This window comes from Entelurus aequoreus, linkage group LG14, assembly GCF_033978785.1.
Source record: "Entelurus aequoreus isolate RoL-2023_Sb linkage group LG14, RoL_Eaeq_v1.1, whole genome shotgun sequence".
NCBI classification, from domain to species: domain Eukaryota; kingdom Metazoa; phylum Chordata; class Actinopteri; order Syngnathiformes; family Syngnathidae; genus Entelurus; species Entelurus aequoreus.
The window spans coordinates 4,926,055-5,037,375 of record NC_084744.1 but is presented as its reverse complement, the minus strand read 5'-3'; the positions used below and the strand labels follow the sequence as shown (position 1 = coordinate 5,037,375).

The 111,321-nt window shown below is 38.5% G+C and overlaps 1 protein-coding gene across 1 annotated transcript; it reads left to right on the top strand.

Moving 5' to 3' along the window:
- The first annotated feature begins 24,286 nt into the window (after positions 1-24,286).
- LOC133664319 (potassium voltage-gated channel subfamily H member 7-like) lies at positions 24,287-92,403 on the top strand. The gene is made up of 13 exons (XM_062068825.1): positions 24,287-24,437; positions 34,135-34,572; positions 37,052-37,266; positions 41,846-42,271; positions 50,399-50,798; positions 52,681-52,881; positions 55,549-55,803; positions 62,428-62,633; positions 70,053-70,131; positions 70,199-70,354; positions 74,824-74,980; positions 83,410-83,590; positions 91,414-92,403. The coding sequence occupies exons 1-13, from the start codon at positions 24,341-24,343 to the stop codon at positions 91,561-91,563; spliced, it is 2,961 nt and encodes a 986-aa protein (XP_061924809.1). The 5' UTR covers positions 24,287-24,340; the 3' UTR covers positions 91,564-92,403.
- The last annotated feature ends 18,918 nt before the right edge of the window (positions 92,404-111,321 follow it).

Below are 111,321 nucleotides of genomic sequence, written 5' to 3'. Positions count from 1 at the left end.
ATTCGGACTTTATCAGTGATTGTGTCGCTGATCTAGTGACACAAGCAGACAATATAATTATAAAGGGGGATTTTAATAGACAATATAATTATAATGGGGGATTTTAATAGACAATATAATTATAATGGGGGATTTTAATTTACAATATAATTATAATGGGGGATTTTAATAGACAATATAATTATAATGGGGGATTTTAATAGACAATATAATTATAATGGGGGATTTTAAATATGCATATGAATACCGTGGTGCTCACCGTGGTTACCTTGCCACTAATAAACTCATGTACAAATTCCAATCCGGCTTCAGAACTAACCACTCCACTGACACATGCCTTCTCTATCTGACCGACCACATCAAACATGAGGTGGACGCGGGCAAATACTGCGGCATGGTCATGCTGGACCTTCAGAAGGCCTTTGACACCGTTAACCACGCTATACTGTTGGATAAGCTCAGAGCAATCGGATTTAACAAAACCTCTTGGAGCTGGATGCAGTCTTACTTGGAGGGGAGGGAGCAGGTGGTAGAGGTGAACGGCACCGTGTCCCCCCCCCCCTCTCGGTGAGCTGTGGAGTCCCCCAAGGCAGTATATTGGGACCTTTACTGTTCCTAATATACATAAACGACATGTCATCGGCATGTGACTGTGAATTGTTTTTGTTTGCGGATGACTCTGCCCTGCTGGTATCCGGCAAGGACAAGTCACAGGTGGAGAAAATCCTCAGTGCTGAGCTCTGTAGAACCTGCACCTGGCTCGCTGACAACAAGCTATCCATCCACTTGGGTAAAAACAGAATCCATCCTGTTTGGGTCCCACATCAACCTTAAGAAAGTCAGTGACTTCACCATAAAAGTAGGTGACAGTGTCATCACCAGAAAGATGAGGTCACCTACCTAGGTTCCATTCTAGAGGCTAACCTTTCCTGTGATAAAATGGCAACCAAGGTAATCAAAAAGGTTAACCAACGAGCGAGATTTCTCTACGGAATTTCCTCTCTGGTCAACAAAAGCACCTTGAGGATTCTGGCGGGAACTCTCATTCAACCCTTTTTCGATTACGCATGCACCTCCTGGTACCCTAGCACCTCCAAAACCCTCAAATCTAAACTCCAAACATCTCAGAACAAGCTAGTCAGGTTACTTCTAGACCTCCACCCCAGATCCCACCTCACTCCTACCCACTTCTCTAAAGTGGGCTGGCTCAAGGTGGAGGACAGAGTTAAACAACTTGCACTGAGCCTAGTCTATAAAATCCGCTACACCTCCCTGATACCGAAGTACATGTCAAACTACTTCTTTAACGTAAATGACCGCCATAACCACAACACCAGGGGGTGCTCCACTAACCACGTTAAACCCAGATTCCGAACTAACAAAGGTCTTAAGTCATTCTCTTTCTATGCCACATCAATGTGGAATGCGCTCCCAACAGGTATAAAAGAAAGGGCATCTCTATCCTCCTTCAAAACCGCTATAAAAGTTCACCTCCAGGCAGCTACAACCCTAAACTAACACCCTCCCCGGATTGCTAATAATCAAATGTAAACAATCAAATGCAGATTCTTTTTCTTATGCCTTCTGATCTCTCTCTCTCTCTCTCTCTCTCTCTCTCTCTCTCTCTCTCTCTCTCTCTCTATGTCCACTACTTGATGTCCATATCCCCACCCCCCCACCCCACCCCCCCTCCACACTCCTGATTGTAAATAATGTAAATAATTCAATGTGATTATCTTGTGTGATGACTGTATTATGATGATAGTATATATGATAGTATATATCTGTATCATGAATCAATTTAAGTGGACCCCGACTTAAACAAGTTGAAAAACTTATTCGGGTGTTACCATTTAGTGGTCAATTGTACGGAATATGTACTTCACTGTGCAACCTACTAATAAAAGTCTCAATCAATCAATCAATCAATCAATCAATGACTATAAGTATCTTGTCAACTTCAGTGGTTTTGGGATTTGTATGAAGTCAACATGTAACTGCAGTACACATCACGGCCACCAGGGTGGGAGTTAGTTGTCAGCGAATGAAAGTAGTATCACTGATACTTGACAACGTTCATTTTCTAATTGGTCCCGTCAGTCCACAGTGCTGGGATAGGCTCCAGCTCGGTGGTGAATGAATGGAACAACAACGTCTCTGTAGTCTATTGCCTTTGCGTGACTCTGGTGGGATCATGTGACTTTTGATCTGCTGTTGATCTGGCGATGAATCCCGATGTAATACTGGTTAATACTGGCCGGAATCCAATCAAGGTTCAATAAGCAGACAATGTGATGGCATTACATATTCAGCTTCCTGGGTGGATCCTTCATTCATGTGTGTGTGTCAATAGTATGTTGTTGTGAATTCTTCATTCATGTTTTTGTGTTAATAGTATGTTGTTGTGTATTCTTCATTCATGTTTGTGTGTCAATAGTATCTTGTTGTGTATTCTTCATTCATGTTTATGTGTTGATGGTATCTTCTTGTGTATTCTTCATTCATGTTTGTGTGTTAATAGTATGTTGTTGTGTATTCTTCATTCATGTTTGTGTGTTAATAGTGTGTTATTGTGTATTCTTCATTCATGTTTGTGTGTTAATAGTATCTTGTTGTGTATTCTTCATTCATGTTTTTGTGTTAATAGTATGTTGTTGTGTATTCTTCATTCATGTTTGTGTGTCAATAGTATCTTGTTGTGTATTCTTCATTCATGTTTATGTGTTGATAGTATCTTCTTGTGTATTCTTCATTCATGTTTGTGTGTTAATAGTATCTTGTTGTGTATTCTTCATTCATGTTTGTGTGTTAATAGTATCTTGTTGTGTATTCTTCATTCATGTTTTTGTGTTAATAGTATGTTGTTGTGTATTCTTCATTCATGTTTGTGTGTTAATAGTATGTTGTTGTGTATTCTTCATTCATGTTTGTGTGTTAATAGTATCTTGTTGTGTATACTTCATTCATGTTTGTGTGTTAATAGTATCTTGTTGTGTATTCTTCATTCATGTTTGTGTGTTAATAGTATCTTGTTGTGTATTCTTCATTCATGTTTGTGTGTTAATAGTATGTTGTTGTGTATTCTTCATTCATGTTTGTGTGTTAATAGTGTGTTGTTGTGTATTCTTCATTCATGTTTGTGTGTTAATAGTATCTTGTTGTGTATTCTTCATTCATGTTTTTGTGTTAATAGTATGTTGTTGTGTATTCTTCATTCATGTTTGTGTGTCAATAGTATCTTGTTGTGTATTCTTCATTCATGTTTATGTGTTGATAGTATCTTCTTGTGTATTCTTCATTCATGTTTGTGTGTTAATAGTATCTTGTTGTGTATTCTTCATTCATGTTTTTGTGTTAGTAGTATCTTGTTGTGTATTCTTCATTCATGTTTTTGTGTTAATAGTATGTTGTTGTGTATTCTTCATTCATGTTTGTGTGTTAATAGTATGTTGTTGTGTATTCTTCATTCATGTTTGTGTGTTAATAGTATCTTGTTGTGTATACTTCATTCATGTTTGTGTGTTAATAGTATCTTGTTGTGTATTCTTCATTCATGTTTGTGTGTTAATAGTATCTTATTGTGTATTTTTCATTCATGTTTGTGTGTTAATAGTATCTTATTGTGTATTCTTCATTCATGTTTGTGTGCTAATAGTATCTTGTTGTGTATTCTTCATTCATGTTTGTGTGCTAATAGTATATTGTTGTGTATTCTTCATTCATGTTTGTGTGTTAATAGTGTGTTGTTGTGTATTCTTCATTCATGTTTGTGTGTTAATAGTATCTTGTTGTGTATTCTTCATTCATGTTTTTGTGTTAATAGTATGTTGTTGTGTATTCTTCATTCATGTTTGTGTGTCAATAGTATCTTGTTGTGTATTCTTCATTCATGTTTATGTGTTGATAGTATCTTCTTGTGTATTCTTCATTCATGTTTGTGTGTTAATAGTATCTTGTTGTGTATTCTTCATTCATGTTTGTGTGTTAGTAGTATCTTGTTGTGTATTCTTCATTCATGTTTTTGTGTTAATAGTATGTTGTTGTGTATTCTTCATTCATGTTTGTGTGTTAATAGTATGTTGTTGTGTATTCTTCATTCATGTTTGTGTGTTAATAGTATCTTGTTGTGTATACTTCATTCATGTTTGTGTGTTAATAGTATCTTGTTGTGTATTCTTCATTCATGTTTGTGTGTTAATAGTATCTTATTGTGTATTCTTCATTCATGTTTGTGTGTTAATAGTATCTTATTGTGTATTCTTCATTCATGTTTGTGTGCTAATAGTATCTTGTTGTGTATTCTTCATTCATGTTTGTGTGCTAATAGTATATTGTTGTGTATTCTTCATTCATGTTTGTGTGTTAACAAGAACTAGTATGTTGTTTTGTATTTTTCATTCATGTTTGTGTTAATAGTATGTTGTTGTGTATTTTTCATTCATGTTTATGTGTTAATAGTATCTTGTTGTGTATTCTTCATTCATGTTTGTGTGTTAATAGTATCTTGTTGTGTATTCTTCATTCATGTTTGTGTGCTAATAGTATCTTGTTGTGTATTCTTCATTCATGTTTGTGTGCTAATAGTATCTTGTTGTGTATTCTTCATTCACGTTTGTGTGTTAACAAGAACTAGTATGTTGTTTTGTATTTTTCATTCATGTTTGTATTAATAGTATGTTGTTGTGTATTCTTCATTCATGTTTGTGTGTTAATAGTATATTCTTGTGTATTTTTCATTCATGTTTGTGTGTAAACAAGAACTAGTATGTTGTTTTGTATTTTTCATTCATGTTTATGTGTTAATAGTATGTTGTTGTGTATTCTTCATTCATGTTTGTGTGTTAATAGTATCTTCTTGTGTATTCTTCATTCATGTTTGTGTGTTAATAGTATCTTGTTGTGTATTCTTCATTCATGTTTGTGTGTTAATAGTATCTTGTTGTGTATTCTTCATTCATGTTTGTGCATTAATAGTATATTGCTTATTCTTCATTAATGTTTGTGCATTAATAGTATGTTGTTGTGTTTTCTTCATTCATGTTTGTGTGTTAATAGTATCTTGTTGTGTATTTTTCATTCATGTTTGTGTGTTAATAGTATGTTGTTTATGTATTCTCCATTCATGTTTGTGTGTTAATAGTATGTTGTTGTGTATTCTTCATTCATGTTTGTGCATTAATAGTAAGTTGTTGTTTATTCTTCATTCATGTTTGTGTGTTAATAGTATGTCGTTGTGTATTCTTCATTCATGTTTGTGTGTTAATAGTATGTTGTTGTGTATTCTTCATTCATGTTTGTGTGTTAATAGTATGTTGTTGTGTATTCTTCATTCATGTTTGTGCATTAATAGTATGTTGTTGTGTATTCTTCATTCATGTTTGTGTGTTAATAGTATGTTGTTGTGTATTCTTCATTCATGTTTGTGTGTTAATAATATGTTGTGTATTCTTCATTCATGTTTGTGTGTTAATAATATGTTGTTGTGTATTCTTCATTCATGTTTGTGTGTTAATAGTATGTTGTTGTGTATTCTTCATTCATGTTTGTGTGTTAATAGTATGTTGTTGTGTATTCTTCATTCATGTTTGTGTGTTAATAATATGTTGTTGTGTATTCTTCATTCATGTTTGTGTGTTAATAATATGTTGTTGTGTATTCTTCATTCATGTTTGTGTGTTAATAGTATGTTGTTGTGTATTCTTCATTCATGTTTGTGTGTTAAATGTTGTTGTGTATTCTACATTCATGTTTGTGCGTTAATAGTATGTTGTTGTGTATTCTTCATTCATGTTCGTGTGTTAATAGTATCTTCTTGTGTATTCTTCATTCATGTTTGTGCGTTATTAGTATGTTGTTGTGTATTCTTCATTCATGTTTGTGTGTTAATAGTATATTGTTGTGTATTTTACATTCATGTTTGTGCGTTAATAGTATGTTGTTGTGTATTCTTCATTCATGTTCGTGTGTTAATAGTATGTTGTTATGTATTCTTCATTCATGTTTGTGTTAATAGTATGTTGTTGTGTATTCTTCATTCATGTTTGTGTGTTAATAGTATGTTGTTGTTTATTCTTCATTCATGTTTGTGCCTTAATATTATGTTGTTGTGTATTTTTCATTCATGTTTGTGTGTTAATAGTATGTTGTTGTGTATTCTTCATTCATGTTTGTGTGTTAATAGTATCTTCTTGTGTATTCTTCATTCATGTTTGTGTGTTAATAGTATCTTGTTGTGTATTCTTCATTCATGTTTGTGTGTTAATAGTATCTTGTTGTGTATTCTTCATTCATGTTTGTGCATTAATAGTATATTGCTTATTCTTCATTAATGTTTGTGCATTAATAGTATGTTGTTGTGTTTTCTTCATTCATGTTTGTGTGTTAATAGTATTTTGTTGTGTATTTTTCATTCATGTTTGTGTGTTAATAGTATGTTGTTGTGTATTCTCCATTCATGTTTGTGTGTTAATAGTATGTTGTTGTGTATTCTTCATTCATGTTTGTGCATTAATAGTAAGTTGTTGTTTATTCTTCATTCATGTTTGTGTGTTAATAGTATGTCGTTGTGTATTCTTCATTCATGTTTGTGTGTTAATAGTATGTTGTTGTGTATTCTTCATTCATGTTTGTGTGTTAATAGTATGTTGTTGTGTATTCTTCATTCATGTTTGTGCATTAATAGTATGTTGTTGTGTATTCTTCATTCATGTTTGTGTGTTAATAATATGTTGTTGTGTATTCTTCATTCATGTTTGTGTGTTAATAGTATGTTGTTGTGTATTCTTCATTCATGTTTGTGTGTTAATATGTTGTTGTGTATTCTACATTCATGTTTGTGCGTTAATAGTATGTTGTTGTGTATTCTTCATTCATGTTCGTGTGTTAATAGTATCTTCTTGTGTATTCTTCATTCATGTTTGTGTGTTAATAGTATGTTGTTGTGTATTCTTCATTCATGTTTGTGTGTTAATAGTATATTGTTGTGTATTTTACATTCATGTTTGTGCGTTAATAGTATGTTGTTGTGTATTCTTCATTCATGTTCGTGTGTTAATAGTATGTTGTTATGTATTCTTCATTCATGTTTGTGTTAATAGTATGTTGTTGTGTATTCTTCATTCATGTTTGTGTGTTAATAGTATGTTGTTGTTAATTCTTCATTCATGTCTGTGCGTTAATATTATGTTGTTGTGTATTTTTCATTCATGTTTGTGTGTTAATAGTATGTTGTTGTGTATTCTTCATTCATGTTTGTGTGTTAATAGTATGTTGTTGTGTATTCTTCATTCATGTTTGTGTGTTAATAGTATATTGTTGTGTATTCTACATTCATGTTTGTGCGTTAATAGTATCTTGTTATGTATTCTTCATTCATGTTTGTGTGTTAATAGTATGTTGTTGTGTATTCTACATTCATGTTTGTGCGTTAATAGTATGTTGTGTATTCTTCATTCATGTTTGTGCATTAATAGTATGTTGTTGTTTATTTTTCATTCATGTTTGTGCGTTAATATTATGCTGTTGTGTATTTTTCATTCATGTTTGTGTGTTAATAGTATGTTGTTGTGTATTCTTCATTCATGTTTGTGTGTTAATAGTATGTTGTTGTGTATTCTACATTCATGTGTGTGCGTTAATAGTATGTTGTTCTGTATTCTTCATTCATGTTCGTGTGTTAATAGTGTGTTGTTATGTATTCTTCATTCATGTTTGTGTTAATAGTATGTTGTTGTGTTTTCTTTATTCATGTTTGTGTGTTAATAGTATGTTGTTGTGTATTCTTCATTCATGTTTGTGTGTTAATAGTGTGTTGTTGTGTATTCTTCATTCATGTTTGTGTGTTAATAGTATCTTCTTGTGTATTCTTCATTCATGTTTGTGTGTTAATAGTATGTTGTTGTGTATTCTTCATTCATGTTTGTGTGTTAATAGTATGTTGTTGTGTATTCTACATTCATGTGTGTGCGTTAATAGTATGTTGTTGTGTATTCTTCATTCATGTTCGTGTGTTAATAGTATGTTGTTATGTATTCTTCATTCATGTTTGTGTGTTAATAGTATGTTGTTGTGTTTTCTTTATTCATCTTTGTGTGTTAATAGTATGTTGTTGTGTATTCTTCATTCATGTTTGTGTGTTAATAGTATGTTGTTGTGTATTCTACATTCATGTGTGTGCGTTAATAGTATGTTGTTCTGTATTCTTCATTCATGTTTGTGTGTTAATAGTATGTTGTTGTGTATTCTTCATTCATGTTTGTGTGTTAATAGTATGTTGTTGTGTATTCTACATTCATGTGTGTGCGTTAATAGTATAATGTTGTGTATTCTTCATTCATGTTCGTGTGTTAATAGTATGTTATGTATTCTTCATTCATGTTTGTGTGTTAATAGTATGTTGTTGTGTTTTCTTTATTCATGTTTGTGTGTTAATAGTATGTTGTTGTGTATTCTTCATTCATGTTTGTGTGTTAATAGTGTGTTGTTGTGTATTCTTCATTCATGTTTGTGTGTTAATAGTATGTTGTTGTGTATTCTTCATTCATGTTTGTGTGTTAATAGTATGTTGTTGTGTATTCTACATTCATGTGTGTGCGTTAATAGTATGTTGTTCTGTATTCTTCATTCATGTTCGTGTGTTAATAGTGTGTTGTTATGTATTCTTCATTCATGTTTGTGTTAATAGTATGTTGTTGTGTTTTCTTTATTCATGTTTGTGTGTTAATAGAATGTTGTTGTGTATTCTTCATTCATGTTTGTGTGTTAATAGTGTGTTGTTGTGTATTCTTCATTCATGTTTGTGTGTTAATAGTATCTTCTTGTGTATTCTTCATTCATGTTTGTGTGTTAATAGTATGTTGTTGTGTATTCTTCATTCATGTTTGTGTGTTAATAGTATGTTGTTGTGTATTCTACATTCATGTGTGTGCGTTAATAGTATAATGTTGTGTATTCTTCATTCATGTTCGTGTGTTAATAGTATGTTGTTATGTATTCTTCATTCATGTTTGTGTGTTAATAGTATGTTGTTGTGTTTTCTTTATTCATGTTTGTGTGTTAATAGTATGTTGTTGTGTATTCTTCATTCATGTTTGTGTGTTAATAGTGTGTTGTTGTGTATTCTTCATTCATGTTTGTGTGTTAATAGTATGTTGTTGTGTATTCTTCATTCATGTTTGTGTGTTAATAGTATGTTGTTGTTTATTCTTAATTCATGTTTGTGCGTTAATAGTATGTTGTTGTGTATTTTTCATTCATGTTTGTGTGTTAATAGTATGTTGTTGTGTATTCTCCATTTATGTTTGTGTGTTAATAGTATGTTGTTGTGTATTCTTCATTCACATTTGTGTGTTAATAGTATGTAGTTGTGTATTCTTCATTCATGTTTGTGTGTTAACAAGAACTAGTATGTTGTTGTGTATTCTTCATACATGTTTATGTGTTAATAGTATGTTAATGTGTTTTCTTCATTCATGTTTGTGTGTTAATATTATGTTGTTGTGTATTCTTCATTCATGTTTGTGTGTTAATAGTATGTTGTTGTGTATTCTTCATTCATGTTTGTGTGTTAATAGTATGTTGTGTATTCTTCATTCACGTTTGTGCTAATAGTATGTGGTTGTGTATTCTTCATTCATGTTTGTGTGTTAATAGCATGTTGTTGTGTATTCTTCATTCATGTTTGTGTGTTAATAGTATGTTGTGTATTCTTCATTCACGTTTGTGCTAATAGTATGTGGTTGTGTATTCTTCATTCATGTTTTGTGTGTTAATAGTATGTTGTTGTGTATTCTCCATTTATGTTTGTGTGTTAATAGTATGTAGTTGTGTATTCTTCATTCATATTTGTGTGTTAACAAGAACTAGTATGTTGTTGTGTATTCTTCATACATGTTTATGTGTTAATAGTATGTTGTTGTGTTTTCTTCATTCATTTTTGTGTGTTAATAGTATGTTGTTGTGTATTCTTCATTCATGTTTGTGCTAATAGTATGTGGTTGTGTATTCTTCATTCATGTTTGTGTGTTAATAGTATGTTGTTGTGTATTCTTCATTCATGTTTGTGTGTTAATAGTATGTTGTTGTGTATTCTTCATTCATGTTTGTGTGTTAATAGTATGTTGTTGTGTATTCTTCATTCATGTTTGTGTGTTAATAGTATCTTGTTGTGTATTCTTCATTCATGTTTGTGCATTAAACATATGTTGTTAGTTATGGTTATAGTTATGGTTGGAGTTATAGTTGTTATAGTTGATGTTATGGTTAGTGTTATAGTTATGGTTTTAGTTATAGTTATGGTTATATTTATGGTTATAGGTAAAGTTTTTATATCATAATAAAAATCATACTTTTTAGAGGCGGTATAGTACAGAATATGATTCATTAGTGTCTTGGTACTATACTAATACTGGTATACCTTACAACCCTCTAGTCGGGTGGCAATTCCAACTTTGGCCACAACGTCAGTTGCTATGTCGAGTGGCACTTTCCATCATTTCCAGCAGACTGCATTGCAAAATGATTAAATCCCCTTTCCCACATGCTGAAATGCTAAACGTTGTAATTGTTGTGCGTGCACGAATTGTATGACAATGTTTGTCTACAGTGCGATACGGCGTTAGAGTGGTGTCTACCAAGAGAATAGAGATAACACAAAAAGACAATATCAGATCAGACGCACTTCTTCGCAGCCCTAAAGAGCTTTTGTAGCGAGCGTGTTGGCAGGATGACATTCAGCGGGACGCCACATGAGTGGGGACCCCCCACCGCTAAACCTTTCAGCGGAACTATCGCTTCCTCTTCTGCTTTGAACATACCTTTTTTTTACTTTTCAAACCATTCGTGTTGTGTAAAACTGTAAGTATTATGCATCTGAGTCAAGTATTAATACCTGTATTATTTATAAAGTATACAGTATCTTTACTGCTGCTAACATACTGTATCAAGGTCAAGTATTAATACCTGTATTATTTATAAAGTATACAGTATGTTTACTGCTGCTAACATACTGTATAAAGGTCACATATTAATACCTGTATTATTTATAAAGTATACAGTATGTGTACTGTTGCTAACACACTGTATCAAGGTCAAGTATTAATACCTGTATTATTTATAAAGTATACAGTATGTTTACTGCTGCTAACATACTGTATAAAGGTCACATATTAATACCTGTATTATTTATAAAGTATACAGTATGTGTACTGTTGCTAACACACTGTATCAAGGTCAAGTATTAATACCTGTATTATTTATAAAGTATACAGTATGTTTACTGTTGCTAACACACTGTATCAAGGTCAAGTATTAATACCTGTATTATTTATAAAGTATACAGTATGTTTACTGCTGCTAACATACTGTATCAATGTCAAGTATTAATACCTGTATTATTTATAAAGTATACAGTATGTTTACTGTTGCTAACACACTGTATCAAAGTCAAGTATTAATACCTGTATTATTTATAAAGTATACAGTATGTTTACTGTTGCTAATATACTGTATCAATGTCAAGTATTAATACCTGTATTATTTATAAAGTATACAGTATGTTTACTGTTGCTAACATACTGTATCAATGTCAAGTATTAATACCTGTATTATTTATAAAGTATACAGTATGTTTACTGTTGCTAATATACTGTATCAATGTCAAGTATTAATACCTGTATTATTTATAAAGTATACAGTATGTTTACTGTTGCGAACACACTTTATCAAGGTCAAGTATTAATACCTGTATTATTTATAAAGTATACAGTATGTTTACTGCTGCTAACATACTGTATCAAGGTCAAGTATTAATACCTGTATTATTTATAAAGTATACAGTATGTTTACTGTTGCTAATATACTGTATCAATGTCAAGTATTAATACCTGTATTATTTATAAAGTATACAGTATGTTTACTGCTGCTAGCATACTGTATCAAGGTCACATATTAATGCCATTATTATTTATAAAGTATACAGTATGTTTACTGCTGCTAGCATACTGTATCAAGGTCACATATTAATGCCATTATTATTTATAAAGTATACAGTATCTTTACTGCTGCTAACATACTGTATAAAGGTCACATATTAATACCTGTATTATTTATAAAGTATACAGTATGTTTATTGCTGCTAACATACTGTATCAAGGTCACATATTAATACCTGTATTATGTATAAAGTATACAGTATGTTTATTGCTGCTAGCATACTGTATCAAGGTCACGTATTAATGTCATTATTATTTATAAAGTATACAGTATGTTTACTGCTGCTAGCATACTGTATCAAAGTCACGTATTAATGCCATTATTATTTATAAAGTATACAGTATGTTTACTGCTGCTAACATACTGTATCAAGGTCACATATTAATACCTGTATTATTTAAAAAGTATACAGTATGTTTACTGCTGCTAACATACTGTATCAAGGTCAAGTATTAATACCTGTATTATTTATAAAGTATACAGTATGTTTACTGCTGCTAGCATACTGTATCAAGGTCACGTATTAATGTCATTATTATTTATAAAGTATACAGTATGTTTACTGCTGCTAACATACTGTATCAAGGTCACGTATTAATGCCATTAATATTTATAAAGTATACAGTATGTTTACTGCTACTAGCATACTGTATCAAGGTCAAGTATTAATACCTGTATTATTTATAAAGTATACAGTATGTTTATTGCTGCTAACATACTGTGTCAAGGTCACGTATTAATGCCATTATTATTTATAAAGTATACAGTATGTTTACTGCTGCTAACATACTGTATCAAGGTCACATATTAATACCTGTATTATTTATAAAGTATACAGTATGTTTACTGCTGCTAACATACTGTATCAAGGTCACGTATTAATACCTGTATTATTTATCAAGTATACAGTATGTTTATTGCTGCTAACATACTGTATCAAGGTCACGTATTAATACCTGTATTATTTATAAAGTATACAGTATGTTTATTGCTGCTATGATACTGTATCAAGGTCACATATTAATACCTGTATTATTTATAAAGTATTGAAATCCATGACAAAATTAGTAAAAAAAGCTTGTATTAAACGTTAGCATGATGACATAGGACAAGTTAGCATACTTCCAAAAAGGGCGGCAAGTATTTGAATGCAATATTTTTATGTGTAAACATACAAACTTTGCTACAAAGCTTGCATAAAACGTTGGCATGTTAAAATAGGAGATTTTAGCATACTTCTATGATGGCGCCAAGTACCGAAAATCACAATTTTTTTTGTTTTAAACATGCAAAATTAGCTAAAAACCTTACTAGGGGTTAAGGTGCTGGAAGCGTATTATCTGAATAGACAAACGTTTTGTCAATAATAAATCTCTAAGCAACAATATCACAACAATCATATGGTTATTGTCAGTACTACCAGAAAACCAAGACTAAAACCAACTACAACCACAACAATCATATGGTTATTGTCAGTACTACCAGAAAACCAAGACTTAAACCAACTACAACCACAACAATCATATGGTTATTGTCAGTACTACCAGAAAACCAAGACTAAAACCAACTACAACCACAACAATCATATGGTTATTGTCAGTATTACAGAAAACCAAGACTAAAACCAACTACAACCACAACAATCATATGATTATTGTCAGTACTACCAGAAAACCAAGACTAAAACCAACTACAACCACAACAATCATATGGTTTTTGTCAGTACTACCAGGAAACCAAGACTAAAACCAACTACAACCACAACAATCATATGGTTATTGTCAGTACTACCAGAAAACCAAGACTAAAACCAACTACAACCACAACAATCATATGGTTATTGTCAGTACTACCAGAAAACCAAGACTAAAACCAACTACAACCACAACAATCATATGGTTATTGTCAGTACTACCAGAAAACCAAGACTAAAACCAACTACAACCACAACAATCATATGGTTATTGTCAGTACTACCAGAAAACCAAGACTTAAACCAACTACAACCACAACAATCATATGGTTATTGTCAGTACTACCAGAAAACCAAGACTAAAACCAACTACAACCACAACAATCATATGGTTATTGTCAGTATTACAGAAAACCAAGACTAAAACCAACTACAACCACAACAATCATATGATTATTGTCAGTACTACCAGAAAACCAAGACTAAAACCAACTACAACCACAACAATCATATGGTTTTTGTCAGTACTACCAGGAAACCAAGACTAAAACCAACTACAACCACAACAATCATATGGTTATTGTCAGTACTACCAGAAAACCAAGACTAAAACCAACTACAACCACAACAATCATATGGTTATTGTCAGTACTACCAGAAAACCAAGACTAAAACCAACTACAACCACAACAATCATATGATTATTGTCAGTACTACCAGAAAACCAAGACTAAAACCAACTACAACCACAACAATCATAAGGTTATTGTCAGTACTACCAGAAAACAAAGACTAAAACCAACTACAACCACAACAATCATATGGTTATTGTCAGTACTACCAGAAAACCAAGACTAAAACCAACTACAACCACAACAATCATATGGTTATTGTCAGTACTACCAGAAAACCAATACTAAAATCAACTACAACCACAACAATCATATGGTTATTGTCAGTACTACCAGAAAACCAAGACTAAAACCAACTACAACCACAACAATCATATGGTTATTGTCAGTACTACCAGAAAACCAAGACTAAAACCAACTACAACCACAACAATCATATGGTTATTGTCAGTACTACCAGAAAACCAAGACTAAAACCAACTACAACCACAACAATCATATGGTTATTGTCAGTACTACCAGAAAACCAAGACTCAAACCAACTACAACCACAACAATCATATGGTCATTGTCAGTACTACCAGAAAACCAAGACTAAAACCAACTACAACCACAACAATCATATGGTTATTGTCAGTACTACCAGAAAACCAAGACTAAAACCAACTACAACCACAACAATAATATGGTTATTGTCAGTACTACCAGGAAACCAAGACTAAAACCAACTACAACCACAACAGTCATATAGTTGTTGTCAGTACTACCAGAAAACCAAGACTAAAACCAACTACAACCACAACAATCATATGGTTATTGTCAGTACTACCAGAAAACCAAGACTAAAACCAACTACAACCACAACAATCATATGGTTATTGTCAGTACTACCAGAAAACCAAGACTAAAACCAACTACAACCACAACAGTCATATAGTTGTTGTCAGTACTACCAGAAAACCAAGACTAAAACCAACTACAACGACAACAATCATATGGTTATTGTCAGTACTACCAGAAAACCAAGACTTAAACCAACTACAACCACAACAATCATATGGTTATTGTCAGTACTACCAGAAAACCAAGACGTAAACCAACTACAACCACAACAATCATATGGTTATTGTCAGTACTACCAGAAAACCAAGACTGAAACCAACTACAACCACAACAATCATATGGTTATTGTCAGTACTACCAGAAAACCAAGACTAAAACCAACTACAACCACAACAGTCATATAGTTGTTGTCAGTACTACCAGAAAACCAAGACTAAAACCAACTACAACGACAACAATCATATGGTTATTGTCAGTACTACCAGAAAACCAAGACTTAAACCAACTACAACCACAACAATCATATGGTTATTGTCAGTACTACCAGAAAACCAAGACGTAAACCAACTACAACCACAACAATCATATGGTTATTGTCAGTACTACCAGAAAACCAAGACTGAAACCAACTACAACCACAACAATCATATGGTTATTGTCAGTACTACCAGAAAACCAAGACTAAAACCAACTACAACCACAACAATCATATGGTTATTGTCAGTACTACCAGAAAACCAAGACTAAAACCAACTACAACCACAACAATCATATGGTTATTGTCAGTACTACCAGAAAACCAAGACTAAAACCAACTACAACCAACACTAGCAATGGTTATACTGGTGAAAATAAGCTTATTACGCCCAGAACTAGAGAGGAGACATTTTAGTTGCCATGACAACAGGCTGGAGGGGTGTGTCATCAGGAGTATTTATAGACAAGATAGTTTTGTGACACTCACACACGTCCTTCCGTCAAAGTGAGGACTCGTCTTCCACACAGAAAATCCTTCCACGGCACCCTGACATGTAGCGCCTTATTTTTAGTCTCCTGATCATGGAAGCTACTGGCAGCCCCGAGGAGATTATATGTGTGTGTGTGTGTGTGTGTGTGTGTGTGTGTGTGTGTGTGTGTGTGTGTGTGTGTGTGTGTGTGTGTGTGTGTGTGTGTGTGTGTGTGTGTGTGTGTGTGTGTGTGTGTGTGTGTGTGTGTGTGTGTGTGTAAAGAGGGAGATATTTTTCTCAGGTCTCAAGAAGGTCAGAAATACAAGAATGTGTGTGTGTGTGTGTGTGTGTGTGTGTGTGTGTTTTTGTCCTTCTAGAGACATGAAGAAGGAAAAGTATCTTCCACATGAGGAGGTGTGAACAACTGATGACATAAATCAATAACATTGCATCTAATAGACAATGTCTCATTTGCACCCCTGCTGGTCAAAATGAGGGCGGTCCCTTAAAGGAGGGATTTTTCACATTGACTGTGTGTCGCTTTTAAAAGTGCTCCCCCTCTGGTCAACATATGAAATAACAAGTGTGTGCAAGAACTTGAAATGCGCCCCCTTTGGCCGAAATGTATTGAAAAACAATAAATAAATATGTATATAGAGACATACTGTAATAACTTGAAGTAAATAATAAAGATTAAAAAACAATTACAAACCAATTTTTTCTTATAAAATTGGGAACAAATTCTCATATTCTTTCTGTTTCTGTAATATTGCAATATTTTCTCTTAAAATGATCACTTTTTTCATGTAAAATATTAACTTTTTAATGCAAAATGCTGACATTGTCATATAAAATTCTGACTTTCATCACAATATTGCCAATTTTTTTGTTGTCTTTGTAAAATAGTGACATTTTTAAAGTAAAATTATGACTTTTGTCATAATTTTGCCGAGTACAATTCCGATTATTAGTATAATATTGCCAAAATGTTTAAGTTTTCTCATAAAATTGTGACTTGTCGAGTAAAATTCCAACTTTTATCCTAAAAATGCCAAAATGTTAAGCTTTTCTTGTAAAATATTGACTGTTATTGAGTAAAATTCCCACTTTTATCATAATATTGCACTATTGTTCAGTTTTTCTTGTCAAATTTTGACTTGTGTTGAGTAAATGAAGACTTTTATTATAATACTGCCAAAATTCCAAGTTTTTCTTGTAAAACTGTGACCTTTTTCTTGTGAAATTCCAATTCATTTTTCATAACAAGCTTTTTTATATTTGCATAGTATGTATATATTATTAATGTTGTAAATACACTTCTTTATATATCTAGAAAGGCTGGTCCATTGCATCTAATAGACAATGTCTCATTTGCACCCCTGCTGGTCAAAATGAGGGTGGTCCCTAAAAGGAGGGATTTTTCACATTGACTGTGTGTCGCTTTTAAAAGTGCTCCCCCTTTGGTCAACATATGAAATAACAAGTGTGTGTAAGAAATTGAAATGCGCCCCCTTTGGCCGAAATGTATTTAAAAACAATAAATAAATATGTATATAGAGACATACTGTAATAACTTGAAGTAAATAATGAAGATTAAAAAACAATTACAAACAAAAAAATATATATTTTTTTTTTAATTACTGAAAGCTGTTTTTTTCTCACAATGTGTGGACTTTTTTCTTATAAAATTGGGAACAATTTCTCATATTGTTTCTGTAATATTGCAATATTTTCTCGTAAAATTATCACTTTTTTCATGTAAAATATTAACTTTTTTCATGTAAAATATTTACTTTTTTCATGTAAAATATTTACTTTTTAATGCAAAATGGTGACATTTGTCATATAAAATGCTGACTTTTATCACAATATGACAAATATTTTAGTTGTTCTTGTAAAATAGTGAATTTTTTTTGGTAAAATTATGACTTTTGTCATAATTTTGCCCTGCAAAATTCCAATTATTATTATAATAATGCCAAAATTTAAAAAAAAAACAATTTAAGAAAATAAAAAAAACTGACTAAAAGCAGTTTTTTTTCTCACAATGTGTCGACTTTTTTCTTATAAAATTGGGAACAATTTCTCATATTTTTCTGTTTCTGTAATATTGAAATATTTTCTCTTAAAATTATCACTTTTTTCATGTAAAATATTAACTTTTTAATGCAAAATGGTGACATTTTTCATATAAAATTCTGACTTTTATCACAATATGACAAATATTTTTGTTGTTCTTGTGAAATAGTGATTTTTTTTAGTAAAATTTGGACTTTTGTCATAATTTTGCCCTGCAAAATTCCAATTATTATTATAATAATGCCAAAATTTTAAAAAAAAACAATTTAAGAAAATAAAAAAAACTGACTAAAAGCAGTTTTTTTTCTCACAATGTGTCGACTTTTTTCTTATAAAATTGGGAACAATTTCTCATATTTTTCTGTTTCTGTAATATTGAAATATTTTCTCTTAAAATTATCACTTTTTTCATGTAAAATATTAACTTTTTAATGCAAAATGGTGACATTTTTCATATAAAATTCTGACTTTTATCACATTATGACAAATATTTTTGTTGTTCTTGTAAAATAATGAATTTTTTTTAGGAAAATTATAACTTTTGTCGTAATTTTGCCCAGCAAAATTCCAATTATTATAATATTGCCAAAATTTTAAACAAACAATTTAAGAAAATAAAAAAAACTGACTAAAAGCAGTTTTTTTTCTCACAATGTGTCGACTTTTTTCTTATAAAATTGGGAAAAATGTCTCATATTATTTCTGTTTCTGTAATATTGCAATATTTTCTCGTAAATGTATAACTTTTTTCATGTAAAATTATAACTTTTTTCATGTCAAATTATTACTCTTTAATGCAAAATGCTGACATTTGTCATATAAAATTCAGACTTTTATCCCAATATTGCAAATTTTTTTGTTTTTGTAAAATAGTGATTTTTTTAAAGTAAAATGATGACTTGCCATAATTTTGCAGAGCAAAATTCAGATTATTATTATAATATTGCCAACATTTTTAAGTTTTCTCATAAAATTGTGACTTGTCGAGTAAAATCCCAACTTTTATCCTAAAAATGCCAAAATGTTCAGTTTTTCTTGTAAAAGTTTGACTTGCGTGGTAAAATGACGTCTTTTACTGCCAAAATTCTAAGGTTTTCTTGTGAAATTGTGACCTTTTTCTTGTGAAATTCCAACTCATTTTTCACAACAAGCTTGTTTATATGTGCATAGTATGTATATATTATTCATGTTGTAAAACAAATAAATAAATATGTATATAGAGACATACTGTAATAACTTGAAGTAAATAATGAAGATTAAAAAACAATTACAAACAAAAAAATTTAAAAAATTACTAAAAGCAGTTTTTTTCTCACAATGGGTCGACTTTTTTCTAATAAAATTGGGAATAATTTCTCATATTGTTTCTGTTTCTGTAATATTGAAATATTTTCTCGTAAAATTATCACTTTTTTCATGTAAAATATTTACTAAAATGGTGACATTTGTCATATAAAATTCTGACTTTTATCACAATATGGCAAATAGTTTTGTTGTTCTTGTAAAACAGTGATTTTTTTGGAGTAAAATTATGACTATTGTCATAATTTTGCCCAGCAAAATTCCAATTATTAATATAATATTGCCAAAATGTTAAACAAACAATAAAAAAAATTACTAAAAGCAGTTTTTTTCTCACAATGTGTCAACTTTTTTATTATAAAATTGGGAATTTCTGTAATATTGCAATATTTTCTCGTAAAATTATCACTTTTTAATGCAAAATGGTGACATTTGTCATATAAAATTCTGACTTTTATCACAATATTGCCACTTTTTTTTCGGTCCTTGTAAAATAGTGACATTTTTTAGAGTAAAATGATGACCTTTCCAACTTTTATCATAAAAGTGCCAACTTTTTAAGCTTTTCTTGTAAAATTGCGACTGTTATTGAGTAAAATGTACACTTTTATCATAACATTGCACAAATGTTCAGGTTTTCTTGTAAAATTTTGAATTGCGTCGAGTAAAGTGCTCCCCCTCTGGTCAACATATGAATAAACAAGTGTGTGTAAGAAATTGAAATGCACCCCCTTCAGCCAAAATGTTTTATAAAAATAAAAATTAATATGTATATAGAGACATACTGTAATAACTTGAAGTAAATAATGAAGATTAAAAAACAATTACAAACAAAAAAAAGTTAAAACAATTACTAAAAGCAGTCTTTTTCTCACAATGTGTGGACTTTTTTCTTCTAAAATTGGGAACAATTTCTCATATTCTTTCTGTTTCTGTAATATTGCAATATTTTCTCGTAAAATTATCACTTTTTTCATGTAAAATATTAACTTTTTAATGCAAAATGGTGACATTTGTCATATAAAATTCTGACTTTTATCACAATATGACAAATATTTTTGATGTTCTTGTGAAATAGTGATTTTTTTTTTAGTAAAATTTTGACGTTTGTCATAATTTTGCCCTGCAAAATTCCAATTATTATTATAATGTTGCCAAAATTTTAAAGAAACAATTTAAGAAAATTAAAAAAACTGACTAAAAGCAGTTTTTTTTCTCACAATGTGTCGACTTTTTTCTTATAAAATTGGGAACAATTTCTCATATTCTTTCTGTTTCTGTAATATTGCAATATTTTCTCGTAAAATGATCACTTTTTTCATGTAAAATATTAACTTTTTAATGCAAAATGGTGACATTTGTCATATAAAATGCTGACTTTTATCACAATATGACAAATATTTTTGTTGTTCTTGTGAAATAGTGAATTTTTTTTAGTAAAATTATGACTTTTGTCATAATTTTGCCCTGCAAAATTCCAATTATTATTATAATATTGCCAAAATTTTAAAGAAACAATTTAAGAAAATAAAAAAAACTGACTAAGAGCAGTTTTTTTTCTCACAATGTGTCGACTTTTTTCTTATAAAATTGGGAACAATTTCTCATATTCTTTCTGTTTCTGTAATATTGCAATATTTTCTCGTAAAATTTTTACTCTTTAATGCAAAATGGTGACATTTGTCATGCAAAATTCTGACTGTTATCACAATATGGCAAATATTTTTGTTGTCCTTGTAAAATAGTGATTTTTTTTTAAAGTAAAAAGATGACTTTGGTCATCATTTTGCCGAACAAAATTCCGATTATGATTATAATATTGCCAAAATGTTAGTTTTCTCATAAAATTGTGACTTGTCGAGTAAAATTCCAACTTTTATCATAAAAATGCCAAAATGTTAAGCTTTTCTTGTAAAATTGCGACTGTTATTGAGTAAAATCCCCACTTTTATCATAATATTGCACAAATGTTCAGGTTTTCTTGTAAAATTTTGACTTGCGTGGAGTAAAATGAGGACTTTTATTATAATACTGCCAGAATTCAAATGTTTTCTTTTTTCTGTCCTTGTAAAATAGTGACATTTTTAAAATAAAATAATGACTTTTGTCATAATTTGGCCAACCAAAATTCCGATTATGATTATAATATTGCCAACATTTTAAAGTTTTCTCATAAAATTGTGACTTGTCCAGTAAAATGCCAACTTTTATCATAAAAATGCCAAAATGTTAAGCTTTTCTTGTAAAACAGACAATGTCTCATTTGCACCCCTGCTGGTCAAAATGAGCGTGGTCCCAAAAAGGAGGGATTTTTCACATTGACTGTGTGTCGCTTTTAAAAGTGCTCCCCCTCTGGTCAACATATGAAATAACAAGTGTGTGTAAGAAATTGAAATGCGCCCCCTTTGGCCAAAATTAATTTAAAAAAAATAAATACATATGTATATAGAGACATGCTGTAATAACTTCAAGTAAATAATAAAGATTAAAAAACAATTACAAACCAAAACATTTTTTAAAAATTACTAAAAGCAGTCTTTTTCTCACAATGTGTCGACTTTTTTCTTATAAAATTGGGAACAATTTCTCATTTTCTTTCTGTTTCTGTAATATTGCAATATTTTCTCTTAAAATGATCACTTTTTTCATGTAAAATATTAACTTTTTAATGCAAAATGGTGACATTTGTCATATAAAATTCTGACTTTTATCACAATATGACAAATATTTGTGTTGTTCTTGTAAAATAGGGATTTTTTTTGAGTAAAATTATGACTGTTGTCATAATTTTGCCCAGCAAAATTCCAATTATTAATATAATATTGCCAAAATGTTAAACAAACAATAAAAAAAATTACTAAAAGCAGTTTTTTTCTCAAAATGTGTCAACTTTTTTCTTATAAAATTGGGAATTTCTGTAATATTGTAATATTTTCTCATAAAATTATCACTTTTTAATGCAAAATGCTGACATTTGTCATATACAATTCTGACTTTTATCACAATATTGCCAATTTTTTGGTTGTTATTTTAAAATAGTGACATTTTTGGAGTAAAACTCCAATTATTATTATAATATTGCCAAAATGTTTATGTAAATAATTATGTAAAAAAAATTATGTAAATAATGAAGATTAAAAAACAATTACAAACAAAAAATAAAAAAATAAATGAACTAAAAGCAGTTTTTTTCTCACGATGTGTCCTTTTTTTCTTATACAATTGGGAACAATTTCTCATATTCTTTCTGTTTCTGTAATATTGCAATATTTTCTTGTAAAATTATATCTTTTTTTAATGCAAAATGGTGACATTTGTCATATAAAATTCAGACTTTTATCACAATATTCCCAATTTTTGTTTGTTGTACTTGTAAAATAAAACAAATAAAAAATGTGTGTGGTTGTACTGTGCAGGTTTGAAATAAATACTTCAATTCAATTCAATTAAAAAAAATAGTGCATTTTTTTAAGTAAAATGATGACTTTTGTCATAATTTTGCCGAGCAAAATTCCAATTATGATTATAATATTGCCAAAATTTTAAAGTTGTCTCATAAAACTGTGACTTGTCGAGTAAAATTCCAACTTTTATCCTAAAAATGCCAAAATGTTAAGCTTTTCTTGTAAAATTGCCACTGTAATTGAGTAAAATTCCCACTTTTATCATAACGTTGCACAAATGTTCAGGTTTTCTTGTAAAATTTTGACTTGCGTCGAGTAAAATGAGGACTTTTATTATAATACTGCCAACATTCTAAGTTTTTCTTGTGAAATTCCAACGCGTTTTTCACTACAAGCTTTTTTATGGAGGGTCTGACATGTCGGACATGTCTGCTGGCATCAAAACTGGCCGCTAAAAACAGAGACGAGTCGTGAGTGGAGGAGATCCTGCTCGGATGCTTTTCTGCTCTACTGCTCGCATGATGCTCACCAGTACTGATTGTTGCTCTCAGCACAATGTAACAAATTGGCTGCCATCTTTTGCTCCCTCGTCATCAATTCTATTCAAGTGCTCTTGTGATGTGTGTAATACATGTATAGTACACATAGTTGTAGTATTTATAATGTATATAATACATGTATAGTACACATAGTTGTAGTATTTATAATGTATATAATACATGTATAGTACACATGGTTGTACTATGCAGAAAAGCCAAATGCAGTGAAGTTGTCACGTTGTGTACGTGGTAAATAAAAAGAGAATACAATGATTTGCAAATCCTTTTCAACTCATATTCAATTGAATAGACTGCAAAGACAACATATTTCATGTTCACACTGAGAAAACTAATTTTTTTTCATTCTGGGTGTTGTTGATAAATGGCTGTGGTTATGCGTAGTAGCGTTTTAACTTGCACTTACAGATGTAGCGACCAACTTTAGTTACTGACAGTGGTTTTCTGAAGTGTTCCTGAGCCCATGTGGTGATGTCCTTTACACACCGATGTGGCTTTTTGATGCAATACCGCCTAAAGCTTCCAAGGTCACAGCATGCGGCATTTGACCTTTACATCACATCAAGTCCTCGTCATCATGGTGTTAAAGATCCACAGGAAAGCAGAGGGATAGTTTTAGTACACAAGGATTTATTCAAATATTATGTTGACCTCCAATATAATATTTTCAGCCACGGAACCTCACACTGATCCACTAAATGATGATTGTCTGTTCAATAAAACTTGTCCTAAAGATTATTATTGTGCAGCACGCTAATTGTGGCTGGCAACTAGCGCACTAATTGCTAACAAGATCCTGGCCAGCAGACTATGACCTCCATGTTGTCTTGCAGGCTCAGACTTCCAGTGCAACATCCACATCATCCCTGTGAAGAACGAGGAAGGCGTGGTCATGATGTTCATCCTCAACTTCGACTACGTGGCCGACGAAGGAAGTGACAACTCTGCCGAGAAGATAAGCCCCGCCTCCCCCACCAAGTCTGATCAGAGTGAGTACTCAACACCTGTCAGATATTACACAGCAGCTCTCTACAACAAACATTTACTGTTGTATACGTTATAATCAGATCGATAATACGTTATTGTAAAAATGAGTAAAGAGACTCCAACATGTCGTCTTACTGTAAAAGGTCATTTCAAAATAAAAGCTGACAGGACTGAGAGTTTTGCTGCAATGATTTCATTGTTTGTCTCCAAATGTCAGGCTCTTATTTTGAAGTGATTTAAAATGACGTAATAACCCGTGATTAATCATGATTAATCACACTTGTGAGTGTGATTAATCATGATTAACTCACACTTGTGAGTGTGATTAATCATGATTAACTCACACTTGTGAGTGTGATTAATCATGATTAACTCACACTTGTGAGTGTGATTAATCATGATTAACTCACACCTGTGAGTGTGATTAACCATGATTAACTCACACTTGTGAGTGTGATTAATCATGATTAACTCACACTTGTGAGTGTGATTAATCATGATTAACTCACACTTGTGAGTGTGATTAATCATAATTTAACTCATACTTGTGAGTGTGATTAATCATGATTAACTCACACTTGTGAGTGTGGTTAATCATGATTAAATCACACTTGTGAGTGTGATTAATCATGATTAAATCACACTTGTGAGTGTGATTAATCATGATTAACTCACTCTTTTGAGTGTGATTACTCATAAATAACTCACTCTTGTGAGTGTGATTAATCATGATTAAATCACTCTTGTGAGTGTGATTAATCATGATTAACTCACTGTTGTGGGTTTGATTAATCATGATTAACTCACACTTGTGAGTGTGATTAATAATGATTAACTCATACCTGTGAGTGTGATAATCATGATGAATTCACACTTGTGAGTGTGATTAATCATGATTAACTCACACTTGTGAGTGTGATTAATCATGATTAACTCACACTTGTGAGTGTGATTAATCATGATTAACTCACACTTGTGAGTGTGATTAATCATGATTAACTCACACTTGTGAGTGTGATTAATCATAATTTAACTCATACTTGTGAGTGTGATTAATCATGATTAACTCACACTTGTGAGTGTGGTTAATCATGATTAAATCACACTTGTGAGTGTGATTAATCATAAATAACTCACTCTTGTGAGTGTGATTAATCATGATTAACTCACTCTTGTGAGTGTGATTGATCATGATTAACTCACATTTGTGAGTGTGATTAATCATGATTAACTCACTCTTGTGAGTGTGATTGATCATGATTAACTCACACTTCTGAGTGTGATTGGTCATGATTAACTCACACTTGTGAGTGTGATTGATCATGATTAACTCACACTTGTGAGTGTGATTAATCATTAACTCACACTTGTGAGTGTGATTAATCATGATAAATTCACACTTGTGAGTGTGATTAATCATGATTAACTCACACTTGTAAGTGTGATTAATCATCATTAAGTCACACTTGTGAGTGTGATTAATCATGATTAACTCACACTTGTGAGTGTGATTAATCATGATTAACTCACACTTGTGAGTGTGATTAATCATCATTAACTCACACTTGTGAGTGTGATTAATCATCATTAACTCACACTTGTTAGTGTGATTAATCATGATAAATTCACACTTGTGAGTGTGATTAATCATGATTGACTCACACTTGTGAGTGTGATTAATCATAATTTAACTCATACTTGTGAGTGTGATTAATCATGATTAACTCACTCACAAGTGTGATTAATCATGATTAACTCACACTTGTGAGTGTGATTAATCATGATTAACTCACACTTTTCAGTGTGATTAATCATGATTAACTCACTCTTTTGAGTGTGATTACTCATAAATAACTCACTTTTGTGAGTGTGATTAATCATGATTAACTCACTCTTGTGAGTGTGATTAATCATGATTAACTCACTCTTGTGGGTTTGATTAATCATGATTAACTCACACTTGTGAGTGTGATTGATCATGATTAACTCACACTTGTGAGTGTGATTGATCATGATTAACTCACACTTGTGAGTGTGATTGATCATGATTAACTCACACTTGTGAGTGTGATTAATCATGATTAACTCACACTTCTGAGTGATTAATCATGATTAACTCACACTTGTGAGTGTGATTAATCACGATTAACTCACACTCGCGAGTGTGATTAATCATGATTAACTCACACTCGTGAGTGTGATTAATCATGATTATCTCACTTTTGTGAGTGTATTAGTGTTGACACACTAATACTTTGGTACTGGTACCAAAGTGTAGTGCAATACTTTTCAAAATAAAATGAACCGCAAAAAAGACTTTATTCAAACAGAAAATGTTATCATGCATGAAACTTCTGTTTTTTATTGCAATTATTAATTTGTGTCATTTTATTTTGTCAAAATTATTATTCTATTTTAATACTGTTAATATCTGCTTACTTCCTGTTTCAACATGTTTCCAAATAAAGGGGACCACACAAAAATGTTATTATTGACTTTATTGTAACAACATTTTTTAATGAAACATATGTTTATTATTGTAATTTAGTCCTTAAATAAAATAGTGAACATACTAGACAACTTGTCTTTTAGTAGTAAGTAAACAAACAAAGACTCCTAATTTGTCTAAGCAGTAACATATTGTGTCATTTATACACCTATTATTTTGTACACATTATGAGGGACAAACTGTAAAAATTGATTATTAATCCACTTGTTCATTTACTGTTAATATCTGCTTATTTTCTGTTTGAACATGTTCTATCTACACTTCTGTTCAAATGTAATAATCACTTAATCTTCTCTTCTTTGATGCTTGACATTAGTTTTGGATGATACCACACATTTAGGTATGGATCCGATACCAAGTAGTTACAGGATCATACATTGGTCATATTCAAAGTCCTCATGTGTCCAGGGACATATTTCCTGACTTTATAAACATAATATGAACGGAAAAAAACAAAAAGCATATCAATGTAATCATAGTAGTATCGACTAGATACGCTCTTGTACTTGGTATCATTACAGTGGATGTCAGGTGTAGATCCACCCATGGCGTTTGTTTACATTGTGACGCCGGTGAGCTATTGTATCTTCCTACGCTGTGTAGTGAAGCATGTTTAGCTCTTCCTCCTCCTCCTCCAGTGATAATGATACTTTTAAGGCCAGGATTAGTGATTTAGAAGTAGCCAAAACACTGCGGATGGACGTTAGCCGCTAGCTAGCTAGCCATGTCTTAAAGCAGCTCTTCCTGAGGGTGTTTCAGTGTTATAACTTCACCTTTATCTTGACTTTTCACACCAAAATGCGTCCGTTCTCCCTTTTCTGTCTACACACTGTGTCTGCTTGTAAGTACTCAGTGTGTGTGCGCTGCCCAACATGCTCCTCTTTGTCAGCACGTACAACTGTCACGATGTCATGTCCGGGGAAAAAAAAAAGTACTGGTATTTTTCAGAAGCAGTATAGTACTTAATTCATTAGTACTTTATTAGTAGAGGTACACCTTATTTTATGATTTTATTTCATTCTTCTTGTGGATGAATGTCCATCCATCCATTTTCTACCGCTTGTCCCTTTTGGTCAGAAGGTTTAAATGTGAGAGTGTGACTCCTGCTGCCTTCTGATTGGACGCTGTCAGCATCATGTCTCTGACTCATGCTCCGTGTGTGTGTGTGTGTGTGTGTGTGTGTGTGTGTGTGTGTGTGTGTGTGTGTGTGTGTGTGTGTGTGTGTGTGTGTGTGTGTGTGTGTGTGTGTGTGTGTGTGTGTGTGTGTGTGTGTGTGTGTGTGTGTGTGTGTGTGTGTGTGTGTGTGTGTGTGTGTGTGTGGGTAATCACATTTGTTTGCTTGAGAGCACGTGTGTGTAGTGGGACGGCTTCTGATGTGATATGATGTGTTCAGATGGCACTGAAGTCGCGTATGAAATCTTCTTAATATTGTACACCAACATATATATATATATATCCAAGTAGCATTATCACTGGAGGAGGAGGAATAGCTAAACATGCTTCACTACACACTGTAGGAGGACACAATAGCTCACTGGCCTCACAATGTAAGCAAATGCCATGGGTGGATCCACTGTAATGATACCAACTACAAGAGCGTAGCTAGTCGATACTACTATGATTACGTCGATATTTTTTGTTGTCACAAAATCTTTTTTCCTTTAAAAAAAAAAAAAATCATATTATGTTTATAAAGTCAGTAAATACGTCAGAACTTAAATTATGACCAATGTATGATCCTGTAACTACTTGGTATCGGATTCAGATCGATACCTAAATGTGTGGTATCATTCAAAACTAATGTAAAGTATCAAAGAAGAGAAGAATAAGTGATTATGACATTTTAACAGAAGTGTAGATAGAACATGTGTACCCTCTAAATATATATATCTTGAAGACACACAGATTCACCCGGTCACAACAATAGGTACACAACGTGCGCTCACTAAATATATATCTTGAAGACAAACAGATTCACCCGGTCACAACAATAGGTACACAACGTGCACTCACTAAATATATATCTTGAAGACAAACAGATTCACCCGGTCACAACAATAGGTACACAACGTGCACTCTCTGAATGTATATCTTGAAGACAAACAGATTCACCCGGTCACAACAATAGGTACACAACGTGCACTCTCTGAATATATATCTTGAAGACAAACAGATTCACCCGGTCACAACAATAGGTACACAACGTGCACTCTCTAAAACTGTATCTTGAAGACAAACGGGACTTTCTGTCTTCTACATGTGGTTGAAAAAAAGTCATAAACATAATACAGATTCACCCGGTCACAACAATAGGTACACCATCACACTCTGACTGATCAAACTCTGCATACAAAAACAATTGTTATTAGCATTTATGTCCCAGCCTGCTAAATGTCAGTGTTAGGATGTACTTGCCAGGATTACATGAAATATAACTTAGTCTTTTATTAGCATTTATGTCACTGCATGAGATACAAGCAGGCCTGCAGAGTATTTACTTGTGTGTGATATCATGTGTGATACAAGCAGGCCTGCAGAGTATTTACTTGTGTGTGATATCATGTGTGATACAAGCAGGCCTGCAGAGTGTTTACTTGTGTGTGATATCATGTGTGATACAAGCAGGCCTGCAGAGTATTTACTTGTGTGTGATATCATGTGTGATACAAGCAGGCCTGCAGAGTGTTGACTTGTGTGTGATATCATGTGTGATACAAGCAGTCCTGCAGAGTGTTTACTTGTGTGTGATATCATGTGTGATACAAGCAGTCTTGCAGAGTGTTTACTTGTGTGTGATATCATGTGTGATACAAGCAGTCTTGCAGAGTGTTTACTTGTGTGTGATATCATGTGTGATACAAGCTGGCCTGCAGAGTGTTTACTTGTGTGTGATATCATGTGTGATACAAGCAGTCCTGCAGAGTGTTTACTTGTGTGTGATATGTGTGATACAAGCAGGCCTGCAGAGTGTTTACTTGTGTGTGATATCATGTGTGATACAAGCAGGCCTGCAGAGTGTTTACTTGTGTGTGATATCATGTGTGATACAAGCAGTCCTGCAGAGTGTTTACTTGTGTGTGATATCATGTGTGATACAAGCAGTCTTGCAGAGTGTTTACTTGTGTGTGATATCATGTGTGATACAAGCAGGCCTGCAGAGTGTTTACTTGTGTGTGATATCATGTGTGATACAAGCAGGCCTGCAGAGTGTTTACTTGTGTGTGATATCATGTGTGATACAAGCAGTCCTGCAGAGTGTTTACTTGTGTGTGATATCATGTGTGATACAAGCAGGCCTGCAGAGTGTTTACTTGTGTGTGATATCATGTGTGATACAAGCAGGCCTGCGGAGTGTTTACTTGTGTGTGATATCATGTGTGATACAAGCAGGCCTGCAGAGTATTTACTTGTGTGTGATATCATGTGTGATACAAGCAGTCTTGCAGAGTGTTTACTTGTGTGTGATATCATGTGTGATACAAGCAGTCCTGCAGAGTGTTTACTTGTGTGTGATATCATGTGTGATACAAGCAGGCCTGCAGAGTGTTTACTTGTGTGTGATATCATGTGTGATACAAGCAGTCTTGCAGAGTGTTTACTTGTGTGTGATATCATGTGTAATACAAGCAGGCCTGCAGAGTGTTTACTTGTGTGTGATATGTGTGATACAAGCAGGCCTGCAGAGTGTTTACTTGTGTGTGATATCATGTGTGATACAAGCAGGCCTGCAGAGTGTTTACTTGTGTGTGATATCATGTGTGATACAAGCAGTCCTGCAGAGTGTTTACTTGTGTGTGATATCATGTGTGATACAAGCAGTCCTGCAGAGTGTTTACTTGTGTGATATCATGTGTGATACAAGCAGTCCTGCAGAGTGTTTACTTGTGTGTGATATCATGTGTGATACAAGCAGGCCTGCAGAGTATTTACTTGTGTGTGATATCATGTGTGATACAAGCAGTCTTGCAGAGTGTTTACTTGTGTGTGATATGTGTGATACAAGCAGGCCTGCAGAGTGTTTACTTGTGTGTGATATCATGTGTGATACAAGCAGGCCTGCAGAGTATTTATTTGTGTGTGATATCATGTGTGATACAAGCAGCCCTGCAGAGTATTTATTTGTGTGTGATATCATGTGTGATACAAGCAGTCCTGCAGAGTATTTATTTGTGTGTGATATCATGTGTGATACAAGCAGCCCTGCAGAGTATTTATTTGTGTGTGATATCATGTGCGATACAAGCAGTCCTGTAGCGTGTTTACTTGTGTGTGGTATAATGTGCGATACAAGCAGTCCTGTAGAGTATTTATTTGTGTGTGATATAATTTGTGATGCAGGCAGTCATGGAGAGTATTTAATTGTGTGATATCATGTGCGATACAAGCAGTCCTGCAGAGTATTTAATTTTGTGATATCGTGTGCGATACAAGCAGTCCTGCAGAATATTTACTTGTGTGTGATATCATGTGTAATACAAGCTGTACTGCAGAGTGTTTAGGTGTGTGTGATATCATGTGCAATACAAGCAGTCCTGCGGAGCATTTACTTTTGTGTGTGATATCATGTGCGATACAAGCAACCCTGTAAAATGTTAACTTGTGTGTGATATCATGTGCAATACTAGCAGTGCTGCTGAGTGTTTACTTGTGTGTAATATCATGTGCGATACAAGCAGTGCTGCAGAGTGTTTGCTTGTGTGTGAGATCAAGTGCAATGCAAGCAGTGTTGCCGAGTATTTACTGGTGTGTGATATCATGTGCGATACAAGCAGTTCTGCAGAGTATTTTGTTGTGTGTGATATCATGTGCGATACAGACAGTGCTGCAGAGTGTTTGCTTGTGTAGGAGATCAAGTGCAGTACAAGCAGTGTTGCAAAGTATTTACTGGTGTGTGATATCATGTGCGATACAAGCAGTCCTGCAGAGTATTTAGTTGTGTGATATCATGTGTGATACAAGCAGTCATGTAGCGTATTTAGTTGTGTGTGATATCTATCATGTGCAATAAAAACACAGCCTTGCAGAGTATTTACTTGTGTGTGATATCATGTGCGATACAAGCAGTGCTGCACAGTGCTTACTTGTGTGTGGTATCATGTGATAAAACCAGTCATGCAGAGTGTTTTTATGCGCGATACAAGCAGTCCTGCAGCGTGTTTACTCGTGTTTACTCGTGTAATATAATTTGCGATACAATCAGTCATGCAGTGTTTTTTATGAGTGATATCGTGTGTGATACAAGCAATCCTCGATCATGTGCGATACAAGCAGTCCTGCACACTTACTCTGCAATCTTACAAACTCACTGTACAAAGTTACACACTTACTGTACAAAGTTACACACTCACTCTACAAGGTTACACACTTACTGTACAATGTTACACACTTACTGTACAAAGTTACACACTTACTGTACAATGTTACACACTTATTGTACAAGGTTACACACTCACTGTACAAGGTTACACACTTACTGTACAAAGTTACACACTCATTGTACAAGGTTTCATATTTACTGTACAAAGTTACACACTTACTTTACAAGGGTACACACTTACTGTACAAGGTTACACGCTTACTGTACAATGTTACACACTTACTGTACAATGTTACACACTTACTGTAAAAGGTTACACACTTATTGTACAAGATTACACACTCACTGTACAAAGTTACACACTTACTGTAAAAGGTTACACACTTATTGTACAAGGTTACACACTCACTGTACACGGTTACACACTTACTGTACAAAGTTACACACTCATTGTACAAGGTTTCATATTTACTGTACAAAGTTACACACTTACTTTACAAGGGTACACACTTACTGTACAAGGTTACACGCTTACTGTACAATGTTACACACTTACTGTAAAAGGTTACACACTTATTGTACAAGGTTACACACTCACTGTACAAAGTTACACACTTACTGTAAAAGGTTACACACTTATTGTACAAGGTTACACACTCACTGTACAAAGTTACACACTTACTGTACAAAGTTACACACTCATTGTACAAGGTTTCATATTTACTGTACGAAGTTACACACTTACTTTACAAGGGTACACACTTACTTTACAAGGGTACACACTTACTCTACAAGGTTACACACTTACTGTACAAAGTTACACACTTACTGTAAAAGGTTACACACTTATTGTACAAGGTTACACACTCACTGTACAAAGTTACACACTTACTGTAAAAGGTTACACACTTATTGTACAAGGTTACACACTCACTGTACAAAGTTACACACTTACTGTACAAAGTTACACACTCATTGTACAAGGTTTCATATTTACTGTACAAAGTTACACACTTTACAAGGGTACACACTTACTTTACAAGGGTACACACTTACTCTACAAGGTTACACACTTACTGTACAAAGTTACACACTCACTGTACAAAGTTGCACACTTACTGTACAATGTTACACACTTACTGTACAACGTTACACACTCACTGTACAAAGTTACACACTTACTGTACAAAGTTACACACTTACTGTAAAATGTTACACACTTATTGTACAAGGTTACACACTCACTGTACAAAGGTACACACTTACTGTACAATGTTACACACTTACTGTAAAAGGTTACACCTTTATTGTACAAGGTTACACACTCACTGTACAAAGTTACACACTTACTGTAAAAGGTTACACACTTATTGTACAAGGTTACACACTCACTGTACAAAGTTACACACTTACTGTACAAAGTTACACACTCATTGTAGAAGGTTTTATATTTACTGTACAAAGTTACACACTTACTGTACAAAGTTACACACTCATTGTACAATGTTTCATATTTACTGTACAGAGTTACACACTTACTGTACAAGGTTACACACTTACTGTACAATGTTACACACTCACTGTACAAGGTTACACACTTACTGTACAATGTTACACACTCACTGTACAATGTTACACACTCACTGTACAAAGTTACACACTTACTGTACAATAATAAATGTTACAAAGTTGGATCATGGTGTTACACAACAACAGAGCATCAAATCCTGAAGTTGAAAGTCTGGCTACGTTGTGATGTCACAGCGAGGTGGAAGTCCTTATTTAGACTTGAGGTCAAGCTCCTCCCCCTTTGAGGAAACATAAAAAAGGTAAATAAACATGAAGTGAATATTTGTTTCATCTCCACTTTCAGGAATGAGTCGATTCTTCCGCTTCCGCCAGGCGGCTCTGAGCCTGATGAACACCAAGCAGTCTCTCCCGCAAGAGGACCCGGACGCCGTGTTGGTGGACTCCCCCAAAGACCAGGAGGACTGTGTGGCCCTCCAGGGCCTCCCCTCCCCCACCAAGAGCACCTGCAGCCCCCTGGAGGCCAACGACACTCACGCTCTCATCAGCTCCAGCCGACACTCCTCCCAGGCCAGCGTGGCCCCGGAGCCTCTGGACCACTCCTCTCCCAAACTCCTGTGGGAAAAACTGTACCAGACCCAGGCGCACCATTCCTCCACCTCCCTGTCCAACACCTTCCCCCGAGGAAGTGTCAGCAGCATGAGGCGGGCGTCCTCCGTCCACGAGATGGAAGGTTACACCTCCAGTTCCAAGAGCATCTTCAGGGAGCGGCACGCCAACGAAGGTACAGTAGGGGCCACACCCCAATAAGGTGCAATGAGGGCCACATACCAATCAGGGTACAGTAGGGGCCACACCCCAATAAGGTGCAATGAGGGCCACATACCAATCAGGGTACAGTATGGGCCATGCGGCAATCAAGGTACAGTAGGGGCCACATGCCAATCAGGGTACAGTATGGGCCACATGCTAATCAGGGTACAGTATGGGCCACATACCAATCAGGGTACAGTTTGGGCCACGCGGCAATCAAGGTACAGTAGGGGCCACACGCCAATCAGGGTACAGTAGGGGCCACATGCCAATCAGGGTACAGTGGGGGCCACACACCAATCAGGGTACAGTAGGGGCCACAGGCCAATCAAGGTACAGTAGGGGCCACATGCCAATCAGGGTGCAGTAGGCGCCACATGCCAATCAGGGTACAGTAGGGGCCACATGCCAATCAGGGTACACTAGGGGCCACACACCAATCAGGGTACAGTAGGGGCCACACGCCAATCAAGGTACAATAGGGGCCACACACCAATCAGGGTACAGTAGGGGCCACACGCCAATCAAGGTACAGTATGGGCCACACGCCAATCAGGGTAAAGTAGGGGCCACACACCAATAAGGTGCAATGGGGGCCACATACCAATCAAGGTACAGTAGGGGCCAAACACCAATTAAGATACAGTAGGGGCCACATGCCAATGAAGTTACATCAGGGGCCACATGCCAAACAAGGCACAGTAGGGGCCACACGCCAATCAAGGTACAGTAGGGGCCACACACACTATCGGGGTACAGTAGGGGCCACACACACTATCAGGGTACAGTAGAGGCCACACACCAAATGGACTTCATAGTGGACTTCATAGTGGACGTCATAGTGGACCTCATAGTGGACTTCATAGTGGACTTCATAGTGGACTTCATAGTGGACCTCATAGTGGACGTAATAGTGGACTTCATAGTGGACGTCATAGTGGACCTCATAGTGGACTACATAGTGGACCTCATAGTGGACGTAATAGTGGACTCCATAGTGCACCTCATAGTGGACTTCATAGTGGACTTTATAGTGTACAAATGTGTTTTTCATAGTAGATTTCATAGTGGACCTCATAGTGGACCTCATAGTGGACTTCATAGTGGACCTCATAGTGGGCCTCATGGTGGACCTCATGGTGGACCTCATGGTGGACCTCATAGTGGACGTAATAGTGGACTTCATAGAGGACTTCATAGTGGACTTCATATTGGACCTCATAGTGGACTTCATAGTGGACTTCATAGTGGACCTCATAGTGGATGTGATAGTGGACTCCATAGTGGACCTCATAGTGGACGTAATAGTGGACTCCATAGTGGACCTCATAGTGGACCTCATAGTGGACGTCATAGTGGACCTCATAGTGGACGTAATAGTGGACTCCATAGTGCACCTCATAGTGGACTTCATAGTGGACTTTATAGTGTACAAATGTGTTTTTCATAGTAGACTTCATAGTGGACCTCATAGTGGACTTCATAGTGGACCTCATAGTGGGCCTCATGGTGGACCTCATGGTGGACTTCATAGTGGACCTCATAGTGGACGTAATAGTGGACTTCATAGAGGACTTCATAGTGGACTTCATAGTGGACCTCATGGTGGACTTCATAGTGGAACTCATAGTGGACTTCATAGTGGACTTCATAGTGGACTCCATAGTGGAACTCATAGTGGACTTCATAGTGGACTTCATAGTGGACTCCATAGTGGACCTCATAGTGGACTTCATAGTGCACTTCATAGTGGACTTTATAATGTACAAACGTGTACTTCATAGTAGACTTTATAGTGGACTTCATAGTTGACTTCATAGTGGACTCCATAGTGGAACTCATAGTGGACTTCATAGTGGACTTCATAGTGGACTCCATAGTGGACCTCATAGTGGACTTCATAGTGCACTTCATAGTGGACTTTATAATGTACAAACGTGTACTTCATAGTAGACTTTATAGTGGACTTCATAGTTGACTTCATAGTTGACTTCATAGTGGACTTCATAGTTGACTTCATCGCGGACTTCATAGTTGACTTCATATTGGAGAGGATAGTGAACTTCGTAGTGGACTTTATAGTGTACTTCGTAGTAGACTTCATAGTGGACCTCATAGTAGACCTCATAGTGGACTTCATAGCGGACTTCATAGCGGACTTCATAGCGGACTTCATAGCGGACTTTATAGTGGACCTCATAGTGGACCTCATAGTGGACTTCATAGCGGACTTCATAGCGGACTTTATAGTGGACCTCATAGTGGACCTCATAGTAGACTTCATAGTGGACTTCATAGTGGACGTCATTGCGGACTTCATAGTGGACCTCATAGTGGACTTCATAGTGGACTTCATAGTGGACCTCATATTGGAGATGATAGTGGACTTCATAGTGGACTTCATAGTGGACTTCCCGCTGGACTCACCTGAACCTCTCCTCCCTCGCCAGGTGCGTTTAACCACGTGAAGTCCAGCCTGCTGGGATCCACGTCGGAGTCCAACATCAACAAGTACAGCACCATCCACAAGATCCCTCTGATCGCCCTCACCTTCTCAGACGCCAACGACAAGAAGACTCATCACTCGCCGCCATCCTCAGACAAAACCATCATCGCTCCCAAGGTCAAAGACCGCACGCACAATGTCACGGAAAAAGTGACACAGGTGAGGGCTACAGGGATAGCATTCATTCGTTCATGCATCTATCCATCCATTCATCCATCCATCATTCACCTATTCATTCATCCATCCAACCATCCATCCATTCAATCATTCATCATTCACCCATTCTCCATCCATTCATTCACTAATTCCTGCATTCATCCATCCACTCATCCATTCAATCACTCATTCATTCATCATTCACCCATTCATTCGTCTATCTATCCATCATCCATTCATTCATTCACCCATTCATCCATCCACTCATCATCCAGCAATTCATTCATTCACTCATTCATTCAACCATTCATTCATCCACTCATCCATCATGCATCCATCCATTCATTCATCGTTCACCCATTCATCCATCTAACCATCCATCCATTCAATCATTCATCATTCACCCATTCTCCATCCATTCATTCACTAATTCCTGCATTCATCCATCCACTCATCCATTCAATCACTCATTCATTCATCATTCACCCATTCATTCGTCTATCTATCCATCATCCATTCATTCATTCACCCATTCATCCATCCACTCATCATCCAGCAATTCATTCATTCACTCATTCATTCAACCATTCATTCATCCACTCATCCATCATGCATCCATCCATTCATTCATCGTTCACCCATTCATCCATCTAACCATCCATCCATTCAATCATTCATCATTCACCCATTCTCCATCCATTCATTCACTAATTCCTGCATTCATCCATCCACTCATCCATTCAATCACTCATTCATTCATCATTCACCCATTCATTCGTCCACTCATCCATCATTCATCCATTCATCATTCACCCATTCATTTGTCTATCTATCCATCATCCATTCATTCATTCACCCATTCATCCATCCACTCATCATCCATCAATGCATTCATTCACTCATTCATTCAACCATTCATTCATCCACTCATCCATCATGCATCCATCCATTCATTCATCGTTCACCCATTCATCCATCTAACCATCCATCCATTCAATCATTCATCATTCACCCATTCTCCATCCATTCATTCACTAATTCCTGCATTCATCCATCCACTCATCCATTCAATCACTCATTCATTCATCATTCACCCATTCATTCGTCTATCCATCCATTCATTCACTCATTCATTCAACCATTCATTCATCCACTCATCCATCATTCATTCATCGTTCACCCATTCATTCATCCATCTAACCAGGCATCCATTCATTTATTCACTCATTAGTTCACCATTTATCCATACACATGTCTACTTCCTCCTTGGTGATGATACACATGTCTACTTCCTCCTTGGTGATGATACACATGTCGACTTCCTCCTTGGTGATGATACACATGTCTACTTCCTCCTTGGTGATGATACACATGTCTACTTCCTCCTTGGTGATGATACACATGTATACTTCCTCCTTGGTGGTGATACACATGTCTACTTCCTCCTTGGTGATGATACACATGTCTACTTCCTCCTTGGTGATGATACACATGTCTACTTCCTCCTTGGTGATGATACACATGTCTGCTTCCTCCTTGGTGATGATACACATGTCTACTTCCTCCTTGGTGATGATACACATGTCTGCTTCCTCCTTGGTGATGATACACATGTCTACTTCCTCCTTGGTGATGATACACATGTCTACTTCCTCCTTGGTGATGATACACATGTCTACTTCCTCCTTGGTGATGATACACATGTCTACTTCCTCCTTGGTGATGATACACATTTCTACTTCCTCCTTGGTGATGATACACATGTCTACTTCCTCCTTGGTGATGATACACATGTCTACTTCCTCCTTGGTGATGATACACATGTGTACTTCCTCCTTGGTGATGATACACATGTCTACTTCCTCCTTGGTGATGATACACATGTCTACTTCCTCCTTGGTGATGATACACATGTCTACTTCCTCCTTGGTGATGATACACATGTCTACTTCCTCCTTGGTGATGATACACATGTCTACTTCCTCCTTGGTGATGATAACACATTCAGTCAGGAGACATCACTCCTGTGTGGTTGATGGATGACATCATGTAGGGAAAGGTGAATACCAAGAAACACTACTGTATGTAGAGCAGAGAGACACCCCTCCCCCAGCCCTCACTTTCACTTTCACTTTCACTTTGGGCATGAAGCGCCTTCCAAGTCCGGATGTTGAATAATTGAGCATCCAGCCAGAATTCTCCCATGTGAGGAAATGGAAACTATGTGTGCTCCATTGTTGTTCTTCTTGCCAAACGTGTCGTCATGTCATCCATGATGCATGGGACCTGATCACTAAGCCCTGATTATGACGTACTAATAGTACACACTATTTTATAGATTGTACACACTAATAGTACACACTATTTTATAGGTAGTACATATACAGTTGTGGTCAATAGTTTACATACACACATCATGTCATGGCTGTCTTGAGTTTCCAATCATTTGTACAACTCTTGTGATGTAGTGATTGGAGCACATATCACTAAAAACATTCATGAAGTTTGCTTCTTGTATGAATGTATTATGTGTCTACTGAAAATGTGAGCAAATGTGCTGGCTCAAAAGTATACATACAGCAATGTTAATATTTGCTTACATGTCCCTGGGCAAGTTTACCTGCAATAAGGCGGCAGCAAAACAGGCCCAGAGCATAATACTACCACCACCATGCTTGACGGTAGGGGTGGTGTTCCTGGGATTAAAGGCCTCACCTTTTCTCCTCCAAACATATTGCTGGGTATCGTGGCCAAAAGGCTCCATTTTGGTTCCATCTGACATCACATGGACAAAGATAAGACCTTCTGGAGGAAAGTTCTGTGGTCAGATGGAACCAAAATGGAGGTGTTTGGCCACAATACCCAGCAACATGTTTGGAGGAGAAAAGGTGAGGCCTTTAATTCGTTCACCATTAATCCATCCACTCATCCAGCCATCATTCATCCATTCATTCATCCTTGCAAACAGCCATCCATTTGTTCCTTTATTCACTCATTCATTCATACTCATCCATCATTCATCCACCCATTCATTCGTCCATCCAACCAGCCATCCATCCATTCATTCACTCATTCGTTCACCATTCATCCATCCACTCATCCATTCATTCATGTATTCTTTTATCCATCCAAACAGCCAGCCATCCATCCATCCATTTGTTCATTCAACCATTTATCCATCCACTCATCCATCATTCATTCCACTCATTCATTCAACCATTCATCCATCCACTCATCCATCATTCATCCATTCATTCATTCAACCATTCATCATCCACTCATTCATCAATTCATTCACCCATTCATTCACCCATCCATTCATTCATATACTAATTAGTTAATTCAACCATTCATCCATCCATCCTCGTATCCATCATTCGTCCATTCATTTGTTCATTCAACCATCCATCCATCCACTCATCCATCTTTCATCCATTCATTCGTCCATTCATCCATTCATCCATCCACTCATCCAGCCATCATTCATCAATTCATCCACCCATTCATTCACCCATCCATTCATTAATATACTAATTTGTTAATTCAACCATTCATCCATCCTCTTATCCATCATTCATCCATTCATTTGTTCATTCAACCATCCATCCATCCATCCACTCATCCATCATTCACCCATTCATTTGTTCATTCATCCATTCATCCATCCACTCATCCAGCCATCATTCATTCATTCATTCATTCATTCATTCATTCATTCATTCATTCATTCATCCATGCAAACAGCCATCCATCCATCCATTTGTTCATTCATTCACTCATTCATTCAACCATTCATTCATCCACTCATCCATCCATTCATTCATCCATTCATCCATTCATCGTTTACCCATTAATTTGTCCATCCAACCAGCCATACATCCATTCATTCACCATTAATCATCCACTCATCCAGCCATCATTCATTCATTCATCCATGCAAACAGCCATCCATCCATTTGTTCATTCAACCATTCATCCATCCACTCATCCATCATTCATTCACTCATTATTTCAACCATTCATCCATCCACTCACCCATCATTCATTCAACCATTCATCATCCACTCATTCATCCGTTAATTCACCCATTCATTCATCCAGCCATTCATTCATACACTCATTTGTTCATTCAACCATTCATCCATCCACTCATCCATCATTCAACCATTCATCTGTTCATTCAACCATTCATCCACCATTCATCCATTCATTTGTTCATTCATCCACTCATCCATCATTCACCCATTCATTCAGTCATTCATCCATGAAGTTACAAGGTGTTTGATTGTGGTCACAAGAGTGTTGCCAGCTGGTGGAGTTGTAGAACTGATCGGGACAAGTTGACCATCCTGCACTACAGTAGTACTATATGCAGTACTAGTCAGAGTACTAGTCAGAGTACTAGTCAGGTGAGTCCTGACCTAGTTGTGGCTGCAGGTGTCGTCCCCGGAGTACAAGCTGCAGACCAATCGCATCGACGTGTTCACCATCCTGCACTACAGTAGTACTGCATACAGTACTAGTCAGAGTACTAGCCCGACTACTAGCTAGTTGTGAACTAGTTGTGTTGTGGTGGCTGCAGGTGTTGTCCCTGGGAGCGGACGTGCTGCCGGAGTACAAGCTGCAGACCAACCGCATCGACGTGTTCACCATCCTGCACTACAGTCCGTTCAAGGCGGTGTGGGACTGGCTGATCCTGCTGCTGGTCATCTACACCGCCATCCTCACGCCGTACTCCGCCGCCTTCCTGCTCAACGACCAGGAGGAGCAGCGCAGGCGGGAGTGCGGCTACTCCTGCAGCCCCCTCAACGTGGTGGACCTGATGGTGGACATCATGTTCATCATCGACATCCTCATCAACTTCAGGACCACCTACGTCAACCACAACGAGGAGGTGGTCAGCCACGCCGCCAAGATCGCCATCCACTACTTCAAGGGCTGGTTCCTCATCGACATGGTGGCCGCCATACCCTTCGACCTGCTCATCTTCGGCTCTGGCTCAGACGAGGTCAGTTCTTTCTACTGCGTCCCTCCTGTCTTAAAATTATACTTGTACTTCTACTTCTACTTATACTTATACTTATACTTGTACTTGTACTAGAGAGTATTACCTAGTATTTTTCCTACAGGAAGTAATACTGCATGGCTCCTGTCTTGTACTTCTACTTATACTTCTACTTGTACTTGTACTTGTACTTGCATGTATACTTATACTAGAGAGTATTACCTAGTATTGTTCCTACAAGGAAGTAATACTGCATCCCTCCTGTCTTCTACTTGTACTTATACTTATACTTGTATGTATACGTATACTTTGTTCCTACAGGAAGTAATACTGCATGGCTCCTCTCTGGTGGTTCCTCTCTTTAAGAAGGGGAACCGGAGGGTGTGTTCCAACTATTGTGGTATCACACTCCTCAGCCTTCCCCGGTAAGGTTTATTTAGGTGTACTGGAGAGGAGGCTACGCCGGATAGTCGAACCTCGGATTCAGGAGGAACAGTGTGGTTTTCGCCCTGGTCGTGGAACTGTGGACCAGCTCTATAATCTCGGCAGGGTCCTTGAGGGTGCATGGGAGTTTGCCCAACCAGTCTACATGTGCTTTGTGGACTTGGAAAAGGCATTTGACCGTGTCCCTCCGGAAGTCCTGTGGGGAGTGCTCAGAGAGTATGGGGTATCGGACTGTCTGATTGTGGCGGTCCGCTCCCTGTATGATCAGTGTCAGAGCTTGGTCCGCATTGCCGTCACCGATTCTGTTCATAACTTTTATGGACAGAATTTCTAGGCGCAATCAAGACGTTGAGGGGATCCGGTTTGGTGGCTGCAGGATTAGGTCTCTGCTTTTTGCAGATGATGTCGTCCTGATGGCTTCATCTGGCCAGGATCTTCAGCTCTCACTGGATCGGTTCACTAGCCGAGTGTGAAGCGACTTGGATGAGAATCAGCACCTCCAAGTCGAGTCCATGGTTCTCGCCCAGAAAAGGGTGGAGTGCCATCTCCGGGTTGGGGAGGAGATCTTGCCCCAAGTGGAGGAGTTCAAGTACTTGTTCACGAGTGAGGGAAGAGTGGATCGTGAGATCGACAGGCGGATCAGTGTGGCGTCTTCAGTAATGCGGACGATGTATCGATCCGTTGTGGTGAAGAAGGAGCTAAACCGGAAGGCAAAGCTCTCAATTTACCGGTCGATCTACGTTCCAATCCTCACCTATGGTCATGAGCTTTGGGTTATGACTGAAAGGACAAGATCACGGGTACAAGCGGCCGAAATGACTTTCCTCCGCCGGGTGGCGGGGCTCTCCCTTAGAGATAGGGTGAGAAGCTCTGCCATCCGGGCGGAGCTCAAAGTAAAGCGGCTGCTCCTCCACATGGAGAGGAGCCAGATGAGGTGGTTCGGGCATCTGGTCAGGATGCCACCCGAACGCCTCCCTAGGGAGGTGTTTAGGGCACTTCCAACCGGTAGGAGTTCCACGGGGAAGACCCAGGACACGTTGGGAAGAATATTACTCCCGGCTGGCCTGGGAACGCCTCGGGATCCCCCGGGAAGAGCTGGACGAAGTGGCTGGGGAGAGGGAAGTCTGGGCTTCCCTGCTTAGGCTGCTGCCCCCGCGACCCGACCTCAGATAAGCGAAAGCAGATGGATGGATGGATTACTGCATGTGTGTAGTGTTATTGTATATTATTACTGCATGTGTGTAGTATTATGGTATATTATTACTGCATATGTGTAGTGTTATGGTATATTATTACTGCACATGTGTAGTATTATGGTATATTATTACTACATATGTTCCTGCACGTTCCCTCCCTGCAGCATCATCCTTTACCAGTCCAGACATGGTCCGTGGTCCATGGGCCATGGACCATGGACCATGGACCAGGTCACTATACTTAGTGTCTCTGTCTGGGCTCTGAGAGGATTACTTCAAATTGCATGTTTTTTTTTTTCAATGGTGCTCATTGTGGAATGCATTTGCGGATTAATGGCTTAGCAAGCGGCAATCATTGATGCATTTATGTGAGGGCGGGCAGCTTACATGCAGATGTTGGATGCTGGATGCTGGATGCTGGATGCTCGGATGGCTGCCAGGCCGCGCTGATGGATGTGGATCCACTTCTGTGAGGACGCCATGACACCAAACATGATCTGCCGTAATCATCTTCTTTCACCACGCCACTCTACTTTCCCTCCTAAATAATGACATCATGTTTACTGTGACAACATACTGTACACATAATGTGATGTAACAACATATAGTACACATCATGTGATGTAACAACATACAGTACACAATGTGATGTAACAACATACAGTACACAATGTGATGTAACAACATACAGTACATAATGTGATGTAACAACATACAGTACATAATGTGATGTAACAACATACAGTACACAATGTGATGTAACAACATACAGTACACATAATGTGATGTAACAACATACAGTACACAATGTGATGTAACAACATACAGTACACATAATGTGATGTAACAACATACAGTACACATCATGTGATGTAACAACATACAGTACACAATGTGATGTAACAACATACAGTACACATAATGTGATGTAACAACATACAGTACACATTGTGATGTAACAACATACAGTACACAATGTGATGTAACAACATACAGTACACATAATGTGATGTAACAACATACAGTACATAATGTGATGTAACAACATACAGTACACGTAATGTGATGTAACAGCATACAGTACATAATGTGATGTAACAACATACAGTACACAATGTGATGTAACAACATACAGTACACAATGTGATGTAACAACATACAGTACACACAATGTGATGTAACAACATACAGTACACAATGTGATGTAACAACATACAGTACATAATGTGATATAACAACATACAGTACACATAATGTGATGTAACAACATACAGTACATAATGTGATGTAACAACATACAGTACACATAATGTGATGTAACAACATACAGTACACATAATGTGATGTAACAACATACAGTACACAATGTGATGTAACAACATACAGTACATAATGTGATGTAACAACATACAGTACATAATGTGATGTAACAACATACAGTACACAATGTGATGTAACAACATACAGTACACATTGTGATATAACAACATACAGTACACATAATGTGATGTAACAACATACAGTACACATAATATGATGTAACAACATACAGTACATATTGTGATATAACAACATACAGTACACAATGTGATGTAACAACATACAGTGCATAATGTGATGTAACAACATACAGTACATAATGTGATATAACAACATACAGTACACATAATGTGATGTAACAACATACAGTACACATAATATGATGTAACAACATACAGTACATATTGTGATGTAACAACATACAGTACACATAATGTGATGTAACAACATACAGTACACATAATATGATGTAACAACATACAGTACATATTGTGATATAACAACATACAGTACACAATGTGATGTAACAACATAAAGTACATAATGTGATGTAACAACATACAGTGCATAATGTGATGTAACAACATACAGTACATGATGTGATATAACAACATACAGTACACATAATGTGATATAACAACATACAGTACACATAATGTGATGTAACAACATACAGTACACATAATGTGATGTAACAACATACAGTACACAATGTGATGTAACAACATACAGTACACATAATGTGATGTAACAACATACAGTACATAATGTGATGTAACAGCATACAGTACATAATGTGATGTAACAACATACAGTACACATAATATGATGTAACAACATACAGTACACATGATGTGATGTAACAACATACAGTACACATAATGTGATGTAACAACATACAGTACACAATGTGATGTAACAACATACAGTACACATAATGTGATGTAACAACATACAGTACATAATGTGATGTAACAGCATACAGTACATAATGTGATGTAACAACATACAGTACACAATGTGATGTAACAACATACAGTACACAATGTGATGTAACAACATACAGTACACATAATGTGATGTAACAACATACAGTACACATAATGTGATGTAACAACATACAGTACATAATGTGATGTAACAACATACAGTACACATTGTGATATAACAACATACAGTACACATAATGTGATGTAACAACATACAGTACACAATGTGATGTAACAACATACAGTACACAATGTGATGTAACAACATACAGTACACATAATGTGATGTAACAACATACAGTACACAATGTGATATAACAACATACAGTACACAATGTGATGTAACAACATACAGTACACATTGTGATATAACAACATACAGTACATATTGTGATGTAACAACATACAGTACACAATGTGATATAACAACATACAGTACACAATGTGATATAACAACATACAGTACACAATGTGATGTAACAACATACAGTACACAATGTGATATAACAACATACAGTACACAATGTGATGTAACAACATACAGTACAAGTACACAACGTTAGTTTTAGCATCTTTTTTTCCGTTCCAATAGCAATGTAATTGTCTTCTTCATTGAGAGTCAGTAAGTGTTTGAGTTGTTGTTCAGCAGCTGAGTGTTATTTCCAGTGCTGGAGCAGGAGTTTGTCCCCGCATGAACGTCCCGTGTGGACTATTCCCCCAATGCAGGCTTACAGGCACAACTCTGCAGACATTTGATTGCATAACTCCTGCAGAGAAAATGTTCAACTAGCAGTCACTTCACCAGGCTTCACTATGGAGTACTAGTAGTGGAGTACTAGTACTACTACTACTAGTGGAGTACTAGTGGTACTAGTAGTGGAGTAATAGTAGTACTAGGATATTTTATTGCATAACTCCTGCACAGAGCATGTTCAACTAGCAGTCACTTCAGCAGTCTTCACTATGGAGTACTAGTAGTGTAATAATAGTACTACTACTAGTGGATTACTAGTGGTACTAGTAGTGGAGTAATAGTACTACTTGTAGCGGAGTACTAGTACTACTTTTAGTGGATTAATAGTAGTACTAGGATATTTGATTGCATAACTCCTGCAGAGAGAATTTTCAACTAGCAGTCACTTCACCAGGCTTCACTATGGAGTACTAGTAGTACTAGTAGTGGAGTAATAGTAGTACTATGATATTTGATTGCATAATTCCAGCAGAGATAAAGTTCAACTTCAGTCACTTCACCAGGTTTCACTATGGAGTACTATGAGTACTAGTAGTGGATTACTAGTACTACTAGTAGTGAAGTACTAGTAGTGGATTAATAGTAGTACTAAGATATTTGATTGCATAATTCCAGCAGAGACAATGTTCAACTAGCAGTCACTTCACCAGGATTCACTATGGAGTACTAATAGTACTAGTAGTGGAGTATTACTACGACTACTACTAGTGGAGTACTAGTGGTACTAGTAGTGGAGTTCTAGTAGTACTAGTAGTGGAGTACTAGTAGTGGATTACCAGTGATAGTAGTAGTGGATTGCTAGTACTACTAGTGGTGGAGTAATAGTAGTACTAGGATATTTGATTGCTTAATTCCAGCATAGATAATGTTCAACTAGCAGTCACTTCACCAGGCTTCACTATGGAGTACTAGGAGTACTAGTAGTGGAGTAATAGTACTACTTGTAGTGGAGTACTAGTACTACTTTTAGTGGAGTAATAGTATTACTAGGATATTTGATTGCATAACTCCTGCACAGAGAATGTTCAACTAGCAGTCACTTTACCAGGCTTCACTATGGAGTACTAGGAGTACTAGTAGTGGAGTAACAGTAGTACTAGGATATTTGATTGCATAATTCCAGCAGATAGAATGTTCAACTAGCATTTACTTCACCATGCTTCACTATGGAGTACTGCAAGTACTAGTAGTGGAATACTAGTAGTACTAATAATGCAGTAGTAGTAGTAGTAGTAGTAGTAGTAAGGTAGTACTAGTGGTGGAGTACTAGCAGTACTACTGGTAGAATATTAGTAGTACTAGTATTACTAGTAGTGGAGTAATAGTGGTGGAGTACTAGTAGTGTGAGTAGTGGTATACTAGTAGTGGATTACTAGTAGTGCTAGTGGTACTAGTAGTGGACTACTACTAGTGGGATACTAGTAGTGAGTACTAGCAGCACTAGTAGTACTGGTAGTGTAGTACTAGCAGTGGAGTACTAACAGTAATATTAGTGGTGTATTAGTAGTGTAGTACTAGTCATATCAGTAGTACTGATAGTACTAGTAGTGGAATACTAGTAGTACTGGTAGTACTAGTACTGGTCTATTAGTAGTGGGGTACTAGTAGTACTAGTTGTGGAGTAAAAGTTGTACTAGTAGTGTAGTATTATTTGTGGAGTACTAGTAGTACTAGTAGTGGAGTACTAGTAGTGTAGTCCTAGTAGTGTAAAAGAGGCACACACAAAACCAAGAAAGTGGATCAGATTGTTGTGGAAGTGAAAACGAGCCGGAAGCAGAAATACAAATCCTGACGATGCATTTCAGCTGAGTATGTTTGCATCATACTGCATCATTCATACTTTGTGTACTGTGTACTGTGTTACTGTGTACTGTGTTACTGTGTACAGTGGACTGTGTACTGTGTTGATTCTCACGCCACACAAGAGACGTCAGCTGGATCTTCTAGGCCATAGGTGTCAAAGTCAGTTTATGTGAAACGAGGGAAATACCCTAAGGCTGGGCCGATAATACCATATCAACATATATCGCCATAGACGTCAATTTAAAATGCGTTTGACAAAATATTCGATTTATATTTCTATTTTTTGGTCAGAAGAAACCAGAATTTTTTCGAAGCAAGATTCGTTTCATGAAGTTTACTCGCGATTTGGGAACAGGAAACAGGAAGTGCCACTGAGCAATGGGAGGGACACGCTAACAGCCAATCACGTAACAGTATCAACAATAGAAACAGCTTCTTCATCCTTTAAAATTCCCCCAAAGTGATAAGTTCAGGTAACCTCAGATCTTTTTGTATTTCATTCCATGACCATGGAGCTGCAAACTTGTGTTGGCCCTAGGAACCAACATTCTAAGGATGTCATGTGACCTTATAACTGTAGCGACTGGACTCTGTACACATAAAAGAAGATAACTAAGGGGGAACCCCACCAAGAAGGGATAAAAACCACCCATGGAGAAAACCTGCGTACTGACAAAGACTGACAGTTGATATTTGCATATAAAGTGCAATGGTGCACCAGGTTGCCACAAGCAGTACTAAAACCTAAGGCATGATGATATACACGATACAGTTTTTTCTAATAAGAGGAAGGTGCATTTCTAAAAATCAAGTCTCCATAGTCTAGCAAAGGCATAAAAAGTGGTCAGAATCAAGCGTTTCCTAACTTCAATAACTATCAATAACAATCCCCGAGTCCTTAAATGTCGTGACTTCAACCTTATCAGCGGTTGACATTTCTGGAATGTTCACTGGCGGTCGTTTGCCATTTGGAAATGACACCACCTTAGATGTCTGTAGTCTCAGCTGAGTCAGCTGGCACGGAACAACATCAAAAGCAGACGGCAGGAGCTCAAAGGTTTGCGCTACCGCGGGGGACGAACAACATGTGACCTCGTCATCTGCTTTAGAATGGAACACAGCATCCAACACATTGTCACAGACATGATTTACATAGATGGAAAACTACATTGGACCTATTATGCAACCCTGACGTACACCCTTTAATACGGGGAGGACTACCACTAGAACTACTATTAGTACTCCTACTACAGCGGGGGATGAACAACATGTGACCTCGTCATCTGCTTTAGAATGGAACACAGCATGCAACACATTATCACAGATGGAAAACTACATTGGACCTAGTATACAACCCTGAGGTACACCCTTTAATACGGGGAGGACTACCACTAGAACTAGTATTAGTACTACTACTACAGCGGGGGATGAACAACATGTGACCTCGTCATCTGCTGCTGAGGCTGGTGCGGGTGGCCAGTACTACTACTAGTACTAATACTATTAATATTACTATTCTAGACCACCACCCTGATCGGACTGCTGAAGACGGCCAGGCTGCTGAGGCTGGTGCGGGTGGCCAGTACTACTACTAGTACTAATACTATTACTATTACGATTGCAGACCACCACCCTGATCGGACTGCTGAAGACGGCCAGGCTGCTGCGGCTGGTGCGGGTGGCCAGGAAGCTGGACCGCTACTCGGAGTACGGGGCGGCGGTGCTGATGCTGCTGATGTGCATCTTCGCCCTCATCGCCCACTGGCTGGCCTGCATCTGGTACGCCATCGGCAACGTGGAGAAGCCCTACCTGGAGCACAAGATCGGCTGGCTGGACAACCTGGGCGTGTCCATCGGGAAGCGCTACAACTACAGCGACGCCAACTCGGGGCCGTCCATCAAGGACAAGTACGTGACGGCGCTCTACTTCACCTTCAGCAGTCTGACCAGCGTGGGCTTTGGAAATGTTTCCCCCAACACAAACTCCGAGAAGATCTTTTCCATCTGCGTCATGCTGATTGGCTGTGAGTATTTCTCCCTTTATGCCAGTACTACAATCTGTATTTGCTGCAAGTATTTGTACAATGTCAGGTCATGGCAGTACTACAATGTGTATTTTTGTATTTGGTGCAAGTATTTCTATATTTGGTGCAAGTATTTTTTACAATGTCTGATTATGGCAGTACTACAATGTGTATTTTTGTATTTGCTGCAAGTATGTGTATATTTGGTGCAAGTATTTGTATAATGTCTGATTATGGCGGTACTACAATGTGTATTTTTGTATTTGGTACAAGTATTTTGATATTTGGTGCAAGTATTTGTATATTTATTACAAGTATTTTTTTTATTTGGTGCAAATATTTTTATATTTGGTGCAAGTATTTTTATATCTGGTGCAAGTATTTCTATATTTGTTGCAAGTATTTGTATATTGGTGCAGGTATTTCTATATTTGGTGCAAGTATTTGTACAGTGTCTGATTATGGCAGTACTACATTGTGTATTTTTGGATTTGGTGCAAGTATTTGTATTTTTGGTGCAAGTATTTTTATATTTGGTGCCAGTATTTTTATATTTGGTACAAGTATTTTTATATTTGGTACAAGTATTTTTATATTTGGTGCAAGTATTGTTATATTTGGTGCAAGTATTTTTATATTTGGTGCAAGTATTTTTATATTCGGTGCAAGTACTTGTATATTTGGTGCAAGTATTTTTTTATTTGGTGCAAGCATTTTTATATTTGTTGTGAGTATTTTTATATTTGGTGCAAGTATTTGTATCTTTAGTACAAGTATTTTACTATTTGGTGCAAGTATTTGTACAGTGTCTGATTATGGCAGTACTACAATGTGTATTTTTGTATTTGGTGCAAGTATTTTTATATTTGGTGCAAGTATTTTTATATTTGGTACAAGTATTTTTATATTTGGTACAAGTAATTTTATATTTGGTGAAAGTATTGTTATATTTGGTGCAAGTATTGTTATATTTGGTGCAAGTATTTTTATATTTGGTGCAAGCATTTTTATATTTGTTGTGAGTATTTTTATATTTGGTGCAAGTATTTGTATATTTAGTACTAGTATTTTAATATTTGGTGCAAGTATTTTTATATTTAGTGCAAGTATTTGTACAGTGTCTGATTATGGCAGTACTACAATGTGTATTTTTGGATTTGGTGCAGGTATTTGTATTTTTGGTACAATTATTTTTATATTTGGTACAATTATTTTTATATTTGGTGCAAGCATTGTTATATTTGGTGCGAGCATTTTTATATTTGGTGTAAGTATTTTTATATTTGGTGCAAGTATTTCTATATTTAGTACAAGTATTTTAATATTTGGTGCAAGTATTTTTATATTTGGTGCAAGTATTTGTACAGTGTCTGATTAAGGCAGTACTCCAACATATATTTGTATATTTGGTGCAAGTATTTATACAATGGTATTATGGCAGTACTCCAACATGTATTTGTATATGTGGTATAAGTATTTGTACAATGTGGGATTATGGCAGTACTCCAACATATATTTGTATATGTGGTTCAAGTATTTGTACAATGTGGGATTATGGCAGTACTCCAACATATATTTGTATATGTGGTTCAAGTATTTGTACAATGTGGGATTATGGCAGTACTCCAACATATATTTGTATATGTGGTTCAAGTTTTTGTACAATGTGGGATTATGGCAGTACTCCAACATATATTTTTATATGTGGTGCAAGTTTTTGTACAATGTGGGATTATGGCAGTACTCCAACATATATTTGTATATGTGGTATAAGTATTTGTACAATGTGGGACTATGGCAGTACTCCAACATATATTTTTATATGTGGTGCAAGTATTTGTATGTGTACATAGTACTCCAACATGTATGTGTATATTTGCAGCCCTGATGTACGCCAGCATCTTCGGCAACGTGTCGGCCATCATCCAGAGGTTGTACTCGGGCACGGCTCGCTACCACGCCCAGATGTTACGTGTCAAGGAGTTCATTCGCTTCCATCAGATCCCCAACCCTCTGAGGCAGAGACTGGAGGAATACTTCCAGCACTCCTGGGCCTACACCAACGGCATTGACATGAACACGGTACGCAGAGCGGGAAGGCATCGTCGTCATGGCAACCATGACTCAACTTAACTAACCCTCACCCTTTTCTCTCTTGTCTGCTACACATCTGGACATCACCACCTGGCAGGAGGTGAGGATTTCTGTGCAAGTGGGTCACACACACCCTCACCCAATACACCCTCCCACTAAACACCCTCACCCAGTACACCCTCACCCTAAACACCCTCCCCCAATACACCCTCACCCAACACACACCCCCAATACACCCTCACCCAGTACACCCTCACCCAACACCCCCCCATACACCCTCACCCAATACACCCTCCCCAACACACCTCACCCAGTACACCCTCCCCCTAAACACCCTCACCCAATACACCGTCCCCAACACACCCTCCACCTAAACACCCTCCCAACACACTCTCCCCAACACACCCTCCCCAACACACCTTCTCCCAACACATCCTCCTCCAATACACCCTCTCCCAACACACCCTCCCCCAACACCACCAATATACCCTCACCCAATACACCCAATACACCCTCCCCCAACACACCCTCCACCTAAACACCCTCCCCCAACACAGCCTCTCCCTATACACCCTCCCCTAAATACCCTCCCCCTACACACCCTCCCCAATACACCCTCCACCTAAAATCCCTCCCAACACACCCTCCCCAACAAACCCTCTCCCTATACACCCTCCCCCTACACACCCTCCCCCAATACACCCTCCCCCAACACCACCAATACACCCTCACCCAATACACCCTCCCAACACACCCTCACCCAACACCACCAATACACCCTCACCCAATACACCCTCCACCTAAACACCCTCCCATCACACTCTCCCCAACACACCCTCCCCAACACACCTTCTCCCAACACATCCTCCCCCAATACACCCTCTCCCAACACACCCTCCCCCAACACCACCAATACACCCTCACCCAATACACCCAACACACCCTCCCCAACACACCCTCCACCTAAACACCCTCCCCCAACACACCCTCTCCCTATACACCCTCCCCTAAACACCCTCCCCCTACACACCTTCCCCCAACAAACCCTCTCCCTATACACCCTCCCCTAAACACCCTCCTCCTACACGCCCTCCCCCAACACCACCAATACACCCTCACCCAATACACCCTCCCAACACACCCTCACCCAACACACCCTCTCCCAACACCACCAATACACCCTCACCCAATACACCCTCCCCCAACACACCCTCCACCTAAACACCCTCCCCAACACACCCTCTCCCTATACACCCTCCCCTAAACACCCTCCCCCAATACACCCTACCTCCAATACACCCTCCCCCAACACCACACCCTCTCCCAACACATCCTCCCCCAATACACCCTCTCCCAACATACCCTCCCTCAACACACTCTCTCCCAACACACCCTTCCCCAACACACCCTCTCCCATCACACCCTACCCCAACACACCCTCTCCCAACACACCCTCCCCCAACACCACCAATACACCCTCCCCCCACACACCCACCCCCCAGACCCCCACCCCCCACACACCCTCCCCAACACACCCTCCTCCAACACACCCTCTCCCAACACACCCTCCCTCAACCAGTCAGTACTTCTAAATATACTGCCTCACTAAAATATACATGACATTTGACTACAAGTACATGAAGTGTGTAGTTCTCCTAAATATCTTCTTGTACTACCTCAGTAAAATATACAGTAAGTACTAGAAGTGTGTAGTACTCCTAAATATCTTCTTGTACTGCCTCAGTAAAATATACAGTAAGTACTACAAGTGTGTATTACTCCTAAATATCCTCTTGTACTGCCTCAGTAAAATATACAGTAAGTACTTGAAGTGTGTAGTACTCCTAAATATCTTCTTGTACTGCCTCACTAAAATATACAGTAAGTACTTGAAGTGTGTAGTATTCTTAAATATCTTCTCAGTAAAATACACAGAGTGTACTAGAAGTGTTTAGTATTCCTAAATATCTTCTCGGTAAAATACACAGTGCGTACTAGAAGTGTGTAGTACTCCTAAATATCTTCTCAGTAAAATACACAGTGCGTACTAGAAGTGTGTAGTACTCCTAAATATCTTCTCAGTAAAATACACAGTGCATACTAGAAGTGTGTAGTACTCCTAAATATATTCTCAGTAAAACACACAGTAAGTACTAGAAGTGTGTAGTACTCCTAAATATATTCTCGGTAAAATACACAGTGCATACTAGAAGTGTGTAGTACTCCTAAATATCTTCTCAGTAAAATACACAGTGCATACTAGAAGTGTGTAGTACTCTTAAATATCTTCTCAGTAAAATACAAAGTGCGTACTAGAAGTGTGTAGTACTCCTAAGTATCTTCTCAGTAAAATACACAGTACGTACTAGAAGTGTGTAGTACTCCTAAATATCTTCTCAGTAAAATACACAGTGCGTACTAGAAGTGTGTAGTACTTGAGTGCTGAACTGAGCTGTTGGCTCCGCCCCCTAGCAGGTGTGTAGAAGTGTGTAGTACTTGAGTGCTGGACTGAGCTGTTGGCTCCGCCCCCTAGCAGGTGTGTAGAAGTGTGTAGTACTTGAGTACTGGACTGAGCTGTTGGCTCCGCCCCCTGGCAGGTGTGTAGAAGTGTGTAGTACTTGAGTGCTGGACTGAGCTGTTGGCTCCGCCTCCTGGCAGGTGCTGAAGGGCTTCCCAGAGTGCCTGCAAGCTGACATCTGCCTGCACCTGAACAACAACCTGCTGCACAACTGCAAGGTGTTCCAAGGAGCCAGCAAAGGCTGCCTGAGAGCTCTGGCCATGCACTTCAAGACCACCCACGCTCCTCCTGGAGACACCCTGGTCCACTCTGGAGACGTCCTTACCGCCCTCTACTTCCTGTCCAGAGGATCCATAGAGATCCTCAAGGACGACATCGTGGTCGCCATCTTGGGTAAGTCTTCTTCTTCTTCTTCCTCTTAGTGATCAAAGTCTACAGTAATAGTTCACAGTTTGGGGGTGGTAATGGTTAGCTGTCTTTTGTTCAAAAGATAAAAGTAAAAAGGGGGTGGGGTAGCTGGGGGAGCTAGCATTCACAAGTTAGCATTCACAAGCCTGATGGCCTGTGGGTAGAAACTGTTTGTCAGTCTCGTAGTCCTGGATTTCAGGCTCCTGTATCGTCTGCCTGATGGTAGGAGGCTGAAGAGACTGTGTACTGTCCTTTATGATGTTGTGTGCTCTCCTGGTGGCCCTGGTAGAGTACATGTCCTGTAGTGAGGGTAAGGCTGCTCCTGATATGTACTGCGCAGTTTTAATCACTCGCTGGAGTGCCTTCCTGTCCTTAGCAGTGCAGTTTCCATACCAGGCCGTGATTGAGCTGGTAAGGACACTCTCAACCGTACTTCTATTGAAGTTGCTGAGAATTTTGGGTGGCATGCCAAATTTTCTCAGCCTTCTTAGGAAGTACAGTCGCTGCTGGGCTTTCTTTATTGTTTGTTGGGTGTTGTGATCCCAGGTGAGGTCCTCGCTGATGTGGGTCCCGAGGAATTTAAAGGTTTTCACCCTGTCCACCTCTGTCTCCCCTATGTACAGAGGTGTGTACTGTGCACTTCTTGTCCGTGGGTCAATAATCATCTCCTTGGTCTTGTCTGTGTTCAAGGAGAGATTATTATCCTGACACCAGGCCACCAGTTCCGCTACCTCCCTTCTGTACGCTGCCTCATCTCCCCCGGCGATCAGTCCGACGACCGTAGTATCATCTGCAAACTTGATGATACTGGTGTTGTTCTGGGAGGCCACACAGTCGTGTGTGAAGAGGGTGTACAACAGGGGGCTCAGCACGCAGCCTTGGGGGGTCCCTGTGCTGAGAACCTTTGTGCCGGATGTCTGGTTGCCGACTCTGACTGACTGGGGCCGGTTTGTGAGAAAGTTCAGCACCCAGTCACAGAGAGCCGGTGTCAGACCAACAGTGAGGAGTTTAGCAGTGAGTTTTTGTGGGATGACCGTGTTAAAAGCAGAGCTGTCGTCGATGAATAATAGCCTGGCATAGGTGTCCTTGCCCTCCAAGTGGGTGAGGGTGGTGTGTATGACGGTGTTGACTGCATCCTCAGTGGACCGGTTCTGCCGGTAGGCAAACTGTAGAGGGTCCAGTGTGTCTGGGATGGTCTTCTTGATGTGTGACATGACTATCCTCTTGAAGCACTTCATCACTATTGGGGTGAGTGCAACGGGGCGATAGTCATTCAGACAGGTCAGTGTTTTTCTTTGGCAGGGGCACGATGGTGGTGGTCTTGAAGCAGGTGGGCACAACAGCTTGTGCTAGTGACAAGTTGTATATGTCAGCCAGCTCTGATGAACACACCCTGAGGGCCCGGCCAGGGATGTTGTCTGGGCCAGCTGCCTTCCGTGGGTTTGTTCTCGTCAGAACTGTACGTACCTCTGCTGTTGTCACAGTGAGTGGTGGGTCGTGCGTGCGCTCCGTGGTCAGAACCCCTCTCTGTTGGTTGGTGTTGAGGACCTCGAAGCGGGCGTAGAATTCATTCAGCTCATCTGGCAGTGAGGGTTGGCTGTTTGAGACCCCCCTGCTCCCCTGCTTGTAGTCTGTGATGTGTTGCAGGCCTTGCCACAAGCGCCGGGAATTTTTGGTGGAGTAGAATCCTTCCAGCTTTAGTCTGTATTGTCCCTTAGCCTCGCTGATGGATCTACGCAGGTCATATCTGGCCTTCTTGTAGTCGTCAGCGTTGCCTAAAACAAATGTAGCTTGGACCGAACATCACAGTTAATCCAGGGTTTTTGGTTTGGGTATATCTTGTATTGTTTTGTGGGCACAATGTTTTCCACACATGTGCTGATGTAGCCAGTTACACTGGAAGCATATTCCTCTATGTCCACAGTACCGTCATCCCTCTGAGCAGCAGTTTTGAACATGTCCCAGTCTGTAGTCCCAAAGCAGTCCTGAAGCACTAGTTCGGTGTCTTCATTCCACACTTTAACAGTTTTACTCACTGGGGGGGCTTGCTTGAGGCGCTGTCTGTACGCTGGATATAGAAAAGCTGAGATGTGATCAGATAGTCCAAAGTGTGGTCTGGGTACAGCCTTGTAGGCTCCCCTTACGTTGCACTACATCTGGTCCAGAGTGTTTTTCTCCTTCGTAGGAAAGTTCACATACTGATGGTATTTCGGGAGGACACTCTTTAGGTTGCGGTGGATAAATCCCCAGCTACCATCGGGGGTGCGGTCTCTTGTTTACTGATGACGTCATGCAGCAGCTTCAGCGCTGTAGTGGAGTCCGCCCGTGGGGGGGTGTAAACAGACAGTATAAACACTGCACTGAACTCCCTTGGCAGGTAAACGGGTCTGCATTTCACCATCAAAAACTCAATGTTGTCCGAGCAGTGTCTTTCAACCACCTGTACGTCCGAGCACCAGCGGTTACTCACGTAAACACAGACGCCGCCGCCTCTCGCCTTTCTTGAAGCCGTTGTCCGGTCTCCACGGTAGACCGAGTGCGTTGCTAGCTGGATAGCAGAGTCTGGGATGTTGTCCGAAAGCCAGGTTTCCGTGAAAATAAAAGCACAGCATTCTCTCAGTTCACGCTGGGATGTAATCCTGGTTCTCAGCTCATCCAGCTTGTTGTCCAGCGAGCGCACGTTAGCTAACAGCAGGCTAGGTAGTGGTGGCCGTGTAGCTCTAGCCTTTAGCCTAGCATGTAGCCCCGCTCTCTTGCCCCGCCTAGCATGTAGCCCCGCCCTCTTGCTCCGCCGCCTTGTTGTTGTTTTGGTGTGGCTGTGGTTAGCTGGGTCTCGTCGTAGCAGAAAGTTGAAGTCCGTCAGACCATAAGTGATCTCATGGTGAGCTTTTCCCATGTCCAGAAGTGCATCTCTGTTATATTTCACTGTTGCGGACAAAAACTTTGCATTTAGGAAGCAAATTAGGACTATAATAAATAAAAAACGTAGTTGTTGTCGGGAGGATGACGCAAAGACGTCCTCCTCTTCTTCTTCTTCTTCCTTTTCTTCCTGTTCTTCTTCTTCTTCTTCCTCTTCTTCTTCTTCTATATGTAAACTTTATTTTGTGTTCGGTACGTTGGTTGGTGTTTCTCCTGACACGAGTGAATATCTGAAAAAAATGGTCAAAGAGCACCAGTAAATGTCTGAAAAAGATGGTCAAAGAGCAGGAGTTAATATCTGAAAAGGATGGTCAAGGAGCACCAGTAAATATCTGAAAAAGATGGTCAAAGAGCAGGAGTAAATATCTGAAAAAGGTGGTCAAAGAGCAGGAGTTAATATCTGAAAAGGATGGTCAAAGAGCACCAGTAAATATCTGAAAAAGATGGTCAAAGAGCAGGAGTAAATATCTGAAAAAAATGGTCAAAAAGCACCAGTAAATATCTGAAATAGATGGTCAAAAACAAGAGTAAATATCTGAAAAAGACGGTCAAAGAGCATGAGTAAATATCTGAAAAGGATGGTCAAAGAGCACCAGTAAATATCTGAAAAAGATGGTCAAAGAGCAGGAGTAAATATCTGAAAAAAATGGTCAAAAAGCACCAGTAAATATCTGAAATAGATGGTCAAAAACAAGAGTAAATATCTGAAAAAGACGGTCAAAGAGCATGAGTAAATATCTGTGAAAGATGGTCAAAGAACAAGACTAAATATCTGAAAAAGATGGTCAAAGAGCACCAGTAAATATATGAAAAAGATGGTCAAAGAGCACGAGTAAATGTCTTAAAAAGATGGTCAAAGAGCAAGAGTAAATATCTGAAAAAGACGGTCAAAGAGCACCAGTAAATATCTGAAAAAGATGGTCAAAGAGAAAGAGTAAATATCTGAAAAAGACGGTCAAAGAGCAGGAGTAAATATCTGAAAAAGATGGTCGAAAAGCAGGACTTGATATCTGAAAAAGATGGTCAAAGAGCACGAGTAAATGTCTGAAAAAGATGGTCAAAGGGCACGAGTAAATGTCTGAAAAAGACGGTCAAAGAGCACGAGTAAATGTCTGAAAAAGACGGTCAAAGAGCATGAGTAAATGTCTTAAAAAGATGGTCAAAGAGCACGAGTAAATGTCTGAAAAAGATGGTCAAAGAGCACGAGTAAATGTCTGAAAAATATTGTCAAAGAGCAGGAGTAAATGTCTGAAAAGATGGTCAAAGAGCACGAGTAAATGTCTTAAAAAGATGGTCAAAGAGCATGAGTAAATGTCTGAAAAAGATGGTCAAAGAGCATGAGTAAATGTCTGAAAAATATTGTCAAAGAGCAGGAGTAAATGTCTGAAAAGATGGTCAAAGAGCACGAGTAAATGTCTGAAAAAGATGGTCAAAGAGCATGAGTAAATGTCTGAAAAATATTGTCAAAGAGCAGGAGTAAATGTCTGAAAAGATGGTCAAAAAGCAGGACTTGATATCTGAAAAAGATGGTCAAAGAGCACGAGTAAATGTCTGAAAAAGATGGTCAAAGAGCAGGAGTAAAGATAGCTATAAATATACCATAAATAGTTATTGTATATTCAGTGTAATAAGATAAAGTCATTGTATAATTACGTGATAATAACAACATAAATAATTATTGTATATACCAATATTTTGGTACTCGTTTGTGTACTTGGTATCGTTACAGTGGATATATGTATAGATCCACCCATTTGTTTACATTGAGGAGCACTAGCTTGCTGTTAGCGGTGAGCTACTGTATCCTTCTACGGTGTGTAGTGAAGCATGTTTAGCTATTCCTCGTCCTCCAGTGATAACGATACTTGCAAGAAACTTTATTCGTCGCCATGGAGACCGGGGTTAGTCATTCAGAAGTAGCTAAAACACTGTGGAGGGACATTAGCTAGCTATGTTTTAAAGCACAATTACACAGCAGCGCTTCAGTGTTTATAGCTTCAACTTTATCGTAGTTTTGAAGACAAAATATGTTCATTCTCCCGCTTCTGTCTCCACACTGTTTCTGCTTGCCAGTGCTGCGTGTGTGTTGACTCACAGCCACCTCGGCTCATATCAGCAGCAAAGCCACCACAGCGCCATCATGTCCATGAAAACACTGTGTTCCACTTTTTGTCAAAGACACTATAGTACCTGTTTTAATTCATCAGTACTAGTATACTTTATTAGTACTAGCATACTTTATTAGTACTAGTATACTTTATTAGTACTAGTATACACTACTTTAAGTCTACTTCATGTTACTGTGAAATTATTATGCAGAATTATCAACTTTTTTTTTAGCGATTTATGAAGCCATTATCATGAGAATACATGACATTACCGACATGTACGATATGTGCACAGCCTCAATAAGTACAATCAGTGCAATAAGTGTGGAAGTACATAAAGTGCATTAATTACAATAAGTGCAATAAGTACAATAAGTGCAATAAGTGCATTAAGTGCAATAAGTAAAATACGTGCAATACGTACTTTAAGTGCAATAAGTACATTAAGTGCAATAGGTGTAATAAGTACAATAGGTACATTAAGTGCAATAAGTGCAATGAATACATTTAATACAATAAGTACACTAAGTGCAATAAGTGCAATGATTCCAATAAGTACTTTAAGTGCAATACGTGCATTAAGTGCAATAGGTGCAATACGTACAATAAGTACAATAATTAAAATAGGTACATCAAGAGCAATAAGTGCAATAAATACATTTAATACAATAAGTGCATTGAGTGCAATAATTGCAATAAATACAAGTGCAATAAATGCATTAATTGCATTAAGTACTTTAAGTGCAATAGGTGCAATACGTACAATAAGTACAATAGCTACATTAAGTGCAATTACTACATTTAGTACAATAAGAACAATAATTGCAATGAGTACAATAAGTACTTTAAGTGCAATATGTGCATTAAGTACATTAAGTACAATAGGTGCAATACGTACAATAAGTACAATATGTACATTAAGTGCAATAAACACATTCAGTACAATAAGTACAATATGTACATTAAGTGCAATAAATAATTCAGTACAATAAGTACAATTGCAATAATTGCAATAAGTACAATAAGTGCAATAATTGTAATAAGTACATTAAGGGCAATATGTACATTAAGTACATTAAGTGCAATAGGTGCAATAAGTACAATAAGTACAATAAATAAGTTTAGTACAATAAGTACAATAAGTGCAATAATTGCAATAAGTACAATATGTGCAATAATTGCAATAAGTACTTTAAGTGCAATATGTGCTTTAAATACATTAAGTGCAATAGGTGCAATACGTACAATAGGTACATTAAGTGCAATAAATACATTTAGTACAAAAAGTATAATAAGTGCATTAATTGCAATATGTACAATACGTGCAAAAGATGCATTAAGTGCAATAAGTGCAATAAGTGCAATAAGTACAATAAGTGCAATAAGTACAATAAGTGCAATAAGTGCAATAAGTGTAATAAGCGCAATAAGTGCAATAAGTCCAATAAGTGGAATAAGTGAAATAAGTGCAATAAGTGCAATAACTGTAATAAGTGCAATAAGTGTAATAAGTGCAATAAGTGCAATAAGTACAATAAAGTGTAATATAAATGTGTGTGTGTGTGTGTGTGTTCCCAACCAGGTAAAAACGACATCTTTGGAGAGATGATCCACTTGTTCGCCAAACCCGGCAAGTCCAACGCTGACGTGCGAGCCCTGAGTTACTGCGACCTGAGCACCATCCAGCGGGAGGACCTCCTGGAGGTGTTGGACATGTACCCTGAGTTTGCTGACTACTTCTTCGCCAACCTGGAGCTCACCTTCAACCTGAGAGACGAGTCTGCCAGGGTAAATACGGGGTGTTGTTGTCATGGCAACCATGATGTTTACCATGAACACACAACCACAACAAAAGTACATTTACAGAATAATAGAGTAATATTTGTGTCAATTCAAGTATTCTGACGAGTACGGTTGTACTAGTGTAGTACCACGATAGTAATGAATCATATTCGGTACAATACCGCCTCTAAAAAGTACCGGTTCTGTTTTTTAAATTATTTAACAGGCTTGACATCGCGTCGTCACGTCATGACATTGCTGGTTTTAGGAGCAGAGGAGCATGTTGGGCAGCGCACACACACAGAGTACTTACAAGCAGACACAGTGTGTAGACAGAAAAGGGAGAACGGACGCATTTTGGTGTAAATAGTAAAGATAAAGGTGAAGTTATAACACTGAAACACCCTCAGGAAGAGCTGCTTTAAGACATGGCTGGCTAGCTAGCGGCTAACGTCCATCCGCAGTGTTTTAGCTACTTCTAAATCTCTAATCCTGGCCTTAAAAGTATTGGTATCACTGGGGGATGACGAATAGCTAAACATGCTTCACTACACACCGTAGGAAGATACAAAATTTCACCGGCGTCACAATGTAAACAAATACCATGGGTGGATCTACACCTGACATCCACTGTAATGACACCAAGTACAGGAGCGTATCTAGTCAATACTACTATGATTACATCCATATTTTTTAGCGTCACAAAATCTTCTGTTTCTTCACACATTCAACGTGAAAAAAACATATTAAACGTGAAAAGAAAGACATTAAACGTGAAAAAGACATAGTAAACGTGAAAAAACACATTAAACATGAAAAAAACACATTAAACGTGAACAAACACATTAAACATGAAAAAAAAACACATTAAACATGAAAAACACATTAAATGTGAAGAAAACATATTAAACGTGAAAATAACACAAACGTGAAAAAAAACATATTAAATGTAAAGAAAACAAATAAAACTTGAAAAACATATTAAACGTGAAAAAAACATTAAACGTGAAAAGAAAGACATTAAACGTGAAAAGAAAGACATTAAACATAAAAAAGACATAGTAAACGTGAAAAAACACATTAAACCTGAAAAAAACACATTAAACGTGAACAAACACATTAAACATGAAAAAACCACATTAAACGTGAAAAACACATTAAATGTGAAGAAAGCATATTAAACGTGAAAATAACACAAACGTGAAAAAAAACATATTAAATGTAAAGAAAACAAATAAAACTTGAAAAACATATTAAACGTGAAAAAAACATATTAAACGTGAAAAGAAAGACATTAAACATGACAAAGACATAGTAAATGTGAAAAAACACATTAAACGTGAACAAACACATTAAACATGAAAAAACCACATTAAACGTGAAAAACACATTAAATGTGAAGAAAACATATTAAACGTGAAAATAACACAAACGTGAAAAAAAACATATTAAATGTAAAGAAAACAAATAAAACTTGAAAAACATATTAAACGTGAAAAAAAACATATTAAACGTGAAAAGAAAGACATTATCAATCAATCAATCAATCAATGTTTATTTATATAGCCCTAAATCACAAGTGTCTCAAAGGGCTGTACAAGCCACAACGACATCCTCGGTACAGAGCCCACATACGGGCAAGGAAAAACTCACCCCAGTGGGACGTCGGTGAATGACTATGAGAAACCTTGGAGAGGACCGCATATGTGGGTAACCCCCCCCCTCTAGGGGAGACCGAAAGCAACGGATGTCGAGTGGGTCTGACATAATATTGTGAAAGTCCAGTCCACAGTGGATCCAACACATCAGCGGGAGTCCAGTCCACAGCGGGGCCAACAGGAAACCATCCCGAGCGGAGACGGGTCAGCAGCGCAGAGATGTCCCCAACCGATGCACAGGCTAGTGGTCCACCCGGGGTCCCGGCTCTGGACAGCCAGCACTTCATCCATGGCCACCGGACCTATGCAACTCCCCCTCGCAAGGGACAGGGGAGAAGAGGAGAGAAGAAAAGAAACGGCAGATCAACTGGTCTAAAAAAGGGGGGGTCTATTTAAAGGCTAGATTATACAAATGAGTTTTAAGATGGGACTTAAATGCTTCTACTGAGGTAGCATCTCTAACTGTTACCGGGAGGGCATTCCAGAGTACTGGAGCCCGAATAGAAAACGCTCTATAGCCCGCAGACTTTTTTTTGGCTCTGGGAATCACTAATAAGCCGGAGTTCTTTGAACGCAGATTTCTTGTCGGGACATATGGTACAATACAATCGGCGAGATAGGCTGGAGCTAAACCGTGTAATATTTTATACGTAAGTAGTAAAACCTTAAAGTCGCATCTTAAGTGCACAGGAAGCCAGTGCAAGTGAGCCAGTATAGGCGTAATATGATCAAACTTTCTTGTTTTTGTCAAAAGCCTTGCAGCCGCATTTTGTACCAACTGTAATCTTTTAATGCTAGACATAGGGAGGCCCGAAAATAATACGTTACAGTAATCGAGACGAGACGTAACGAACGCATGAATAATGATCTCAGCGTCGCTAGTGGACAAGATGGAACGAATTTTAGCGATATTACGGAGATGAAAGAAGGCCGTTTTAGTAACACTCTTAATGTGTGACTCAAACGAGAGAGTTGGGTCGAAGATAATACCCAGATTCTTTACCGAGTCTCCTTGTTTAATTGTTTGGTTGTCAAATGTTAAGATGGTATTATTAAATAGATGTCGGTGTTGAGCAGGACCGATAATCAGCATTTCCGTTTTCTTAGCGTTGAGTTGCAAAAAGTTAGCGGACATCCATTGTTTAATTTCATTAAGACACGCCTCCAGCTGACTACAGTCCGGCGTGTTGGTCAGCTTTAGGGGCATGTAGAGTTGGGTGTCATCAGCATAACAGTGAAAGCTAACACCGTACTTGCGTATGATGTCACCCAGCGGCAGCATGTAAATACTAAAGAGTGCAGGGCCAAGAACCGAACCCTGGGGAACTCCGCACGTTACCTTGACATAGTCCGAGGTCACATTGTTATGGGAGACGCACTGCATCCTGTCAGTAAGATAAGAGTTAAACCAAGACAAGGCTAAGTCTGACATACCAATACGTGTTTTGATACGCTCTAATAAAATATTATGATCGACGGTATCGAAAGCGGCGCTAAGATCAAGAAGCAGCAACATAGATGACGCATCAGAATCCATCGTTAGCAATAGATCATTAGTCATTTTTGCGAGGGCTGTCTCCGTAGAGTGATTTGCCCTGAAACCGGATTGAAAAGGTTCACAGAGATTGTTAGTCACTAAGTGTTCATTTAGCTGCTGTGCAACAATTTTTTCGAGAATTTTGGAAATAAACGGAAGGTGGGAGACCGGTCGGTAGTTTACCATGAGGTCAGGATCGAGGTTAGGTCTTTTGAGCAGAGGATGAATAACCGCTTTTTTGAATGCTAGGGGAACAGTGCCGGAGGAAAGTGATAAGTTTATAATATTTAACACTGATGGACCTAATAATACAAACAGTTCCTTGATAAGTTTCCCAGGAAGTGGGTCAAGTAAACATGTTGTTTGTTTTATCCCACTTACACGCTGTAATAATTCCTCTAATGTTATTTCATCAAAAATAGAGAGACTATTTTGGAGGGCAGTGTCCGTCGTATATACAGTCGTATTTGTGTTAATAGAACCCAGTTGTAGCTGGGATGCGTTGTCTTTAATCTCTTTTCTAATGAGTTCAATTTTCTTATTAAAGAAATTCATAAAATCATCTGCCGAGTGGGTGGAGCTACTGGGAGGAGTCCCTTGTTGGGTTAGCGATGCTACTGTACTAAACAGAAATTTAGGATCGTTTTTGTTGAGGCGGATGAGATTTGAGTAGTATTTAGCTTTAGCTAAGGTAAGCATGCGTTTATAAGTTATTAAACTATCACTCCATGCTTGATGGAAAACCTCAAGTTTAGTCGCGCGCCATTTGCGTTCCAGTTTTCTACATGATAATTTATGAGCTCTAATTTCTTCTGTAAACCATGGGGTGCGCCTTTTAGGGGCCCTTTTTTGCTTTAGCGGTGCTATACTATCAATAATTTCGCGCAAGGCATCGTCAAAGTTGTTAGTGAGTTTATCAATAGAGCCGACATAATTTGGGAATGGTGCTATTACCGAAGGCAGTAGGTCAGCAAGAGTCATCGTTGTGGCAGCATTAATGTTGCGGCCGCTATAGCAGTTATTATTATTATTAGCTTGTTGACAAAGAGTCAAAACTTCAAATTTTATAAGGTAATGATCGGACATTACTTTAGTATATGGAAGTATCATAACTTTGGAGGTGGTGACACCCCTGACAAGCACTAGATCTATTGTATTACCGTTGCGATGCGTGGGTTCATGTATTATTTGTGTAAGACCACAGCTATCAATTATGGTTTGGAGCGCCACGCACTGAGGGTCCGATGGGGTATTCATATGGATATTAAAGTCCCCCATTATGATTATATTGTCGGCGTGCGTCACTAGATCAGCAACGAACTCTGAGAATTCACTGATAAAGTCCGAATAGGGCCCAGGGGGGCGGTAGATAACAGCCAGGTCGAGAGGTAGCGGTGTGACAGACCTCATAGTAAGCACCTCAAACGATTTATATTTATTATTTAGGTTAGGGGTAAGGTTGAAATTTTCATTGTATATTAGTGCGACACCCCCTCCCCTTTTAAGAGGGCGGGCAACATGCGCATTTGTATAGTTAGGAGGAGATGCCTCATTGAGCGCAAAAAAATCGTCCGGTTTGAGCCAGGTTTCGCTAAGACCAATGACGTTAAGATTGTTGTCTCTAATGACCTCATTAACCAATAACGCCTTGGGAGACAATGATCTTATGTTTAAAAAGCCCATATTATAGGTATTGGGCTGTTTTGACGAGTTTTTGTTAAGATTATCCGTAGTGGCAATATTAACAATGTTGCGTTTATTATGCGTAGTGCACTTTAAATAGTTTCGACCATATCTAGGAATTGATATGACGGGAATTTTCCGATTGTTTGCTTGGTGCTGCAATAGACTGGACATATCATAATTTGCCACCTCAGTAGAATGCATGTCCACCTCTGACACAGACACAACAGAAAAAACATTATGTGAATTGTGTATTATTCTAAGAGAATTGCTATGCGTACATGGATTATCCAGCCTGGCGCTGGCTAGTTCTAGCTTAACTGACTCCTCACCCGGACTAACAGACATTAAACATGACAAAGACATAGTAAACGTGAAAAAACACATTAAACGTGAACAAACACATTAAACATGAAAAAAACACATTAAACGTGAAAAACACATTAAATGTGAAGAAAACATATTAAACGTGAAAATAACACAAACGTAAAAAAAAACATATTAAATGTAAAGAAAACAAATAAAACTTGAAAAACATATTAAACGTGAAAAAAACATATTAAACGTGAAAAGAAAGACATTAAACGTGAAAAAGACATAGTAAACGTGAAAAAACACATTAAACATGAAAAAAACCACATTAAACGTGAAAAACACATTAAATGTGAAGGAAACATATTGAACGTGAAAATAACACAAACGTGAAAAAAAAACATTAAATGTAAAGAAAACAAATAAAACTTGAAAAACATATTAAAGGGGAAAAAAACATATTAAACGTGAAAAGAAAGACATTAAACGTGAAAAAGACATAGTAAACGTGAAAAAACACATTAAACGCGAAAAAAACACATTAAACATGAAAAAAACACATTAAACGTGAAAAAACATGTTAAACGTGAAAAACACATTATACGTGAAAAAACACATTAAACGCGAAAAAAACATTAAACGTGTATAAAACACATTAAACATGAAAAAATATATTAAATGTGAAAAGAAAGACATTAAACGTGAAAAAGACTTAGTAAACGTGAAAAAACACATTAAACGTGAAAAAAACAAATTAAACATGAAAAAACACATTAAACGTGAAAAACACATTAAACGTGAAAAAAACATATTAAATGTGTAAAAAAAACACATTAAACGTGAAAAAATATATTAAACGTGAAAAAAACACATTAACATAAAAAACATTAAACGTGAAAAAAACACATTTATCGTGCAAAAAAACACATTAAACATGAAAAAACACATTAAACGTGAACAAACACATTAAACGTGACAAAAACACATTAAACGTGAAAAACACATTAAACGTGAAAAAAACACATTCAACGTAAAAAAAACATATTAAACATGAAAAAAACATAAACGTGAAAAAAACATATTAAATGTAAAGAAAACAAATTAAACTTGAAAAACACATTAAACGTGAAAAAAACATATTAAATGTGAAAAAAACATTAAACGTGAAAAGAAAGACATTAAACGTGAAAAAGACATGGTAAACATGAAAAAACACATTAAACGAGAAAAAAACACATTAAACATGAAAAAAACACATCAAACGTGAAAAGAAAGACCTTAAACGTGAAAAGGACATGGTAAACATGAAAAAACACATTAAACGAGAAAAAAACACATTACACATGAAAAAACACATTAAACGTGAAAAAAACATTAAACGTGTAAAAAAACACATTAAACGTGAAAAAATATATTAAACGTGAAAAGAAAGACATTAAACGTGAAAAAGACATAGTAAACGTGAAAAAACACATTAAACGTGAAAAAAACAAATTAAACATGAAAAAAACACATTAAATGTGAAAAAACACATTAAACGTGAAAAACCCATTAAACGTGAAAAAACACCTTAAACGTGAAAAAAACATATTAAATGTGTAAAAAAAACACATTAAACGTGAAAAAATATATTAAACGTGAAAAAAACACATTAACATAAAAAACATTAAACGTGAAAAAAACACATTTATCGTGCAAAAAAACACATTGGACATTAAAAAAACATATCAAATGTGGGAAAAAAATACATTTATGGATCTACACCTGACATCCACTGTGATGATACCAAGTACAAGAGCGTATCTAGTCGATACTACTATGATTACATCGATATTTTTTATCATCACAAAATCTTTTTTTCCTTTTTTGAAAATTCATATTATGTTTATAAAGTCAGTAAATATGTCCCTGGACACATGAGGACTTTGAATATGACCAATGTATGATCCTGTAACTACTTGGTATCGGATCGACACCTAAATGTGTGGTATCATCCAAAACTAATGTGTGGTATCAAAGAAGAGAAGAATAAGTGATTATTTCATTTGAACAGAAGTGTAGATAGAACATGTTAAAACAGAAAACAGCGTGACACCTACCCTTTACATCAGTATTTCTTAACCATATTATTATTGGTTTATTAGGTATTATATTTTATTGTATGATCCTGCAACTACTTGGTATCGCATCGATACCTACATTTGTGGAAGATCACAGCGATGCTATGTTCCGCAGCCTTCCAGTCCTCAGGGCTGTGACTCGGACGGCGAGGGCACTCGGAGCATGAAAAGAAGAATCTCCTTCACGCCAGAAAGTAAGTGGAAGAATCCCCAGGAATAGTTGATCTTCAGTGGCTGACGGGTGTTGTTGCTGCCCCCTAGTGGACGACCATGACGTCAGCACACACTTGGAAAGGGACTCAAACCTGTGCCTGAAAGTCCGAGGTCCCTCCACGCCGAGCACCCCGGTGCTGGACTCCAACCTTCTCGGACACAGCGAGACCACGGACAACTTGAGGAGAAGTCCATCTTTCCAAGGTACTTTGACCCAAAATACAACATTTGAATCGGTCATTTGCTCGCATTTGGATCATGCTAGTAATGGTATTTGTTGATTAATCCAGAAGGGGTCAAAGTCGTTTTCACTAAGGGCCACATCGCAGTTATGTTTGGCCCCAAAGGGCCACTTCTAACAGTGAATACTATTATTACACCATGTTTTAATGAATTTTACTAGTATATTTAAAAAAAATGTAAATGTAAAAACAATATGGTAAAAAAAAAACATATTAAAGGTGAAAGAAAACACAATAAACATGAGAAAAAACACATTAAACGTAAAAAAAAACATTAAACGTAAAAAAAAAACAGATGTGAAAAAAACACATTAAGCTAAGTGTGATAAATCACATTAAACGTGAAAAAAAACATTAAATGTGAAAAAAACACATTAAACACAAAAACATTAAACGTGAGAAAAAAAACATTAAACGTGGAAAAAACACATTAAACGTGAAAAAAACACATTTAACATGAAAAAAACACACTAAATGTGAAAAAACACATTAAACATGAAAAAAATACAAAACGTGAAAAAACACATTAAACATGAAAAACAGATTAAACGTGAAAAAAACACATTAAACGTGAAAAAAACACATTAAACGTGAAAAAAACACATTAAACAGGAAAAAACACATTAAACATGAAAAAACACATTATACCTGAAACACATGAAACGTGAAAAAACACATTTAACGTGAAAAAACCACATTAAACATAAAAAACATTGAACGTGAAAAAACTATATTAAACGTGAAAAAGCTATATTAAACGTGAAAAAACTATATTAAACGTGAAAAAAACACATTATACATGAAAAACACATTTATCATGCAAAAAAACACATTAAACATTAAAAAAAACATATTAAATGTGGAAAAAAACACATTTAATGTGAAAAAATCTATTAAACCCGAAAAAAACATTAATCGTGAAAAAAAACACATTAAATGTGGAAAAAACACATTAAACATGAAAAAAACTTATTAAACGTGAAAAAACACATTAAATGTGAAAAAAAACATATTAAACGTGAAAAAAACATATTCAACTTGAAAAACATAAAAAATATATTAAACTTGAAAAAAACATATTAAACTTGGAAAAAAAACATAAACGTGAAAAAAACACATTTATCGTGCAAAAAACACAAACATAAAAAAAAAACATTAAAGGTAAAAAAAAACATTGAATGTAAAAAAAGTGAAAAGACACATTAATCGTGGAAAAAAACACATTAAACGTGAAAATAACACGTTAGTTTAAAAAAACATTGAATGTAAAAAACAACACATTAACCGTGAAAAAAAACATATTAAAAGTGCAAAAAACGCATTATACATGAAAAAACCTATTAAACGTGAAAAAAAACAATAAAAACGTGAAAAAAACATTAAATGTGAAAAAAAAACATGCTAAATGTGAAAAAAACACATTAAATGATAAATGGGTTATACTTGTATAGCGCTTTTCTACCTTCAAGGTACTCAAAGCGCTTTGACACTATTTCCACATTCACCCATTCACACACACATTCACACACTGATGGAGGGAGCGGCCATGCAAGGCGCTAACCAGCAGCCATCAGGAGCAAGGGTGAAGTGTCTTGCCCAAGGACACAACGGACGTGACTAGGATGGTTTAAACATGAAAAAAACATATTATACGTGAAAAATACATATTAAACGTGAAAAACACATTAAACTTGAAAAAAACATATTAAACGTGAAAAACACATTTATCATGCAAAATAACACATTTATCAAGCAAAAAAACACATTAAACATTAAAAAAAACATATTAAATGTGGAAAAAAACACATTTAATGTGAAAAAAATCAATTAAACCTGAAAAAAACATTAATCGTGGAAAAAAACGCATTAAACATGAAAAAAAAACATGAAATGTGGAAAAAACACATTAAACATGAAAAAAACATATTAAACGTGAAAAAACACATTAAATGTGAAAAAAACATATTAAACGTGAAAAAAACATATTAAACTTATAAAACATAAAAAATATATTAAACTTGAAAAAAACATATTAAAATTGGAAAAAAACACATAAACATGAAAAAAACACATTTATTGTGCAAAAAACACATTAAACATTAAAAACATTAAATGTAAAAAAAAAACATTGAATGTGAAAAAATCTATTAAAGGCGAAAAGACACATTAATCGTGGAAAAAAACACATTAAACATGAAAAAAACATTAAATGTGTGGAAAAAAACACATTAAACGTGAAAAAACGTATTAAACGTGAAAAAAACACGTTAGTTTAAAAAAATATATTAAATGTGAAAACAACACATTAACCGTGAAAAAAAACATATTAAAAGTGCAAAAAACGCATTAAACATGAAAAAACCTATTAAACGTGAAAAAAAACAATAAATGTGAAAAAAAACATGTTAAATGTGAAAAAAACACATTAAACATGAAAAAAACATATATGTGAAAAATACATATTAAACGTGAAAAACACATTAAACTTGAAAAAAAACATATTAAACGTGAAAAACACATTAAATGTGAAGAAAACATATTAAATTTGAAAAAAAACATAATAAACGTGAAAAAACTAATTAAACTGGAAAAAACACATTAAACGTGTAAAAAACACGTTAAACGTGTAAAAAACACATTAAACGTGTAAAAAACACATTAAATGTGAAAAAAAACACATTAAATGTGAAACAAACACATTAAACATGAAAAACACATTCAATGTGAAAAAAACACATTAAACATGAAAAAAACACTTTAAACGTGAAGCAAACACATTAAACATGAAAAAACACATTAAACGTGAAAAAAACATTTAAACGTGTAAAAAAGACATTAAACGTGAAAAAATATATATTAAACGGGCAAAAAAACACATTAAGCATAAAAAAGCACATTCAATGTGAAAAAAAACATATTAATCGTGTAAAAAACACATTAAACGTGAAAAACACATTCAACATGAAAGAAACACATTAAACGTGAAAAAACACATTATACGTTAAACAAACACATTAAACATGAAAAACACATTAAACGTGAAAAAAAACATATTAAACGTGTAAAAAACACATTATACTTGAAAAAATATATTAAACGTGCAAAGAAACACATTAAGCATAAAAAAGCACATCAAATGTGAAAAAAAACATTTAAACGTGTAAAAACACATTAAACGTGAAAAAATATATTCAATGTTCAAAAAACACATTAAACATAAAACAACATATTAAACGTGCAAAAAACACATTGAATGTGAAAAAACCCATTAAACGTGTAAAAAACACATTAAACGTGGGGAAAAAAACGTATTATACATGAAAAAAACACAAACGTGAAACAAACACATTAAACATGAAAAAACACATTAAATGTGAAAAAAATATATTAAACGTGCAAAAAAACACATTAAACATAAAAAAAACATTAAATGTGAAAAAACATATCAAACGTGTAAAAAACACATTAAACGTGCAAAAAAACACATTATACTTGAAAACATATTAAATGTGCAAAAAACACATTAAACATAAAAAAAACATTAAATGTGAAAAAAAACATATTAAACGTGAAAAAAACACATTGACGTGAAAAAACTATATTAAACGTGTAAAAAACACATTAAACGTGCAAAAAAACATTTGCCTGAGTAGCTGGAAAGGACAAAAAAAACATTTTTTAATGAAGTACACTTTTTGTTGTAAATTAAAAAAAAGTATATATTGTTACATATGGAAATATAGAAATAAATAAAACATGTTTTATTATTGTTGATTATTCTAAAATGTTGTGCTAGTAGCTAAGGCTACTAGTTAGCGACCCTCCTGTTAGCGGAGCCTCGCTATGCAGCAACAACATTTCCAAAATTCTCACACTCCTGCTTCGCTTTTAATGATTACTAATGGAGTGTGGTCCCGGACCCCTGCGTAGTGGAAAGTTTGAGAACCCCTGATGTAGACCACCAGGGGGTGTGGACAAAAACCCTGGAACATGATTGGAGTGACGCCGTTTTGGTTTTCACACCATCCAGTTTCCATGGCAACCGTACTGGCTTTTGAAAAGCGAGCACTTTTTTAAAACAATGTAAGAGAAGGAGGTGGTGTGCCGGGTGTTGTTGATAGGATGGATGAAAGGCTGCCAAGGTCACGGGAGGACGTGTGTCCAGGAGAAAGCCACTCCTGCTCCCTGCTATCTTTACAGCAGGACTAATCAAAGGAGCAGACATCCATTAGGGTCCTGACACACGTAATGGGAGAGTGTCCAGCTGAGATAACCACTAATTGTGCGTGGACAAAAGTCCTGATAGATGGCAGCGGAGAAGGTCCACTCAGCAGCGCTGAGAGATTAATGACGCCCCGTTTAATGAGCGCCTCTTTTCTCTGCCGGTGGGTCGCACGTGCGACGTAAAGAATGCGACTGCTGACTCCGCAGATCTGTGCTGTGACAAATGGGCGTGCAAGAAGCCCGCCCACCACCTGGAGGAGGCGGCCATCTTGCAGGACCTGAGAGAAGACGAGCGCTCCGCCAGCGAGGTCACCTACGGGGAGGTGGAGCAGCGCCTGGCGCAGCTGCAGGACCACCTCAGCAGGTATGTGGGGCGTGGCCTCGGGTGTGTGGGGCGGGACCACGGGTATGTGGGGCGGGGCCACGGGCGTGTGGGGCGGGGCCATGGGCGTGTGGGGCGGGACCACAGGTATGTGGGGCGGGACCACGGGCGTGTGGGGCGTGACCACGGGTGTGTGGGGCGGGACCACGGGCATGTGGGGCAGGACCACGGGGCGTGTGGAGCGTGACCAGGGTTGTGTGGGGCGTGACCATGGGTGTGTGGGGCGTGACCACAGGTATTTGGGGCGTGACCACAGGCGTGACCACGGGCGTGTGGGGTGTGACCACGGGCATGTGGGGCGTGACCACGGGTGTGTGGGGTGTGACCACGGGTGTGTGGGCCGTGACCACGGGTGTGTGGGGCGTGACCACGGGGTTGTGTGGGGCGTGACTACGGGCGTGTGGGGCGTGACCACAGGCGTGTGGGGCGTGACCACAGGCGTGTGGGGCGTGACCACGGGTATGTAGGGCGTGACCACAGGCGTGAGGGGCGTGACCAAAGGTGTGTGGTGCGTTACCACGGGCGTGTGGGGCGGGACCACGGGTGTGCGGGGCGTAAATGTTACGACAGGTATGTGGGGCGTAAATTTTACGACAGGTATGTGGGGCGTAAACGTAACAACAGGTATGTGGGGCGTGACCACAAGTGTGTGGGGCGGGACCACGGGCGTGTGGAGCGTGACCACGGGCGTGTGGAGCGTGACCACGGGTATGTGGGGTGGGACCACGGGTGTGTGGGGTGGGACCACGGGCGTGTGGAGCGTGACCACGGGTATGTGGGGTGGGACCACGGGTGTGTGGGGTGGGACCACGGGCGTGTGGGGCGGGACCACGGGTATGTGGGGCGGGACCACGGGGCTTGTGGGGCGTGACCAGGGTTGTGTGGGGCATGACCACGGGTGTGTGGGGCGTGACCACTGGTATTTGGGGCGTGACCACAGGCGTGACCACAGGCGTGTGGGCCGTGACCACGGGTATGTGGGGCGTGACCACAGGCGTGAGGGGCGTGACCAGAGGTGTGTGGTGCGTGACCACGGGCGTGTGGGGCGTAAATGTTACGACAGGTATGTGGGGCGTAAATGTTACGACAGGTATGTGGGGCGTAAATGTTACGACAGGTATGTGGAGCGTAAATTTTAAGACAGGTATGTGGGGCGTAAACTTAACAACAGGTATGTGGGGCGTAAATTTTACGACAGGTATGTGGGGCGTAAATTTTAGGACAGGTATGTGGGGCGTACATTTTACGACAGGTATGTGGGGCGTAAACGTAACAACAGGTATGTGGGGCGTAAATTTTACGACAGGTATGTGGGGCGTAAATTTTACGACAGGTATGTGGGGCGTAAATTTTACGACAGGTATGTGGGGCGTGAATGTTACGACAGGTATGTGGGGCGTAAACGTAACAACAGGTATGTGGGGCGTGACCACAGGTGTGTGGGGCGGGACCACGGGTATGTGGGGTGGGACCACGGGTGTGTGGGGTGGGACCACGGGCGTGTGGGGCGGGACCACGGGTATGTGGGGCGGGACCACGGGGCTTGTGGGGCGTGACCAGGGTTGTGTGGGACGTAACCACGGGTGTGTGGGGCGTGACCACTGGTATTTGGGGCGTGACCACAGGCGTGACCACGGGCGTGTGGGGTGTGACCACGGGCATGTGGGGCGTGACCACGGGCGTGTGGGGCGTGACTACGGGGTTGTGTGGGGCATGACCACGTGCGTGTGGGGCGTGACCACAGGCGTGTGGGCCGTGACCACGGGTATGTGGGGCGTGACCGCAGGCGTGAGGGGCGTGACCAAAGGTGTTTGGGGTGTGACCACGGGTGTGTGGGGCGGGAGCACGGGTGTGTGGGGTGTGACCACGGGTGTGTGGGCCCTGACCATGGGTGTGTGGGCCGTGACCACGGGTATGTGGGGCGTGACCACAGGCGTGTGGGGCGTAAACATAACAGCTATGTGGGGCGTACATTTTACAACAGGTATGTGGGGCATAAATTTTACGACAGGTATGTGGGGCGTAAATTTTACGACAGGTATGTGGGGCGTAAATTTTACGACAGGTATGTGGGGCGTAAATTTTACGACAGGTATGTGGGGCGTAAATGTTACGACAGGTATGTGGGGCGTAAATGTTACGACAGGTATGTGGGGCGTAAATGTTATGACAGGTATGTGGGGCGTAAATGTTATGACAGGTATGTGGGGCGTAAATGTTACGACAGGTATGTGGGGCGTAAATGTTATGACAGGTATGTGGGGCGTAAATGTTATGACAGGTATGTGGGGCGTAAACGTAACAACAGGTATGTGGGGCGTAAATGTTATGACAGGTATGTGGGGCGTAAATGTTATGACAGGTATGTGGGGCGTAAACGTAACAACAGGTATGTGGGGCGTAAATGTTATGACAGGTACATGAATTATTACTGGATTTTGAAGAAGAAGAAGAATTATAGCGGGGTGAGAAAAGTAAATAACGACATTCGCCTCATTTGGCTTACCTCCGCAACCAAAGGGCTGTTCACGCTTGGAGCGATTGATGGAGTTTATTGTTCCCTAATGGGAACGTGGCGACATATTTCACTGCCTGTTTACTTTGGCTTTAGAAGCCAGCGTAGAAACATCCATCAGGTGACGACGCACTGACAAAAGCAGGGTGAGCATTACGGGTCATAAATCCGGTTTCACTCCACCGCTTTTCCCCACTTAACGACTCGCAGGCCGTTTAAATTCTGCACCTTTTCTGCTGCGCCTGCATTGTCCGGACACGCCCGGGGGGCTCGAGGGCTGATTGACAACATTTGGTTTCATGTTTCTCCCTAATTCATGTGGTCATAGTTACATTCATGGCGACTGTACTGCGGTGCACACGCATCTGCGGCGTCCTTAGCTTAACTTAATTTACCGACTGCAACGTCAATATTGGGCCTAATCCAGAGCAAAGAATACCGGGGGTCGGCAGAGGACTCGAGTGGCCCTATAACCAGAACTCATTGTTTACCAAAAAAGAAATAATCCAAACAGTGAAGAAATCCAAGAACTCTACAGATTGTCATGGAATAAATATAAAAAAAACCTTTTAAAAAAGTAATCCAAGAAGTTGCAGATAATTTACACCTGGGGTCTCAAACAAATTTTAGCTCGGGGGCCGCGAGGAGGAAATTACAATCCCACGTGGGGCCGGACTGGTGAAACCACGGCATGATAACTTTAAAAATAAAAACAACTTTGGATTGTTTCCTTTTGTTTTGCTTTGATCAAAAAATAGAACAAGCACATTATGAAAATGTACATTTTGACAAATAATTCTCTTGGCAAAACACTTCAGGTTTGTTGAAAATTCTGAGGAAAAGAATCGGTGGGGTGTATTTACAAAGGCATTCAACTTTAAGCACGTCCTGTTTATCGCTCTCCTGTTGGCAGTTCAACATTAAAGACGTGTTTGGAAGAGCAAACCGAGTGTTTCCTCAAACTGCCACATTGGTGACACCCGCAACTGCCGCAACACATTCATTTATCATCATTCAACTATCCATCCATCTTCTTCCGCCTATCCGAGGTCGGGCCTAAGCAGGGAAGCCCAGACTTCCATCTCCCCAGCCACTTCGTCCAGCTCCTCCCGGGGGATCCCGAGGCGTTCCCAAGCCAGCCGGGAGACATAGTCTTCCCAACATGTCCTGGGTCTTCCCCGTGGCCTCCTACCTGTAGGACGTGCCCTAAACACCTCCATAGGGAGGCGTTCGGGTGGCATCCTGACCAGATGCCCGAACCACCTCATCTGGCTCCTCTCCATGTGGAGGAGCAGTGGCTTTACTTTGAGCTCCCCCCGGATGGCAGAGCTCCTCACCCTATCTCTAAGGGAGAGCCCCGCCACCCGGCGGAGGAAACTCATTTGGGCCGCTTGTACCCGTGATCTTGTCCTTTCAGTCATAACCCAAAGCTCATGACCATAGGTGAGGATGGGAACGTATATCGACCGGTAAATTGAGAGCTTTGCCTTCTGGCTCAGCTCCTTCTTCACCACAACGGATCGACACAGCGTCCGCATTACTGAAGACGCCGCACCGATCCGCCTGTCGATCCCACCATCCACTCGTCCCTTACTCGTGAACAAGACTCCGAGGTACTTGAACTCCTCCACTTGGGGCAGGGTCTCCTCCTCAACCCGGAGATGGCACTCCACCCTTTTTCGGGCGAGAACCATGGACTCGGACTTGGAGGTGCTGATTTTCATCCCAGTCGCTTCACACTCGGCTAGCGAACCGATCCAGTTGAAGCCATCAGGACCACATCATCTGCAAAAAGCAGAGACCTAATCCTGCAGCCACCAAACCGGAACCCCCTAAAACGCCCTGACTGCGCCTACAAATTCTGTCCAGAATCTGTGACAAAAGGCAGCCTTTGCGAAGTCCAACCCTCACTGGAAACAGGTCCGACTTACCGCCGGCAACGCGGACCAAGCTCTGACACTGATCGTACAGGGAGTGGACCGCCACAATCAGACAGTCCGATAACCCGTACTCATTCGACTATTACAATTATAATACAAACAAAACAATGATCAAAAATGACACCATAGCTAACATCAAGATAACATAACTACAAACTTAACCAATGTGAATATGGTAGCATGCAGCACCGATCCGCCTGTCGATCTCACGATCCACTCTTCCCTCACTCGTGAACAAGACTCCGAGGTACTTGAACTCCTCCACTTGGGGCAAGATCTCCTCCCCAACCCGGAGATGGCACTCCACCCTTTCCCGGGCGAGAACCATGGACTCGGACTTGGAGGTGCCGATTCTCATCCCTAGTCGCTTCACACTCGGCTAGCGAGCCGATCCAGTGAGAGCTGAGGATCCTGGCCAGTTGAAGCCATCAGGACCACATCATCTGCAAAAAGCAGAGACCTAATCCTGCAGCCACCAAACCGGAACCCCTTCAACGCCCTGACTGCGCCCAGAAATTCTGTCCATAATCGGTGACAAAGGGCAGCCTTTGCGAAGTCCAACCCTCACTGGAAACAGGTCCGACTTACCGCCGACAACGCGGACCAAGCTCTGACACTGATCGTACAGTGAGTGGACCGCCACAATCAGACAGTCCGATAACCCGTACTCATTCGACTATTACAATTATAATACAAACAAAACAATGATCAAAAATGACACCATAGCTAACATCACGATAACATAACTACAAACTTAACCAATGTGAAGATGGTAGCACGCCGCACCGATCCGCCTGTCGATCTCACGATCCACTCTTCCCTCACTCGTGAACAAGACTCCGAGGTACTTGAACTCCTCCACTTAGGGCAAGAACTCCTCCCCAACCTGGAGATGGCACTCCACCCTTTCCCGGGCGAGAACCATGGACTCGGACTTGGAGGTGCCGATTCTCATCCCTAGTCGCTTCACACTCGGCTGCGAACCGATCCAGTGAGAGCTGAGGATCCTGGCCAGTTGAAGCCATCAGGACCACATGATCTGCAAAAAGCAGAGACCTAATCCTGCAGCCACCAAACCGGAACCCCCTAAAACGCCCTGACTGTGCCTAGAAATTCTGTCCAGAATCGGTGACAAAGGGCAGCCTTTGCGAAGTCCAACCCTCACTGGAAACAGGTCCGACTTACCGCCGGCAACGCGGACCAAGCTGACACTGATCGTACAGTGAGTGGACCGCCACAATCAGACAGTCCGATAACCCGTACTCATTCGACTATTACAATTATAATACAAACAAAACAATGATCAAAAATGACACCATAGCTAACATCAAGATAACATAACTACAAACTTAACCAATGTGAAGATGGTAGCACGCCGCACCGATCCGCCTGTCGATCTCACGATCCACTCTTCCCTCACTCGTGAACAAGACTCCCAGGTACTTGAACTCCTCCACTTGGGGCAAGATCTCCTCCCCAACCCGGAGATGGCACTCCACCCTTTCCCGGGCGAGAACCATGGACTCGGACTTGGAGGTGCCGATTCTCATCCCTCGTCGCTTCACACTCGGCTAGCGAGCCGATCCAGTGAGAGCTGAGGATCCTGGCCAGTTGAAGCCATCAGGACCACATCATCTGCAAAAAGCAGAGACCTAATCCTGCAGCCACCAAACCGGATCCCCTCAACGCCTTGACTGCGCCTAGAAATTTTGTCCATAAAAGTTATGACCAGAATCGGTGACAAAGGGCAGCCTTGGCGGAGTCCAACCCTCACTTGAAATGGGTCCGACTTACCGCCGGCAAGGCGGACCAAGCTCTGACTCTGATCGTACAGGGAGCGGACCGCCATAATCAGACAGTCTGATACCCCGTACTCATTAAACTATTACAATTATAATATAAACAAAACAATGATCAAAAATGACACCATAGCTAACATCAAGGTAACATAAATACAAACTTAACCAATGTGAAGATGGTAGCATGATCCGCCTGTCGATCTCACGATCCACTCTTCCCTCACTCGTGAACAAGACTCCGAGGTACTTGAACTCCTCCACTTAGGGCAAGAACTCCTCCCCAACCTGGAGATGGCACTCCACCCTTTTCCCGGGCGAGAACCATGGACTCGGACTTGGAGGTGCCGATTCTCATCCCCAGTCGCTTCACACTCGGCTAGTGAACCGATCCAGTGAGAGCTGAGGATCCTGGCCAGATGAAGCCATCAGGACCACATCATCTGCAAAAAGCAGAGACCTAATCCTGCAGCCACCAAACCGGAACCCCCTAAAACGCCCTGACTGCGCCTAGAAATTCTGTCCAGAATCGGTGACAAAGGGCAGCCTTTGCGAAGTCCAACCCTCACTGGAAACAGGTCCGACTTACCGCCGACAACGCGGACCAAGCTCTGACACTGATCGTACAGTGAGTGGACCGCCACAATCAGACAGTCCGATAACCCGTACTCATTCGACTATTACAATTATAATATAAACAAAACAATGATCAAAAATGACACCATAGCTAACATCAAGATAACATAACTACAAACTTAACCAATGTGAAGATGGTAGCACGCCGCACCGATCCGCCTGTCGATGTCACGATCCACTCTTCCCTCACTCGTGAACAAGACTACCAGGTACTTGAACTCCTCCACTTGGGGCAAGATCTCCTCCCCAACCCGGAGATGGCACTCCACCCTTTCCCGGGCGAGAACCATGGACTCGGACTTGGAGGTGCCGATTCTCATCCCCAGTCACTTCACACTCGGCTAGCGAACCGATCCAGTGAGAGCAGAAGATCCTGGCCAGATGAAGCCATCAGGACCACATCATCTTCAAAAAGCAGAGACCTAATCCTGCAGCCACCAAACCGGAACCCCCTCAACGCCCTGACTGCGCCTGAAAATTCTGTCCATAGAAGTTATGAACAGAATCGGTGACAAAGGGCAACCTTGGCGGAGTCCAACCCTCACTGGAAACGTGTCTGACTTACCGCCGGCAATGCGGACCAAGCTCTGGCACTGATCATACAGGGAGCGGACCGCCACAATCAGACAGTCTGGGCCACACTGTGAACCCACACCAAACAAGAATGACACACACATGTCGGGAGAACATCTGCACCGTAACACAACATAAACACAACAGAACAAATACCCAGAATCCCTTGCAGCCCTAACTCTTCCGGGCTACAATATATTCACCAAACCCCCCCCCATCTCCCGAATTCGGAGGTCTCAAGGTTGGCAAGTATGAAAGTAGTGCGTCGATACTGCATCAGTCTGCCGCCATCTGCCGCCAGCCACACCAGGAGCAGCTGATTGCTTGCACCTGCGCTGATGGGTGTGGCAGCAGCCAATCCGGAGGGCATTTAAAGTCAGCTGACACTTCGTCTTTAAAGATGTGTGACGTGGGTTGCACTCAATTGCAACATCCAGTGGACACATTTAGAACCGGTTTCTTTCAATAAAAAAAAGCTCATTTTTTATACTTAGCAAAGTCCTCTTGCAGGCCACGGACCGGATTAAACCTGTTTGCGGGCCTGATATGGCCCACGGGGCCCGTATGTTTGACACCCCTCATTTAGAAACTGTTCATGTTCTAGTGAAACCAATCTGGTGACTTAGTGTTACCATGCAGCCTAACCCGTGGGACAACAGCTCCCTCTGGTGGTCAGTAAGGGTACTGGCTATCCTTAAAGGACTCTTTCCACTCGCCAAGGTGGCTTTGTTGCTAGGATACCACGCGCAGGGGCCGTAGCTACGGTCGGACAAACACCGAGGTCGACCATTGGTTGTCCAAGAGGAACTTTAAAGGCTAAAATCATGATTATATGGAAACGGGGTTTGTAATATATATATATATATATATATATATATATATATATATATATATATATATATATATATATATATATATATATGTATATGTGTGTGTGTGTGTTTTGTTGAGGTTGGAGTCTCAGCTGATGTCGGACATCCAGAGCATCCTGCAACTGCTGCAGAGACAGCCCACCCTGGGCCCCCCGGCCTACAGCACCGTGACCGCCAGTCCAAACTACCACGCGTCTGCCGTCAACATTCAGCCTGTTGCCTTGACGACGAGACATGTTTTCAGCCATACGCAAACTCAAGTAAGTAAGAGAGGACGAGCCCAAGTCCTGATGCCATGTCATGTAGTAGTACTGTAAGAGGTACTACTACACACGCCTGGTACTGGTGTACTGGTACTGTGTACACACTATAAAATAGTGTGTACTATTAGTGTGTGCATAGTATAAAATAGTGTGTACTATTAGAGTGTACACAGTATAAAATAGTGTGTACTAGTAATGTGTACACATTATAAATAGTGTGTACTATTAGTGTGTGCAAAGTATAAAATAGTGTGTACTAGTACTGTGTACACAGTATAAAATAGTGTGTACTACTAGTGTGTACTACAATGTATAAAAAAGTGTGTACTAGTACTGTGTACACAGTATAAAATAGTGTGTACTATTGGTGTGTGCAAAGTATAAAATAGTGTGTACTAGTACTGTGTACACAGTATAAAATAGTGTGTACTATTAGTGTGTACAAAGTATAAAATAGTGTGTACTATTAGAGTGTGCAAAGTATAAAGTAGTGTGTACTAGTACTGTTTACACAGTATAAAATAGTGTGTACTATTAGTGTGTGCAAAGTATAAAATAGTGTGTACTATTAGAGTGTACACAGTATAAAATAGTGTGTACTATTAGTGTGTACAAAGTATAAAATAGTGTGTGCTATTAGAGTGTGCAAAGTATAAAATAGTGTGTACTAGTACTGTGTACACAGTATAAAATAGTGTGTACTATTAGTGTGTGCAAAGTATAAAATAGTGTGTACTAGTACTGTGTACACAGTATAAAATAGTGTGTACTATTGGTGTGTGCAAAGTATAAAATAGTGTGTACTACTAGTGTGCACTACAAAGTATAAAATAGTGTGTACTAGTACTGTGTACACAGTATAAAATAGTGTGTGCCGCATACAAAATAGTGTTTACTAACAGTGTGTACAACATATAAAAAATAGTGTGTACTATTAGTGTGTACACAGTATAAAATAGTGTGTACTATTAGTGTGTGCAAAGTATAAAATAGTGTGTACTAGTACTGTGTACACAGTATAAAATACTGTGTACTACTAGTGTGTACTACAAAGTATAAAAAAGTGTGTACTATTAGTGTGTAGAAAGTATAAAATAGTGTGTACCACTACTGTATACAAAGTATAAAATAGTGTGTACTACAAGTGTGTACTACAAAGTATAAAATAGTGTGTACTAGTAATGTGTACATAGTATAAAATAGTGTGTACTATTAGTGTGTGCAAAGTATAAAATAGTGTGTACTAGTACTGTGTACACAGTATAAAATAGTGTGTACTATTAGTGTGTACAAAGTATAAAATAGTGTGTACTATTAGAGTGTGCAAAGTATAAAATAGTGTGTACTAGTACTGTGTACACAGTATAAAATAGCGTGTACTATTGGGGGTGCAATGTATAAAATAGTGTGTACTAGTAATGTGTACACATTATAAATAGTGTGTACTATTAGTGTGTGCAAAGTACAAAATAGTGTGTACTAGTACTGTGTACACAGTATAAAAATGTGTGTACTAGTACTGTGTACACAGTATAAAATAGTGTGTACTACTAGTGTGTACTACAAAGTATAAAATAGTGTCTACTAGTACTGTGTACACAGTATAAAATAGTGTGTACAGCATGCAAAATAGTGTTTACTGATAGTGTGTACAACATATAAACAAGTGTGTACTATTAGTGTGTGCAAAGTATAAAATAGTGTGTACTGGTAATGTGTACACATTATAAATAGTGTGTACTATTAGTGTGTGCAAAGTATAAAAGAGTGTGTACTAGTACTTTGTACACAGTATAAAATAGTGTGTACTACTAGTGTGTACTACAAAGTATACAAAAGTGTGTACTATTACTGTGTACACAGTATAAAATAGTGTGTACTATTGGTGTGTGCAAAGTATAAAATAGTGTGTACTACTAGTGTGCACTACAAAGTATAAAATAGTGTGTACTATTAAAGTGTACACAGTATAAAAGAGTGTGTACTATTAAAGTGTACACAGTATAAAATAGTGTGTACTAGTAATGTGTACACATTATAAATAGTGTGTACTATTAGTGTGTGCAAAGTATAAAATAGTGTGTACTAGTACTGTGTACACAGTATAAAATAGTGTGTACTACTAGTGTGTACTACAAAGTATACAAAAGTGTGTACTATTACTGTGTACACAGTATAAAATAGTGTGTACTATTGGTGTGTGCAAAGTATAAAATAGTGTGTACTACTAGTGTGCACTACAAAGTATAAAATAGTGTGTACTATTAGAGTGTACAGGGTATAAAATAGTGTGTACTAGTAATGTGTACACATTATAAATAGTGTGTACTATTAGTGTGTGCAAAGTATAAAATAGTGTGTACTAGTACTGTGTACACAGTATAAAATAGTGTGTACTACTAGTGTGTACTACAAAGTATAAAAAAGTGTGTACTAGTACTGTGTACACAGTATAAAATAGTGTGTACTACTAGTGTGTACTACAAAGTATAAAATAGTGTCTACTAGTAGTGTACACAGTATAAAATAGTGTGTACTATTAGTGTGTACAGCATACAAAATAGTGTTTACTGATAGTGTGTACAACATATAAAAAAGTGTGTACTATTAGTGTGTACAAAGTATAAAATACTGTGTACTACTATTGTGTACAAAGTATAAAATAGTGTGTACTACTAGTGTGTACTACAAAGTATAAACTAGTGTGTACTATGAGTGTGTACAAAGTATAAAATAGTGTGTACTATTAGTGTGTGCAAAGTATAAAATAGTGTGTACTAGTACTGTGTACACAGTATAAAATAGTGTGTACTATTAGTGTGTACAAAGTATAAAATAGTTTGTACTACTAGTGTGTACAAAGTATAAATACTGTGTACTATAAGTGTGCACAAACTATAAAAAAGTGTGCACTATTAGTGTGTAAAAAGTATAAAATAGTGTGTGCTATGAGTGTGTACAATGTATAAAATAGTTTCTAGTCCTAGTGTGTACACACGTTCCTGAAAGTGTACACCAACAACAACACCACCATCAACAACACCAACAACAACACCAAGAACATCACCACTAACAACATCAATAACAACACCAAGAACATCACCACCAACAGCACTAATAACACCAACAACAACACTAATAATACCAACAACAACAACACTAACAACAACATGAATAACAACACCAAAATGAGTGCCACCAATAACACCAAGAACATCACCACCAACAACACTAATAACACCAACAACAACACTAATAATACCAACAACAACACTAACAACAACATGAATAACAACACCAAAAATAGCGCCACCAATAACACCAAGAACATCACCAACAACAACACTAATAACACCAACAACAACACTAATAATACCAACAACAACACTAACAACAACATGAATAGTGCCACCAATAACACCAAGAACATCACCACCAACAACACTAATAACACCAACAAAAACACTAATAGCGCCACCAGTAACACCAAGAACATCACCACCAACAACATTAATGACAACATCACAGCCAACAACAACAACATCAATAACAACACTAACAATAGTGCCACCAATAATACCAAGACCGTCACCACCACGAAGAACACTATTAACACCACCAACAACTCTAATGACACCAACAACAACACTAACAACAACAACATCAATAACAACACCAACAACAATGCAAACAACAACACTAACACCAACATCAACAACAACACTATCAACATCACTACCAACAACAACATTGCCAACAACACCAACAACATCAATAACAACACCAACAATGGCACCAACAACAACAATGCCAACAACAACACCAACAACAATGCAACCACCAACAACAACACTAATAACAACAACAACAACACTAGTATCAACAACACTAACAATATCACCGCCAACAACATCATCAATGACAACACTAACAATAGCGCCACCAATAACACCAAGACCGTCACCACCAACAACAACACTAATAACACCAACAACAACATCACCACCACCAACAACAACATAAATAACAACAACACCAACAACATTAACATTAATAACAACAACATTAACAACAACAACATAAATAACAACAACACCAACAACATTAACATTAATAACAACAACATTAACAACAACAATGACAACAACATTAACAACTTTAACAATAACAACATTTACAATGACAACAACAACATTAACACCAACATTAACAACAACAACATCAACAAAAACAACATTAACAACAACATTTACAACAACAACATTAACAATAACAACAACAACAATGACAACAACAAAAGTAACAACATTATCAACAACAACCACATTAACAACAACAACATTGACAACAACAATATTAACAACAACATCAATGACATCAAAAACATTAACAACAACAATAACAACAACAACATTAACAGCAATAATAACAACAACATTAACAACAACAATAACAACAACACCACCAATAGTGTACTCAATTGTGTCAAACAGGCAACATTAACAACAACACCAATAGTGTACTCACTTGTGTCAAACACAGACAACATTAACAACAACAACAGCAGCAATAGTGTACTCACGTGTGTCAAACACAGACAACATTAACAACAACAACATTAACAACAACAGCAATAGTGTACTCACTTGTGTCAAACACAGACAACATTAACAACAACAACATTAACAACAACACCAATAGTGTACTCACTTGTGTCAAACACAGACAACATTAACAACAGCAGCAACAGTATACTCACGTGTGTCAAACACGGAAAACATTAACAACAACAACATTAACAACAACAATAACAACAACAACATTAACAACAGCAATAGTGTACTCACTTGTGTCAAACACAGACAACAATAACAACAACATTAACAACAACAACACCAATAGTGTACTCACTTGTGTCAAACACAGACAACATTAACAACAACAGCAACAGTATACTCACGTGTGTCAAACACGGACAACATTAACAACAACAACAACATTAACAACAGCAATAACAACAACAACATTAACAACAGCAATAGTGTACTCACTTGTGTCAAACACAGACAACATTAACAACAACAACAACAACAAAACCAATAGTGTACTCACTTGTGTCAAACACAGACAACATTAACAACAGCAGCAATAATGTACTCACGTGTGTCAAACACGGACAGCATTAACAACAACAACAGCAATAGTGTACTCACGTGTGTCAAACAACATTAACAACAACAACATTAACAACAACGTGAACAACAACAATAACAACAACAACATCAACAACAACAGCAGCAATAGTGTACTCACGTGTGTCAAACAGACAACATTAACAACAACAAAAACATTAACAACAACAACATTAACAACAACAACATTAACAACAACAATAACAACAACAACAGCAGCAATAGTGTACTCACTTGTGTCAAACACAGACAACATTAACAACAGCAGCAATAATGTACTCACGTGTGTCAAACACGGACAGCATTAACAACAACAACAGCAATAGTGTACTCACGTGTGTCAAACAACATTAACAACAACAACATTAACAACAACAACAACGTGAACAACAACAATAACAACAACAACATCAACAACAACAACAGCAGCAATAGTGTACTCACGTGTGTCAAACAGACAACATTAACAACAACAAAAACATTAACAACAACAACATTAACAACAACAACATTAACAACAACAATAACAACAACAACAGCAGCAATAGTGTACTCACGTGTGTCAAACACAGACAACATTAACAACAACAACATTAACAACAACAGCAATAGTGTAGCCACGTGTGTCAAAAACAGACATCATTAACAACAACATTAACCACATTAGCAATAGTGTGTGTCAAAGACAGTCTGCAGTGGGCACAAGTGTTGACTGTAATAACAACAACAACAACAACCCAGTCTGCAGTGGGCACATGTGTTGACTGTAATAACAACAACAACATTATCAACTACAACAACAACAACCCAGTCTGCAGTGGGCACATGTGTTGACTGTAATAACAACAACATTAACAACAACAACAACAACCCAGTCTACAGTGGGCACATGTGTTGACTGTAATAACAACAACATTAACAACAACAACCCAGTCTGCAGTGGGCACATGTGTTGAGTGTAATAACAACAACAACAACCCAGTCTGCAGTGGGCACATGTGTTGACTGTAATAACAACAACATTAACAACAACAACCCAGTCTGCAGTGGGCACATGTGTTGAGTGTAATAACAACAACAACAACCCAGTCTGCAGTGGGCACATGTGTTGACTGTAATAACAACAACAACATTAACAACAACAACAACCCAGTCTGCAGTGGGCACATGTGTTGACTGTAATAACAACAACAACATTAACAACAACAACAACAACCCAGTCTACAGTGGGCACATGTGTTGACTGTAATAACAACAACATTAACAACAACAACAACCCAGTCTACAGTGGGCACATGTGTTGACTGTAATAACAACAACATTAACAACAACAACCCAGTCTGCAGTGGGCACATGTGTTGAGTGTAATAACAACAACAACAACCCAGTCTGCAGTGGGCACATGTGTTGACTGTAATAACAACAACAACATTAACAACAACAACAACAACAACAACCCAGTCTACAGTGGGCACATGTGTTGACTGTAATAACAACAACAACATTAACAACTACAACAACAACAACCCAGTCTGCATTGGGCACATGTGTTGACTGTAATAACAACAACAACATTAACAACAACAACCCAGTCTGTAGTGGGCACATGTGTTGACTGTAATAACAACAACAACATTAATAACAACAACAACCCAGTCTGCAGTGAGCACATGTGTTGACTGTAATAACAACAACAACCCAGTCTACAGTGGGCACATGTGTTGACTGTAATAACAACAACAACATTAACAACAACAACCCAGTCTGTAGTGGGCACATGTGTTGATTGTAATAACAACAACAACATTAATAACAACAACAACCCAGTCTACAGTGGGCACATGTGTTGACTGTAATAATAACAAAAACATTAACAACAACAACAACATTAACAACAACAACAACCCAGTCTGCAGTGGGCACATGTGTTGACTGTAATAACAACAACAACATTAACAACAACAACAACAACAACAACCCAGTCTGCAGTGGGCACATGTGTTGACTGTAATCACAACAACAACATTAACAACAACAACAACCTAGTCTGCAGTGGGCACATGTGTTGACTGTAATAACAACAACAACAACCCAGTATGCAGTGGGCACAAGTGTTGACTGTAATAACAACAACAACAACCCAGTCTGCAGTGGGCACATGTGTTGACTGTAATAACAACAACAACATTAACAACAACAACAACCCAGTCTGCAGTGGGCACATGTGTTGACTGTAATAACAACAACAACATTAACAACAACAACAACAACCCAGTCTACAGTGGGCACATGTGTTGACTGTAATAACAACAACATTAACAACAACAACAACCCAGTCTACAGTGGGCACATGTGTTGACTGTAACAACATTAACAACAACAACAACCCAGTCTACAGTGGGCACATGTGTTGACTGTAATAACAACAACATTAACAACAACAACGACCCAGTCTGCAGTGGGCACATGTGTTGACTGTAATAACAACAACATTAACAACAACAACGACCCAGTCTGCAGTGGGCACATGTGTTGACTGTAATAACAACAACATTAACAACAACAACAACAACGGCCCAGTCTGCAGTGGGCACATGTGCTGACTGAGTGTTGTCACACTGTCACCAGGGTCCTGACCCCAAAGTGAAGACGGCCTTCCAGGAACCCAAAGAGTCTGTGGCCAGCGTGAAGACGCCCGCAGAGAACAACCTTTTACCAAGACCCACAGAAGCCCAACACCAACTTATTCCAACATCCTCCTCTTCCAACCTCACCTAGACTGGAGACCACCGACCCGTCTCAGACCCAGAGCTGCCAAGGCCAAAAACCTCCTAACCTCTGTCTAGCGCGGAGTGGTCCGGAAGTCCCTTTTAGATCCGCATGCTGCCACAATCTTCTTTTGCAGTCGCTTGCTAGAACATTCCATTGACATCCGAGGATCCCAACAACACCCAGATCCCTTCGGACCACTCTAGTCCTTCTGGTATATGCAAAACTGTACTGTACGTCTGGACATACAGCACAGATCCACCAACGCCCGTTTTCCTCCAGAGTCGCTTCTAGATCTTCTCATGACACTTCAGTCGGGTGTTGTACAAAAACTAAGCACTGTGAGAAAGTACACAACCCCAAAGTTGTCACCTTGTGTAAATGGTAAATAAAACAACTTATATTCAATTGAATAGACTGCAAAGACAAGATATTTAACGTTCAAACTGGTAAACGTTGTTATTTTTTGCAAATATTAGCTCATTTGGAATTTGATGCCTGCGACATGTTTCAAAAAAGCTGGCACAAGTGGCAAAAAAGACTGAGAAAGTTGAGGAATGCTCGTCAAAGACTTATTTGGAACATCCCACAGGTGAACAGGCTAATTGGGAACAGGTGGGTGCCATGATTGGGTATAAAAGCAGCTTCCATGAAATGCTCAGTCGTTCACAAACAAGGACGGGGCGAGGGTCACCACTTTGTCAACAAATGCCTGAGCAAATTGTTTAAGAACAACATTTCTCAACCAAGCTATTGCAAGGAATTTAGGGATTTCACCATCTACGCTCCGTAATATCATCAAAAGGTTCAGAGAATCTGGAGAAATCACTGCACGTAAGCCATGATATTACACACCTTGGATCCCTCAGGCGGTACTGCATCAAAAAGCCACATCGGTGTGTAAAGGATATCACCGCATGGGCTCAGGAACACTTCAGAAACCCACTGTCAGTAACTACAGTCGGTCGCTACATCTGTAAGTGCAAGTTAAAACTCTCCTATGCAAAGCCACAGCCATTTATCAACAACACCCAGAAACGCCGCCGGCTTCGCTGGGCCCGAGCTCATCTAAGATGAACTGATGCAAAGTAGAAAAGTGTTCTGTGGTCTGACGAGTCCACATTTCTAATTGTTTTTGGAAACTGTGGACGTCGTGTCCGCCGGAACAAAGAGGAAAAGAACCATCTGGATTGTTCTAGGCGCAAAGTGTAAAAGGCAGCATGTGTGATGGTATGGGGGTGTATTAGTGGCCAAGACATGGGTAACTTACACATCTGTGAAGGCACCATTAAGGCTGAAAGGTACATACAGCTTTTGGAGCAACATATGTTGCCATCCAAGCAACGTTGTCACAGACGCCCCTGCTTATTTCAGCAAGACGATGCCAAGCCACGTGTTACAACAGCGCAACATGAAGGCTAAAATATGAGAAGGGAGACTGTTGAACAACTTAAGCTGTACATCAAGCAAGAATGGGAAATAATTCCACTTCAAAAATGTGTCTCCTCAGTTCCCAAACCTTTACCGAGTGTTGTTAAAAGGAAAGGCCATGTAACACAGTGGTAAAAATGCCTTTTGCAAAACGTTTCTCAGTGTGAACATGAAATATCTTGTCTTTGCAGTCTATTCAATTGAATATAAGTTGAATTGTAAGATGTATTGTCTTTTTATTTACCATTTACACAACGTGACAACTTCACTGCTTTTGGGGTTTGTAGTTTGCCCAAACTCAGGGGTTCTCCAACTACGGTCCAGGTGGTCTCTCCTCAGACAATCTGAGACCCTCGGGGCAAAAAGTAAACACCCGAGGGATGAGAGTTTGGATGAAAAGTCCCAGCGCTGAACTTTTTGTACCACTTCCAACTGGATCCCCTCCCTGGAGGTGAAAAAGGACTTCCGATCCAGTCCAGCGATCCTGCAGGTCCAGGGTTCTGAAATGCATACATATCGCGGCATATTCGGCATTTCATACCAGCAAGCACACCACGGCATGATCACCACTGAGTCACAAATGTACAAGTTGATTTGAAAGGAAGGCAGCATGATATTGCCCACAGTGTATGTTCCAGCTCCGTGTACCCACTAGTGTACCACAGCGTCTACACTAGTGTACCACAGCGTGCACCCACTAGTGTACCACAGCGTGCACCCACTAGTGTACCACAGCGTGCACCCACTAGTGTACCACAGCGTCTACACTAGTGTACCACAGCGTGCACCCACTAGTGTACCACAGCATGCACCCACTAGTGTACCACAGTGTGCACCCACTAGTGTACCACAGCGTCTACTCTAGTGTACCACAGCGTGTACCCACTAGTGTACCACAGCGTGTACCCACTAGTGTACCACAGCGTCTACACTAGTGTACCACAGCGTGCAGCCACTAGTGTACCACTAGTGTACCACAGCGTCTACACTAGTGTACCACAGCGTGCAGCCACTAGTGTACCACTAGTGTACCACAGCGTGCAGCCACTAGTGTACCACAGCGTCTACACTAGTGTACCACAGCGTGCAGCCACTAGTGTACCACAGCATCTACACTAGTGTACCACAGCGTGCACCCACTAGTGTACCACAGCGTGCAGCCACTAGTGCACCATAGTGTCTACACTAGTGTACCACAGCGGGCACCCACTAGTGTACCACTAGTGTACCACAGCGTCTACACTAGTGTACCACAGCGTGCAGCCACTAGTGTACCACAGCGTCTACACTAGTGTACCACAGCGTGCACCCACTAATGTACCACAGCGTGCAGCCACTAGTGCACCATAGCGTCGCCACTAGTGTACCACAGCGTGCAGCCACTAGTGCACCATAGCGTCTACACTAGTGTACCACAGCGGGCACCCACTAGTGTACCACTAGTAAACCACAGCGTCTACACTAGTGTACCACAGCGTCTACTCTAGTGTACCACAGCGTGTACCCACTAGTGTACCACAGCGTCTACACTAGTGTACCACAGCGTCTACTCTAGTGTACCACAGCGTGTACCCACTAGTGTACCACAGCGTGTACCCACTAGTGTACCACAGCGTCTACACTAGTGTACCACAGTGTGCATCCACTAGTGAACCACTAGTGTACCACAGCGTCTACACTAGTGCACCACAGCGTGCACCCACTAGTGTATCACAACGTCTACACTAGTGTACCACTAGTGCACCACAGTGTCTACACTAGTGTACCTCAGTGTGCACCCACTAGTGTACCACAGCATCTACACTAGTGTACCACAGTGTGCACCCACTAGTGTACCACAAAATCTACACTAGTGTACCACAGCGTCTACACTAGTGTACCACAGTGTGCACCCAGTAGTGTCCCACTAGTGTACCACAGCGTGCACCCACTAGTGTACCACTTGTGTACCACAGTGTGCAGCCACAAGTGTACCACAGCATCCACACTAGTGTACCACAGCGTCTACACTAGTGAACCACAGCGTGCACCCACTAGTGTACCACAGCGTGCAGCCACTAGTTTACTACTAGTGTACCACAGCGTCTACACTAGTGTACCACAGCATGCAGCCACTAGTTTACCACTAGTGTACCACAACGTCTACACTAGTGTACCACAGCGTGCAGCCACTAGTGTACCACAGTGTGCAGCCACTAGTGTACCACAGCATCTACACTAGTGTACCACAGCGCGCAGCCACTAGTGTACCACAGCATCTACACTAGTGTACCACAGCATCTACACTAGTGTACCACAGCGTGCACCCACTAGTGTACCACAGCATGCAGCCACTAGTGCACCATAGCGTCTACACTAGTGTACCACAGCGGGCACCCACTAGTGTACCACTAGTGTACCACAGCGTCTACACTAGTGTACCACAGCATGCAGCCACTAGTGTACCACAGCGTCTACACTAGTGTACCACAGCGTGCACCCACTAGTGTACCACAGCGTGCAGCCACTAGTGCACCATAGCGTCGCCACTAGTGTACCACAGCGTGCAGCCACTAGTGTACCACAGCGTCTACACTAGTGTACACCAGTGTCTACACTAGTGTACCACAGCGTCTACACTAGTGTACCACAGCGTTTACACTAGTGTACCACAGCGTCTACACTAGTGTACCACAGAGTCTACACTAGTGTACACCAGTGTCTACACTAGTGTACCACAGCGTCTACACTAGTGTACCACAGCGTCTACACTAGTGTACCACAGCGTTTACACTAGTGTACACCAGTGTCTACACTAGTGTACCACAGCGTCTACACTAGTGTACCACAGCGTCTACACTAGTGTACCACAGCGTTTACACTAGTGTACCACAGCGTCTACACTAGTGTACCACAGCGTCTACACTAGTGTACCACAGCGTGCAGCCACTAGTGTACCACAGCGTCTACACTAGTGTACCACAGCGTGCAGCCACTAGTGCACCATAGCGTCGCCACTAGTGTACCACAGCGTGCAGCCACTAGTGTACCACAGCGTATACACTAGTGTACACCAGTGTCTACACTAGTGTACCACAGCGTTTACACTAGTGTACCACAGCGTCTACACTAGTGTACCACAGCGTTTACACTAGTGTACCACAGCGTCTACACTAGTGTACCACAGCATTTACACTAGTGTACCACAGCGTCTACACTAGTGTACCACAGCGTTTACACTAGTGTACCACAGCGTCTACACTAGTGTACCACAGCGTTTACACTAGTGTACCACAGCGTTTACACTAGTGTACCACAGTGTCTACACTAGTGTACCACAGCGTCTACACTAGTGTACCACAGCGTTTACACTAGTGTACCACAGTGTCTACACTAGTGTACCACAGTGTCTACACTAGTGTACCACAGCGTCTACACTAGTGTACCACAGCGTTTACACTAGTGTACCACAGCGTTTACACTAGTGTACCACAGTGTCTACACTAGTGTACCACAGTGTCTACACTAGTGTACCACAGCGTCTCCACTCACATTCTTGCTTGTGTTCTGTGACGTGTGACTCAGGGCTTATGGAGAATTGCACTGCAGTTTACAGTATGAAGAATATTTACAGTATGAAGAATATTTACAGTATGGAGAATACTGTCCTTGTTGCTATTTCTACAAGGTGCATTATTAGGACTTATGTATCATTTTTAGTCCCAGCATGGTTCTTCTTCCTGGATATTGTCCTCCTTTTGCACCACTTGCTCGCCCAAAGTAGCAGACAGGAAATGATGTCTCCTCTAGCACGTCAAGGTAGTTGTCGCACATGGACAGCGTGGTGCCTAGACCGAGGACACAAAGTATTCCTGCAATATGGAACATATCAACAAGGTCTCCTCTCCCAGCACCATTCTGGTGGAAACACCACGAGGAACCGCAAGAAATCACATTGCCAGATGGATCTTTCAAAAAAAAAAAAATCTATTTTTTTTACTGCTATACTGGTAAATCTTTTTTTAGAAAGTAGTACTTGTTTGTTTTGAAACTGTGGGATCAGCAATAAATGGAGACTCTCAAAAAGAATTGTGAATGACTTTTTGTACATTCTCACTTTTTATACACCAAAATTCATCTATTTATTCAACTTTTTCTCCACATTTTGGCGCTCTACCATCCACATTTTTCAGCCCCGATTCAAACCGTTCCAATTTCAAACTGTTCAGTCTATTCAGGAATCGTGGCCTTTACCGTGACAAATTCCAAAAATTGCCGGATTTTCCCAGAATTCCAGGTTTTCCTGGACATTTTTCCCCATTCAAAATGAATTGGCCATTTTTCAAACTTCCACCATTTCCACAATTGTCAACCTATTCAAACCATTCTGTCAGGTTCAAACACTGATGACATCTGTTAAACGAGACAAGAAGCAAGGAAATAAACAGAGACAGAATTCAATTTTGCTCAATTGAGGAGAAACGTGTCGACCTGTAACCTCTTACAGTGTCAGCCACGCTCTGGCGAAAGATTGTACGCCACCTCTTTTTATTTGGATTTTCCCTGTTTACATAACAACATCTGTTTCTAAAGGAATGGGGAGTATGTAAACAGTCATTGTTTTCGGTTACATTAACACAAAAGAAAAAGATGCCTCTGGCTTGGGCTGGTCCTGGATTCAGCTTGGGCAAGTCTTGGATCACAATAGACAACCCCCCTCCCGTCTCCTCACATCGTACACAATGGAATTTTCCAAGCCTTTGCTTGGTGCAACAAAGACAACCCCTTGTCTATTTTTTTTGACATTTCCCTCCTGTTTATCAAATAACTTCCCCATAATCTCCTCATCCCCATAACTTCTTCTTGCGATTTCCAGTTAATGGTTCATTTCCCAAGGACCAAGTTATGTTTACACTCAGAATTGAACATCAATTTTTTCCTCATAATTAGCGGGCGGTATAGCTCGGTTGGTAGAGCGGCCGTGCCAGCAACTTGAGGGTTGCAGGTTCGATCCCCGCTTCCGCCATCCTAGTCACTGCCGTTGTGTCCTTGGGCAAGACACTTTACCCAGCTGCTCCCAGTGCCACCCACACTGGTTTGAATGTAACTTAGATATTGGGTTTCACTATGTAAAGCGCTTTGAGTCCCTTGAGAAAAAGCGCTATATAAATGTAATTCACTTCACTAATTCACTTAATTAGGACATTTCTGGAAACAAATCAGGAACACCATCCAGGTAGGTATCCTCGTCATCAGATTCATCTTCCTTGTCGTCCACCAGGAAGTGCATCTGAACAGTTCTATCATCTGCTGGGCTAATCGCTGTGGTGATCAGACGGTTAAGCAGAGAACGCAGACAGGGAATACAACAACATCCACACAACGTCAGTATTGCTGCAAACACGGCCATAGATACAAGATACCAAAGACTTGTATTTGCCAAACACGCCCAACCACCCCTCCCACATAGATGTATCTATGTCTGAATGCTCTTTCAGTTTACCGTTAAGGGTGTGCAGGCCTTCCAGTGGTCAGGCTACCTTCTGCATCAGTGTTGTTTGATATGAAGTGCGAAACTGTTCACCCAATATTGCGCACACATCTCATTTTTCCGCTAACAACATGTCTAGCGTCATACGGTTTTGAAAAGCCATAAGGGAGGTGGCGGCGAGTTGATCAGCGATTACTTCAAGTCCGGCCTGTGTCCAATTTCCTAATCTCTGTACGTTGTAGTGGACGTAGTTTATTCTGTCAACATTCTTCTTAGTCGTACACCACCAGTAGACGGATGACTCGAATCCAGCTGCAACTTGATTTACCAATTTATAGTCGTCAGATACACTTCTTTGGACACCCATTGCATCGATATAAGTTGGAACTACAACACTTTGCCAGTTTACATCACATCTAGTTATTTTCCAATGTTCAGGTATCAAACTGTTCAGGCGTGTTAAAGGCCTACTGAAAGCCACTACTAGCGACCACGCAGTCTGATAGTTTATATATCAATGATGAAATCTTAACATTGCAACACATGCCAATACGGCCGGGTTAACTTATAAAGTGACATTTTAAATTTCCCGCTAAACTTCCGGTTGAAAACGTGTATGTATGATGACGTATGTGCGTGACGTCAATCGTTGAAACGGAAGTATTCGGACGCCATTGAATCCAATACAAAAAGCTCTGTTTTCATCTCAAAATTCCACAGTATTCTGGACATCTGTGTTGGTGAATCTTTTGCAATTTGTTTAATGAACAATGAAGACAGCAAAGAAGAAAGCTGTAGGTGGGATCGGTGTATTAGCGGCTGGCTGCAGCAACACAAGCAGGAGGACTTGGACTTTGATAGCAGACGCGCTATCCAACGCTAGCCGCCGACCGCACGGATGATCGGGTGAAGTCCTTCGTCGCTCCGTCGATCGCTGGAACGCAGGTGAGCACGGGTGTTGATGAGCAGATGAGGGCTGGCTGGCGTAGGTGGATAGCTAATGTTTTTAGCATAGCCTTGTGAGGTCCCGTTGCTAAGTTAGCTTCAATGGCGTCGTCAGCAACAGCATTGTTAAGCTTCACCAGGCTGGAAAGCATTAACCGTGTAGTTACAAGTCCATGGTTTAATAGTATTGTTGATTTTCTGTCTATCCTTCCAGTCAGGGGCTTATTACTTTTGTTTCTATATGCAGTTAAGCCCGATGTGCTATCACGTTAGCTCCGTAGCTAAAGTGTTTCGCCGATGTATTATCGTGGAGATAAAAGTCACTGATAATGTCCATTTCGCTTTCTCGACTCTCATTTTCAAGAGGATATAGTATCCCAGGTGATTTCAAATACAAATCCGTGATCGGTGGAGAGAATGTAGAATCCAATGAGCCAGCTTGTACCTAAGTTACGCTCAGAGCGAAAAAAGATGCGTCCTGCACTGCACTCTAGTCCTTCACTCTCACGTTCCTCATCCACGAATCTTTCATCCTGGCTCAAATTAATGGGGTAATCGTCGCTTTCTCGGTGTGAATCGCTCTCGCTGCTGGTGTAAACAATGGGGAAATGTGAGGAGCAGGCAAGGCTTTTTTTATCAGCGACCAAAAGTTGCGAACTTTATCGTCTATGTTCTCTACTAAATCCTTTCAGCAAAAATATGGCAATATCGCGAAATGATCAAGTATGACACATAGAATGGATCTGCTATCCCCGTTTAAATAAATAAAAATCATTTCAGTAGGCCTTTAACAATTATTGTACAAATATTGATACATTTGCTATGTGTAAGCAGTTATCCGATGATAAGTTTCCCAACTGTTGTATAGAGCCTAGCATGTTAATGCAGGTATAATTAGCTTTTGTCACATATTTATCAAATATTGGTTTCTGTTTTGTCTCTTTAGCTACAAGGTCAGGAGTTGTTTTGCTCATTACTTCAATTAAACATTTTTTTGGACTCATCTTGAGTAATTGTCTGGGCTTATGCATACAACACAATCAGTTTTTTGTAGCCTTTCGCACTTTCTCCGCCATAAGGAACAAATGAATTGCCAAAACAGGAACCAATTATTATCAAACTTTGACACACCATCAAATGGTATGCTTACAACTAGGGATGATACTCGAAACCGGTTTTCCCGGTTGTTTGATAAGAAAAGAACCGAGTCCTCGGACTCGAATCCCTTTTTGAGAACCGGTACCCGTTATCGAGACCAATATAGTAAAGGAAAAGAGTTGATTCTTTATTCGAATCCCGTCCCGACCAGAAATGCTCCGTGGGACATCACAAGAAATGACGTCATGTAGCTCAGTCATTAGGCGCAGATAGGGAAAGCAGGAAAACAATGGGCGGGAAAAAGCGCTCCAAGGTGTAATAAAGTTCAAAACAAAAGCTATAATCCATCGAATAACTTTACTGAGAGATTTGAGCAGGGTAAAACACATGACCAACACTTTTACCACCAACCGGAAACATAGCAACCAGGCTAGCAACGCACCTCCTTTACGGCAGCTGTCGCAACCTTCTTAAAACAACCGCAGCACATACATATATATACAACACTGCAGCACATACATATATATACAACACTGCAGCACATACATATATATACAACACTGCAGCACATACATATATATACAACACTGCAGCACATACATATATATACAACACATCTCCCTTTTTGAACTTTTGTTTTTCTTTCCTTGTAAACGTTACAAAATCACACTGTAGATGTGTTGTTTGTCTAATTATAAATAATGCAGACGAGGCGTGTTGGCTGAGTTCTTGACGTTTACTTTCACAGCGTGGCAACATGCAACACTTTTCGGGGCTACCGCGCATGCTCGTCACTCCCGTTGCATGCTGGGTAGTGTAGTTGTTATATTCTCTAGCTCATAACATTTTCCCCCCTATAAAGAAATAATGTTAACTCAATAAAGTGTATTTCTTTTTTTAGCTTTGACTTTTCATTTTTTAGCATTGTATCCACATTTGTAAAGAACTTTTCTCTTCATAGAATGTTCTTTCAATAAAGAAATAAAGTGCAAAAATGTCAAAGCATCATAACAAACAGTTATGTTCCAATAGCAGCAGAAGTGCACTTTTTGGAGAGCTGTATTATTTTCAGTTTTGTGCCCAAGGGACTGATTTTATTTAACACTATATTATTATTTATACACCTATAGTGATCACAGAGACAGGTTGTTTTTGTGTTACTGTATATATTTGTTTCTCTGAAAAATCCTACTTAATATACTTTGGGTAACAACAGTCAATATTTATTTATTTTATTTTATTTTTTAGGTGGGTAACAGTCAATATTTATTTATTTATTAGATTTTATTTTTTTATTATATAATAAAAGCGAGCTTTTGTTAAACCAAATATTGTGTGTTTTTTTCCATATACAACAACCTATCTGGACTCCATAAGAGAATCGATAAGGAATCGGTTCGATAAGAGGATTCGATAATAGGCTCGAACTCCATAATTCCTTATCAAACATCATCCCTACTTACAACTGTGACAGTGGAATTTGTAGTGTGCTAGTTAACATGTCCCTTTGATAATACAAATACAATCCCAAATACTTTTCCCATTATATGACCTTTTTACAATGTACTCAGCTTGGTCTTTCCACTATCTTTACTGCTGTCTTGGTTGTTTACAATCTCTCCCACCTTGGAGAATGCCAATGTTTTCTTTTCATTGATTTTTTGCAAAATTTTGGTAACTGATAAGGTCTTCCAAATATTATTTCAAATGGTCTGAGTCCTGTTGTACTTGTAATGTTCATGTACTGTACATTTTTACTAAATCTATACATTGTTCATGGACGTTTTGTGTCTTCCATACATTTCTTTAGTCTGTTTTGAATTGTTCCGTTTGTAGTTTCCACTAGTCCTGCGCTTTGTGGATGATAAACACAGTGGTTTTTTGAGATCAATGTGGAATAATGATCCTATATTCTTGATCAATTGATTTACAAAATAAGGTCCATTGTCACTGTATAGATGTAGTTATCTTTGCATAATGCTTTTGCTAGTATTAGCGCATCTGTTTTTCCTGTAGGAAACATTTCTACCCACTTTGAAAATGCATCTACTATGACCAGACAATATTGTGTTTCTACACTCCTATTTTGTTCAATAAAATCCATGCGAATTAAACTATAGGAAGTATAGTACTTCTGTATAAGGTTCATATTATCCCTCCTGTTGAGACATGTGTACAACCATGGCTCAATATTGCTACCCACTTATACAGATTTTTCTTTGTAAGATTGGCTTATTGTCTGGACATACTGTACATACAGTAGATGTCTTCTTTGTTCCGTTTTTTATCCATTTATTTTTCCCTTTTGGAGTACTTTGTTGTTGCATGTCTTTTAGTATATCATTTGCTTCCTTGTTTGTGGTTTTCTTACTTGTAGTACTGCTGTTTTTCTGCTTTCCACAATAGTGTGTCCATCTTTGTTTAGACCAGGGGTCACCAACGCGGTGCCCGCGGGCACCAGGTAGCCCGTAAGGACCAGATGAGTAGCCCGCTGGCCTGTTCTAAAAATAGCTCAAATAGCAGCACTTACCAGTGAGCTGCCTCTATTTTTTAAATTTTATTTATTTACTAGCAAGCTGGTCTAGCTTTGCCCGACATTTTTAATTCTAAGAGAGACAAAACTCAAATAGAATTTGAAAATTTAAGAAAATATTTTAAAGACTTGGTCTTCACTTGTTTAAATAAATTAATTTATTTTTTTTACTTTGCTTCTTATAACTTTCAGAAAGACAATTTTAGAGAAAAAATACAACCTTAAAAATGATTTTAGGATTTTTAAACACATGTACCTTTTTACCTTTTAAATTTCTTCCTCTTCTTTCCTGACAATTTAAATCGATGTTCAAGTAAATTTATCTTTTTTATTGTAAAGAATAATAAATACATTTTAATTTAATTTTTCATTTTAGCTTCTGTTTTTTTGACGAAGAATATTTGTGAAATATTTCTTCAAACTTATTATGATTAAAATAAAATAAAAATATTCTGGCAAATCTAGAAAATCTGTAGAATCTAATTTAAATCTTATTTCAAAGTCTTTTGAATTTCTTTTAAAATGTTTGTTCTGGAAAATCTAGAAGAAATAATGATTTGTCTTTGTTAGAAATATAGCTTACAAAGTGCAGATTGGATTTTAACCTATTTAAAACATGTTATCAAAATTCTAAAATTAATCTTAATCAGGAAAAATTACAAATGATATTCCATAAATTATTTTTTTAATTTTTTCCAAAAGATTCGAATTAGCTAGTTTTTCTCTTCTTTTTTTCGGTTGAATTTTGAATTTTAAAGAGTCGAAATTGAAGATAAACTATGTTTCAAAATTTAATTGTCATTTTTTTCATGTTTTCTCCTCTTTTAAACCGTTCAATTAAGTGTAAATATCATTAATTATTAATAATAACATCGAGTTAAAGGTAAATTGAGCAAATTGGCTATTTCTGGCAATTTATTGAAGTGTGTATCAAACTGGTAGCCCTTCGCATTAATCACTACCCAAGAAGTAGCTCTTGCTTTCAAAAAGGTTGGTGACCCCTGGTTTAGACAATGTCCCAGATACTTTACTTCTGTTTTGCATAAATGGACTTTTATTTTGCTTACTTTGTGTTCTTCACTGTGTAGATGATTTAATAACGCTAATGTTATTTTTCTCCTAATTATACGTATTACTTTGTAATTTTAAGTAACATTTTTAACTCACTTAAAGGCCTACTGAAATTAATTGTTAATATTTAAACGGGAATAGCAGATCCATTCTATGTGTCATACTTGATCATTTCGCGATATTGCCATATTTTTGCTGAAAGGATTTAGTAGAGAAAATCGACGATAAAGTTCGCAACTTTTGCTCGCTGATAAAAAAAAAGCCTTGCCTGTAGCGGAAGTAGCGTGACGTCACAGGAGCTAGTATTCCTCACAATTCCCCGTTGTTTACAATGGAGCGAGAGAGATTCGAAGCGACAAAGCGACGATTACCCCATTAATTTGAGCGAGGATGAAAGATTCGTAGATGAGGAACGTTACAGTGAAGGACTAGAGAGGCAGTGATGGACGTATCTTTTTTCGCTCTGACCGTAACTTAGGTACAAGATGGCTCATTGGATTCCACACTTTCTCCTTTTTCTAATGTGGATCACGGATTTGTATTTTAAACCACCTGGGATACTATATCCTCTTGAAAATGAGAGTCGAGAACGCGAAATGGACATTTAAAGTGACTTTTATCTCCACGACAATACATCGGTGACACACTTAGCTACTGAGCTAACGTGATAGCATCGTTCTCAAATGCAGATAGAAACAAAAGAGATAAACCCCTGACTGGAAGGATAGACAGAAGATCAACAATACTATTAAACCATGTACATGTAACTACACGGTTAAAAATTCTCAGCCTGGTAAGGCGTGACAATGCTGTTGCTAACGACGCTAAGGCTAATTTAGCAACTTAGCAACCGGACCTCACAGAACTATGATAAAACATTAGCGCTCCACCTACGCCAGCCAGCCCTCATCTTCCCATCAACAGCCGTGCTCACCTGCGTTCCAGCGATCGACGGCGCGACGAAGGACTTCATCCGTGGGTTTGGCGGCAAGCATCGGCTAGGCGTAGTAAGTAGTCCTTGTTGTGTTGCTGTAAGTATTGTACTTAGCCGCTAATACACCGATCGATCCCACCTACAAAGTTTTCTCTCTGCAGCCTCCATTGTTCATTAAACAAATTGCAAAAGATTCACCAACACAGATGTCCACAATACTGTGGAATTTTGTCGAAGAAAACAAGAGGTTTTTATATCGGGTCAGATGGGGTCCAACCACTTCCGTGGATTTTGTGACGTCACGCGCATAAATCATATCCAAAGGAGTTTTTCAACCGGAAGTGTGGCGGGAATTTTAAAATGTCACTTTATAAGTTAACCCGGCCGTATTGGCATGTGTTGCAATGTTAAGATTTCATCATTGATATATAAACTATCAGACTGCGTGGTCACTAGTAGTGGCTTTCAGTAGGCCTTTAACTGTCTATACGCCAATTAAACTATACTTTTACACTCAGAATTGACATTCTTCCAATTCTTTATATTTCTTATTTACAATTATTATTCAACAATATTCAAAGCAAACAGTTGTTATGGTTATAGTCATACTCCTGTTCATGCACCTCATACTATTTACCCAGCACTTCATTTAAATATCTTCACACCTCCACTCTTAATGCGACACACACACACACACACACAAAGTTGTGTGTGAGTGTCAGTTTATAAACATGTAACCCACTTTATCACTTTATCATGCTATACATATCAACTCTTATTATAGTAATTAATCTAGGTTTTTATTTGTTCCATTATTTAATTATATATATATATATATATATATATATGTATATAAAAGTGCTATTTATTTACATAAATATACATGTATATCTTCAGTCTACATTTTCTTCATATCTTATTTCAATACCCCCACATTATCTTTGTCGTACGCATTAGTTTATTCCATTTTGGTTGTAATAGATTGTAATAGACCATTTCAGGTCTGCGTTTCTTTTGGTACCTTTTTCCATTTTAAACATTTGGAGTAATCCGTCGTCCCCTACAGAGCCGAACTTATAAGGATTACTTTTGTCTTTGTTGTAAAATAGTGGTTTAATTTATTATTGTGGTACATGTCGCTTCTACTGGAGATTATTCCCCAGTGGAGGTGTCTTGCATAAAGCTTCCACAGTAACCCACGATTACTTCTCACAACTTTAATATGGAGTGATAGCCTAATGGCGATTACTCCCACACACTCTCACAATCACACCTTTCAGTTTATTGATCCACGGATATTTCAGTTTTTCGTATGGACTCGTGCCACCCTCCATGTTATTGTTTTTTTACGGATATTTCAGTTTTTTTCTGAATTTTAGGTCTGCGTTTTGGACTACATCGCCCCTCAGGATATTGGTTTACGGATTTTTCAATTTATTGTGGGCTCCGTTGCCCTCCAGTATATTTGTTTATGGATATTACGGATTTTTCAGTTTTCGCGGACTCCGTTTCCCTTCAGTATATTGGCCTCTTCAGTTTTAGAATTTTAGTTTTTACTTAACTTTAGCTTATTTTCAATGTTGAATTCCCGGAATTTTTAGTTTTTTCTCTTTTTTGCGGACTCCGTCACCCGTCTTATTGGCCTTTTTACCTGTTAGATCCTAGGATTTACAGGGTTTGCTTATGCGTCGTAACCCTCAGTCACACGCTCTTTCTTTGTAATTCAAAACGTACTCACTGAACTCTGCATTCCTTCCTCTTGTCCTCGGTTTTCCGTCAGTCGTCAGATTCCAGTCGAGGTGAAAAAAGCAGTTCCTCAATCAGGAGTTCAGTGCCATGGTCTTTCTGGTTTCACTCACCCTGCTGGAATCGTCAGACGTGTTGGAATTCGGCTCGAAGGACCAAGAAGATATCAGGTTCAAACACTGACGACATCTATTAAACGAGACAAGAAGCAAAGAAATAAACAGAGACAGATCTCAATTTTGCTCAATTGAGGAGAAACGTGTCGACCTGTAACCTCTTACAGTGTCACCCACCCTCTGGCGAAAGATTGTACGCCACCTCTTTTTATTTGGATTTTCCCTGTTTACATAACAGCTGTTTCTAAAGGAATGGGGAGTATGTAAACAGTCATTGTTTTTGGTCACATTAACACAAAAGAAAAAGATGCCTCGGGCTTGGGCTGGTCCTGGATTCAGCTTGGGCAAGTCTTGGATCACAATAGATAACCCCCCTCCCGTCTCCTCCCATCGTACACAATGGAATTTTCCAAGCCTTTGCTTGGTGCAACAAAGACAACCTCTTGTCTGTTCATTGGGAACTTAGAAAACGGAAATTTTTTTGATAATTTACATACAATTTTTCTGACAATTCCACCTTCAACGTATTCCACTCCTCCTGGAAATTCAAACCATCTTTTTTCCAAGTTCCAAAAAATTCCAGGATTTTTCAGAATTCCTGTTTTTTTCGGGACATTATTCCCATTCAAAAGGAATTGGCCATTTTTAAAACTTCTACCATTTCCAAATTTTTCAAACTATTCAAACCATTCCACCTTCAACATATTCCGCCATCCTGGAAATTTAAACTACATTTTTTCCAAGTTGAAAAAAATTCCAGGATTTTCCAGAATCCCCTATTTCCACCCTTTATTCTGGCGACTACTCCTTCCACATTTTTCAACGCATTTCAACCGTTCCACCATCAAATCATTGCTCTTAATCAGGAAAAAAAAAACAAGTTGTCTTTTAACTGGAAAAATTCCCGAAATTCCAGGAATTCCTTAATACCATTTCTCAATTAAAAATGTTACTACTTCAACATTTCTCAACCGATTTCAAAAATTCCAACACCAACCATTTGAAATCATTGAGAACATTCACAATTTATTTTGCATTTTAAAAAAAATTCCCGCTTTTCCCGAAATTTTCGAAAATTTACCTGAAATTCCCATTGGAAATAAGTGGGACATGATTAAAAGTACCACAACTCCCACATTTTTCAACCGATTCAAACCATTCCAGCTTCATAATCAGGAAAAAAACGAAGTTGTTTTTTTAACCGGGAAAAGTCCCGGAATTCCAGGTTTTCCTGGACATTTTTCCCCATTCAAAATGGATTGGCAATTTTTCAAACTTCCACCATTTCCGCATTTTTCAACCGATTCAAACCATTCCACCTTCAACATATTCCACTCATCCTGGACATTCAAACAATTATTTTTTTCAAGATAAAAAAAATTCCAGGAATTTCCAGAATTCCCATTTTTTCAAACCCTTTTTTCACCCTTTTTTCTGTCGACTACTCCTCCCACATTTGTCAACCCGCTTTAACCGTTACACCGTCAAATTTTTCCTCATAATCAGGAAAAAAAACTAAGTTGTTTTTTTAACTGGAAAAAGTCCCGGAATTCCAGGTTTTCCTGGACATTGTTCCCTATTCAAAATGAATTGGCAATTTTTCTAATTTCCACCATTTCCGCATTTTTCAACCGATTCAAACCATTCCACCTTCAACATATTCCACTCATCCTGGACATTCAAACAATTATTTTTTTCAAGATAAAAAAAATTCCAGGAATTCCCAGAATTCCCATTTTTTCAAACCCTTTTTTTACCCTTTTTTCTGTCGACTACTCCTCCCACATTTGTCAACCCGCTTTAACCGTTACACCGTCAAATCTTTCCTCATAATCAGGAAAAAAACGAAGTTGTTTTTTTAACTGGAAAAAGTCCCGGAATTCCAGGTTTTCCTGGACATTTTTCCCCATTCAAAATGGATTGGCGATTTTTCAAACTTCCACCATTTCCGCATTTTTCAACCGATTCAAACCATTCCACCTTCAACATATTCCACTCATCCTGGACATTCAAATAATTATTTTTTTCAAGATAAAAAAAAATCCATGAATTCCCAGAATTCCCATTTTTTCAAACCCTTTTTTCACCCTTTTTTCTGTCGACTACTCCTCCCACATTTGTCAACCCGCTTTAACCGTTACACCGTCAAATCTTTCCTCATAATCAGGAAAAAAAACGAAGATGTTTTTTTAACTGGAAAAATTATTGGAATTCAAGGAATTACAGGTTTTCCTGGACATTTTTCCCCATTCAAAATGAATTGGCCATTTATCAAACTTCCACCATTTCCGTATTGTTCAACCGATTGAAACCATTCCACCTTCAACATATTCCACTCATTCTGGACATTCAAACAATTTTTTTTTTTTCAAGATCCAAAAAATTCCAGGAATTCCCAGAATTCCCATTTTTTCAAACCCTTGTTTCACCCTTTTTTCTGTCGACTACTCCTCCCACATTTGTCAACCCACTTCAACCATTCCACCGTCAAATATTTCCTCATAATCAGGACAAAAAACAAAGTTGTTTTTTTAACTGGAAAAATTTCCGAAGTTCCAGGAATTCCGTAATACCATTTCTCAATTAAAAATTATACTACTTCAACATGTCTCAACCGATTTCAAAAATTCCAACACCAACCATTTCAACTCATTGAGAGCATTCACATTAATTCCCGCTTTTCCCGAAATTCCCGAAAATGTACATGAAATTCCCATAGAAAGAAATTGGACATGTTTCAAAGTACCACAACTCCCACATTTTTTATCCGATTCAAACCATTCCACCTTCAACATATTCCACTCATCCTGGACATTCAAACATTATTTTTTTCAAGATCAAAAAAATTCCAGGAATTCCCAGAATTCCCATTTTTTCAAACCCTTTTTTTCACCCTTTTTTCTGTCGACTACTCCTCCCACATTTGTCAACCCGCTTTAACCGTTACACCGTCAAATGTTTCCTCATAATCAGGAAAAAAAAATAAGTTGTTTTTTTAACTGGAAAAAGTCCCGGAATTCCTGGTTTTCCTGGACATTTTTCCCTATTCAAAATGAATTGGCAATTTTTCAAACTTCCACCATTTCCGCATTTTTCAACCGATTCAAACCATTCCACCTTCAACATATTCCACTCATCCTGGACATTCAAACAATTATTTTTTTCAAGATAAGAAAAAACCCCAGGAATTCCCAGAATTCTAATTTTTTCAAACCCTTTTTTTTCACCCTTTTTTCTGTCGACTACTCCCACATTTGTCAACATGCTTTAACCGTTACACCGTCAAATCTTTCCTCATAATCAGGAAAAAAAACGAAGATGTTTTTTTAACTGGAAAAATTCTTGGAATTCAAGGAAATACAGGTTTTCCTGGACATTTTTCCCCATTCAAAATGAATTGGCCATTTATCAAACTTCCACCATTTCCGTATTGTTCAACCGATTGAAACCATTCCACCTTCAACATATTACACTCATTCTGGACATTCAAACAATTTTTTTTTTTTTCAAGATCCAAAAAATTCCAGGAATTCCCATTTTTTCAAACCCTTGTGTCACCCTTTTTTCTGTCGACTACTCCTCCCACATTTGTCAACCCACTTCAACCATTCCACCGTCAAATATTTCCTCATAATCAGGAAAAAAAACGAAGTTGTTTTTTTAACTGGAAAAAGTCCCGGAATTCCAGGTTTTCCTGGACATTTTTCCCCATTCAAAATGAATTGGCAATTTTTCAAACTTCCACCATTTCCGCATTTTTCAACCGATTCAAACCATTCCACCTTCAACATATTCCACTCATTCTGGACATTCAAACAATTTTTTTTTTTTTCAAGATCCAAAAAATTCCAGGAATTCCCAGAATTCCCATTTTTTCAAACCCTTGTGTCACCCTTTTTTCTGTCGACTACTCCTCCCACATTTGTCAACCCACTTCAACCATTCCACCGTCAAATATTTCCTCATAATCAGGACAAAAATCAAAGTTGTTTTTTTAACTGGAAACATTTCCGAAATTCCAGGAATTCCGTAATACCATTTCTCAATTAAAAATGATACTACTTCAACATGTCTCAACCGATTTCAAAAATTCCAACACCAACCATTTCAACTCATTGAGAGCATTCACATTAATTCCTGCTTTTCCCGAAATTCCCGAAAATGTACATGAAATTCCCATTGAAAGAAATGGGACATGTTTCAAAGTACCACAACTCCCACATGTTTTATCCGATTCAAACCATTCCACCTTCAACATATTCCACTCATCCTGGACATTCAAACAATTATTTTTTTCAAGATCAAAAAAATTCCAGGAATTCCCAGAATTCTCATTTTTTCAAACCCTTTTTTTCACCCTTTTTTCTGTCGACTACTCCTCCCACATTTGTCAACCCGCTTTAACCGTTCCACCGTCAAATCT

Coding starts and splice junctions, on each gene's coding strand:
- LOC133664319 (XM_062068825.1), top strand. CDS start 24,341: ATGATGTTCATCCTCAACTTCGACTACGTGGCCGACGAAGGAAGTGAC. Junction 70,132..70,198: donor AATCTCCTTCACGCCAGAAA/GTAAGTGGAAGA, acceptor GCTGCCCCCTAG/TGGACGACCATGACGTCAGC. Junction 74,981..83,409: donor CTGCAGGACCACCTCAGCAG/GTATGTGGGGCG, acceptor TGTTTTGTTGAG/GTTGGAGTCTCAGCTGATGT.